This window comes from Rhamphochromis sp. 'chilingali' (assembly GCF_963969265.1).
Source record: "Rhamphochromis sp. 'chilingali' genome assembly, chromosome: 1".
NCBI lineage: Eukaryota > Metazoa > Chordata > Actinopteri > Cichliformes > Cichlidae > Rhamphochromis > Rhamphochromis sp. 'chilingali'.
This window is the reverse complement of record NC_137929.1, coordinates 57,672,737-57,799,519: the sequence shown is the minus strand read 5'-3', so window position 1 is coordinate 57,799,519 and position 126,783 is coordinate 57,672,737. Positions and strand designations below refer to the sequence as shown.

At 42.6% G+C, this 126,783-nt stretch overlaps 3 protein-coding genes and 1 long non-coding RNA gene across 4 annotated transcripts; 1 reads left to right on the top strand and 3 right to left on the bottom strand.

Moving 5' to 3' along the window:
• Positions 1-5,565: 5,565 nt before the first annotated feature.
• LOC308409251 (NACHT, LRR and PYD domains-containing protein 3-like) lies at positions 5,566-76,557 on the top strand (the record flags this gene model as incomplete). The annotated part of the gene is made up of 18 exons (XM_080901866.1): positions 5,566-5,684; positions 5,987-6,088; positions 9,936-10,014; positions 10,162-10,348; positions 10,467-12,270; positions 18,885-19,058; positions 22,729-22,902; positions 24,658-24,831; positions 27,126-27,307; positions 28,688-28,838; positions 29,253-29,526; positions 31,353-31,426; positions 35,352-35,448; positions 35,505-36,158; positions 36,764-36,821; positions 52,148-52,289; positions 53,013-53,120; positions 76,362-76,557. The coding sequence occupies 18 exons, from the start codon at positions 5,566-5,568 to the stop codon at positions 76,555-76,557; spliced, it is 4,749 nt and encodes a 1,582-aa protein (XP_080757992.1).
• Positions 76,558-91,970: 15,413 nt separating this feature from the next.
• On the bottom strand, positions 91,971-124,597 carry LOC308409243 (low affinity immunoglobulin gamma Fc region receptor II-like; the record flags this gene model as incomplete). The annotated part of the gene is made up of 7 exons (XM_080901859.1): positions 91,971-92,086; positions 95,942-96,028; positions 97,213-97,302; positions 118,034-118,102; positions 118,342-118,587; positions 118,667-118,924; positions 124,522-124,597. 7 exons carry the CDS (start codon positions 124,595-124,597, stop codon positions 92,043-92,045), a joined length of 870 nt encoding a protein of 289 aa, XP_080757985.1. The 3' UTR covers positions 91,971-92,042.
• On the bottom strand, positions 97,384-122,911 carry LOC308400309 (B-cell receptor CD22-like; the record flags this gene model as incomplete). The annotated part of the gene is made up of 5 exons (XM_080887946.1): positions 122,882-122,911; positions 98,069-98,320; positions 97,744-97,989; positions 97,496-97,506; positions 97,384-97,395 (listed from the first exon to the last, which is right to left on the bottom strand). The coding sequence occupies exons 2-5, from the start codon at positions 98,088-98,090 to the stop codon at positions 97,384-97,386; spliced, it is 291 nt and encodes a 96-aa protein (XP_080744072.1). The 5' UTR covers positions 98,091-98,320; positions 122,882-122,911.
• On the bottom strand, positions 103,224-108,811 carry LOC308392965. The gene is made up of 3 exons (XR_013970885.1): positions 108,631-108,811; positions 104,986-106,110; positions 103,224-103,358 (listed from the first exon to the last, which is right to left on the bottom strand). It is a non-coding gene; the product is annotated as an uncharacterized lncRNA (long non-coding RNA).
• Positions 124,598-126,783: the final 2,186 nt, after the last annotated feature.

Below are 126,783 nucleotides of genomic sequence, written 5' to 3'. Positions count from 1 at the left end.
CTCGTATTGTGGATGGATTATCTCAGTTGTTCTCCTGGCTGAAGTTTGGTCCTTTTACAGCATCCTGCCATGCGATTACATTTGTTCCTGACCACCGAGAACACTCACGTTAACTTTTATCGAGTGGAAAAAAAGTTAGCTTGTTTATATTATGCTAACATTAGCTGTGTCGCTAGCGGTCACGTAGCACATCATTATATACCAGCTAGCCCAACTTCAGTAACCCTACAAACGTCACTGCTGTTTAGTTTTCTGTCTTCATTTATGCTGGAAGTGATAACAAAGCTGTACATTTTAATTTGTTTCCAAAACCCCGCAGTCAGGACATGCTATATTGTATTTAGATAGAAGCTAGCGAGCTAACTCCCTGCTAACTTCTAACTCCGTTAAATGTCATAAATTCCGTTTTCATGGATGCCTGGATGCTAAACTCAATTGTTACACCTGGTAGAGCAGAACGCTGATCATTTTATTAAAGATGAAAGACTTTAGACAGTTTTTCAACTCTCAGTAATGGCATAGTGATCGTTTGATATATGGACCTGCAGCGGAGTTTAAATCAAATCAAATCACTTTTATTGTCACATCACATGTGCAGGCACACTGGCACAGCACATGCGAGTGAAATTCTTGTGTGCGAGCCCCACAAGCAACAGAGATGTGCAAAACACAACAACACAAACGAGCAAAATACAAGAATGGCCAACCTGAAACTAATAAATATATGTACAATATATAATAGTGTATGCATTTCTGGATGTGTATACTAAATGTTTTTCTACGTGTGTGTGTGTGTGTGTGGGTGTGTGTGTGTGTGTGTGTGTGTGTGTACACATTTTTACAAATTAAATAGTAAGAATAAAATAAAATATATAAAAATATACAGAGTTGAGACATGTGCAAAACAGTGGCATTACTGTACAGTGTGTAGTGCATAATGTTGAAGTTCCAGTAGTGAAGCTGAGGTGTCTATGAAGTGTTCAGCAGTCTGATGGCCTGGTGGAAGAAGCTGTCTCTCAGTCTGCTGGTACGGGACCGGATGCTGCAGAACCTCCTTCCTGATGGAAGCAGTCTGAACAGTTTATGGCTGGGGTGACTGGAGTCCTTGATGATTCTCCCCGCTTTCCTCAGGCAGCGCTTCCTGTAGATGTCTTGGAAGGAGGGAAGCTCACCTCCAATTATCCGTTCAGAGCACCGCACTACTCGCTGGAGAGCTTTGCAGTTGTAGGCGGTGCTGTTGCCATACCAGGTGGTGATGCATCCAGTGAGGATGCTCTCAATGGCACAGTGATAGAAGGTCCTGAGGATGCGGGGGCTCATGCTGAATCTTTTCAGTCTCCTGAGAAAGAAGAGGCGCTGCTGCGCCTTCTTCACTGTTTTGTTTATGTGTACTGACCACGTAAGATCCTCAGCCAGATGTACTCCAAGGAACCGGAAGCTGCTCACTCTCTCCACAGCAGCGCCGTTGATGGTGATAGGGGTGTGTACTTCTCTGCACCTCCGGAAGTCCACTATCAACTCCTTTGTCTTTGCGACGTTGAGGGTGAGATGGTTGTCTTGACACCAGTGGGTCAGGGCGCTGACCTCCTCCCTGTAAGCCATCTCATCACCGTTGGTGATAAGACCCACCACTGTAGTGTCGTCCGCAAACTTCACAATGATGTTGGAGTTGTTAGTGGCTGTGCAGTCGTAGGTGTAGAGTGAGTACAGGAGAGGGCTCAGTACACACCCCTGTGGAGCACCAGTGTTCAGTGTGATGGGGGATGAGGTGATGCTGCCCAGTCTGACCACTTGGCGTCTGTCAGACAGGAAGCTAAGGATCCAGCTGCAGAGGGAGCTGCTCAGTCCTAGATCCTGCAGTTTCCTGTCCAGCTTCGAGGGAACGATGGTATTGAATGCTGAGCTGTAATCTACAAACAGCATTCTCACATACGTGTCTCTCTTCTCCAGGTGTGACAGGGCAGTGTGTAGTGTCAGGGCTATGGCATCATCAGTGGACCTGTTGTGGCGGTATGCAAACTGTAGAGGGTCCAGTGAGTCGGGTAGTGCAGAGCAGATGAAGTCCCTGACCAGCTTCTCGAAGCATTTGCTTACGATGGGGGTCAGGGCTACAGGTCGCCAGTCATTCAATGAGGAGATGGTGGAGGATTTGGGTACAGGGACGATGGTGGCCATTTTGAAGCAGGCTGGGACTACAGACAGAGAGAGGGAAAGGTTGAAGATGTGTGTGAACACTCCAGCCAGCTGAGCCGCGCATGACTTGAGGACGCGGCCGGGAATCCCGTCCGGACCAGTAGCTTTGCGCGCGTTCACCTTCCTGAAGCACTTCCGCACATCCACCTCAGACACAGTGTGCGCACTGACGTCATCCGCGGTGCGCACACTGTCCGGTCTCATGGTGTTCGCTGTGTCGAATCTAGCGTAGAATACGTTTAGATCCTCACACAGAGAGGCCGTGGTCTGCGGTGTGCTGGGTTTCCCTCTAAAGTCTGCGACCGTGTTTAGACCCTGCCACATACTCCGAGGGTTGTCAAACTGTTGCTCCACCCTGTCCCTGTACTCACGTTTGGCTGCTTTGATCGTCTTCCGAAGTTGGTAATGTGCATATTTGTAGTCCGATGTGTTCGCGGAGGCAAAAGCGGTGCTCTGTGCCGCGCGAACATCTCCGTTAATCCAAGGTTTTTGATTTGGGAAGGATTTAACTGTTCTGGATGGGACGACATCTTCCACGCATTTCCTGATAAATCCACAGACTGAGTCTGTGTACTCATCAATGTCTTTGGCAGCCACGTGAAACATTTCCCAGTCCGCGTGATCAAAACAGTCCCGCAGCGCAGACTCCGATTGGTCCGTCCAACAGTGTACCGCCCTCCGGGTTGGAGCTTCCTGTTTCAGCTTCTGCCTGTAGGCGGGCAGGAGCAGGATGGAGCGGTGATCTGATTGGCCGAATGGGGCGCGGGGGAGGGCTTTGTACGCATCCCGGAAAGAGGTGTAGCAGTGGTCGAGGAGCCGGTCTCCACGAGTGTTGAAATGGATGTGTTGGTGGAGTTTTGGTGAGACTTTCTTCAGGTTTCCCTTATTAAAGTCTCCGGCTGTGATAAACGCTGCCTCTGGGTGTGCGGTTTCCTCACTGCTGATCGCGCTGTACAGTTCCCTGAGTGCTCGGTCAGTGTCGGCTTGTGGGGGAATGTAAACAGCCGTAATAATCACTGCTGTAAATTCCCTCGGTAGCCAGAATGGCCGGCACTTAATCATCAGGTACTCCAGGTCCGGTGAGCAGAAGGATTTGACCGGGTGCACGTTCGCATAATCACACCAGCTGTTGTTGATCATGAAACATACACCACCGCCTCTGCTTTTCCCAGTAAGCTCCTGTGACCTGTCCGCACGATGCACGGAGAACCCCGGTAGTTGTATTGCGGAGTCGGGTACCTTGTCCGATAGCCAGGTTTCTGTGAGGCAGATCACGCAGCAGTCCCGCATCTCTCGCTGGAATGAGATCCGTGCCCGAAGCTCGCACAGCTTGTTCTCCAGAGACTGCACATTAGCCAGTAATAAACTGGGTAACGGTGGTCTGTTAGTGCGCCGTCTCAGTCGAACCAGAACGCCAGATCTTCTCCCTCTGCGTCGGCGTTTGCGGCCTCCAGGGACAGAGAACAAAGGCGTCTCAGGTGAGATGAATGGGGGGTCTGCAAACGGAGCGTCCGTGTTGCAAAACTTGAACTCCGGAAAGTTATAAGAAAGACCGTATTTTATGTCCAGTAGGGTTTGTCGGTCGTACACAAGGAGACAAGTGCTACTCGTGAAAAAATAAGGGAAAAGTAAAATTAAACACAGAAGAAAGCCGTTGCTTGGGGGAGCTCGCGACGAGGCTGCCATACTCGGACAGACACGGCTAGTGACGTCAGGCTGAACGACCGGATAGTACTCTTTGGGTCATAAAATAAACCTTTAACATATTTTCAGGCGAGAATGTAGCTGTGTAAACTTTAAATATCTGCTCGGTTTATCAAGTCTGTTACCCACCAGCTTGATAGTTAGCCGGGAGGTCAAGGTCACTACAGCCGGCGAGAAGGGCAAACTCCCGGCACATCATTTTCAGATCACCTCGGTCTTTCGCTACTCAGGTTAAACGTAATATAAGTCACTTAGATAACCTAAAAATGTTATTGTTTGGTTTTTTCAGTGTTTTATTTGTTCGTGAGTAAATCGATTTGGCTGAGTTTAAAGTTACTAGATTAGATAAAATAAAACTTTTTTTAATCCCTCGGGTGGTTTTCACACAGCTGAATAAACGTCAAACAGAAAACTGATTAAACAGAAGTGTGAAATGGTAGAGAATTTACACCAGTGTCCTGTTATATTTTAGATAGCAAGGAGCAGACGGACGAGTTTATTAAACTCCACTGAGACAGCTGGTGATGCAAATCAGAAGGCTAGACCGTCCAATTTCACGGCTGTTTACTTCCGGCCTACCCGACCTTCTGAGGACCCGGCCCACATAGACCGTGCAGGCCGGGTCCTCAGGAGGATGCAGCCTATGAATTTGGACAACCCTAACCTCCTTTACTGTCACTTGTTATTAATATTTACATACGAGACACCTGCCAGAGCTCTAACGCTACGCTAGCCAGACAGCATGCTAACGCTAAGCTAACCAAGAACCCAGAGTGACATTAAAGCTGAGTAAATGCTGACCCCAGACCAGCACTGTGACAAAGTGAGCTGCTGCTAATCTTGAACAGGTAACAAACTGATAAGCAGTCAGCCTGCAGGTTTCTACCTGTTCATGTTTTTACAGTAGAATCACTTTGAAGTGTCTTTTTGCTGGTTTCATCTTTGATTTGTGTTCATACCTAAATACTCAGAAAGATCACGTGTGTCCTCATCAGGATCTGTGTTGGTGTGTGGGGCTGTAGCTTTATATTGTTAAATGGTCATAATGAGACAGTGCTTCAGCTCATTTTCCACAGTAACATGAAAGTAATGTTATGCGGGGTATAAGTATTTTCTTGTGGATATAATTAAGTAACGTACTCATTACCTTTAATAAAAGTGTTCTGTGTAATAATTACTTTTTTGAGTAATGACCCAACACTGATAACAACAAAGAGGAAACACATACAACATGCACAAACATTTGACCCACAACATGCAGTTGTTTGATATTCTGCTTAATGATGGTGGTGACTGTCAAAGCAGAGCTACTGAGAATCAGTAAAACACACTATTGATCTTGTAATAAGTCATATGATCAATAGTGGGTCAGCGACCCTCTTTCTTTTCCTCAAGGGTTTAAATATCTGGAACTGTGCAGTGTTTGGTTTTAGAACTGAAGAAGCTTCTCAGATGAAACGTCTTCAAGAAATTTAAAGGAGTCTCTTTTCTTTCCAAGCTTTTTAGATCATCATGACCTGGATGACTGAGAACCTACAGACATATTGACCTGGTTTCTAGGTTACATTACAGTCAGAGGTCAGCGACCGTAACTCAGTTACTTCTGTTAATGTGAACTCACTGAGTGTTTTTGGTTTACCTCTCAGACTGACTGAAGTCCACAAGAAGATGATGATGGAGGAAGAGGAGGAAAGAGCAGAGTCTGCAGGATCCAGCCGTCCGTCTGTGACCAGTGACCGGTCCAAAGGTCACAATCCAAATTTCAGTGATGAACCTGGACCATCGAGGTCAGAGAGCTGAACTCACTGAGTTAACAGAAATAGTTCTGCACTAACATTATACATTATTATATTATACTGTTGATTCTGGTTGATTTTATGACTGGGTTGGTTTGTGTGCTGAGAGGAAATGAAAATGAATTTCTAACAAAAGTTAGTTTTGTCCAGTTTTCCTGTAAAAAGCTGTACTCTGATCTAAGAGGACTGTTACTGACAGGAAGCAGCTGCATTATCTGCAGTCTGTGTGATCAGAGCTGCTTCAATGACTTTATTGGAGAATTTATCATTAAATAAAACGTGTTTGTCTGCAGAGGTCAGAGGACCCCGTCTGGAGGATCCAGCCGTCTGTCTGTGACCAGTGACCGGTCCAAAGGTCACAATCCAAACTTCAGTGATGAACCTGGACCAATGAGGTCAGAGAACTGTGATGAGTTCCGTTACATATTTGTGTTTTCCCGGATAAATATGACCTGAAAATCCTCTGATTTTTACAAAGATCCATTAAAAAGCGCCAAAAGTGGATTCTGTTCATCTGGACGTAGCGTTTTCAGTGGGAGAAACGTTTTGTCATTCATCCAAGTGACTTCTTCAGTCTCAGCTGACTGCAAGTTTCCCCAATCTTATAAACAGTGCATTTGCATAATGACTGAAACCAGCCCACTGAAGGAACAATAGGCTGGGAGTTCAGTTCCTTGATTATTAATATGCAAATTCTCATGACCATTGATCAACAACCAGTGATCAAAGCCCACTGATCAATGGTTGGGGAATGGCTGCAATCACAGCATTGTAAGATGGCGAAAGATGTACCCTTAGGCCCCCTCCTCGATTCAGAGATTATCTTTCCCTTTTCATGTAAATAGCCAATCCCAGCTGTCATAGGGCGAGAGGCGGGGTACACCCTGGACAGGTCGCCAGTCTGTCGCAGGGCTAACACACAAGGACAGACAACCATTCATACTCACATTCACTCGCACATTCACACCTAGTGGCAATTTGGATTATCCAATTAACCTATCCCCACAAGGGATCAAGATATTCATTAAAAAGAAAACAATGAAAAAACAAAGATAAAAATCTTAGACTTGGTCATTTGCTGTTTCAGGACAGTGATGCTCATATCTCTGGGGAAAGTCTGTACTGAGTGGGTTCATGTTTGTCTTTAAAGAACAGAGCTGCTTGGTGTTAGGATGCCTGGGTCGTTGACCCAGGGTTTTGAGTTTATTGTATTATTTATTATTTCTATTCTTTGGTTTCTTCGTTAGAGTTATGTCTTATGGTTTATGTCTCTGTGTAGTCCTTAGTTGCTATATCCCCGTGTCCAGTCAGTGTCTGTCTGCCCTGGTCCCATGTCTTTGTTCCCTTTGTTGCAGTGCCTGCATGTGAGTCTGTGTCTTTAGTTCAGTCTGTGTTATGTTTCCTCTTTAATTTTGAAGGTCCATGTCTGATGTTAATGTGTCTGGTTTTTCTTTCCTCTTGTCTCGTTAGGACTGATTTGCCCCAGCTGTGTTTCCCTCCTGTTACCCATTCCCTGATTGCTCCCTCTATGTATTTAAGCCCTGTGTTTCTCTGTGTCCGTGTCGCGATCTACCCTTATTTTGCTGTGTGTTCTGTCTGTGTAAAGTTTACCTTGGGGTCTCAGTTTTGTTACTTTTTTGGGAGTTCAGCATTAAAGCTGTATTTAGGTTCACCTTTGATTTCCGTGAGTCTGCATTTTGGGTCCTTCATATCACCACTCCTGCCTGCACACTGCCTGCACACAGCCTGCACGTAACACTTGGTCTCTGATTCTCATGTCTTTATGTCTGATCTGTTAAACAGTCTGAGAGGTCACAAAGAGACCCAGGGTAACATCTAAGCAGCTAAAGCCTGGCTCATACTGGCTGCTGTTAATGAGACCTCCATCAATTCAATTCAGTTTTATTTATATAGCGCCCAATCACAACAACAGTCGCCTCAAGGTGCTTTATATTGTACTCAGCTCCAAGCTGCCTGTCATAGGGTTGTGTCAAGATGGCGCCTGTGTGTATCTTAGCCGCTATTGAGGAGCAGTCCCCACTGGCCCCAGGATGTCAGGAGTTATCAAATATCCCGCCTGTGGAAATCTTTGATTCCAGTGGTCCTCTCACAACCAGGAGTCTAAAACCTAAAACCCAGCCTTGGTTGAATAATCTTACCAGATCATTGTTATCAATCAGAAGGCTGTAAGAGCAGCAGAAACAAAGTATTTCTCCAAGATCATGTCTAATAACTGTCAGAGACCTCATATTTTATTTAGTGTTATTAACTGGGCTCTAAGTCATCCTACTGCTGCTCCTCTTGTAGAATCACTGAGTCTCATGAGAAAGTCAGACAGTGACACAAAGCAAACAAGTCATTCTTCTAAAGGACGGTCAAAGAAAAAACAAAGTTTTATAAGCACTAAACGAACTCAAACTCTGGATCCTAATCCAGCAGAAATATTGTAGAAGTCCCAGAGCTGAAGCTGCTCTGTGTGAAGGACTGAGCTTAGATTCCCTCAGTGATGTAGGACTGATCAGCAGTTACACAAATGTTTATAGTTGTTCCAGTTTCTGTAGGAAAAGTTTCACAAAAGTTTCCTGAGCTACAGCCGGGGTGGCTGTAGCTCAGGTGGCAGAGCAGGTCAGCCACCAATCAGAAGGTCGGTGGTTCGATCCCAGGCTGCCTCCTGGCTGCATGCCAAATATCCTTGGGCAAGATACTAACCCCATGTTTGCCTACTGGTGGTGGTCAGAGGGCCCGGTGGCGCCAGTGTCCGGCAGCCTCGCCTCTGTCAGTGCGCCCAGGGCGGCTGTGGCTACAGTGTAGCTTGCTATTGCCAGTGTGTGAATGTGTGTGTGAATGGGTGAATGACTGAATGTAGTGTAAAGCGCTTTGGGGTCCTTAAGGACTAGAAAAGCGCTATACAAATGCAGGCAGGCCATTTGTATCTTATAGATGGAGAACACTTTGTGCCTTGGGGAGATCAGTTCATCTTCTGCTCACTGAACTGTTGACACAAACAGACATTTGAAGCTTTTCCATGTAAATGTTTGGAGGCTTCAAGCATTCATCTGTCCACGTAGTCTGATGTTTTACTGCTGTGTGTGTGGGAACATCTGTCTGAAGCGTCTTCTTACTTTGTACACACATAACTACACTGACTGGGAGCCAATGAATATGTAGACTATTACCATGACAACAAGTTGTTTGAGGTCAGTCCCAAGTCAAATCTGTGATTGTTCAAACTCCAGAAACGTATCATGCTGTTGTTGTAGATTCATTGCAGCTGACAAAGCTTTACAGGACAGAAGCTGCTAGAAAGAGTGAAGAGCAGGAACAACACACAGCTCAAAGTCCAATACTAATGCACATACTCAGGATAATTATTCAAATATGCAGATCAGGTGGTTAAATGTTTATTGAGCACCAATTTGCCTGTCATGAGCCACTAGGGGTGGGGGAAAAAATCGATACTGTGTAGTATCGTCATATTTTGTTTGCTAATAATGTATCGATACAGGGACAGCAGAAATCGATATTTTGTTACAAAAAAAGTTTTTGTGGACTGGAACATGCTCTGACTTCAGAGCATGTTGATCAGCTCCTTTTTCTGAGCAAGAATCCTGACATTCCTTCACTGTCCAAATGTGTTTAATGTTTTTTTTAGCAGCAATAAACATGACAGTTTACTTATTTTAATTTAAGACATGTTTTATTTAATTAAGTTTAAAACTTTTTTATTTAATGTAAAATTATATTTTGTTTTCATTTACTTTCAAATTCTTCAGTTGCTGAATGGGCTGCATAGTTTTCATAAATTGCATAGTTCAGAATAGCTATAATTGTACCAGATGGTTGCATTCAGTTAAGTTGGACTAGACTGTAATACAAACCGTTCAAGTTTGTCAACAATAAAACTGACTGAAATGAGAGAAAGACTGAGTGTGAGACTTTGATATTAGATAAAATGAATATTGATAAAGTTTACCTTTATGTACAGAATCTGAATATCGCAAAAGATTTTAAAAAATTGCAATAATATCGTATCGTGGGATGTATGGTGATTCCCACCTCTATGAGCCACCGTACCTGTGTTGTGTAAATCAGTACACACCTGTGCTTGGATGGATTAACTCTTCAATGAAATAATATCCGGAGTGTTCACTTGACTAACTTAATTCAGATGAAGTTATTTGAGCAGAAGTCTACTGGTTCTTTATCCTCGGCTTGAACTAATTCTTCGTGATTCCTCCACAGAGTGGACCAGGAGAGCTCAGAGCTTTCCAGTGGTCAGTCTGCCCAGCAGCATCAAACACACCTGGACTCCATATTTATGGTCTGTACATGTACAAAAACTACTTTTACATCTATTCTGTTCACAGTCATCTCCATGCTGATCTTTATAGACCAGTGGATTGTCAGTGTGTCCAACATGGATCTGATGTTTGGCTCCATGGATCATTCATAAAGTATTCTGTTCCAGCTGCTGGAGGACAACATCATCACTTTTGTGAAGAATGAGCTGAAGAAGATCCAGAAGGTTCTGAGTCCAGATTACCCAGAATTCTTAGAGAGTCAGAGAAACAGCAGCAGCGAGGCATTTGTGAAGATCACACTAGACTTTCTGAGGAGAATGAAGCAGGAGGAGTTGGCTGACCATCTGCAGAGCAGTAAGAGGATATCTCTGAATATTTAAGCTCTCTCAAGAGATGAATAACATTTGTTCAGAAAAAGTTGTCATATGGTATTTGTAAATAATGAAGTGATATTCTTTGTTTATTTATTGAGAACATCTTGCTGAAGTTTGCCAACGTAAACTTAAATCTGAGCTGAAGAAGAAGTTCCAGTGTGTGTTTGAGGGGATCGCTAAAGCAGGAAACCCAACCCTTCTGAATCAGATCTACACAGAGCTCTACATCACAGAGGGAGGGACTGCAGAGGTTAATGATGAACATGAGGTCAGACAGATTGAAACAGCATCCAGGAAATCAGACAGACCAGAAATAACAATCAGACAAGAAGACATCTTTGAAGCTTCACCTGGAAGAGAAGAACCAATCAGAACAGTGCTGACAAAGGGAGTGGCTGGCATTGGGAAAACAGTCTTAACACAGAAATACACCCTCGACTGGGCTGAAGACAAAGCCAACCAGGACTTCCAGTTCATATTTCCATTCACTTTCAGAGAGCTGAATGTGCTGAAAGAGGAAACGTTCAGCTTGGTGGAACTTGTTCATCACTTCTTTACTGAAACCAAAGAAGCAGAAATCTGCAGCTTTGAAGACTTCCAGGTTCTGTTCATCTTTGATGGTCTGGATGAGTGTCGACTTCCTCTGGACTTCCATAAAACTAAAATCCTAACTGACCCTAGAAAGTCCAGCTCAGTGGATGTGCTGCTGACAAACCTCATCAAGGGGAAACTGCTTCCCTCTGCTCACCTCTGGATAACCACACGACCTGCAGCAGCCAATCAGATCCCTCCTGCATGTGTTGGCATGGTGACAGAGGTCAGAGGGTTCACTGACCCACAGAAGGAGGAGTACTTCAGGAAGAGATTCAGAGACAAGAAGTATTCCAGCAGGATCATCTCCCACATCAAGACATCACGAAGTGTCCACATCATGTGCCACATCCCAGTCTTCTGCTGGATCACTGCTACAGTTCTGGAGGATGTACTGAAAACCAGAGAGGGAGGACAGCTGCCCAAGACCCTAACTGAGATGTACATCCACTTCCTGGTGGTTCAGGCCAAACTGAAGAAGGTCAAGTATGATGGAGGAGCTGAGACAGATCCACACTGGAGTCCAGAGAGCAGGAAGATGATTGAGTCTCTGGGAAAACTGGCTTTTGATCAGCTGCAGAAAGGAAACCTGATCTTCTATGAATCAAACCTGACAGACTGTGGCATCGATATCAGAGCAGCCTCAGTGTACTCAGGAGTGTTCACACAGGTCTTTAAAGAGGAGAAAGGACTGTACCAGGACAAGGTGTTCTGCTTCATCCATCTGAGTGTTCAGGAGTTTCTGGCTGCTCTTCATGTCCATCTGACCTTCATCAACTCTGGACTCAATCTGCTGGAAGAAGAACAAATTACTACTAAGAAGTTTAAATTATTTAGAAAAATTAGCAATTTAAAATCGGTCTACCAGAGTGCTGTGAACAAGACTTTACAGAGTCCAAATGGACACCTGGATTTGTTCCTCCGCTTCCTCCTGGGTCTTTCACTGCGGACCAGTCAGACTCTCCTTCGAGGTCTGGTGACACAGAGAGGATGTGACTCACAGACCAATCAGGAAACAGTCCAGTACATCAAGGAGAAGCTCAGTGAGAATCTGTCTGCAGAGCAAAGCATAAATTTGCTCCACTGTCTGAATGAACTGAATGATCATTCTCTAGTGGAGGAGATCCAACAATCCCTGAGTTCAGGAAGTCTCTCCACAGATAAACTGTCTCCTGCTCAGTGGTCAGCTCTGGTCTTCATTTTACTGTCATCAGAAAAAGATCTGGATGTGTTTGAGCTGAAGAAATACTCCGCTTCAGAGGAGGCTCTTCTGAGGCTGCTGCCAGTGGTCAAAGCCTCCAACAAAGCTCTGTAAGTAAATATGTGCTCATACCTTCATTTGTTGTTTCTATAAAAATCAGAGACAAACAATTAAAAATAATCAAGCTTAGTACCTAAGTACCCCAAAGCGCTTTACACTATACACAATCATCCACCCATTCACACACACATTCACACACTGGTGATAGCAAGCTACAGTGTAGCCACAGCCACCCTGGGACGCACTGACAGAGGCGAGGCTGCCAGACACTGGCGCCACCGGGCCCTCTGACCACCACCAGTAGGCAACGGGTGAAGTGTCTTGCCCAAGGACACAACGACCGAGACTGTCGGAGCCTGGGCTCGAACCGGCAACCGTCCGATTACAAGACGAACTCCCAACTCTTGAGCCACGATCGCCCCATGATGATTGTTTTAATATTTCATAGCAGTCAAAAGTGTCGTGTTTTTCTAGTCTTATAAACTAAATTCAGTGCATCCCTCAGTTAAAGATGCAGTAGAAGGTGTTCGTTGCAGCCTCACTGGTACAGTCGCTCTGTATGGTGTGTCCAGTCTCTGTAGCTGCTGGTGAACTGAATCCCCCGCTTACCCCTGTAGGCAGCCCATACTCTCAGTTCAGCAGTGCCTCCTGGCCCCACAGAGCCCGGGGCAGCCCACCCGACCCCACCACAGAGAAAACTGCACCCACCCCATCATCCACTCATCTCCCAGACTACACAAGACAATAGACACCCAGGCTGAGTTCTTCCTCCACCTCTCCTATATCTCTCCCCCACCTGCAGAGTGAGTTCCTGGAGAGAGGAGACCTCCTGCAAATATGTAGCAACCTCCCCCACCAGTTGAAGAGCCCCTCAGGTGGCTCAATGCACTGGCGGCACCCCGCGCCAGGCTGATCCCCCATACACCCACCCGCCCACAACCCCGGCGACCACCAACCAGGACCCAAGCCTCCAAGGCCCAGCCAGGGCCCCATTCCGGAGTCGGAGCACCCCCAGAACCCCATGCACATTACATTAAGCACAAATTGAATTATATGCAACAGTCTTTGACTTGGAGAAATTTGTTTAACACATAAACCTATTTTCTGTATATTCTGGCATATAAAATAAAATAATTTCTTGTTTTTACATGCAGTCTTTCAAATAGATGCAAGTAAAACACAGCAAAAAATTAATAAAATCAAACACTCAGCAGCTCTAAGTTCTGTCTAGGGATGGGTATCGGTATCTGGTGCCGGTTCTGACATACACGGTAGTAACCAGACCGAAAAGCAGCGCACATTTCGGTGCTTATTTTTTTTTCTTGAGATGTCATACACTTTGGATCATTTTACCTTTCCAAGGATAGTAGGCGGGCCCAGGTACGTACGTTCTAAGGGAGCAAAGGTACAGATTAGAAATGCCCATGGTGAAGCCGTAAAAAGTCTGGCTGTCTTGGCAGACGCCCTCAGACATCGGTGCGTTGGTGGTTCTTTGTTTCCGGGGATGGGCGCCCAGGTTCACACCGGCTCACTCCTTGGTGGCTGCTTATTGGGGCCTGGAGCCTGGGGCTCGCTCGGGCCACTTCGGGGGTGGGGTGCCCTCGGCCTGGGGCTCGGTCACTCTGGCGCAGCTGGCTGCCGGCAGAGCTCACGGGCACGCCACTGCAACCCCCCCTGGCTTCTGCTCCGCGGCTGCTGAGTGACCCCTCATCTGGGACTCTCCTCAGCTCTTTCTGGGACAGTGGCGCGGCTGCCCCTCTGTTAGTCTTCCTTGGTCTCTTGTGTTCTGAGGGCCTCTGGATGTCTGGAGTTTTGATCTCCTCCATACCTGCTTCATGCCCTGGAGAACGGGGCTGTGGCCCCCCCACACCCTCTAGCAGATCATTACATGAAGGAACCTTTTAAAAACAAGTGCGTCCATGCTCACAGGTGTAAACACGGGTGCTCACACCCACAAACTACACCCTTTTTGGCTCCTACCTCAAAGCACACTGTGTTCTGTTGATCTTATGTGCTGCACAATAATGTTTAATATTTAGTATTTACTGTTATATTCCCATAGATCATCGTGATGTTGTTTATTGAATTGCTCTAGTTTTCTTCTGCTTGTTTTCTTTTTTCTTTCTCAACAGGTGATCCAGGTGATCGATATATGTATTTTTTTTTTGTCTGCTTATTTAGTTGGTTTTTGTTTTTTTGCCCTTTATCCCCGTCCCTGTTCTCCGCTGTTTTGTCCCCCTCTTCCTTTCTCCCTTTTCTTTTCCTCATTCAAGTCTGTCCCGTATCTAGCAAGTGAAAATAAAAATAAATAAATAAATAAAATAAACAATAAAAGGTGAATCAAATAGACCATTACGGCAAGGCTGGGATGGTCAATTTGGTAAAGTAAATCCATTGGGCATCTTTCCTCACATTTAGACAATAATTCTGATGCCAAAAGAGCCAAACAGGACGGGCAAAAAAAAAAAAAAAAGTCTGGCTGTACTTCAAAATATGCAAACTCAGCAGCCTGCAACAAGTGCTTTAAGGTGACACTGTGCAAAGGGGTTAACACCTTGAATCTGATGAAACACCTGGCGACGCATAACGTTTTTTTAAAAGCCGAAAAATGCACCATATTTGATAGCTTGCTGCAAGACCTCACACCAAGCACATCTACTGCGGGTGTGGTGCCTGTTAACGGACCTGGAGTTAGCAACGTCCCCCAAGAACCCGAAGAGGAGAGTCCTGGCCCCTAGCCCTGCCAGTGTAGCAGAAATGATGATGGATGATGATGGCAGCAGCAGCTGCTCTTCTCTGGGCGAGTAGCTTAATGTTGTTCGTGTGTAATTTACGTTGAGTACGCTAACCATGTTATTAAATTAATGCACGTAAGGTGAACTAGCAAACACCGTTGTAGTTACATGCGGCTGTCTTCTTGTTTGATAGAGTGATACCATATACAGTGGGATGCAAACGTTTGGGCAACCTTGTTAATAGTCATTATTTTCCTGTATAAATCGTTGGTTGTTACAATAAAAAATGTCAGTTAAATATATCATATAGGAGACACACACAGTGATATTTGAGAAGAGAAATGAAGTTTATTGCATTTTCAGAAAGTGTGCAATAATTCTTTAAACAAAATCAGGCAGGTGCATAAATTTTGGCACTGTTGTCATTTTATTGATTCCAAAAACTTTAGAACTAGTTTATATGGTAAATGGCCTGTATTTGTATAGCGCTTTACTAGTCCCTAAGAACCCCAAAGCGCTTTACACATCCAGTCATCCACCCATTCACACACACATTCACACACTGGTGAAAGCAAGCTACATTGTAGCCACAGCCACCCTGGGGCGCACTGACAGACAATAAAAATTGTCAGTTAAATATATCATATAGGAGACACACACAGTGATATTTGAGAAGTGAAATGAAGTTTATTGGATTTACAGAAAGTGTGCAATAATTGTTTAAACAAAATCAGGCAGGTGCATAAATTTGGGCACCACAAAAAAAGAAATGAAAAAAATATTTAGTAGATCCACCTTTTGCAGAAATTACAGCCTCTAAACGCTTCCTGCAGGTTCCAATGAGACTCTGGATTGTGGTTGAAGGTATTTTGGACCATTCCTCTTTACAAAACATCTCTAGTTCATTCAGGTTTGATGGCTTATGAGCATGGACAGCTCTCTTTAACTCACACCACAGGTTTACAATAATATTCAGGTCTGGGGACTGAGATGACTGTTCCAGAACGTTGTACTTGTTCCTCTGCATGAATGCCTTAGTGGATTTTGAGCAGTGTTTCGGGTCTTTGTCTTGTTGAAAGATCCAGCCCCGGCACAGCTTCAGCTTTGTCACTGATTCCTGGACATTGGTCTCCAGGATCTGCTGATACTGAGTGGAATCCATGTGTCCCTCAACTTTGACAAGATTCCCAGTCCCTGCACTGGCCCCACAGCCCCACAGCATGATGGAACCACCACCATATATTTTACTGTAGGTAGCAGGTGTTTTTCTTGGGATGCTGTGTTCTTTTTCCTCCATGCATAACGCCCCTTGTTATGCCCAAATAACTCAATTTTAGTTTCATCAGTCCACAGCACCTTATTCCAGAATGAAGCTGGCTTGTCCAAATGTGCTTTAGCAAACCTGAAGCACCTCTGTTTGTGCTGTGGGCGGAGAAAAGGCTTCCTCTGCATCACTCTCGCATACAGTACCTCCTTGTGTAAAGTGTGCCAAATGGTTGAACGATGCACAGTGACTCCATCTGCTGCAAGATGATGTTGTAGGTCTTTGGTGCTGGTCTGTGGGTTGATTCTGACTGTTCTCACCGTTCATCGCTTCTGTCTATCTGAGATTTTTCTTGGTCTCCCACCTCGAGTCTTAACTTGAACTGAGCCTGTGGTCTTCCATTTTCTCAATATGTTCCTAACTGTGGAAACAGACATCTTGAATTTCTGAGACAGCTTTCTGTATCCTTCCCCTGAACCATGATGGTGAACAATCTTTGTCTTCAGGTCATTTGACAGTTGTTTTGAGACCCCCATGTTGCTACTCTTCAGACAAAATTAAAAGAGGAGGGAAACTTACAATTGACCCCTTAAATACTCTTTCTCATTATTGGATTCACCTGTGTATGTAGGGTCAGGGGTCACTGAGCTTACCAAGCCAATTTGAGTTCCAATAATTAGTTCTAAAGGTTTTGGAATCAATAAAATGACAACAGTGCCCAAATTTATGCACCTGCCTGATTTTGTTTAAAGAATTATTGCACACTTTCTGAAAATGCAATAAACTTCATTTCACTTCTCAAATATCACTGTGTGTGTCTCCTATATGATATATTTAACTGACATTTTTTATTGTAACAACCAACGATTTATACAGGAAAATAATGACTATTAACAAGGTTGCCCAAACCTTTGCATGCCACTGTATGCCCTATAGCTAACATTGTTATCTTTTTACAAAAAAAACCCAGCTAAACATGAGAGGTTTTAGGACAAAGTTTGTGTTTTCCATTGTTTGAGCAACCAAAATAGGTATGTTGTATTAACAGAAAAGGCTAACTTTGTTATCATTTTGCAGAAAAAAAGAGAATGCTAAAAATGAAAAACATAAGGGGTTTTTGGACAAAGTCTGTGTTCTCTATTCTTTAAGCACCAGTTTGAGCACCGTTTAAGCACTGGCAGTTTCAAAAGTACCGGTTTGGCATCGGTATCGGATAAAACCTAAACGATACCCATCTCTAGTCCTGTCGCTCTTAAATCTATTTTCACCTGTTTAGCAGGAGTTGAGCAATTGGAGATCTGCCCAGTGCCACAGCAGTCATGTCATTGGGTGGATCTGGGGGTTTCCTTGTTGATTTCACATTGCCGTGGCGGCTTGCCTAGAGGGTTTATCAGATTTGAAGTTTCGCAGTAGAAAGAAGTTTTCTTCCCACGAAGAGTGTACAGCGGACACTAATTTTAGTCACATTTTGCAAAATAAAACTTGGAAGTAATGTAAGTATTTCCACGCTTTTAACGCTGTATGGTCGTACTCTCACGTTGCCACGGATGTCGCACATGCTTACATAATTGTTATGAGACACTTACAAACAAACACAAACTGCATTGCTAAACTGTAAGAGTAACGTAGCGTGCTTACAGAAAAGTAACAGTAATCTACTTTTTTGCAATAGTAATCCCTTACATTATTTACAGTGTGGTATGTTGGAGCAGCAGTTTATTGGCAGCTGAGAGGAAGAGGTTGGATAAACTCATCAGGAAGGCCAGCTCTGTTCTGGGATGCACCCTGGACCCAGTACAGGTGGTGGGAGACAGAAGGACTCTGGCCAAAATAACATCTCTGATGGACAGAGTCTCCCACCCCATGCATGTAGATGTTGCTGAACTGCAGAGCTCCTTCAGTGACAGACTGCTGCATCCTCGATGCATGAAGGAGCGTTTCCGCAGGTCCTTCCTCCCTGCAGCTGTCAGACTGTACAATCTGAACTGCTCCCAACAAACATAGATGTTTACATCAATGCTGTAACTGCAATAAGTTAGTTAATTAACCAATTCGCACTACAACCTGGTGTGCCTCTTACCTGTAATTATTTTTATTTAATTTAATAACTGTACAGTACTCGCTGTTTATATTAACCATTGTCCTTAATGTAAATATGTAAGAAAAATTGTGTATGTTTCTGTTCCGTGTCCTGTGTACTGTTTGTTTGTATATTTGTCTTTTTGGCTGCTGTTACAACCACATTTCCCCTTGTGGGACAATTAAAGGATTATTCTATTCTATTCTATTCTATTTGTTACTTTAAAAAGTAATCAGATTACAGTAACGCGTTACTGCCCATCTCTGGCCATAATTGTGTCCAGTTCAAATGTAAAGTCTGGACTTCATGTCTTAAACTACACCCAGCCTTAGCTCACTATCTTGGTAGCAGCCTCTTTTCTGTGTGTGTGTGAACAGACTTCGCCTCCAAGTGAAACTGTACCAACATCATCGCTGCTGTTGTGTATTTTTAAGCTGCTTCCTGTTGGCTTCAGCTGTTTGGCGTTTCCATTTTCTAAACTTCTACATTCTGAACTTTCTTCAGCTCTGTACAGATTTTGAAACACTGAATGATTTCAAGCTCACACTTTGGCTAATAAACTTACATCTTTCATTGTTTATACAGATTGTGGGGCTGTGGTTTGTCAGAGATCAGCTGTGATTATCTGGCAGCAGCACTAAAGTCCAACCCCTCCCACCTGAGAGAGCTGGACCTGAGCCTGAACAACCTGCAGGATTCAGGAGTGAAGCAGCTGTGTGGTTTTCTGGAGAGTCCAGGATGTGGACTTGTAACTCTGAGGTCAGTCACCATGTTTTAGTTGTGCTGAGATGAATATGATGTGAAAGTTGTGCTGACACTTGGTAGGTAGTCAGATGCTTTCAGGTCAGCCGGAGGCTGAGATATTTACTGATGACATCACACTGAGTGTTGGTGAATATGATGTTTACTTGTGAATGATTTCCAGCTTTGACTGTAGCAGTGTGAAGGTGTGTTTCCAGCAATAAGAAGTATTTGGACTGACAGAAACATGTGGACAGCTTTTGTTCTGAGGGTTTAGACAGAGTCTGCCTCTGTGTGTGCTAACTGTGTTCAAAGTGTCTGTAGCTGCCCACTTGGAATTACCACTCATAACTCAGAGAGCTTCGACTGATGCAACTTTATTCTCTCCTCTTTAAACCACCGATAATATGGCACCGTGAAAACTATAAAGATGCACAAACAAATGCAATAATAGCATTTAAGTGGAAAGTGCAGAAATGTTCACATTTTACTATATAGAAAATTATTTTGATGAACGCAAATCGTGACATTGACATAAATCAATAGCTTTTAAACAATTTATGTTACAGCATTTAATAAAATGAATTAACAACAACATTTCTGTCTCTTAAATACATAAACAATCATTTGCAATCATTAAACCAACCTCTTTCTGCTTCCAAGGGTGCTAATCATGCTGACCCTGCTAGCAACCTCCTCCATGCGCATCTCCTAGCTAGTCATTCCAAACCACACACAAATGACATGCATACACAAAAAACCCGAATTCAACTATATTGTGTAAACTTTCCAAAGTTATAGCATGTGACAGGTAAATAAAATACATAGTTCTGCATCAGTATTTTCAAAAAAAAAAATCAAAGTTTTTTACTCTGAAGCAACGTGTTTGTGTTGTTTCACTGAGAACACAACAGGAAGTCTGACACAATAAAAGAGGAAGTGCTAAGGTACTCTTTCAAAATAAAAGTGTAAAAGTAAAGTGGCTTTGCCGGCATTTACAATGTCAGCTAATCACAGCTTCATGTTTTCCTGAACATATATCAGGATGGGGACAGCTACTGTTACTGAAAGCAACCACACAGACACCACAATAGTTTTACTTGCAAGGGGAGCGTTGGAGGGCAGTGCTGCCACTCGCCTGTCCAAGCAACTCAAACTCCTCTGCGTCCGCCTCACTCTTTTATTGACAACAGAGGTTACACACAATTCAGTTAACCACGTGACAGTTTTAAGCAGGCATGTGTGTGTGAGCAAAGTATATGCCTTTGTGTGTGTGTGTGTGTGTGTGTGTGTGTGTGTGTGTGTATGTCTTTGTCACTTCCTGACACCATACAAGGCATGATATCAATCACTCCAGTCGCCCTCATACAGAGTGTGACCTTTCACAAACTAACGTGTGTCATGCCGAAACAGCAGAAGTGAGCGTCTCGCTAAACTATATAAAACAGGAACTTGCCTAAGGTCATAGAAGTGTGAAATCTAAATGTGTAATGGGGAATTATAGCATGTCTGTGCAAAGCTGAAAATACAGCTCCTAATTATCCATCTCTATCTGCACAATGACAACCATATTAGGACACATAAAAGCAATGGTCACATGACTTTGTGCAAATGAAAATCTTAAAATAATTAACTCTAATATAATCAGATTACAGAGTGTCTGCAGCTGCTTTGAAAAAGATTGACTTCAGTTTTAGTCTTAAAGTAATTTCAGCCTCATCTTCACTCAGATATTTACATCATCTCCAAGATCCACCTGTGACATACATGTTTTCATCAGTGTGATTGATTCTAATCAAACAATTATGGATCACTGATCACTGTGCAACACAGTAAATGTTTACAGTGCAGGAAACTTCCAATCTGACAGCAACACTGTCCACAGAGTCTCAGAGTTAGAAAGATGTAGATCATAGATTTTATCCGGAGCTGATGGTAAATCTGTACTGCCATTGCTGTCCCCATCCTGATATATTGATCACTGATTGGCTGTAAAAGCTTCATGTTTGGCAAACTGTTTAACTGGGATTTCCGCTTTTGTAACAAAGTACAGTGGTCCTTCGTTTATCGCGGGAGTTACGTTCTAAAAATAACCCGCCATAGGTGAAATCTGCAAAGTAGCCAACTTTATTTTTTACAATTATTACAGATAGAAAAATAAGTTGAGTGTTCTAGAATTAAACCAAAGATCAAGGCCTCTTTTCAGGTCCAGAACATTAGAATAGAGCAGAATTCAACATGAATGAATCAATGGTACAGAAGTAGAGGAAGCAAGAAGAATGAGTTGAGTAAAGTTCGACTTATATGACTGTTTTGTTTCACTTAGTGCGCCTTATAATCCGGTGTGCCTTATGGTAAAATATGGTAACTTCTGTGTTCCTTTAGCATGTCCAGAAGTCGGACTTTTGGTGTGATGGTTAGCATCTTCCTCTGCCTTTTGGGTGTTACCGCAGGTGCCTTTCATGGTGCAAAACGTTTTGTCGACATTGTTGTGTTTGTTGGGGAGAAAACTTACAAACATACAGTACAGCACTTCAGAGTCACACTGTAGCGATCGAGCATTTATGTAAATTTGACAAGCTGAACACATTCAATACTGGACAGGAGACACGGCACATAAGAGATTGATTGACAATGCTCTACAGCAAATCAGGATGCAGAACACAATGTGCTGTGTTTATTTAGGGGGGGGGGGGGGGAGCATGCAAAGTTGCACAAAAAAAATTGTGCGAAACAGCAAGGCCGCAAAAAGGGAACCACAATATGGCGAGGGACTACTGTACACTTGTGCAGATGAACTCTCTCCTCTGAGCTTTGACTTTATGAATGAGGAAATAACTCAGTGTCAGTCAGTAGATCAGTGTACAAGCTTAGCCATGAAAGAAAGAACAGCTAACAGATGTGTGCTCCTCACATCTGTATGAATCATGATCATGTGTTTGAGTGAATCTGTGACTGAACTGTAATAGTGTTAAAAAGTAAATGTGATGAGGAAATGAATGAAAACCAAGTGTGATTAATGATGAAGAATGAGAAGAAGAAGCTGAAATCAGGTCATGCTGCTAATGTTTCTCAGGACCTGCTGTACATGTTGCATTTCCAGTAAAGAAACGGGAAATCATTGTGGAGTTGGGCACAAGGATTTCTGATGATCAACAATAATCTGATATGTGTTGATGTAGAAGTGAGTGAATCATGTTCTGACGCTAATCATTCGAAAATGCTGCAGTTGTACAAGTTCCAATGATCCCAGAGGAAACTGGTACATGTTGAACAATAATATGATGGGGTTTCTTTAGGGCCACTTGGTTTGATTGTTCAATCCAACAGGCTCCAAAAGCCTTCTGCTCATTTCCTTGCTGGGTTCTTGATGGTCTTGTACCATCTCCCTGTCGTCCTCCTGGCTCCCTCTTTGCACTCACATGTGGAAAACCAAAGTTTTAGTGAAGAGAAGATGATCATCAGTAACGCTGTCTTTAAAACACTCTTGTTAGAAATATACAATTTTAATGTGGAAAAATTATGAGTTTTTTCTCTTGTGTTTGTTTGAAGCTGCTTCCTCTTGGCTTCAGCTGTTTGGAGTTTCTACATTCTGAACTTTCTTCAGCTCTGAAAAGATTATGACAAACTGAATGATTTCAAGCACACACTTTGTCTAATAAACTTACATCTTTCATTCTTTATACAGATTGAAGAGCTGTGGTTTGTCAGAGATCAGCTGTGATTATCTGACAGCAGCACTGAAGTCCAACCCCTCCCATCTGAGAGAGCTGGACCTGAGCCTGAACAACCTGCAGGATTCAGGAGTGAAGCAGCTGTGTTGTTTTCTGGAGAGTCCAGGATGTGAACTTGAAACTCTTGGGTCAGTCAGCATGTTTTAGTTGTGCTGAGATGAATATGATGTGAAAGTTGTGCTGACACTGAACTGCAGACATAAAGCTGATATTATACTGATCCACACTGAGGATCTTCATGGTGGTAAAGTCTGTTTTATTCTTCTCTGGTTTAGTTCATTGACTGTAGTAGAACGATTTTCACATTTCAAACAGTGATACTCAACATGTGGCCTGCGGTCAACACGCGGCCTGGCGACCTTTCCTAATTCAGAGAGAGGGGACCCTGGTTAACTGTGTAACATTATTCAAGGTATCAGACACAACAATGAATAATCCACAGCTGACTCTCTTTAGTGGGTCAAAGGTTACGGCACACCGCAATCTGTGAAACAGAAACCGTTTGGAGCAGGAATTATTGCACATTTACAAACTGACACTGCTGCACCGCATGCTAGGTAATGGTAACTGGTCAGGTATAGGTGTGTTAACGGCCGTGAGAGCCTCCATGGCTGCAGAACACTGAAGAAGAGAAAAGAGAGATGGAGGAGGAAGAAAAGAGACGGAGATTAAGCAGAAGTTTAGCTCAAGAGAAGAGCTGTGTCTGTGTGGGTGGGGCTCAGGCAGCTCCGCCCACACAGTGACAGTGAAGCAGGTGAAGAGTAATAAATAAAGACTTTAACAGCAGACAGGATTTCATAAGCTGATGTACAAACATGTAGAATGATGTACCTGCCCGTTTTGTGTCAGGTACAAAAACAGGTCCATAAAGACTGAAGTGTGTTGCCATTCCTTTCCATATTCCTTACATTCTACTGAGAGTTTCCAGAAGAGCAAACCTCAAACATGCCTCCAAACACGTGATGAGTCAGACTGACATAATTTTTACAGATAAAAATGTGAGCTCTCAGCAGGTCACTTCAATAAGAAGGACAAACAGTGCAGCAGGAATGACTATACCCACTAACATTCTGATAACCTGTGTTCCTGTTGTTCTACAGCATCATCATTAATGCTGCTCCGTCACCATCACTGCAGCTGACCAATCAGCTTTTGTGACGTCATGTGATGCTCTGTGACTCAGCCTGGAGAAATGCTAAATGGCTAACCTGAGAAACAGTCAAAGTACTGATGAATTCTACAAAGACTGCATGCTCAGTATGAGACGAGTTTGGTGGTACTGTGTGTGCACAGATGGACTCCACAGGAGATCTCCTTTATGAAGAAACTCTGAAAGCTTATCCAACAGTGGGAAACATTTCAGAGAATATCTGAGAAGCAGAAGCTAAACATAATAATAGAAGAAAAGCAAAATAATGATCAAAATCCTGCTCTGAGCCATCATTTAAACATCACTATCAGACAGTAGTGGCTTCCAAAGGCTTCCAAAGACTGCTCACCTCTCAGACTCAGTTAAAGATGCTTGTGCTGTCTGTAGATCAGCTGACCTGGTGGGTCTCCATGAACAGCTTTGTTTCTTGGAGATAAAGGCTGAGCCCTTTAGAGCTTCATTTTTTTTTAACTGAACAGAAGATGATCATCAGTAACACTGTCTTTAAAATACTCTTGTTAGAAATGTACGACTTTAATGTGGAAAAATTATGAGTTTTTTCTCTGTTGTGTTTGTTTGAAGCTGCTTCCTGTTGGCTTCAGCTGTTTGGAGTTTCTATTTTCTAAACTTCTACATTCTGAAGTTTCTTCAGCTCTGAACAGATGATGAAACACTGAATGATTTCAAGCTCACACTTTGTCTAATAAACTTACATCTTTCATTGTTTATACAGATTGAAGAGCTGTGGTTTGTCAGAGATCAGCTGTGATTATCTGGGAGCAGCACTGAAGTCCAACCCCTCCAATCTGAGAGAACTGAACCTGAGCCTGAACAACTTGCAGGATTCAGGAGTGAAGCAGCTGTGTGGTTTTCTGGAGAGTCCAGGATGTGAACTTGAAACTCTGAGGTCAGGCACCATGTTTTAGTTGTGCTGAGATGAATATGATGTGAAAGTTTTGCTGACACTAAACTGCAGACATAAGGCTGATATTATACTGATCCACACTGAGGATCTTCATGGTTAAGTCTGTTTTCTTCTTCTCTGGTTTAGCCCATTGACTGTAGTAGAACACTGTTCACATTTCAAACAGCGATACTCAACACGTGGCCCGCAGTACATACACGACCTGCTGACTTTTCCTAATTCAGAGAGAGGGGATCCTCATTAACTGTGTAGCATTTTTCCTCATGGTTATCAGTATCAGACACAACAATAAATAATCCACAGCTGACTGTCTTTAGTGGGTCAAAGGTCACAGCACACCACAATCTGTGAAACAAACTGTTTTGAACAGGAATTATTGCACATTTACAAACTGACACAGCTGCATGGCATGCTGGGTAATGGTTACTGGTCAGGTAGTCAGATGCTTTCAAGTGAGCTGGAGGCTGAGATATTTACTGATGGCATCACACTGAGTGTTGGTGAATATGAAGTTTACTTGTGATTTGAAATCTAATGATTCAGTTGTGATATGATTACATTTCATGATGAAATGTAATCACATTACAATCAGAGCGTTACCAGAGCAGCTACCTTGAAAATGTTTGAGTTCAGTTTAAGTCTTAAAGTCATTTCAGCCTCATCTTCACTCAGATATTTACATCATCATCTCCAAGATCCAACTGTGACATACACGTTTCCATCAGTGTGATTGATTTTAATCGAACAACGATGGATCACCGATCAGTGTGCAACTGTTTGCAGTGCAGGAAACTTCCAATTTGACAGCAACACTGTCCACAGAGTCTGAGTTACAAAGATGGAGATCATAGATTTTATCCTGAGCTGACGGTAAATCTGTGATGCTATAGCCGTCCCCATCCTAATATAATGATTACTGATTGGCTTTAAAAGCTTCATGTTTAGCAAACTAATATTTAACTGTGATTTATGCTTTTGTAACAAAGTACACTTGTGTAGTTGAACTCTCTCCACTGAGCATTGATTTTATGAATGAGGAAATAACTCTGTGTCAGTCAGCTGTAGATCAGTCTACAAGCTTAACCATGTAAGAAAGAACAGCAAACAGATGTGTGCTCCTCACATCTGTATGAATCATGATCATGTGTTTGAGTGAATCTGTGGCTGAACTGTAATAGTGTTAAAAAGTAAATGTGATGAGAAAATGAATGAAAACAAAGTGTGATTAATGATGAAGAATGAGAAGAAGAAGCTGAGACTCGCCTGTCATGCTGCTAATGTTTCTCAGCACCTGCTGTACAATTTGCATTTCCAGTAAAGAAACGGGAAATCATTGTGGAGCTGGGCACAAGGATTTCTTATAATCAACAATAATCTGATGTACTTTGATCACAACCATGTCTAAATATGTGTTGATCTAGAAGTGAGTGAATCGTGTTCTGACTTTAGACTCTAATCATTCGAAAATACTGCAGTTGTACAAGTTCCAGTGATCCCAGAGGAACCCTGGAACATGTTGAACAATAATATGATGGCGTTTCCTCATAACCACTTGGTTTGATAATTGTGGAAAATATCCAAATGTGGCTTCCTTTAAACCTCAGGCTTTTCCTGCTGATCAAAGTCCAGTACTGAGTTTGTAAAACATGTTTGTCAATCACTTGGTTTGGTTTATGAGTAAAATGATTCAATAACTTCCTTCTAATAGACAACATTTTATCATATTTCCTCATAACCCTCTTTTGTTTGACCATTTGAATCACATTTGAATTTCCAATAAAGGACCCCACAGAGTTCGGTGAAAATAATGACTGTAGATGTTTCTGTGAAAGTGCTGGGAGCAAATTTGTGTGTGATGTTTTTTCATTGTTGCACTTTGTAGATGGTCCCTGAGCACTGGTCTCACAGCCAGCTGCACATAGAGACCAGTGTTGTTAGCCCATGTCAGAAGAAGACATGTTGGAATGAAAATGCAATGAGCTTTTAGTTTGTCTACTTTAATAATTTGATTGGAAAAAGGTGTTGTTGGACTTCAAATATTTCAATTTCTATCCAACTTCACCTTTCAAAGTGAAGCAATGTGGTTCCTTTAATAAAAAGCAAGACTTTTTCATGTATGTTTCGTGTTTATGATAAATGTACAACTTTAATGTGAAACATTCTGAGTTTTTTCTCTTGTTGTGTTTGTTTGAAGCTGCTTCCTGTTGGCTTTAGCTGTTTGGAGTCTCCATTTTCTAAATTGTCTAATAAACTTACATCTTTCATTGTTTATACAGATTGAAGAGCTGTGGTTTGTCAAGGATCAACTGTGATTATCTGGCAACAGCACTGACATCCAACCCCTCCCATCTGAGAGAGCTCAACCTGAGTGACAATGAAAAGCTGCAGGATTCAGGAGTGAAGCAGCTGTGTGGTTTTCTGGAGAGTCCAGGATGTGAACTTGAAACTCTGAGGTCAGGCACCATGTTTTAGTTGTGCTGAGATGAATATGATGTGAAAGTTTTGCTGACACTAAACTGCAGACATAAGGCTGATATTATACTGATCCACACTGAGGATCAGGTAAACACTGAGGATGGTAAACAGGACAGTGTCTGTGCTCTTGGTGGCAGAGCTGCTGGGATGGACGTCCTTCTTCTCTGGTTTAGTCCATTGACTGTAGCAGAACAATGTTCACATTTCAAACCTTCAAAGAAGAAGAAAAATCCTTTATCATCAGACACTGCCACCTAGTGGAAGAAGTCTTAGTTCCGTCTGAAGCTTCAGATTACAGTTAGTTCCTTTAAAAAGAGGTGGAGGTGTAGAGACCGCAGGACCATCATCACTGAGAGCCATAGGACACTTAACCTTTGTTTCCATATGCTGGAAACTTTCTGATGTTCCAAGGAGGACTGGGAAATGTGTGAAAGTTGCCCAGTCAGTTCCTCACAGCACACTTCAATTATTTTCCTCCCAAAGCATCAGGACCAGGCCTTTGATTCAACTAAGACATTTACACACAAACACCTCACCGTGTGACTCTCAGAGCCTGCCAGCCCTTTCCTAAAATGACAAATCTCTTCATTGAAATCAATGATATCAGAGCTAGAATCAAATGAGTCCAACTCTTCTGCTGATTCAGCATCACGTTCATCTTTTGTCCTTGTTCTGCATTCCCACCATGGACTTCATTCCTTTTCAAGCCAGCCTTGAGTGTCCTTTATTCAGCTCATTATCTGCTTTACTTTAAGACCTTATTGTAGCTGCTTAATCTCTTTAAACAAGTTCTTGTGCCTCATTCTTTTTCTTATCTTCCTCATAACAAGACAGCTTCTTCTGACTGAGAAATTGTTTGAGTGATTTACTAATCCAAGGACGCTTATGGGGGTATAATAGTTACTGTTTTCAAAGTAATCCCCATTTGGGAAATAGATGATCTAAGTGAGAACATGAGCCTTTAAAAAGTGCCAGTGGACAGTCAAAGCAGTCCCTCAGTTCCAGTATAGAGCCTTTGGTCCAGACTGGAACAACTGTGTGCTCAGTTTGAGCTCTCTTCAGTACTGTGATCTGACAGACCCAGAGGGGCCATCACATTACATTTAGAATCTCCCCTAATGGAGCCACAACACATGTCCAATACTTAGTCTGTCTTTTTGGACAAACTGGAAGAAATGATTCAAGGACTTTGTCACAGAACAGAGATTCAAATTTGTTGGCTTCAGCTGTTTGGAGTTTCCATTTTCTAAACTTATACATTCTGAACATATTGTGAAACACTGAATGATTTCAAGCACACACTTTGTCTAATAAACTTACATCTTTCACTCTTTATACAGATTGGAGGGCTGTGGTTTGTCAGAGATCAGCTGTGATTATCTGACAGCAGCACTGACATCCAACCCCTCCCATCTGAGAGAGCTGAACCTATGGAGAAATGACCTCCAGATTCCAGATGTGAAGCAGCTGACTGATCTTAAGGAGAGTCCAGACTGCAGACTGGAGACTCTGAGGTCAGTAGAGTGTTGGAGTGAGTGGGTGGTGCTATCAGCAGTATTGTACTAAACACAGTCAGTATGAAACAAAGATCCAGTGTTTCCTGTAAAGCTGCAGCTTCTCAATGAAGCAGTGAGAGGAGAATGGTGACAGGTTTCAGGACTGTACACAAACACTTCCTGTTTCTGCCTTTTTGTGACCTTTACGGTCACCATAGTAACGGCTCACGCTCTGATCAGTGTCAACAGCCAATCAGCTCTCTGAACAAAGCAGCACGCAGACCAATAACCGCATTCATTTCCAAGTTTAAAGCAGTGAAGAAGACAGTCTGTAGGTAAGGAAGAATTTAGAAAGATTTTTGGATGGAATTCCTCCAGTTAACAGCTGGAACCATTCCATCTGGATTGCTGGGGCGTTTGGGGTTCCTAAAGAGCTCAGAGTGGACAGTCCAAGGTTATTCTAAAGAATGAAAGTCCCAAATGGTGGACACCAGAGGTGAGGGGAGCCACCAAGCTAAAGGAGGAGTCCTATCAGGCTTGGTTAGCCTGTGGGACTCCAGGGGCAGCTGATAGGTACCGACAGGTCAAGTGGAACGGGGCGCGGGCGGTGGCTGAAGCAAAAACTCTGGTGTGGGAGGAATTCGGAGAAGCCATTGAAAAAGCCAAACCGTCAAGCGGTGTTCTACCTGCACTGTGTATAGTGCGGGTAGAGCGCTCCTTACGTCGACTGAGAAAATTGTCGGGTAGTGGAAGGAATACTTCGAGGACCTCCTTAATCCCACTGGCACGTGTTCCGTGGAGGAAGCAGAGTCTGGTTACAAAAGGGATGACTCGCCAATCTCTGGGGGCGAGGTCACTGAGGCAGTTAAACAACTCCTTGGTGGCAGAGCCGCTGGGATGGACGAGTTCCTGAAGGCTCTGGATGTTGTAGGGCTGTTTTGGTTGACACGCCTCTACAATGTTGCATACCTCTGGATTGGCAGTTGTGGTTCCTATCTTCAAGAAAGGGGACCGGAGAATGTGTTCCAGCTACAGGGGAATCACACTCCTCAGCCTCCCTGGGAAAGTATATGCCAGGGTGCTGGAGAGGAGAGTCCGTCCGTTAGTCGAACCTCGGATAGAGGAGGAACAATGCATTTTTTATCCTAGGCGTGGAACACTGGATCAGCTCTTCATCCTCGCAAGAATACTGGAGGGTGCATGGGAGTTTGCCCAACCAGTCTACATGTGGAGAAGGCATTCGACCGTGTCCCTCAGGGGGTCCTATGGGGTTGCTCTGGGAGTATGGGGTGTCTGTCTGGCTCATTGCTATGGGCCATTCAGTCCTTATACAGCCGTCTTAAGAGCTTGTTCTGCATAACCGGCAATAAGTCGGACTCGTTCCTGGTGGGTGATAAGCTCAAGCAGGGTATCCCTTTGTCACCGATTCTGTTCATAATTTTTATGGACAAAATTTCTAGGCGTAGCCAAGTGGCAGAAGGCTTTCACTTGGGTGGTCTCAGGATCTCATCTCTGCTTTTTGCAGATGATGTGGTTTTGTTGGCATAATCGGCTGATGGCCTCCAGCTCGCCTTGGAACAGTTCGCAACAGAGTGTGAAGCGTTGGGAATGAGAACCAGCACCTCCAAATCTGAGGCCATAGTTCTCAGCTGGAAAAAGATGGAGTGGCCACTCCGGGTCAGGGACGAGTTTCTGCCCCAAGTGGAGGAGTTTAAGTATCCCCGGCTCTTGTTCATGAGTGACGGGAGCGCGAGATCGACAGAAGAACTGCTGCTGCGGCTGCAGTGATGCGGACGCTTTACTGGTCTGTTGTGAAGAGAGAGCTGAGCGTAAAAGCAAAGCTCTCACTTTACTGGTCAATCTACATCCCTACCCTCACCTATGGTCACAAGCTTTGGGTAGTGACCGAAAGAACGAGATCGCCGATACAAGCTGCGGAAATGAACTTACTCCAAAGGGTGGCTGGCCTCTCCCTTAGAGATAGGGTGAGAAGTTTGGCCATTCGGGAGGGGCTCAGAGTAGAGCCGCTGCTCCTTCACATCGAAAGGAGCCAGGTGAGGTGGTTCGGGCATCTGACAAGGATGCCTCCTGGGTGAGGTGTTCTGGGCACGTCCCCATGAGAGGAGGCACCGGGGCCGACCCAGGACACCCTGGAGAGATTATCTCTCGGCTGGCCTGGGAACGCCTTGGTGTTCCCCCGGACAAGGTGGAGGAGGTGGCTGGGGAGAGGGAGGTCTGGGCTTCCCTGTTTGGGCTGCTGCCCCCTCAACCCAGCCCTGGATAAGCGGAAGAAAATGGATGCATAGGTGGATAAAGGTCCAAACTAAAACTAGGAGTGGAAAAACATTTTCATGCACTTCAATAAAAATCCAGAGTAAATAATAGAAAATTGAAACGAGTACTAGTACAGTCTCAGCACTGAAGTCCCTGGTGCTCTTTATACTGGATGTGCTGCATCACTGACTGAAAGCTGATGAAGAGTCTCTGGAAAGACTTGTTTATCTCCTCTGCTCTTCCTCCTTCTCTCTGCAGGTGGAGCTGATGATGGTAAACAGGACAGTGTCTGTGCTGAAAGAAAATGAGCTGTGTCCTGATGATCCAGAGAGGTTGAGGTTGAAGCCACAGCAGCTTGTGTGTAGAGACGCTCAGACTGGGCCATGTTACTGGGAGGTGGAGTGGAGAGCTTCATCCAGCAGTGACTGACAGAAGAATGAGAAGAAGTGCAGATGACTGTCAGTGCTGCAGAGTGAACTGCTCTGACAACAGCTCCTCTGTCAGACACAATGTAGAGTCCAGTGTCATCCCTGTGTCCCTCTGGATCTGACAGAGGATCATCAGTGTATCTGGACTGCTCTGCTGCTGCTTTGTCCTTGTACAGTCTCTGCATAGTCTCTGTCTGAAACTGGCTTCAGATCCTCCTGGATCAAACTCACCTGGAAAGGCTTTCAAACAACTTTGAATAATAAACAGAATGTTTTTATAAGATAAATATGTGTTCATGTATGTGTGCAGTTTACGCCTCAGTGGATGAATAATTGCTTAATGTTTAATGTGGATACTCATGATCAATAAATGTGCTGATTGGAATCAAATGAATGACTCAGAGTTAATCTGTTCCTGAGATGTGAAAGTATGTGAGTGAAGTGGTATCCAGCTGGGGCAGACATGATTCACTTTCTAACCCAGTGGACACAAAAGAAATAAAATAGTTGTGCTGATGAAATATGAAAGATAACATGAAGAGAGTTTGGTGTTTCTCAGCCTGAAACAACTGCAATCCCACTTTTTTTTTTAAGAAAAGAGGGTTGAAAAAACAGAGAGAGAGAGATGTGTGTCGTTTAAGCAGTGATGAGAATAATGAAAATGTCTTAGTTTGTCAGTTTCAGGTGAAAGCAGACCTGGATCAATTTTCCACATGCAGCAGTTGGAAGAAAATTATAGGTTTAACATCATTAGGAAACACTCAGGCCGAGCTTTTGGCTGAGTGGTGTTTACAGCTTAACTTCCATGTGTTCCTCACCCTGAGAAAACAAGCTCCACAGAAGCTAACCTCTGCCTGAAGACAAGGAGTGCAGTTCCAGAAGCACAGCACATCTACAGTTCACAGCAATCCAAGAGACAACAACAGAGTCCTGAGAGAGGTTCAGCAGCAGTGTGTGCAAATGGCATCAGAGAGGAAGAAAACCCATCATCATGGATGGATGGAGATGCATTTCCAGCAAGCTGCAACTTCACTGTGTGTGTAGATGACTTTTGAGGAGACTGTCTGAGTGAAATTTGCCACGTTTGGAGTAACTACATGTTACTGTAGTAACACTGCCATCAGCACATCTGGATCAGCTGTGCAATACTGCATAATCTGGACATGCACATTGACATGACACATTGACATTTTCCTTCAAAAAAAACAAAAGGCACACATTAACATTTCATTAGACTGCCTTTAGCTTTGATGAACTGAAACATCTGACGTGGCATAAATTACAATAATTATATGTAAAATATTGATAACTGAAGAACCAAAGAGCTGCAGTCTTCTCCAGAACATGCCAGAGATTCTCATTTAAGAATAAATGTGTGGACTCTGTGGTGGCCAATCTGTGAGTCTTTGTGTGTGAGAGAGAGACCCAACCATGTACTCATGCTTTTCAGCCTACTTTTATTATCACGGCTGCAGCTTTGCAGCTCGCAGCCATGCACACTGACAACAACAACAACAATGACAGGACCCGGTACAGAGCATTCAGGCCACCGAGGCATGAATGCGGATAACATACAGGTGCAGCAACTGTCTCCCTCAGAGCTGTGCCACAGACCATGCACATCCACAGTGTAAAACCATGAATCCAATCTCTGCATCCTTTTAAACTAAAGTTCGGTGCTACACTTAATTATAGATGCTGAACTATTGCTGTGTGGGTTTTTCCTCTAAACGATTTAACATTAATAAAAGTAAATAAAAGAAAACACAACATTGACAAAATTTAAAATTACTAAAATGAGTCTTTCACTCAAATGAGAAATAGACTAAAGGAGAAGAACACTGGAAATCATGGCTGGCAGTTTGTTTATAAATGCATTTACAGTCAGGGCTTTTTTAAAATGGTTTCCAGTATATAAATCTGCTGAAGGTACATTCAGTGACCAAACAAGCTGCCTACTGGCCTGAGGTCAGTCCAATCTGTGCAAACATTCAGAAACCGACTCCAAACCTTTCTGTCCACACACACTTACTTTGAAGTTTTCACTGTTTAATGTAAACTAACATAAGATTTTATGTTTTTATATTCAGTGTTGAGTTTAACTCTAATAAAATCTGCTACATCAATAAAACTGACATTTTTGTGAAAAATTGAGTTTAATGTGAAGTGCTGCAAAAAAAATAGTTTTTCATGCAAACATAAATGTTTTTATATATTATATAATTACTGTGTGCAGGTTCAGATTTGAGTATAAAAATGTAAAATTAGTCTAAAGTTTATTTTTGAGAATTCACTGAAAGCAAAGAGTCGGTATTAAAATGCTGTGTGGTCTTTTCTGTTTTTATGATTGCGGTCTAACAATTTTATTAAGATCTGTATATACATGAATTTTATAAAATGTGTTAATTTTATTATTAACCTTTATTTAACCAGGAAGATCCCATTGAGATTAAAAACCTCCTTTTCAAGGGAGACCTGGCCAAGATAGGCAGCAGCAGGTGTCTCACAGTTACAGAAATTACTCAAACACAGGCAGCAACAACACACATGCAACAATAAGTGAAAGAATACAAATAAAATAAAATAACATTCAATAAAATTCAAATAAAAATAAAAATGTCAGTTAAAATGACAATCAATCTAATTGAAACAGTTGCATGTTATGGACTTGGCCTCAAGGATTCGTAGTTTAGATTTAAAAGCACTTAATGAAATGAATTCAGTCATTTTCCATTCCTTCTGCAGTTTGTTCCAGGCCGAGGGTGCTAAATGGACAAAAGCTCTTTTACCAAGTTCAGTTCGGGCAAATGGAACAGAAAGCAACAAGTAACCATGCGGACGAAGAGAATACTGACCAGCAAGTTTCATTACAAGCAGGGAACATATACAAGAAGGCAGCAACCCAAGTATCGCCTTATATATAAAACTGTATAAATGAGACTTACCAAAGCAGGCCATCCTACCTACCTACCTACTTGTGGACGGGATTATTTTTTATAACGAAAACGGAAAATCTCCGTTTTCAAAAATACCGGTGTACGTGTGGACGTAGCCTAACTCACAGTGCTGAGTCTGAAATTTACGGTTAGTGATGAACCTCAGAGAAGCATGATACACATTATCAACCATTCGAAGACATTGAGCAGAAGTATTCATATATAGAATATCACCATAATCCAGCACAGGCAAGAATGTTGCAGCAACAAGCCGCTTCTTTGTATTAAAAGAGAAACACAACTTATTTTGAAAATAAAATCTCAGTTTTAACTTCAGGATTTTCACAAGATTCTCTACATGTGGTTTGAAGGTGAGCGAGTCATCAATTAAGATTCCCAGATATTTATAAGTGTGAACCAACTCTATTTTATTACCTTCAAGAGTGGTTACTGATGGGATTGTTCGGGTTCGTCTCCTTGATTTAGAAAACAACATGAGCTTTGTTTTGTCTTCGTTGAGAACAAGTTTAAGCTAAAGTAATGAGTGCTGGAAAGCAAAAAAGGCTTTCTGCAAGGAGTCAAAGGCTTGGACAACAGTTGAACCACAGCTGTAAATGACTGTATCATCAGCATAGAAGTGCAAGTTTGCATCTGGCACATGTAGACTAAGATTGTTTACGTAAATGATAAATAGAAGGGTGTGGTGGGGCGTGGTCTGCGGTGCCGTGCGGACGCACCTGCACGGCATCCGCAATCACGCCCGCCGTGTTAAAACACGGCGACTCAGGGGTTGGTGTGGTTGTGGTGTGACGTGAATTAAATAAAGATGGCTCTGAACGTTGCTCCGTGGTCCCGCCGTGCCTTATTCACGCCACATTGGTGTCGAAACCCAGGACGGGAGGCACGGCAGATCCAGGAGTGGGCCAGCAGAGGGAGGAGCTGGCGCGAGTGGTGGCCGAGCTGGCGGCCACGCAGCAGGAGCAGGCGGCGGTGTGACGCCGCAGGAGGGAAGAGTTGCAGGACCAGACTGAACGCCACCTGCAGAGGATGGAGTATCTGGCGGCGCTGATCTGGTCGTGCCCGACACCATCGCCACCGGCGCTCCTCTGGATCCCCTCAATGGCGCTGGGGTGGAGGGGATCCAGTCTGTGCAGGCGCCCGTGCCAGCCCCCAGGTTGCGACCAGCTAGCACGCAGCCTGCCACAGCGCCTGTTCCCACACCTCACGCGGGAGCCGCTGGGGCTCGCCAGGACCCGGTGCCCGTTCCTGCGTCCCGGAAGAAGGCGGCGGAGCCGGCGCGCGAGGAGCTGGCAGTGCTGGAGGCGGCGGCCGAGGAGCCGCTCCAGCCGGGAGAGGCAGTGCCGGGAGAGGCAGTGCCGGAGGCGGCGGCCGAGGAGCCGCTCCAGCCGGGAGAGGCAGCGCCAGAGGCGGCGCCCGAGGAGCCGCTCCAGCCGGGAGAGGCAGCGGCGGAGGCGGCGCCCGAGGAGCCGCTCCAGCCGGGAGAGGCAGCGGCGGAGGCGGTGCCCGAGGAGCCGCTCCAGCCAGTAGAGGCAGAGGCCCGGCGTGAGGTGCTGCTCCCACCGGAAGGGGCGGAGAAGCCGCGAGATAAGTCGGAGGTGCCCGTGTCACGGCGGAGCGGGGCGCGTGGGCGTGTAAAGGAAGAAAAAGCAAGGAAAGAAAGCCCCGACTTTATTACCACCGTGGGTTTTGTGCGAAGGAAGAAAATCTTCCTCCAACCGGATTGAGCAGTGGAGCCACCGAGGGAAAGCACACATTAAAACTGTCAGATTAAAATATGATTTATTATCTTTAAAAAATATAAAATAAATTAAAACAACCCTGGCCAAGGGATAACACAAACAATCAATAAACCAACATTAAAAGTCCTGTGGCCTGCGCCACGACCTAAAAGTCCCAGGGAGCTAAAAAATCCAGCGCAGTAGTATAAAAAGGGAAACCCAGCGGAGTCCTCTCCTACGTTTCCGCATTCGCGTCCCGATATGCTGGACAAAGGGAGGAGCGGGAGTCACTATTCTTCTAGACAGTTTTACTTCATAAAAAGGGATAAGTCAGAGACTTACCCCGGGTGGGCAGAGCTCTCAACTCCGCCCGCCGCTTCTTTAAAACTGCAAATCGGCACAGCCGTCTCGTGCCTTCCGCTGGTGCTGTCTCCGCTCTCCCCGCTGGTGCTGTCACTCTGCGCTGGTGCTCTGCGCGCTGGTGCTCTGCGCGCTGGTGCTCTCCCTCAAAGCCAACTCCAGCCGTCTTATATGTCACTCTGTAAATTATCTTGCCTCCCTCTCAGGTGTGTCCAATCAATAAAAACGGGGAAAAAGGCGGAGTCTCTCCAGGACAATTTGACGGTATAACCACTGCACAAAACATGACCAATACATGCAATATAAAAACTAAGTAAATACACTTCATATTAAAATATAGCACAGCAAACAGCATCCGTCCTTCCCTGGATGACACCCATGCTAGGGGAGTCCGCGCCAACGAAGCCCGAGGTTGGCGGGGTGAGCAGAGCAGCCTCACCTCCATCAGAGGCCGGTGCCTGCCGGACATCTGCCCAGCCGCCTGCGAGCCGGGGCGCACGACCGTGCGGTTGCGCCGCGTCCACCTGCCACGCGGCCGACCTCCAGACCAGCTTCGCCAATGCTTTTTTTTTTTTTTTTTTTTTGCCTGTCCCATTTGGTTCTTTAGCCATCAGAATTGTTGTCTGAAGACCAACAAGGATACCCAATGGATTTACTTTGCCAAATGGATCATCGTGGCATTGCCGTATTGGTCCATTTGGTCGATCTTTGTTTTTATTATTTATTTTATTTTATTTTCAGATGTTACAGACGGGACAGACATGAGTGAGGGATAGGAAAGGGAGAAAGGAAGAGGAAGGAAAGGAAAGAACAGAAGGGGAGAGGGACAGTGAGAAAGGGGGGGAGAAAAAAAATAAAAATCTCCTGGATCACCTGTTGAGAGAAGAATAGAAAACAAGCAAAAAAACCCCAAAAAAAACAAAGCAACATACTAAACACAACACCATCGCATTAATCTAGCTAAGTGTAAACAGCAGTAAATACTAAATATTCAATGTTGTTGTGCAGCACGCAGGACAGATGTGCTTCGAAGTAGCAGCCAAGAAAGGTGTAATTTAAGTCTACGAGCAGTGAACACCCGTGTGCATACCTGTGTGGATCAGCGCGCTTGTATTCCAAAGGTTTCTCCATGTAACGATCTGCTAGGGAGTGTGGGGGGGCCACAGCCCCGTCCTCCAGGGTATGAAGCAGTTATGGAGGAGATCAGAACTCCAGACATCCAGAGGCCCCCAGAACACAAGAGACCATGGAAAACCAACAGAGGGGCAGCCGCGCCACTGTTCCAGTAAGAGCTGAGGAGAGTCCCAGATGAGGGTTCACTCAGCAGCCGCGGAGCAGAAGCCAGGGGGAGTTGCAGTGACGCGCCCGTGAGCTCCGCCGGCAGCCAGCTGTGCCTGAGTGACCAAGCCCCAGGCCGAGAGGCCGGGGGCACCCCACCTCCGAAGTGGCCCGAGCGAGCCCCAGGTTCCAGGCCCCGATAAGCGGCCGCCAAGGAGTGAGCCGGTGTGTACCTGGACGCCCACCCCCAGACACAAAGAACCACCAACGCACCGATACCTGAGGGAGTCCGCCACTGGCAGGGGAAGTGGTGGTGGGTGGAGATGGGCCTCCAAACATTGGAGGGCCTGAGGTGTCCCCAGAGGGGTGGTGTCTGATACCCAACCTGACATATAGACACAGACATACAGGCACACACAGACACAAACATCCATTCCCACCCTCATGCTCTCATATGCACTTCACACTCAACCAACGTGGAGACAGACATAAAGAGACGCTGTACACACGATCACACTCCCCAAGCGTACTCTACAAACCGGGTCTAGGTACCCTTGCCCCTGGAAGGGGGAACTGCACCCAGACCCAGGTGGTGTTACCCTTTTCCCTGCGGTGGGGAGAGGCAGACCACCCCGACTCCGTAGCAGCAGGGAGGCCCCACACTCCAGACCGCAGTCGGACGGCCAACTCCCGCTCCAGCAGGCCGCAGAGAATGGGGGTGGGAGAAGACTCCAAACCTCCCTCCACCCGCTCATTGTAGTGTTGATGCATGTGTGTTCTAAGGTGCAATTAAAACCCAGGAGGGCTTGGAGCTACTTGCCAAGGAGCAGCAGATAAGCGCATAGTCTCTCCTGATAGCCCTCAATGTCTAAGTGTATTTAAAATTGAGAGGTGGGCAACGACGCCAGGGTTGAGGTGTACACCCTGATGGTAATTTGGACTCCGTGATTGTGCCCACCCCCAAGATCCTATATGTATGTGTAATGAGAGTGTGAATAATGTGAATGTCTAAGTTGTGGGATAAAATTGAGGCAGAGGCAGCCGGAAGGGGACAGAGGGGGGGGTAGCCTCCTCTGCACCCTGGTGACATACCCCTACTCCAAGGCCCTGCATGTGTGGGTGGTTGTGGTGGAGCGGGAAGAGGGAGGCAGCTGGAGATGGGGAGGGAAGGAAGGGAGGGGCAAGTGACCCCTCCCTGGGGCCAGCTCCCCCGCTGACCCCAGTAGGCACTCCCACACTCCGCGACCCGCCAGGGAAAGGGGGCCCAGGCCCATCCAGACCAGGGCCCAGTGCAGCAGCGCCTCCCAGTCCCACAGAGCCCGGAACAGTCCACCCAACCCCACCACAGACAAAACTGCACCCACCCCACCATCCACTCATCTTCCAGACTACATAAGACAATAAACGCCCAGGCTGAGATCTTCCTCCACCTCTCCTGTATCTCCCCCTCCTGCAGAGAGAGTTCCTGAAGAGAGGAAAGCTCCTGCAAGATGTGACCATCTCCCCCGCCAGTTGAAGAGCCCCCCAGGTGGCTCGACGCACCGGCGGCACCCTGCTCCAGGGCTGGGCCCCCATGCACCCACCCGCCCACAACCCCGGCAACACACCAACCAGGACCCAAGCCCCCGAGGCCCGGCCCAGGCCCCAGTCCAGAGACGGAGCGCCCCCAGAACCTCACGCCCATCCCGGACCCACCCAGGGGCAGCCAGGCTACCAGGTCAGTAACCCACGTCCGTCAGCACAGACCCTCCCCTAGCCCCGCTGCATGCAGCCGCGAGGAAACAGTCACCTGAGAGCCAACAGAGCCCCCAACCGGACATGACCGCTACCCCGGGTTGAGCCCCCCAAGGAAGATGCCTCCGGGGAACCCCCCGACGCCCTAAGCCCGTCCCTACCCCCACACCAATCACAACAGTGAAGGCGGGACCAAACTATGACCCCCCACCCCCACTAGGTGATGGAGCTGATAAAAGGAGCCCAGAGCAATTGATCTGATGTGGTGGCAGAGGCTGTATCAAGACTAATGTAATCTAATAGATAATTTCTATATTGGTTAGAATTAAGATTATTTTTATTTTTCCAGTTCATGAGGACTGTTTTCTTGGCTATGCATAGGGCAGTGAAAATCATATGGGCTATATTCTTTTCTGAAGTGACATTATCTAAGCTGCCCAGCAAACACACTAAGGGGGAAGTTGGAATGTTACATTTCAGACACTTTGATAAGTCTTCACATATCTCGCGCCAAAACTTTTGCACTGGTGGACAGAACCAAAGAGCGTGGATGTAATTGTCTGCTGTATTGCCTTGACAGTGTGAGCAGTTGTTGGAAGATGTAAAGCCCATCTTGAACATCCGATGACCTGTATAGTGCACTCTATGTAGTATTTTGTATTGTATTACAGTTTTTCTCAGTCGCTTTGGTGCGTTTCTCAGATCAGAATTGAAATTCTCATAACTATTAGTTCAACCTCCACAACACTCAGTCATTTGTGCACATCATAGTAGCAATTTCTCCCCTCTCTGAACAAACTGCAAATGATTTTGGACATGAATCAGTTGCTTCCATACATTTCCCTGCTGCTTTCTGACATTTCCATTTGCTTATGTCATGTCAGTCAAAAGTAATCATACCTATGGATGCTGAATAGTCGTTCCCAATAAAACTAATAGTCATACATCCATTGCTTGAGTCATCACACACAAAATTGTTGAACTAGTTATCACATGCCAAATATTGGCCATCTGTCAAGCAAATCCTATACCTTTCTGTATCATTTTAGACACTCTTTACAGGGACCTAGTCCCTGAGAATGAGAGAGGTGGAGGCCAACTCAGCAAGTATGTTGTTGTCTGGGATAATGTCCGTTTTCACCACTCCCATCAGGTCAGAGAGTGGTTTGCAGCACATGACAGAATTCTGGTTGAATATCTCCCTCCATATTCCCCATTCCTTAATCCAATAGAGGAGTTTTTCTCTGCCTGGAGGTGGAAAGTTTATGACCGGCATCCACATGAGCAAATGGCCCTGCTAGCAGCCATGGATGCAGCATGTGACGACATCACAGCAGGGTCCTGCAGAGGATGGATTCGCCACTCCAGGAGATACTTTCCTCGCTGCATTGCGAGGGATAACATCTGTTGTGATGTAGATGAAAATATGTGGCCAGACAGACAGGAACGTCTGGATGTGCCAGAATGATTTACTGTACTGTTACATGTGCTGTTTATTGTTCACATTAGTGCACAGCTCTACCAAATGGGTGATTTTATGTTTACATGTATTCTACAATGAACAAGTGACTGTAGCATATTTTTCTTTTGCACAATTCTGTAGGATTACAAACACTTCTACACAATGGAAATGTGAAACGTACGTATTCAGTGTCTCAGTTACTCCCAAGACTCCCATAACATCTACAGTGACTTCACTGCACATTTCAGATGGCTGTACAGGTAGGCCATAGTGCTGTCGTCAGCATTTTCAGGTGTCACCAATTGTTTTTGCAATGGGAAACACTGAAATTATAAACTGTCATAGTGGAAACATGACAATGCCATTTGACTATCTTGTTCATAAAGATGGTGTCAAGACTTTTCATTTTGATGGCACTGGCAGTTTCATTGACATGGATACTTGCTTTTGCGGTATGGATAATCAATTCTGTGCATGTGACGTGCTTTTGCAGGCTATCCACTAGGTTTTGCAGTTTGCACTAATTGTTTTGGGAAATGCACTAACTGCTGTGCAAATGTTAATGGTGTTCTGAGAAACGCACCAAAGCGACTGAGAAAAACTGTATCAACATAACTCTCATCACATGAGTATTGTATTTCCTTGGCCGTAATATTATTTCTACAATCAATTAATGAAAATGTGTTTGTGTGTTCTCTGTAATGAAAAAAAAATGTATCAGTGAGCCACAACAAAATCGGAACAAGATAAATTTATCGTCTCTCACTTTGGTCAAACTCACAGAACCACACAGGAAAAAGAACAAGGAACAAGCTTTCAGTCCTCCTGCAGAGAAACCGCACCTCTGCTGCGTGAACAACAACCAACACACAAAAAATAAAAGAGTAAAGTTACTGAGAACATAAGAAAATGTTAGCATATACATGTTCCCACTGTTGACTTTGCAGGAAAATAAATGTGAAAAGCTCCAATTCAAATGCAATCTGATTTTTAAAAACAATTAAACAAACAAACAAACAAAAAACAAAAACATTATACACACTTTGTAACAAGCGGGTGCAACTTTTGGTCTGAGGTACTGGCTTGATCACCAGCTGGATGCTGGTGGACTACTTCAGTGAAGAGTAGAAGACATCTGGCTCTGGTTTAAAGTCTGAACAAACACACAGTTCAAACAACACAAAACATGATTAGAAGCTTTGTAGTTTGTTCTGAGAAACGCACCAAAGCGACTGAGAAAAACTGTAAGCCGGCCTCAGTGTGCATCCCTGAACCTGTGCAAACGTTCTTTTTAATTACATTTCATTTCTAAAGTTCATATTTCCTGGGGGCTAGAGAGAGGACAGATGGTTTGAAAGAGGAGTGAAAGAAGCCATCTATGTCCACTGTGAGCGACCATCTTTGAACAGAGGCGGGGGTTTACGACACCAACTCTCTGCCATCTATAATCCAGTTTTGAGATCCCTTCCCAGACGCCTTAACACCCACTCACATCCTGGGCCATCTGACCTCAGGAATTCGCATGACAAGGTGGGGCCAGGTTTCACAATGAACACACCCGAAACTCTGGCTGATTGGGTCCCACACCCAATTTCACACCTTGGCTCAGGTGAGTAGAGGATCATCAGGGGGTCCTTTTGTCCCTCTGTGGGGGGTCACTCCCACTAGGTTTATATCTGGGACTCTCCACCATTTGACCTTAGAACTGAAGAAGCTTCTCGGATGAGAGGTGAAACGTCTTCAAGCAACTTAAAGAAGTCCAGACGCTTTTCTTTGCAAGCTCCTTTGACCACAAAAGTGATTGCCCATATTTAAATAGCTGTAAATTACTTTTTGGCCAAATAAAATATCATTATAGAACCATTGTTATACGTGTTGCAATTTCTGTTGCCCTCCCTACAGTGTCTCTCTTAAAAATAAAATTCTAATGTCAATGAGACCTTTGTAGCTGGATAAATAATAAATATAAACATGACACTTTGCCAAAAACTAATTGTGACTTGTCACAGGAATGTTTTTTGTAGCTCAAGATTACTTGATATCATTCATTTGACATATATTTCACATATTATAGGCACACGAGGATTGGATTAGTTATATTGTAGGTAAAATAATTCAGTCTATAAAATTCTATATTTGAATAGAAAACTGACAGATTTGAGGATTTTCATAATACATTTTCTTAATGAAAATGTATTATGAGCCTCATAATCTGTTGCTCATGGGCTTAAAAAAAGTGCACCTATTAAGTGCAGCTGTTTTGTCTCTAATTGTTTTGTCTCTAATTGTTTTGTCTCTCTCACAGAAAGATCAGAAGCTTGAGTGAAAATATCATTAGCATAAAAACTGAAAGAAGTTAGCTTGGCTCTGTCAAAGTTAAAGAGCAGCTGTACCTCTGGACCTCTTTGTCCTGATGACTGGTTCTCCATAACAGACGCCTTCAGTTCTCACTGCTGAGTAGATTTCAGCTCGATTATTCTCTGTAGAATGAAACGCATAAAAAAAACCCCCAGATATAACTACAGTAGTGCAATAATATAACACTAGAGCTACTGTAAATTATTTTTAGGTCTGTATAAAGCAAAATGTATTCTTAACCAGGAAGGAGAAGTGAAGGAGAGCAAAGTTATAACATAAGAAGAGATGAAGCCAGTATCTCACTTTTTAAGTTTTTATTTGCCCCTATATGTCAACACCCCTGCTGTGAAACAAAGAACTGGTGAGGAAGAAGCTACTGTGTAGCTACTTATGTTCATCTGGACGTAGCTTTTTCACTGGGAGCAGTGGCGTGTCTAGAAAATTTTTGTTGGGGGGGCCAGGTAGGGGCACAGATCTGGAGAAGGGTGGCAGATGTAATTGGCAGATAATGTTAAAAACAATTCTACCAACCGTTAACCATAATTCAATAATCCTATAAACCTAATAACCGAATGCGCTTTTAATTCTTATTAGAATGAGATTTTAACCACTACGGTGCAAAGTTTTTAGATACTGCGTTGATAAAGTACAAGAGATACAATCAGTCAGTGTTTATTCAGCATTCAAGGACATCAATATTTGCATAGTATTTTTACTGACATGTAGTGCACATATGTTTTGGGCAAAAACATTTTGAATATTAAAATACGAACATTTTTAACATACAATTGGCAAATTAGCCAATGCCAATGCAAAACCAATGCCTGTTAAAAAAAGAAGATAATCTTCTCACAAACTGGTGTTTGATTTTGAAACAGGAAAAAAGTGGGGAAACAACTGAAAAGACTAACATTTGAATAAAACCTGAAAGCAAATAAATACTTTCTATGCTGCCTTATGGTAAACTTTGGTAATATTGATAAAGAACAACACTGGCTGATGATGAAATACAGTCAGCTGGCATGGTGACACTGCCAGTATTAACCTGCAGGGCTGGACTGGGGCAGAAAATCGGGCATTTTCACTACAGATTGGCCCACCAGGTATTAAAGCCATAAAGACTTTGAATGAAAACAAACGCTGTTGTGACAGTGATGTACACTGTCTTTTTGGTATATGTATGATTTCTATAGATTTTACGTCAGATAAAAACTTTGTTCGCAAGATTCAGATAATTATTTAATAAAAGCTAGATATTTTAAATGAGAATAAAAAAGAAAAGTATTTCTTTGTGCCCCCCTCTCCCTGTTAATGCCCTACCTGGCCCCCTGGAAACACTTTGCTAGACCCACCCCTGCACAGTTACCAGCTGTCAGCTACTTAGAAAAGGATCCTGGTGTTATTTGTCTCTCAGAAACAGTTCATAACTTCCCTTCAACTCATTCATGTGAACTAAAAGTTAAACCTGTTTCTCCATCACAGCTCTGATGATTCAGTAAGGACATCTCCTGGTTTCATCCTCATGTTTCCCTCTCACCACATATCCAAACCGACATTTACCCTTAGCCAGCAGTTTTAAATTTCCTTCAATGTCGCCTGCTCTGGCCCCTGGAAGACAATTGACTATGGTTGCCGGTGTCTCTAGCTTCACATGTCTGAGAACAGAATCGCCAATTACCAGAGTTTGACCCCCGGCGGGTGTGTCGCCGAGTGGGGAAAAACGGTTAGACACATGAACGGGTTGGTGGTGTAACTGGGGCTTCTGTTTAGGACTATGCTTCCTCCTCACCGTCACCCAGCCGCCCTCTTTCCCCAGCTGCTTGGGATCTGCCGGGGAACAGCTAGCGGGGCCTACGCTATCTTCAGCTGCACCAGCTACAGGGGCCTGGCTAGCTATGGGTGAATGAAGGGTGCGAAGCCGAGTCTCCAATTCAGTAATCCTGGCCTCCAGCGCTGCAAATATGCTACATTTGTTACAGATATCATTACTGCTAAAGGAGGCCGAGGAGTAACTAAACATCTGACACAATGAGCAAGAAAGTGCAGGAGGGACAGGTGAAGTAGCCATGGTGCTAATGAGTCGGCTAGGAGCTAAGCTAAGCTAGCGAGACAGTACAGAGACAGTGAGTGAATACTTTGGCTATAAATTAGGTAGTGAGTACACAGAAAGTGTGCTTCGGATGAAGCACGTGAAGATTATACTGAAAGAATATATTATTATATGAAAGAAGAATGTATTTAAAAGTTGTTAATTAAATTGCTAAGCAAATAAGCTACTCAGAAACACCACTGTGTTTGAGCAGGAACAGGAAGTGATACTCTACCACAGAGCGAGCGAACACCAAGTTCTCATTAGCAGTCAGTTCCTTCATTTTTACATGTATTATATTGCATTACTTTTTAATTAAGTAGCAAGGTTACTTTAAGGGGGCTTTAAGGGGCTTTTATTGTAAAAGTGTTTCAGGTTGCACGATGATCAGATAGCAGGCATGTAGATGAGGCTGGTGTGGAGAAATGATTTTAGAATATTTTCATGAAGTCTAATCGGGAGTTTACCTATAGCAATTCATTGTTTTGCTCCAACACACCACAAACCTAACGATGACATCATCATCAAAACTGGAGCCACTGATTAGTCCGAGTTTTGAGTTCAAACTCTGCTGAACTAAATGAAAAGAATGAAAAGACAACATGTCATAAAATAGTTTTCAAAACTTTATTGTCAATAAACAGAGTCACAAAAAATAAATAAATTCATTCAATCAATAAATTCATTAATTAATCAATAACATTTGACCTGATTTTGAAATGTAAACTGCAGTAACAAAAATGCATTCATTGAAAGAAAAGATCAGAGAAAACATCTAAATCTGCAGTTACACTGAAAAATAACATAACACTGTACATTATAATATTCATTCAGTTGAAGATGATCAATAAATCCTAAACACTATCAGGCAGATCACTGATTGTTTATAATCCACAGTAATCCATCGTTTCTTCACCACATGCAGTGTTTATGGTGCAGGTTGGTTCAGTCAGTATCAATAATTATACTGTAACAGCTGATCTCTGCATGAGATTAATTTGTGTTGTTCAAACCTCACAGAACCAGTTTGATCTCACAAACAGCTGAACCTGAAGATGAAACACACTCAGTGACTCTGTTATTGTAACATACAGGACACTGAAGTGATAAATAAGGAGGGCAAACCAATGATGAACAAAGTCTGCTCACAATCACAGATTTGTTTAAAATGAGTTCACTCAGAAGCTGAATATTTTATTTTGAAAAACCTTGATCTTGTTTGATGTGTATTTGTTTGATAATGTGACCTCCTGTGTGCTCCACATATGAAGTGAGGCAGAAATGAAAATAACTTTAAGACTTGAAACTTACACTGGGATGAGCAGCTAACCTGATAAAATAAGTCACAGATTTCAATGCTGTAGGTTCATCATGTGAAATTTCATGTAACAGTCTAAACAAGTCTGATGAAAATCAGAGAAATGTGAAATCAAAAATAAATATGGACGCGTTTGATGTCCCTCTGATTGAGGTTCAGCATTATTAGTTTCTTTGTCTTAAAATCATCCTTCTTGATTTCAGTGAAACAGAATTTAGGACTGTGATGAGCAAGTAGATTCATAGTTCACCTTCTTAACCTTCTTTTTTTGGTAGATCAAAAAAGCAACAACAGCAACAAACAGAAGAACAGCAGCAACTGAAAGACCGATGATGAGTCTAACAGATCCTCCTGCCTCCTTCCCTCCATCCTCTGTGTGTCCTCCTGTCTGACCTGCAGGTGAGAAACAGGTGTGAGGTGTCAGCTGTCAGGTAGGTGATGAGTGAAGAACAGAACAGAATCCATTTCCTCTTCAAACTGCTGTCAGACATTATCTACTGCACTCTGATCACATCACTCAGACCAGCTGCTTTCTACAAAGTCTCATCAACAACATCTTTAGAAACAAACATCAACAACCAGGAAGCAGCTTCACCTCTGATCACACACACACTCAACTCTACTCACTCACCTGGAGGATCAACAACACTCAGTGTGATGTTGCAGAGGAGCTTCAAACCCTCTGTAGCTTTCTGGATGACACCACACTCGTATGTTCCAGTGTCATTAATCGTCACATTGTACAGAATCAAAGACACGTCTCCATCCTTCATCTTTCTGTCCTGCAGATCCACCCGGTTCTTAAAAGACGGATGCTGGTTGGTGGTATCATAGACCCCTTTGTCATAAAAAAGGACACAATAACCTTTCAAGTCTGGTTTGCTCCAGTCTAAAACTCTGATGGTGTTGTTTGGAGCTCGACATGTCAGAATGACGTTCTGTCCAGACACAGCTGTGATGTTTTTCTGGGCTGAAACAGAAAACAGAGCAGAGAGGTTAAAGGTCAAAGCATAAATGTTCACTTCTGTAGTGAGAGTGAGAAGATCTAATTGAACACATTGAAAAAAGGAAATGATCAGACAGGAGAGGGTTTTCAGGACACACTGTTAAATGTTCAGTTTTTCTTCCATATGTTAAAACAAGATCTAGAGTGGTTCTTTTACATTTTGAGAGAAACCAATTATTCTAATAACAGATTAAATGTTGTATTGAGGCTGTCATTTTTAGCATCTACATGGATGTTAAAATCACCCACAATAATTATTTTATCAGAGCTGAACACTAAATCAGATAAAAACTCTGAGAAATCAGAGAGAAACTCTGTGTGAGGTCCAGGTGGACGATAGATGATAACAAGACCGGTTTCTGAGTCCTGCCTTCAAATGAATTAAAACTGCAGCCTTACAGATCAGATTTACCAGAAACAGTTAGCACAACTTATTAAAAACATAATAATTACTGCATAATATACAATTAATGCATAATATAAAATAAACCTTTTTTATGCTGAGGGTCTGTTGAGCAAAGGAGGGGCCTCATAAACCAGCAAACTATATACAGGAAGTGCTGAGTGGACGATACCAAATGTGGAAAAATTATAGGGTAGTTTATTTTCTTTCACGTTTAAGAAAGATGTTTGTTTTTTTTACTGTAACTTTGTATTTAATAATGTTAACTACATCAGTGTTTTATGTTTTTTATTTTCATAGAGTATTTTTCATAATCGTCATTATTAATGTGAGAAGATGTTATTGTTTGTTATGAACTCACAGACATTTGGTTTCTTGTGTTTTTCACAGTTTACTTATTGAACTGAGTTCCTGCAGGTTCCTCAAACAAAAATACGTCCTGATAATAAGTGAACATAATGTGTGAGAGAAAGCAGCCTCTCATTATGAGACACTGTGAGTCTCTGCATGCTGCCTTTATGTAGCTACAGCTGTTTGTATACACTGAACTAAAAGCTTTGTAGCTGCATACTGACTCCTGAAACTACAACACATCACACTGACACACACATTACACTTCTTTGTCTCTGTCACAGGGCTGGATGTAATGAAATGTTCTTAGAGTAGCATTGAAATCAAATGGGCAAAATCAAAGTCATTTCTTTACACATATGCAGCTTTTACATTGTGTAATATGCCTTAAAATGTAACCAATGGTTATTACTTTTTTGTACAACCATTTAAAACCCAGGAGCAGATCTACAGAGGTGGCATGGAGTGGCATGTGCCACCCTTAATAAACATTGTCATTTACAAAACTACGGTGGCACTCGGTGTGGCAAGAGATTATATCAGGGTGACACATGCCACGTCTGTAGATCTGCTCGTGACGGTATACTGACTCCTGAAACTACAACACATCACACTGACACACACATTACACTTCTTTGTCTCTGTGAGATCTGATCACACCGACATGTTAGGTCCACACAGACCCCACCCAGCCTCGTGTCTCCTTCACAAACACGGAAAAACTGAATCAATATGAAAATAAATCTTCAGGAAATGTTGTTAACATGTAAACAGACTGATGCTTTTCCTCTCTGTCCCACAGAGTGAATCTCACCTGCAGAGACAAACACGAAGAGGCCGACAAACAGCAAAGTCGAGCAGAGCGACGCAGTCACAGCAGACATTTCCGTGTTCTTCAACTCCGACGCTTCGATTGTTCTAAATGTCTCAGGATGGTTTTATTGAAATAACTGAACCTGAGTTTAAATCCTGACTACATGAGATTAAATTTCAGGTTTAAATGATCCTGAAAGTCTCTGACTGAGAACAGATCTGACTTTTTAGACACTCGTTCAAACTCAATACGTCCAAGTCGTCGTCTCTGAATGAAGTCACGTCAGGGTCACGTGTGTTTACGCTGCGCTGTAGGGTGACCATAAATAAGTGCGTCATAACTAAAGCGATGAAATCTGAAGCAGGTCTGAGTGTTTAACAGGTTCAGTTCTTGAACGATCTCCACAGAACAACACAAACATCTCATCATCAACCATCAGCTACATACTAAAGACCCTCACCAGCCAAAGGACTTCAAAATGACGTCACTGTATAAACATGTATATTGTACTATGGAGGAGGCAGCATTTAGCTGCAGCCTCCATAAAACCACAGAGAACTTTGTCCACCTTTGATTGTCTTTAAGTTGTGTTGGAGCCACAGAGAGCAAATCTTTGTTCTTTATGGAGAACCAGTGAGGCTGTTTGGACTTTCCTATGAAACATCAGTGCAGGAGTCTCTCAGTACATCTGTTTACAGTGAGGACAAAGAAGCAGACACAGAGAAAACATACATGACTGTAATCAGAGTACAGGAGAGTAACTGAGTACACTTCCTGTTTGTGATTGAGGGGATTTTCTTCTTTATATTGCGTCAGATAAAGTCTGACAGCTTTTGGTTCTTCAGATGATGAAACACATTGAATTCATTTAATTCGATGTGTTTTCACAGACGAAACCAGCCAACAGTGAATCAAATGTTTTACACTAACGTGACATGACGTTCATCTAACCAGCAGAACCAGTGAGTGGTTACAGTAACGGGTTAATCCACTAACGCTCACATGCTTCAGTCAGCCTGTCAAATTACTTAAAAAACTGAAAGACGTCATTTTAAACACTTACCGGTACTGTTTTTCTGAAACACTCAAACACTCTTCTGATCATCAGAGTGGAAAAAGTAAAATGATCTCCTGACAGATAAAAAAAAACTGTGAGGTCAGTGTGTCCCATCGGTTTTTCAGTAGGTGAAAAGGAAGCTACTGAAGTTTTGTTACAAACAAGTAAAAAGTTACTCAGATGTAAATATTTGACAAATAAAAAACATCAAATCATAAAAAATGTAAAAGTTTAAAATCCCAAAGTAAAGGTGTGTCTGTATCAAACAGCTGCAGACTAAACTAACCTGTGTTTCCCTGTCAGCTGTTTTATATCAGACATCTGTGACCTGCGTCAACACTTTCATGCCCACCTTTGTTTGTCCTTTTTGAGCAGCTGCAAGTCCAGAAATGTGACAAACAAATACCTCAAATTCAAAGGAAAAGAGAAAGAAGTATAAGAATGAGAACCAATGAGAAATTCCCACTCCACACTGTCTGTGAAATTACAGAAACTTGGTAAAATTATTACAAGCTCATGAACACTTACTGTTGTTCTGAAGGATCTCTGAAACCCTCAAAAACTCTTCTGATCGTCAGGATGGAAAAATTAAAATTATCCAGTGAAAGATATTTTTTAAACTGTGTTACGTCCATGTGTCCTGTTGTTGTTATTTGTGAGGTCAAGAGGAACTTCCTTAAAATTTTATCCTCACAATCAAAAAAGTTTAAAAAATTAAAAATCTGAAAGTAAAGAGACCTCTGTATCAAACAGACACCAACGAGGAAATGCACCTGTATTTCCTTGTTAACCTGTTTTACAAGACAAATCTGTGTCAGCAGCATCACCATAACATCCAACTTCTCCTTCTTCTTATTGGCTGTTAGCTCATGTGTTTGACGAATCACAGTGAAAGCTCTTTCAGTGATCTTAGTTTGATCCAAACAAAAGAACTGGAAACGACAGCCATACACAGTCCAGCAGCTGCTGTCAGCACATATTAATGATGATGATGAATTTTACTGTCAGGGCTCACAGATGCTCAGCAGTGAAGGTTTTAGTTGATATGGCTTTTAAAAGTCAAAGCTGTGTGTTCAGCAGAAGTGTGTGGGTGGCAAAGATGCCTGTTTGTGTCTCTGTCAGTATTCTGGACAAACTGGCTCAGCAGTGAGTGTCAGCACATGTTGCTCAGTACAGTTTCGTTTCTTGTCTTACCTGTTGTTTCTGTTCATGAACTGATTAAGTGATTTGATTCTAATCTCAGTGCAGCAAAAAGTCAAAGTCAAATTTGTTTAAATGGCACATTTAAAACAAGGTGTTTTGACCAAGGTGCTGTACAATTAAGATAATCAAAAGAAATAGAAACATAAGAAGACATGATAAAAACTTCTTGGATGTTGTAGTTTCTGTGTTTTCGAGTCCATCAGGGTCTGCTTGGGTCCAAATCCAGGGACAAAGAGCAGAGTCCAGTGATCAGACTGATGCTCTCTGTCTCTACAAATAGTTTAAACAACTGGAGGAAAATAAGCAGCTCTGTGTTATTTATATGCAGCTTTTATTTCTACACACGTCACTGAACTGTGTCAAAGTGCCGTTATTGGAACCTGTACTTCCTTCAGAATTTTCATATTAGAATTTTGGACCTTTCCATCATAACTGTCATAACTGGATAACATCTGTGTGGATAACACTACACCCACCCGGACTCTGCGCTGTTTCTCCAAACCCTGGATTACCCCAGAAATTAAAGCCGTCCTCAAACAAAAGAGGAGAGCCTTCAAATCCAGAGACAAGGAGGAGCTGAAAAGAGTGCAGAGGGAGCTGAGAGGTCTGATCGGGGCAGCTACAGGCGGAAGACGGAGAAACGGCTTCAACAAAAGAAGGTTAGCAAAGTCTGGAGAGGCCTCAGAACCATCTCAGGCCACAAAGATCAGAACTCACTGCTCATGGGAGATGTGAGGGGGTAAATGAACTCAATCATTTCTTTAACAGATTTGATTCTTCCAGGAGGCAGTCTTCAACATCAGCTGCAGACTCACCCACACCCACTGCTGCCCCACCTCAGACACTTCACACCACCTCTAATCACCCTGCTTACTCCTCCGCACCCCTAACACCAGAATCCAATACACACTCAACACAAGGCTCCAGCCTGACTCTCTCAACCACTCAGGTTAGGAGGGAACTGAGGAGGATTAAAGCCAAGAAGGCAGCGGATCCAGATGGCATCAGCTCAAGGGTCGTCAGGTCCTGCACAGACCAACTGTGTGGGGTGATGGAGCGCATCTCCAACCTGAACCTGAGGCTGGGGAGAGTCCAGCAGCTCTGGAAAACCTCTTGTGTTGTACCAGTGCCAAAGACTTCACACCCCAAGGACCTCAACAGCTACAAGCCGGTGGCTTGACATCCCACCTGATGAAGACCCTGGAGCGGCTGGTCCTGGCTCAGCTTTGGCACCTGGTGAGTTCATCACTGGACCCACTTCAGTTTGCCTACCAGCCTGGCATTGGAGCAGATGATGCGGTCATTCACCTCCTACATCGTTCCCTCACTCACCTGGAGACCGCTGGAAGCACTGTGAGAATCATGTTCTTTGATTTCTCCAGTGCCTTCAACACCAATCTTCCCTCGGTCCTGAAGGGCAAGCTGGAGAACTCAGGAGTGGACCATCACCTCACTACCTGGATACTGGACTACATCACCGACCGACCACAGTATGTGAGAACTCAGTCAGGGCTGTGTGTCGGACAGGGTCGTCTGCAGTACGGGGGCCCCACAGGGAACGGTTCTGGCTCCGTTCCTCTTCACCATCTACACTGCAGACTTCTCCCACAATTCCACCCAGTGCTTCCTGCAGAAGTTCTCTGATGACTCTGCAATAGTCGGCCTCATCACTGATGGGGACGACAAGGAGTACAGAGGACTGACCCAAGACTTTGTGGACTGGTGCCAGCTGAACTGCCTCCAGATCAACACTAATAAAACCAAGGAGCTGGTGGTAGACTTCTGCAGGCACTAAACATCCAAGGTATGGACATTGAGACTGTGGAGAGCTACAGGTACCTTGGTGTTCATCTGAACAATAAACTGGACTGGACTCATAACTCAGACGCTCTCTACAGAAAAGAGACTCACGGTGTGGGACAGAGCAGGCTGTACCTGCTGCTGAGGTCTTTTGGAGTGAAGGGCCCACTCCTGAAGACCTTCTATGACTCTGTGGTGGCCTCAGCCATCTTTTATGGTGTAGTCTGCTGGGGCAACAGCATCTCCTGGGCCACCACTGTTCTAGGATGCCCTCTGGACCCAGTGGAGGTGGTGAGTGACAGGAGAATGGTGGCTAAGCTGTCATCACTGTTGGACAACATTTCCCACGCCATGCAGGAGACTGACAGCACTGAGCAGCTCCTCCAGTGGCTGCGGCACCCACGATGTGGGACGGAGAGACTTCACAGGTCTTTCGTCCCCACTGCCGTCAGACTCCTCAACAAAGACTTCACAACTGACCAAACACACACATCCACACATGTGCAATAACACTAAGTGTAATTTTTTTTTCTGTTAACATAGTATTTTATTCTATTGTATATAGTATCTTATTCTCATTATCTTATCCCAGTCCGTTGTTTCTCTTCATTTTTGCTGCTGTAACTTGTGTGGGACTAATAAAGCTTATCTTATCTTACATGTGACCTTTTAATGAAATCACAAGTTCAATGTTCAATGTGAAGATTTGTTTTATCAGTTCTCAGGAGGACATGTGAATTAAGGAAATGGAAAAAAAATACCATTCTGACCAGGTGGAGACCAGCAAGAAATTATAATAAATGAACAATAAACAATACAAGGTGTGTGGTTATCTGATGTTCCTCAGCAACAGCAACACAATTATTTTTTTTAAAAAAGTGAAATAAATAAACTTAACTTGCTTTAAAAATAAATTTAATTAAGGTGTGTGGCTGGCAAAGGAAGTAGCAGAGAGTTGTTTTACAGTACTAAAAATTGTTTTGTTTTGTTTTTTTTTAATTAGAAAAATTACTCAGTGTAATCAGTGTGCAGCATGACCTCCAGTGATGGGCATGAAGACCTTCACTGGATTCAGGCCAACCAACAGCAGGGGAGCTGAGGGAGGTGAGAATAGAGCCGACGAGTTGAATCTGTTTTTCAATAGATTCGACACCACAGTGTCTGCTCCCACCCCCACAACCTCACCTGTAGTCAGCCTGGAATCCAGAGCCACACCACTGTGCCAGCCTCTCTCTTCACATGTTGCCTCCTGTGAGATTCCTCACACCCCTCCCCCACCCATCACCTTCACTCAATACCAGGTTGAGATGCAAATGAGGAGACTTCACTCAGGCAAGTCTGCTGGACCAGACGGAGTGAGTCCCCTTGTCCTCAAGACCTGTGCCCCCCAGCTGTGTGGAGTCTTTCATAAACTGTTTATGCTGAGTCTGAGTCTGCAGAGGGTCCCAGTGATGTGGAAGACATCATGCCTCGTCCCTGTACCAAAGACGCCACGTCCCAGTGGCCCCCAGGATTACAGGCCCGTGGCACTGACCTCCCACATCATGAAGACCCTGGAAAGGCTCATCCTGGACCAGCTGCGACCCATAGTAAGACCACATCTGGATCCCCTTCAGTTCGCTTATCAGCCTCGTCTCGGAACTGAGGACGCCATCATCTACCTGCTCAATCGTGTCTACACCCATCTGGACCAGCCGGCGAGCACTGTGAGGGTCATGTTTTTTGACTTTTCCAGTGCTTTCAACACCATCAGGCCGACCCTCCTGGGTGATAAGTTAGCAGCGATGCAGGTGGATGCTTCTCTGGTGTCCTGGATTGTTGATTACCTGACAGGAAGACCACAATATGTACGTCTCCCACAGTGTGTGTCTGACAAGGTGATCAGCAACACAGGGGCACCACAGGGGACTGTCCTCTCCCCCTTCCTCTTCACCCTCTACACCACAGACTTCAGCCACTGCACAGAGACCTGCCATCTTCAGAAGTTTTCTGATGACTCTGCGGTGGTTGGATGCATCAGCAGGGATGATGAGACAGAGTACCGGGCTGTGGTCGACTCCTTTGTCACGTGGTGTGAGCAGAATCGTCTGCAGCTCAACGTGGCAAAGACCAAGGAACTGATCGTGGACTTCAGGAAGACCAGGAAACACTTGACCCCTGTTTCAATCCAGGGGGTCAGTGTTGACATTGTGGAGGACTATAAATACCTTGGAGTACACATTGACAATAAACTGGACTGGGCTAAAAACACCACAGCACTTTACAGGAAGGGCCAGAGTCGTCTCTATTTTTTGAGGCGACTGAGGTCCTTCAACATCTGCCAGAAAATGCTGAGGATTTTCTATGAGTCTGTTGTGGCCAGTGCGATCCTCTATGCTGTTGCATGCTGGGGGAGCAGGCTGAGGTTCGCAGATGCCAACAGACTTAATAAACTAATCCGTAAGGCCAGCAATGTTGTGGGGATGGAGCTGGACTCCCTCAAGGTGGTGTCGGAGAGGCGGATGCTGTCCAAGATAAAGACAATGTTGGATAACACCTCCCACCCACTCCATGACATGTTGGTCAGTCACAGGAGCTCGTTCAGTGAGAGACTGAGATTACCGAAAAGCACCACTGAACGACACAGGAAATCTTTCCTGCCTGTGGCCATCTCCCTGTACAACGCATCCACTTAACACACTGTTTGCTGCTTCAACTACACATGTTTCTTTTCCAGCTATTTATTTATGAGTGACTTATGTATGTATGTATGTATATATATGTATTTAATATTGTACTATTCTTAGTTAGTGTCTTGTCTGTCTTGTCTTAATGTTGGTTTAAAATGGAGCACTGTAACAAAAAATAATTTCCCCCAGGGATCAATAAATTATTCTGATTCTGATTCTGAATTCACAAAGATCCAGATGTTTCTGTGAAACTTCAAATGTAGAAACATCTGTGTGGATGCCATGGTCCTGGCTCTTTTGACCCAGCACTTTGTGTTTATTATTATTATTATTATTATTGTTGTTGTTGTTGTTGTTGTTATTGTTATATCCCGATCTTGTTTTCTAATGTATTCTGATCATGTAGAGCGGTTTAGACTTTTTAGTTCTTAGGGTTTGGAGTCTGTGCTCCCTCTTTGTTTAGTGTCTGCCCGTGTGTTTCCTCGGTCCCCCGTCTGTACCGTGTCTTTAAATCCAGTCTATTTATGTCCTGTTTTACTTTGAAGGTCCGTGTCTGATGTCAGTGTGCTCCGTGCACCCTCCCAGTGTCGTCATGTTAATTACGTTCAGCCGTGTCTCTCCTCCTCCTCCCTCCTGTCTGCTATTTCCTCGTTTCCTTATGTGGCTATTTGTGCTCGTCCCTGGTCCGTCTGTGTTCCTCCATGCTGTGTTACGTCCCTGCGTTTCTCCAACAGTGTCTTCTTGCAGATTCAGGTTTCAGTTCTGTTTTATTAGTTTTCCCAGTTTCGAGTCTTTCTTAGTTCTGTTTCTTGCCACTGCTTCTCGCTTTTGGTCTTATGTCACCCTCCTGCAATAAAGCTCACTCACATCTGCCTGCGTTTTGGGTCTTTATCTGTCCTTCACACGGCTTGCCCAGCAAACTGTGACAGTGGGCAGAGTCAACTTTCACTTTTATCAAGAATGCAAACGTTAACACGCTGCACTCAAACAAACGACTGAGACCGACAGTGATGACATGGCCAGAGCAGATAGACTCAAACAAACAGAGACACAGAAACAGTTCGTTTCTTATTTTAAAAAAAAAGAGAGACAAGAACAACACACAAGGAGTGTGTGATTCCTTCATCTGGACCGAGATCTTTTAGAAATGTTTCAAGCATATTTTTGAATATATGACATGAAGAACTGAGGCAATTTTGAAGGTGGTCCAACTAGATACTGCCGAGATGTACCTAAAGTGGCCAAAAGGGTCCATAACCATAAACGTGAACACATATTTGTGGTTATATATTTTGAGGCATTCTGTGTTTGTGAAAACATGTGTGACAGAGTTGGTAGTTTTTTTTAAAGAAAGAAAGAAAAAACTGAGCACCACTCATCCTGTATGATGTCAGAAAATGAGCAGATTGGACCAGGTTGGTATCTGGATGTGAGACCACCTGGAGGTGTGAACTAACCTGTAAAAAGAATTTAAAGAAGACAATTTGTGAAGTTTCCTCCATATCAGATACGAAAAGGCTTTTGCACCTTCGCAAAGCGAAGATTTTAAAGTTTCAATGGAGACTCAGTTTGAGACCCTGTTGTTGCTCTTTAATGTCAGTAGATGGCAGCACCAGAGCAGAGGTTTAATGCCAGAAAGGTTGTACAACTAAGATTCATTTTCTCGTTTAATAAGTTTCTAAAAAAAATGAAACTTAAAAAGCGTAAATAAAAATACCACCTAAACTACCATCTGCTCACAGGTGACGTCACACCTGTTACTGATCATGCTATTATATTTCTGGTAGCAGGATTCACTTCTGGTGGAAACAACCAGCGCAGACTGCTGACAGGACACCTCCAGATATAAACAATATCAATGAATACACTTATTATAGTCTCATGAATTTAAGTCCATGGAGGTTTGTAGTGTAGCCCACCCTGCATTAAAATCTGTGGGTCAGTGTAGAGAAACACTGAGCATGCGCAGTGGGCCACATATTCTAGAAACAGAAGCACTGATGAGTCTGCTATCGAGGTTTGAACAGTGTTTATAGTCCAGCTCCACCAGAGGGCGCTTTCACACAATCAGATTTGTCTGTGATGCATTTAGAGAGTTTTCTTTTGAAGACAATTTCATAATTATGCTTTGAGGAAACTCCAACACATTGTACCTAAAGGCAGTTTATTAATAAAGTTTCCTCCAGATCACCAAAACTTCATATGGATCTATTAAAATAAGGGTAGATCGAGAAGATCAAGTGAGACCAAAGTTTATTGAACCTGCAGAGAAACCAGATCACTGCTCTGGAGATGACAGCACACTTAGAAAGTGGTGGTGAAGTTACCATAAAAAAATCTTTATGGTGCCATTCTTTTTCTGCATCTTTATATAAAATAAAAACCTCTCCATTTGAATGTTCTGCCCCTCAGTGAGGGTAACTTTATGAGGAGAACAAAGATAATATAAACTAGTGTGTTTTACAGTGGATTTGTGGACCAGTTAGAGAACAGCAGCTAGATTCCAGAGGGTGGACTGGTGGACCACTTCAGTGATTAGATGACATTTTCATACATTTTAACCACAAGATAAAAATAAACTAATTAACATTAAATTAAATTGCACCATTTTAAGACAGTTTACTGGCACCAGAATATTTACTCACTGGAAAAACTCAAAATCTTACCAAGTATATTTGTCTCATTTCTAGTCAAAAATATATCTTTACACTTAAAATAAGACACATTAGGCTAAAGAGTAACAATTCAGTGAGATACAGTGGGATGCAAAAGTTTTGGCCACCTTATTAATAGTCATTGTTTTCCTGTATAAATCGTTGGTCGTTTCAATAAAAAAATGTCAGTTAAATATATCATATAGGAGACACACACAGTGATATTTGAGAAGAGAAATGAAGTTTATTGGATTTACAGAAAGTGTGCAATAATTGTTTAAACAAAATCAGGTAGATGCATAAATTTGGGCACTGTTGTCATTTTATTGATTCCAAAAAGTTTAGAACTAATTATTGGAACTCAAATTGGCTCGGTAAGCTCAGTGACCCCTGACCTACATACACAAGTCAATCCAATAATGAGAAAAAGTATTTAAGGGGTCAAATGTAAGTTTCCCTCTTTTAATTTTCTCTGAAGAGTAGCAACATGGGGGTTTCAAAACAACTCTCAAATGACCTGAAGACAAAGATGTTCACCATCATGGTTCAGGGGAAGGATACAGAAAGCTGTCTCAGAGATTTAAGCTGTCTGTTTCCACAGCAAGAGCCGTTTGCTGAAGCACATTTGGACAAGCCAGCTTCATTCTGCAATAAGGTGCTGTGGACTGATGAAGCTAAAATGCGTTATTTGGGCATAACAAGGGGCGTTATGCATGGAGGAAACAGAACACAGCATTCCAAGAAAAACTCCTGCTGCCTACAGTAAAATATATGGTGGTGGTTCCATCATGCTGTGGGGCTGTGGGGCCAGTGCAGGGACTGGGAATCTTGTCAAAGTTGAGGGACACATGGATTCCACTCAGTATCAGCAGATTCTGGAGACCAATGTCCAGGAATCAGTGACAAAGCTGAAGCTGCGCCGGGGCTGGATCTTTCAACAAGACAACGACCCGAAACCCTACAAACGTCACTGCTGTTTAGTTTTCTGTCTTCATTTATGTTGGAAGTGATAGCAGAGCGGTACGTTTGAATTTGCTTCCAAAATCCCTCATTTAGATGGAAGCTAGCGAGCTAACTTCCTGCTAATTTCTAACTCTGTTAAATGTCATAAATTCCGTTTCGTTTTCATGGATGCCTGGATGATAAACTCAACTGTTACACATGGTAGGCTTGATTACTGTAACAGCATCTTTACAGGTCTACCTAAAAATTCAGTCAGACAACTACAGCTCATTCAGAACTGCTGCTCGAGTCCTCACTAAGACCAAAAAAGTGGACCACATCAGTCCAGCTCTGAGGTCTTTACACTGGCTGCCTGTCCGTCAGAGGATAGACTTTAAAGTTCTGATGCTGGTCTATAAAGCTCTGAATGGTTTAGGACCAAAATACATCAGTGACCTCCTGACCCAGTATGAACCTTCCAGATCCCTCAGGTCACCTGGATCCGGTCTTTTATCAGTTCCCAGAGTCAGAACCAGACACGGAGAAGCTGCATTCAGCTTTTATGCTCCTCATATCTGGAACAAACTCCCAGAAAGCCTCAGATCAGCTGAAACACTCAGTTTATTTAAATCCAGGTTGAAGACTCACCTGTTCTCAGCTGCATTTGAATAAAGCACCAAATCCACACTTTTAAGCTTAAATTTCAAAACTAACATTTTAACTACTGATTTTATCTACTGTTCTGATTTTATCTGTTTTGATTTTATATACTGTTTTGTTTGTTTGTTTGTTAATTAGTTAGTTTGTTTGCTTGTTTTAATCAATTTTAAATCAGGATTTTTATTGTTTTTTGTTTCTAATGTCTCTGTAAAGCACTTTGAATCACCTTGTTGTTGAATTGTGCTATACAAATAAACTTGCCTTGCCTTAAATACACAGAGGGAGCAATCAGGGAGTGGGAAACAGGAGGGAAACACAACTGGGGCAAATCAGGGCTGATGAGACAAAGGAAGCAAAACCTGATACAATGACCCGAGGCATGGACTTCAAAGTAAAACTGAAAACATAACACAGACTTGACAAGGGGATGAAGCAAAAGGGGGAGACAGCAACTAAAGAACACAGAGAGAAACCTGGGCCCTATTTCAGGAAGCCGGTTTAGTGCAAACTCTGAGTAAGTACACCCTTCGTTAACGAAAACTCTGGGTTTTCTTTTTTTTTTTTTTTTTTTTTTTTTTTTTTTTTTTTAATAAATAGGACAGGGGGAATGAATGAGAGAGAGAGGGGGAGAGAAAGAAAGAAAACCAAAGGGGAGAAGAGACGGTGAGAAGGGGGGGGAAGAGAGACAAAAAAAAAAAAACTCCTGGGTCACCTGTATGGAGAAAAAAAAAACAAACAAACAAACAAACAAACAGAGGAGACAGCAAACAACAAAGAGCAACATAATAATAGAGAAAACAAAGCACCATCACAATAAACTAGCTAGTCATAGATATCAGTATTTACTAAGTAATAAACAATATTGTGCAGCACGCAAGATAGACAGCGCACAGTGTGCTTTGAGGCAGCAGCCAAGAAAGCTTTAGTCCGCGTCTGTGAATACCCATGTGTGCATACCTGTGTGGATCAGCATGCTTGCATTCCAAAGGTTTCTCCATGTAATGATCTGCTAGGGAGTGTGGGGGGGCCTCAGCCCCGTCCTCCAGGGTGTGAAGCGGGTATGGAGGAGATCAAAACTCCAGACATCCAGAGGCCCCCAGAACACAAAAGACCATGGAAGACCATCAGAGGGGCAGCCGTGCCACTGTTCCAGTAAGAGCTGAGGAGAGTCCCAGATGAGGGCTCACTCAGCAGCCGCGGAGCAGAAGCCAGGGGGAGTTGCAGTGACGCGCCCGTGAGCTCCGCCGGCCCCCAGCTGCGCCTGAGTGACCAAGCCCTAGGCCGAGAGGCCGGGGGCACCCCACCTCCAAAGGGGGCCCGAGCGAGCCCCAGGCCCCAGGCCCCGACAAGCGGCCGCCAAGGAGTGAGCCGGTGTGTACCCGGACGCCCACCCCCAGACACAAAGAACCACCAACACACCGACACCTGAGGGAGTCCGCCACCGGCAGGGGAAGTGGTAGTGGGTGGAGATAGGCCTCCAAACCTTGGAGGGCCTGAGGTGTCCCCAGAGAGGTGGCGTCTGATACCCAACCTGACATATAGACACAGACATACAGGCACACACAGACACAAACATCCATTCCCACCCTCATGCTCTCATATGCACTCACTCCACACTCAACCAACGTGGAGACAGACATAAAGAGACGCTGTACACACAATCACACTCCCCAAGCGTACTCTACAATCCGGGTCTAGGTACCCTTGCCCCTGGAGGGGGGAATTGCACCCAGACCCAGGTGGTGTTACCCTTTTCCCTGCGGTGGGGAGAGGCAGACCACCCCGACTCCGCAGCAGCAGGGAGGCCCCACACCCCAGACCGCAGTCGGACGGCCAACTCCTCCTACTAGCCCTCCCGCTCCAGCAGGCCGCAGAGAATGGGGGTGGGAAAAGACTCCAAACCTCCCTCCACCCGCTCATTGTAGTGTTGATGCATATGTGTTCTAAGGTGCAATTAAAACCCAGGAGGGCATGGAGCTACCTGCCAAGGAGCAGCAGGTAAGCGCATAGTCCCTCCTGCTAACCCTCAATGACTAAGTGTATTTAAAATTGAGAGGTGGGCAACGACGTCAGGGGTGAGGTGTACACCCTGATGGTAAATTGGACTCCGTGATTGTGCCCACCCCCAAGATCCTATATGTATGTGTAATGAGAGTGTGAATAATGTGAATGTCTAAGATGTGGGATAAAATTGAGGCAGAGGCAGCCAGAAGGGGACAGGGGGGGGGGGTAGCCTCCTCTGCACCCTGGTGACATACCCCCACTCCAAGGCCCTACATGTGTGGGTGGTTGTGGAGGAGCGGGAAGAGGGAGGCAGCTGGAGATGGGGAGGGAAGGAAGGGAGGGGCAGGTAACCCCTCCCTGGGGCCAGCTCCCCCGCTGACCCCAGTAGGCACTCCCACCCTCCGCGACCCGCCAGGGAAGGGGGGCCCAGGCCCATCAGACCGGGGCCCAGTGCAGTAGCGCCCCCCGGCTCCACAGAGCCCTGGACAGTCCACCCAACCCCACCACAGAGAAAACTGCACCCACCCCACCAACCACACATCTTCCAGACTACATAAGACGGTAAACGCCCAGGCTGAGATCTTCCTCCACCTCTCCTGTATCTCCCCCTCCTGCAGAGAGTTCCTGAGAGAAGAAAGCTCCTGCCAGATGTGACCATCCCCCCCACCAGTTGAAGAGCCCCCCAGGCGGCTCGATGCACCGGCGGCACCCTGCTCCAGGGCCGGGCCCCCATGCACCCACCCGCCCACAACCCCGGCAACACACCAACCAGGACCCGAGCCCCCGAGGCCCGGCCCGGGCCCCCGCCCAGAGACGGAGCACCCCCAGAACCCCACGCCCATCCCGGACCCACCCAGGGGCAGCCAGGTTGCCAGGTCAGTAACCCACGTCCGTCAGCACAGACCCTCCCCTAGCCCCGCTGCACGCAGCCGCGAGGAAACAGTCACCTGAGAGCCAACAGAGCCCTCAACCGGACGTGACCGCTACCCCGGGTTGAGCCCCCCAAGGAAGATGCCTCCGGGGAACCCCCCGACGCCCTAAGCCTGTCCCTACCCCCTCACCAATCACAACAGTGAAGGCGGGACCAAACTATGACCCCCCACCCCCACTAGGTGATGGAGCTGATAAAAGGGGCCCAGAGCAATTGATCTGATGTGGTGGCAGAGGCTGTGTCAAGACTAATGTAATCTAATAGATAATTTCTATATTGGTTAGAATTAAGATTATTTTTATTTTTCCAGTTCATGAGGACTGTTTTCTTGGCTATGCATAGGGCAGTGAAGATCATATGGGCTATATTCTTTTCTGAAGTGACATTATCTAAGCTGCCCAACAAACACACTAAGGGGGAGGTTGGAATGTTACATTTCAGACACTTTGATAAGTCTTCACATATCTCGCGCCAAAACTTTTGCACTGGTGGACAGAACCAAAGAGCGTGGATGTAATTGTCTGGTGTATTGCCTTGACAGTGTGAGCAGTTGTTGGAAGATGTAAAGCCCATCTTGAACATCCGATGACCTGTATAGTGCACTCTATGAAGTATTTTGTATTGTATTAATTGCAGACTGGGATTTTTAATTAATTTAAAAGTTTTTAAGCAAATCTGATACGGAGGTAAGTGACGGAAGTGAGAGGTAAGTGACGGAAGTGATGTTGTAGGTGACGTCAGACGCCGGAGATTTTGGCGGAGAAAAAAGCAAATGGTAGCATAGAGTTTAACAAAGGTTTTCCAAGCTTCAGTATTACCAAATATACTAATCAATTGTCATATAACTAACAACATCTGTTTTATCATCTCTAACACCCTGGAGGACAACGGGGAGAGTTTAGACGCTCTCCAAGATTACATCGACCGCTGTTTTCAAGATTTAGTAATGCATAAGGCCCAGAGTGCATCTTCCCCGGCCAAAATCGAGACGCCGTCATCGAAGAGAAGTCGCCAGGCAGACTCCCCCGGTACAACATCGCCTGCCGGCAAAGACATCGCAGAAATCCTGGAGTCCATCGACAAGCGATTGTCCAGTTTCGATGCGAGGCTGTCCCTGGTGGAGATCTTACACCGGGAATTTAAATCTCTGAGAGAATCCCTGGAATTCAGCCAGCGGCAGGTGGAAACGCTTGCCGCTGAAAATGCCACGCTACGGGAGTCGGTTAAATCTCTCACCGATAACGTGACCCAGCTAAACATTGAAAATAAAAAAATAAAAGAGTCCGTTATCGATTTACAAGCCCGTAGCATGAGAGATAATCTTGTGTTTTCTGGTATTCCAGAAACTGCCGGAGAGGACGCAGAGGCAACGGTGAAAAGCTTCATTAAAATCCACCTGAAGCTGCCGGAGGACACCGTAAAGAACATCGACTTCGATAGAGTACATCGCTTGGGGGGCGCGCGGTCGCGGACCGGGAGACCACGGCCTATTGTGGCCAAATTCAGCCAATTCAAACAAAAGGAACAGGTGAAGAGTCGCGGCAGAGAGCTGAAAGGAACGGACTTCAGCGTGAACGACCAGTTCCCCAAAGAGATCCTGGAACGACGCAAGGTCCTGTTCCCAGTTCGACGTAGCTTTATCCAGAAAGGCTCCCGTGCTGTCATCGCTGTGGACCGGCTCTACGTGGACGGACAGCTGTACCGCGACCCCGGCACCACACCGTGGTTATACTGACTGCACTCCAGATAAGAACCCGCTACACTCTTTTCTTATTCATTCACACTTTCTCCTTTAAAATGTGTTTAACCTAGTAATATCAGTAGGATGTCATAGCAGATATAACACCGTCACCCTCCGTCATTGCTTTAATTGGAATGTTTCCGTTTCGTCTCTTTTTTTTTGTTGTCGCTCACAGTTCATGTGGTTTCTTTCTTTCTCTTGTCTTTCACTGCTGTGGTCACCTACTTCCCCACTCACCTACAAACAACACCCTCTATTTCTACATATTTTCACAACACGATCACGCAAACACATCAGCTCAACGGCAGCACATTCACAACAGCCTCACAGCACGCACAGACTTGCAGGACACATAAGCAAGCCACGCTTGTTCATATTAGTGAATATTCACACACATAGTCAGACTTATGGAGTCTCTCACCACACTTCTTTTTCTCTTTCTATTTACAAACAAGGGATGTTTCCATATTCTCTCCACCTGTCTAAACAAAACACCCAGCATACATCATTAAACATACACGCACAATTAAGGGCATGCTGAGGTTTGTCACATGGAATGTAAATGGAGCTGGCACCAGAGGAAAGAGGTTAAAAATATTTAACCAGCTTAAAAAACTACAGGCAGATGTTGTTTTATTACAAGAAACTCACAAACCTGTTACAGGTTTAAATGAACTTAAAACACCTGAGTTTCCTAACGTGTTTGCAGCCGGTTATAATTCTAGACAACGGGGAGTAGCAATTTTAATACATAAAAATGTTAATTTTACAGTACTCGATACAGTTATAGATCCAGAGGGTAGATTTCTAATTATTAAACTATCAATATTGAACAAAAAACTATGTATTGTTAGTATATATGGTCCAAATGTTGATGAACCCTCATTCTTCCACGGTTTTTTTAGTGCACTCTCTGAACACCTTGATTGCACACTCATTCTTGGCGGTGACCTCAACCTTGGACTAAATGAAGAAATGGATAGGCTCAACACAACAGGAACTCAGCGTAATTGGCAGTCCACAAATATAATCAAACAGTATATGAACGACTTTGGTCTTTGCGATGCATGGCGCTCTCTTCACCCCACCAGTAAGGAATATACTTTTTTCTCGCATGTTCATCACTCTTACTCTCGTCTGGATTATTTTTTGGTCAGCAGCTCACTGCTGTGTGACATTTCAGACACTGAGATTCATCCTATAGCTGTCAGCGATCATGCTCCTGTATCTTTAACACTAATGCACAAGAATAATACTACGCCAAGTAAAAACTGGAGATTTAATATATCACTACTTAAAGATGAAGACTTTATTAAATACTTTAAAAAGGAATGGACTTCATATTTAGACTTTAATGACACTCCCGGAATATCTGCTTCTGTTCTATGGGAAGCAGGGAAAGCTGTGATGAGAGGTAAAATAATTTCTTTCTCATCACACAAAAAGAAAGAAGAAAACAAAAATATTCAGGAATTAGAAAAAAACATCAAATCACTAGAAGAAGCCTACGCGTCCCACCAAGATCAGGAAACATTGAACAAAATATGCAAAACAAAACTAGAATTAAATGAAACTATTAATAAAAAAACACAATTCCTTATACAAAGACTTCGCTTGCAGAATTTTGAACACAGTAACAAATCAGGTCGATTTCTAGCTAACCAGCTAAAAATAAATAAAGAAAAAACAACTATATGTGCTGCTAAAGATTTATCGGGGAACACAATATATGATCCTGGAAGAATAAACAACATTTTTAGGGATTTCTATGAAACTTTATACTCACCACAAATAAACCCATCTAAAAATGAAATTGATCTGTTTCTTGACAACGTAACTCTTCCAAAATTACTAGACAGTCAAGCAATGGAATTGGATTCGCCACTGACGCCAAGTGAACTCCAGGAAGCCCTGATAAGTATGCCCAATAATAAGGCTCCAGGTCCAGACGGCTTCCCTGCAGAATTCTACAAAGAATTCTGGACAATTTTGGCACCAGTATTCCACAGCATGTTGCAGGAAATCGAGGAAAAGGGCAGACTACCACCAAATATGAATTCTGCCAACATTAGTCTCCTGCTAAAACCAGGCAAAGACCCTTTATTTCCCTCAAGCTATCGTCCAATTTCTCTTTTAAATGTAGACCTTAAAATAATCTGCAAAGCTCTCTCAAAGAGATTAGAGAAAATGACCCCCCTCTTAATTCATCCTGACCAAACTGGTTTCATAAAAGGTCGGCACTCCTCAACAAACACTCGTAGATTACTTAATTTAATAGACTACTCATACGATAAAAACATCGAAGCCATAATATTATCTCTAGATGCAGAAAAAGCATTTGACAGAGTTAATTGGAAATTTTTATTCGCAACTTTACACAAATTTGGTTTTGGAAACTCTTTCATAAACTGGATAAGAATATTATACAATTCCCCAACGGCTCGTATCAGAACAAATGACCAGACATCCTCCAGCTTCTGTCTCCTGAGGGGCACCAGACAGGGATGCCCACTCTCCCCCTCACTTTTTGCAATTTTTATCGAACCTCTAGCAGCAGCATTTAGACAGGCTACAACAATTAAGGGCATAAAATGTAAGAACATAGAACATAAAATCAGTCTCTATGCGGATGATGTGTTGCTTTTTCTGCAAAACACACAAACCAACCTCTCTGAGGTAATTACTTTAATAAACTGGTTTTCAAGAGTTTCAGATTATTCAATTAACTGGCCAAAATCTACAGTTCTCCCCATTAACTGCTCCTTCCATAATTCTTCCTCTGCCCCACTGCAATCCGGAAACATTAAATATTTAGGTATTAATATCTCTCCTAAGCTTTCAGACTTAACTAAACTAAACCACATCCCACTTCTAAAGAAAGTAGAAGGCGATCTGACTAGATGGAAATCTTTACCCATATCACTCATGGGAAGGGTCGCCACTATAAAAATGATGATCTTGCCAAAAATAAATTACTTATTTTTGATGATCCCTAACAAACCATCACAAGATTGGTTCAGATCTCTGGATTCATATATTTCCAAACTCCTTTGGAAAGATAAACCCCCGCGTATTAGCTTAAAAACGCTACAAAGAACCAAGGATAGAGGAGGATTAGATCTGCCTAATTTTCACCAATACTTCTTAGCCAATAGGCTTCAGTTCATCTCAGAATGGTTAAAACATACCTTCTTAGTTGAGCCCTGGCTAGATGTTGAACAGGCACTATGCAAGGATCTAGAGATTTCAGACCTACCATTTATTAGCTCAAACATCAAAAGACATGAATGCTTTAAAAGTATCAACATCAGCTTTTCTCTAACAGCATGGTGGGAGTTTCTAAAAATAACGGAGTCTTCATTAATCCCATGCAAACGTACACCTATCTGGAATAACCCTGACATATTACAAAACAATAATATGATTAATTTCCCAGAATGGAGTTGTAAAGGAATTAAATACTTAGAACATATATTAGAGGGAACAGAATTTATTCCATTTGACAGACTAGTTGAACAATATGGGATCAACAAGACAAGGTTTTTAGAATATCAACAAATTAAATCCATAGTAAAAAAGAAATTTAACCTCAGTCAAGTTGAATTACAAACACCACTAAGTGCGGCACATTTTCTTACTCTTAAATCCCCCAAATTATTATCTAAAATATACAGAACACTTTCTAAATTAGATGAATCAATATCCCTTCCTACTGCAAAGTGGGAAGCAGATTTATCAGTCAACCTAGACCAAAACTCTGGGTTTTCAGTTTCACAAAGCGAGTTTAGATTAATTCTGAGTGAGTTACTATGACGACACACTCTGTGAAGCTAACCTGCCCCCTAGCAGGTTTACTTCAACTAACCATGACGTTCTCCGCCTCTGTGTCGGAAACCTGACTGTAGGAAGTGTCGGACATGGCGTGCCCCTTCCTTGAAGAGCCAGTAGATGTTGAAGCCCAAATTCTCCGCAGAGCTCTCCGCCGGGAGAGAGTGATTAGAGCGCATTTTATCATTTCCTGATGATTTCCTGTGTGAACGTTACCGTTTTTCAGCACAATCTATAATTTATTTGAAGAACATCCTCAGGCCTAATATTGCTCATGTGACACATCGCTGACATTCTCTCAGTTCTGTACATACATGGATTCTGGACACAGTCTGTTTGACCTGCTCCCCTCAGGCAGGAGGCTCCGGTCCATTCGCACCAGAACCTCTCGCCATAAGAACAGTTTCTTCCCCTCTGCTTTTGGACTCATGAACAATAACCGTATGACTGTTCCCACCACTAACACATGACCCTACTCACTGCATCATTCCATGTTTGGCACTGATCACCACCTGCACTCATGTATATATCATGTATATACCTATCTACTTAGCACTTTTAATTCTTATTCTTATTTTTATTTTCATGTCTATTTAAGCGTAATTTATGACAGTATGTTTGCACTGAAGCACCGCAGCAATTTCCTAATGTTGTAAACCTGCTCAACATTTGGCAATAAAACCCTTTCTGATTCTGATATTATTTGTATTGCACTTTGGTTTTTTGCAAACGGGAGCTTTCTGTATAATATTGGTGACGCTGAGCACGTTTCCAAGGCTACCGTCTGTCGGGCAGTCAGGAATGTTACAGTTGCACTGAAACGTCTCCTGTACTCGTCTGTGGTGTTCCCCGGTCATAGACCCACAAGATTCATCAAAGAGGGATTCCACAAAATTACAGGTAGCAGGATGAACAAAACTTAATTCATGATGTGGTGATACTTGAACTACTACTTAAATTTTACATTTATTTTCACGGTTCCCAGGCGTGATTGGCTGTATAGATGGCACTCACATTCCAATCATTGCTCCTTCAGTAAATGAAGGAGACTATGTGAACAGGAAGTCTTTCCACAGCATTAATGTACAGGTACATAGTTCCCTGTAGCATGTCAAACTAACAAATTATTTCATTATAGTAATGGATGCTAATTTGTGTTCTCTGCACTGTGAAGATCATATGTGATGCTGCCAACATTATCACAAATGTGGAAGCCAAGTGGCCAGGCTCTGTGAGTGGTGGTGGTGGAGGACCCCCACCTGTTTTTCGGGCCTCCGCTTTTTTTCTAGTGGCCATAACGGGTCACATTTGAGCATACAGAGTAAGCAAATATTTACTTGTAATGTGCTCAGATAATTTCAATAAGTGCTTACAGAAAGAAAAGTAATGTAGCCTCTAACTGCAATTGATTTACATCGGACAAACAGACCAAGCACTATGGCTCATAATACAATTACACCTGACCTGTTTGTTGTTCCTAGAATATTTAAAAGTAGAATGGGAGGGAGAGCCTTCAGTTTTCAGGCCCCTCTTCTGTGGAACCAGCTTCCAGTTTGGATTCGGGAGACAGACACTATCTCTACTTTTAAGATCAGGCTTAAAACTTTCCTTTTTGCTAAAGCATATAGTTAGGGCTGGACCAGGTGACCCTGGATCCTCCCTTAGTTATGCTGCAATAGATGTAGGCTGCCGGGGGATTCCCATGATGCATTGAGTTTTTCCTTTCCAGTCTCCTTTCTCACTCACTATGTATTAATAGACCTCTCTGCATTGAATCATATCTGTTATTAACCTCTGTCTCTCTTCCACAGCATGTCTTTATCCTGTCTTCCTTCTCTCACCCCAACCGGTCGCAGCAGATGGCTCCGCCCCTCCCTGAGCCTGGTTCTGCCGGAGGTTTCTTCCTGTTAAAAGGGAGTTGTTCCTTCCCACTGTCGCCAAAGTGCTTGCTCATAGGGGGTCAAATGATTGTTGGGTTTTTCTCTGTATCTATGAAGCACCTTGAGGCGACTTTTGTTGTGATTTGGCGCTATATAAATAAAATTGAATTGGATTGAATTGAATTGAACCTGTTTGGACTATATTTTTATATTTCATTTTTACTTGCTGCCAGGAACGTTTGGGGCCTGTTGGGTTGCACCTGCGCTCACATCACGAAATAAAATGTATAAAATACAAAATAAAATATAATAAAATAACGTGTTAAATGGGTGGAAATCCCTAGATCAATGTTTATATTAACACTCACGCATTGACTCTGTCGGCTATGTTTTGCCATGCATGCTCCCTTTCTTTTGCAGCTGAGGCTGTGTTACTTTTTTTCTGCAAAATTTGCATGTTATCGGCATATGCTGCCATCAGAATTTCGGCCTCAAGCGCTGTAAGATACATTGACCGCGCCTTCTTTCCCTCCGTCTCCATGGTGACTCGCTTAATCTGTGCTCCACTAATAAGGGCTTTATGTATCCTTGTGCGCGCGCTTAACTTGGGGTTAAAGCAACTCCGCGTTGATTGAACTACTTGTTATCAGCCTTTCTGAAACCGAATATTCCGAGTTGGACAGTTCGGGGTTACTCAACCCTGAGTATCGTTTTTCACTCTGAGTTTTCTAAACCGGCTTCCTGAAATAGGGCCCTGAACACTAAAAGTCTAACAAAACCCACACAGAGAACCTACACCTAAAATAATCCAAAAACCCATAAGGCACAGAGAGCTACAATATAAAGAAATAAATAAAATCAAAGAACCAAAAACACAAAACACTGGGTCGACAACCCAGGCACCATAACAGCTCCATGTGCTGAGATTGACTTTGTATTTACATTAAACTCTTTTAAAAACAACAAAATGATTTTGTGAGTTCTTTCAGTAAGTAACCAAAGCTGTGTTTGCGATCAGCTGTTTCCTGTTTGTCTTTTATCCTTTTAAAATTGTGTTTTTGTTTTATTTCTGAAACTGAGACCATCGAGGTCACAAGATATTTTATTTGTACTGAAATGTGTCTTATTTTTTTTTTTTCATGTATTTGTGTTGTAATCGTAATGGTGAAAAAAGGTGATACTAGTCACATGGCATGGTTGTTGGTGCCAGACCAGCTGTCTGAGTGTTTCAGAAGCTGCTGATCTGCTGTGATTTCTCTCCTGGGTTTACAGAGAAGAGTCTGACAAAGAGGAAATAGAGCAGCTGTTCTCTGAATGAAAAACTCCCGTTGGTGTCAGAGGAGACCAGCCAGACTGCTCCAAGCTTACAAAGCCAACACAGCAACAATTGTTACAATCAAGGTGTGCAGAAGAGCATTTCTGATTACACAACACATTGAAACTTATAGCAGATAGGTTACTGCAGCAGAAGACTGCACTGGGTGATGCTCTTTCACCCTGAGAAATGCAAACTGAATCTACAATTCGCACAAACTGACTAAAATTGGACATCAGAAGATTGGAATTTTTTTGTTTTTTCAGATGGCGGTATGATCGAATGAGTTTAAATTTCTGCTGCAACATTCAGATTGTAGAGTTAGAATATAAACACCATGAAAGCATGGATTGTTCCTAACCTCTATAAACTGCCTCTGTTTGCAACTTTGGGTTTTATGTCAATTTGAGCTAAAACCTGTGAGAAATGTTTTTAGCATACTTTTGAATCTATGCTAAAAACATGAAGAAGTGAAGCAGTTCTGAAGGAAAAATGGGATTTCAACTTGATACTAGCAAGGAGTTGTTAATAAAGTGGGCAGTGAGTCTATATTACGTTAAGTGAATGAAAAATATGACCACATATTGTGGTGGTTAAGCAGGCGAATATCTGTTATTGTGAAGTTTGCTCCATATCAGACACAAAACAGCTGCTGCACATTCACAAAGTGGGGACGTTAAACTTTCAGTGGGTCAGACTCAGAGGTGGAAACCTGTTGTTGCACTTTAATGTCAGTAGATGGCAGCACCAGAGTACGGTTTAATCATGGGGCAGTACAACAAAGACTCAGCTTATCATTAAAGGCTAAAAATAAAAATATCACCTAAACTATCATCTGCTTTTTTCTAAAATGAAAAATAAAAGTTCTGTCTGAAAGATAAGATAATAGTGGACCCTTCTGTGCCTCCTCTTTTTTAAGGACATTAAGTTTTGTTGTTTGGGTGGGTTGGTGTACAGTCATACGTGTACAGGGTGTACAGTAGGGGGCTGAGAACAAAGCCCTGCAGGGATCTGTAATGAGTGGCAGTGAGGGGGAGAAGGTAGGGCCAAGTCTGACTGAATAAGGGCCTATTTGTGAGGCAAACTTTGATCCAGGAGCAGGTGAAAGGAAGGATGTGGATGTGGTCCACTTTGGTTGTAAGGGATTATTGTGTTGAATGCTAAGCTATAGTCCACTAAGAACATTCTCACATAGCTCTTCCTGTTCTCCAGATGGTTCAGCACTCTGTGAATGGTGATGGTAATGGCATCCGCTTTGGATCGATATGCTCTCTAAGCAAATGGGTCGAGAGAGGGAGGTAGGCTGCCGCTGATGTGCTGAGACACTATCCACTCAAAATACTTTATGACTACAGATGTGAGGTCTATAGGTTAGTATTTGTTGAGGTTGTCTGTTCCAGTCTTTTTGGGAATGGGAAGGATCGCGCAGGCTTTCCGATAAATGGGAATGGTAGCATGAGTCAGAGAGAGATTGAACAGCCTGGTGAGCTGGTTTGCGCAGGCGTAAACCACAGACCCCAGTATTCTGTTGAGGCTAGCAGCTCTCCGCTGCACAATACACATTTGGACACTAAGGAGCAGTTGTTTTTGAGAGACTACATTTATACTTACTGGAAACGTTTTTTGACATTGTTATCTACAATAGCCAATATTAACCATGTTTAACTAGGCTGGAATAATAATGTTCAAACAGATATGATAAACAGATATGAGGGCAACATGTTTTGTCAGGTTAAACAATAAGAAAGAAGCAGTGGCAAAAAAGCACCCAGAAGTAGTTTATTGAAAGGTTGTGATTGCAGTGATTACAAGCTTTGTAGTTTAATTAACACTCCCAATCTCAATCCCAATCTCAACTTCTCTGGTTCACACATGCTCCCAATTAAAGTTTACCAGTGTTAAGTGAGTTTTTATTTAGTAAAGGGCTGTGATATGTGGTTTTGTTATTGTTATTATAACTATACCAGTGTTTCAGTGTTCTTAACACCTCAACTGTGAAACAGCTTTGACAATAAAGAAGTGGTAGCTGTACCTCCTTGTTCTGATGGTTGTGTGTCCATAACTGAAGTCATCTCTCTGGAGGGGAGAGGGAGGGGAAACAGGAGGACAAAAGAGGGGGGGGGGTGGGGGGGCAACTAAGCTGTAATGCCTTTTCACTGTGAAATACTTTTTGTTAATAACCAACGTGTTAGGACCCAGGGTTTTGAGTTTATTATATTATTGATCATTTCTAGTCTTTGGTTTCTTTGTTAGAGTTATGGTTATGTTATGGTTTATGTCTCTGTGTAATCCTCAGTTGCTATATCCCGGTGTCCAGTCATTGTCTGTGTCTGCCCTGGTCCCACGTCTCTGTTCCCTCTGTTGTAGTGCCTGTCTGTGAGTCTGTCTGTAAGTTCAGTCTGTGTTATGTTTCCTGTTTTACTTTGAAAGTCCTTAGCTGTGTCCCAAAACGACGGATGCATCCTTTGGAGGCCCCGCCCTTCGCGGTCTACGTGGGCCGGGTCCTCCGAAGACCAAGAAGGCCGGAAGTGCGAGGCTGTGAAATGGGATGGTCTAGCCTTCAGATTTGCGTCACCGCTCTGTCGGTAGTGTTTAATAAACTCGTCCGTCTGCTCCTTGCTATCTAAAATATAACAGGACACTGGCGTAAATTCTCGACCATCTCACACTTCTGTTTAATCAGTTTTCTGTTTGACGTTTATTCAGCTGTGTGAAAATCCCGGAGGAACCCACCCGATGGATAAATAAAGTTTTATTTACCGTATTTTCGCAACCATAAGGCGCACTTAAAAGTCTTAGATTTTCTTCAAAAAGTACGGCGCGCCCTATAGCGCGGTGCGCCCTGTGTGTTGTAATGAGGACGTAGTAGAGAACACCATGAGAACGCTAAAGGGAGAAGAGTTTCGACGGTCACCATTCGGCTAAAAGCAGTTTCACTTTCACTTTTTATGAAACGGTGCCATTTTTCCATCCGGACCAGGACTACGGTAGCGCAGCAACTTCCAGCTGATTATAAGGAAAAGCTGGCCATCTTCCGCTCCTACTGCAGCAAACACATCGGCGACAAACACATCCAGCGATGGATGACCGATGGAGACCACAGTTTCACCAAGAGTGGAAGGCAGCGCCGGGCGAGTTACGCCACAATTTGCCAATGGATTGTAGATGCTTGGGCTAACATGTCTGCTGGCACTGTTGTTTGAGCTTTCGCAAACGCCGGCATCATTTCCGAGGAGCCGCACGGCACGGAAAGTGACTCTGACAGTGAAGAAAGTGAACCTGGCATGTTTGATGGAGATTTAGTGCAGCTGTTCAATTCAGACACAGAGGATGAGGACTTCGATGGGTTTGATTGATGATAAAAATGTGAGTACCAAACTTTGTTTTGCTCCTGCTTTATTTTTAAATACGCACACTTGTATGCTTGTGTGTTGTTGATGATGACGATTACTGGGAATAAAAATGTGAGTAAGGTACCGAACTCAGGTTTGCTCCCGCTTTATTTTTAAATCCGCATACGGTACTTGTATGCGCCCTATGATCCAGTGCGCCTTATGTGTGTGTTAAATACAGTAATGGCACACATAACTGAGACTGCGCCTTTTAGCACAGTGCGTCTTATGGTCGTGAAAATACGGTAATCTTATAACTTTGATCTCAACCAAACCGATTTACTCCGGAACAAATAAAACACAGAAAAAGGGTAAAAAATTACATTTTTATGTTATCCGAGTGACTTATATATCATGTTTAACCTGAGTAGCGAAAGAGCGGGGGTCTGAAAACAATGAAGCCGGGAGTCTGCTGCTCTCGCCGGCTGGAGTGACCATTGAATCCCCCGGCTTGCTATCGAGGGGGCCGCCATTGTTGGCAGCTGAAATTTGGCTGGGTCGCGCTATGAATTCTGGGATATGGTGGGCCACGAAGGACACGCCCGACCCATCCTTCAAATTCGGGGAAATGAAGGACGCATTTCTCGGCCGCATTTGAAGGAGTCGACGAATTGGGACAGCCTTTGTCGCCTGGCTGTGACGTAATCGGCCTTCAAGTGCGGCCTCCGGAGGATGCAGCCGACGTTTTGGGACACAGCTCTTGTCTCATGTAAATGGTTGTGCTTCCTTTGTCTGGTTAGGCTTGATTTGCCCCAGCAGTGTTTCCCTCATGTAACCTATTCCCTGAATGCTCCCTCTGTGTATTTAAGCCCTGTGTTTCAGTTTGTCCGTGTCGCGATCTGCCGTTTACGATGCTGTGTGTTTAGGCTGCTTGCCTGAGTTTATTTTTTGGAGTGTCAGTTTTGTTATCTGGAGGGTCCAAGAGGCCTTTCCAGCCTTTCCAGCCTTTGTCGCCTGCAGCGCCACCATCTGCGGCTCCCATGCCGTCGCCTGCAGCACCACCATCTGCGGCTCCCACGCCGTCGCATGCAGCGCCACCATCTGCGGCTCCCACATCATTGCCTTCAGTGCCATCCTCGTCCAGTCCAGCAGATTAAGTGATGATTTATAATAAACCACATCAGCTTTTTGGTGCACCTCGACTCTGTCACACAGCTTTGAAAATAGAAAAGTGGGGGTGTTTCTGTGTGTTATGGTCCTTTGGTTTGGATCGGTTTGGATATGTGGTGAGAGGGAAACATGAAGATGAAACCAGGAGATGTCCTTACAGAATCATCAGAGCTGAACAGGTGATGGAGAAAAAGGTTTACATTTTAGGTGACATAAATGAGTTGAAGGGAAGTTATGAACTGTTTCAGAGAGACAAATAACACCAGGATCCTTTTCTAGCTGATAGCTGACAATTCAATCCAATTCAATTTTATTTATATAGCGCCAATTCACAACAAAAGTCTCCTCAAGGCGCTTCATAGATACAGAGAAAAACCCAACAATCATATGACCCTCTATGAGCAGCACTTTGGCGACAGTGGGAAGGAAAAACTCCCTTTTAACAGGAAGAAACCTCTGGTAGAACCAGGCTCAGGGAGGGGCGGAGCCATCTGCTGTGACCGGCTGGGGTGAGAGAAGGAAGACAGGATAAAAGACATGCTGTGGAAGAGAGACAGAGGTTAATAACAGATATGATTCAATGCAGAGAGGTCTATTAAATAGTGAGTGAGAAAGGTGACTGGAAAGGAAAAACTCAATGCATCATGGGAATCCCCGGCAGCCTACGTCTATTGCAGCATAACTAAGGGAGGATTCAGGGTCACCTGGTCCAGCCCTAACTATATGCTTTAGCAAAAAGGAAAGTTTGAAGCCTGATCTTGAAAGTAGAGATGGTGTCTGTCTCCCGAATCCAAACTGGAAGCTGGTTCCACAGAAGAGGGGCCTGAAAACTGAAGGCTCTCCCTCCCATTCTACTTTTAAATACTCTAGGAACAACAAGTAGGCCTGCAGAGCGAGAGCGAAGTGCTCTAATAGGGTGATATGGTACTACAAGGTCATTAAGATAAGATGGGGCCTGATTATTTAAGACCTTGTATGTGAGGAGCAGGATTTTGAATTCAATTCTGGATTTAACAGGAAGCCAATGAAGGGAAGCCAAAACAGGAGAAATATGCTCTCTCTTTCTAGTCCCTATCAGGACTCTTGCTGCAGCATTTTGGATTAACTGAAGGCTTTTCAGTGAGTTTTTTGGACATCCTGATAATAATGAATTGCAGTCGTCCAGCCTGGAAGTAATAAATGTATGAACTAGTGTAAGCGCCAGACGTCTGCTTTATATTTTATTTACGATTGAGTTCATGTTTGTTTTATAATTCATAGATTCATTACATAAGTCATCTTTTCAGGATTAATAAATGTGAAAATATATGTGTTTACATAAAGTAATTGTAAGTTACTGTTTTGGGATTGGAACCTAAAAGGGGTTACCTCTCACTTTAAGTATGTAAGTGCAATAGTAGCATGAAACCCTGTGTGAGAGGGAAGGGGAGGAGCATGGACAGAGAGGTTAGGAGTCTCACGGTTTTCTGACCGTGTGCACAGCTAGTTCTGTATAACTGCTATTTTTTGGAACTTTCATGCTTTTTTAGGAAGGAGTTCATTGTTACATCTTCAGTTTGTAATAAATAAACAGTCTTCGAATCATAATGCAACTGGAAGCATTTCTTTTGGAAACCAGGAACACGCGTCAGCCATAGACTCTTCTTTTTTGAACTTGGTTTATTGGAAATTACCCTACAACTAGTTTTTCAGCGTCACTCTGAGACAGGATATTTCTAATTTTAGAGATGTTGCGCAAATGGAAGAAAGCAGTCTTACATATTTGTTTAATATGTGCGTTGAAGGAAATGTCCTGGTCAAAAATGACTCCAAGGTTCCTCACAGCATTACTGGAGGCCAAGGTAATGCCATCCAGAGTAAGAATCTGGTTAGATACCATATTTCTAATATTTTCAGGGCCGAGTACAATAACCTCAGTTTTATCTGAATTAAGAAGCAGAAAGTTAGTGGCCATCCAGGTCTTTGTCTTTAAGACATTCCTGCAGTTTAACTAATTGGTGTGTGTTATCTGGCTTCATAGATAGATAGAGCTGGGTGTCATCTGCATAGCAGTGAAAATTTATGCTAAGTCTTCTAATGATGCTGCGTAGGGGAAGCATGTATAATGTAAACAGAATTGGTCCTAGCACTGAACCCTGTGGAACTCCATAATTGACCTGGTAACTGTGCAGGGGCAGGTCTAGCAAAGTTTTGCCAGGGAGTCAGGTAGGGCATTAACAGGGAGAGGGGGGCACAAACAAATGCTTTTCTTTCGTGTTTTCATTTAAAATATCTAGCTTTTATTAAATAATTATCTGAAGCTTACAACCAAAGTTTTTATCTGACGTAAAATGTATAGAAATCATACATATACCAACAAGACTGTACATCACTGTCACAACAGCACTTGTTTTCATTCAAAGGCTTTATGGCTTTTCCTATCATGGTGGGACGATTTTTTTTGTCCCAGTCCAGCCCTGGGCACAACACGCAGTGAATTAATCTGAGAAGGTGCATTTAAAAAATAAATGGCCGCACCAGCAGTGCACATCGCAAATAGCTTGCAAAGACACATTAGTTGTGCTGCTTCTTAATGACGCTATCTTAGCTAACAACCTCAACTATCAGATTCAACTTGTAATTGGCTAAAAATAACTTAGCCTACTGGTGAGATGGATGTTGTTCGCTTTCCACATTCCGACACTTCAAAAGCTTCAGGAGCTTTCTGCTCAGCACAGCATCAGCACCACGGAGATACACGGATACATCTGTAGACTCGAGACAATTCACAAAGCGTTTTTGGGGCTTTCAGGTGTATGGACCAATGTTTTCTTTTCTGATCAAACCAGAAATCTTTAATGAGCAGCTGGATTTGTCTCGCATTAACTGGCGTTAACTCAGCCAGTTAATCAAAGCAGCTGGAATCCACAGCTGTGTGTGTTCATGGAGCTTGCATTTTCACCTGCTGGACATCACTAACTGACAAGTTTAACCCTTTAAGACCTACCATAGAACCAAGTCCGCCAGAGCTTATATTATATTTTTATATGTTGTGGTACCATTTTTGGGAGCATTTCAAGTTGATATACATCAATACAACCATTATAGCCCAAACTTTAATAATATGTCTGCATTAGGTGCATAGTAACTACATTAATTGCAAAAAAAGTGCAACAAACTACAAAAAAATTGAAAATCGTTTTTGTTTTTTTTACATATTATTTCTACTTGGAGAAATTAAAGAGGCTTATCCCTCAAAACTTTAAATACAAAAAAGTTGCAAAAAATAGTTTACAACAACAGGAAATTTATTTTGAGTGTCTTCATAGTTTTATTTTTGAAATACACCAATTTTTATATACTGCAGGAAAAACAAAAATAAATATTATTTTGTAGTATTGGCTTCTAAGGCCTACAAGTAAAAAACTACATTTTCCACGTGTTATGTTCTCTTATAACTTAACTGGTAAGTAACGACGCCTTCTTTAGTCGTAGGAATTTACTTTAATAACCAGTCTAAGGAAAACAAGGCGCAGGCATATCAATGCGCGCATACACCACACTTTGTGTTCTACACTCAATAACAGAAAGTAGTGCCACAAACTATAAACTGATTTTACTAAATACATAACAGTTCCTCCCATCCAACCTTGATGAACACAATAGGTACCAAACAATCAAAATATTTCAGATAATGTTGTAAACCAATAATTTAACTTGAACTGAAATATGACACCTACTCAGTGATTTACAACATGTAGGTAGGTTGTTTCCTCTTAAACATTTGAACTGCTTTCCTACAGAATTAACGTGAAACCTATAAGTTCAGTCTCTGAGGTGCTCTGCGATTTCTCTCAGGGTACCGTCTGCCTATTTGGTCAGACTCCATAGTGCTCTGTGTGGTAAGTTCAGGTGTGTGAACATCGGTAGCTTCACGTAAATCCTGAACCTCAGGTGATGGAGCGAGGGCAAACTCTTCTGAATCTTGGTGTGTAGATGTGCTCTCAGGTGGCTGTGGAACCATGTGGCTTTCCGCATCTACAATCTGATCAACATGTCTACGCCAGACTAAGTTGGCTCCAACATCTACAGTATATGTCAGTGGTCCGGTCCATGACAGGATCGTGCCAGGCTGCCATTTCTGACTTGGGTCTCTGTAGTCCCTGGCGAGAACTTTTTGTCCGGCATTGAAGAATCTAGTTTTGTTTCTTGTTGCGTCCACCATGGAAGACTGTTTGTCTTGGACATTCTTGCGAATGTCTGGTTTCAGCAAATCTAGACGTGATCTCAGATTTCGTCCCATGAAGAGCATTGCAGGTGTGTGTCCAGTTGTTGCATGGGTGGCGTTCCTGTAAGCCAGTAAGAAATTGTCTATTTTCTGTTGTAGCGGCTTCCCCTCTGTGCGACTGGCTTTCATTGACCGCTTGAAGGACTGAATGAACCGTTCGGCTTGTCCATTTGTTGCAGGATGATGGGGAGCTGAAGTGATATGTCGTATGCCGTTACTCCGAAGGAAACACTGGAACTCCTCTCCAGTAAACTGACGACCATTGTCACTTACGAACTGTTGTGGCAGACCTGTGCGTGCAAACAGTGACCGAAGGCTATTGATCGTGCTGGCAGCTGTTGCTTGCTTTACGGGGAAGATTTCTGGCCATTTTGAGTGAGCATCAACCACAACTAGGAACATTTGGTCCATAAATGGGCCAGCATAGTCTATATGGATGCGTTGCCATGGAGCGGATGGCCACTCCCACGCGTGTACAGGTGCTGTTTGAGGTTGACGCAGCGTCTGCTGACAACCAGTGCAGGATTTTGCCATGTTCTCTATTTCACAGTCAAGGCCTGGCCACCAAACATAGCTTCTAGCAAGAGATTTCATCTTAACCACACCTAAATGTCCAATGTGCAGTGAGTCCAGTACCGTTGTACGTAGTTTGGGTGGCAGGATGACACGAGTTCCCCACATAACACATCCTTGGCAAACGGATAGTTGGTCTTTGCGGGTGGAGTACGCAGAGAACTGAGTGTCAGTGCAGGACGGCCAACCATTCACAGTAAAATCGTATACTTTGGACAAGATTGTGTCTCGGCTCGTTTCCCTTTTCACCTGAGCACTTGTGACAGGTAGGGGTTCCATTTGTGTAACGTGAAACACAGTAGCTGGATCAGTCAGTTCTTCAGTGGGTTGCATGTGTGGAAGACGTGAAAGTCCATCTGCATTTCCATGTAACTTTGTCCCTTTGAACTCAATGGTGTAGGTGTGTGCACCTAGGAACAAGGCCCATCGCTGCAAGCGTGCCGCAGCCATGGTTGGAATACCTTTCTGAGGGTTAAAGATGGACACCAGCGGTCGGTGGTCTGTGATCAGGGTGAAGTGTCGTCCATATAAATACTGATTAAACTTCTTCACGCCCCACACTAGACTGAGTGCTTCTCTGTCTATCTGCGCATAGTTGCGTTCGGCTGCATTTAGGGACCTTGAAGCAAAGGCAACTGGGCGTTCCGATCCATCAGGCATTTTGTGAGATAGCACAGCACCAATGCCATATGGTGAGGCATCACAGGCGAGGCGAAGTGGTAGATTGGAGTCAAAGTGTGTCAGAACCTCCTCTGATGTAATGAGCTGCTTAGCGCCATTAAATGCCTCTTCACAGTTTTTTGTCCATTTCCATTTGACATTTTGTTGCAGCAGAGAGTTCAGCGGGTGCAGAACTGTTGAAAGGTTTGGTAGAAACTTGTGGTAATAATTAATTAAGCCCAAGAAAGAGCGCAGCTGACTCACATTTTTAGGTTCTGGTGCCTTCAGGACTGCTTCAACTTTGTCCTTGGTTTTGTGGAGCCCATGTCTGTCGATCTTGTGTCCACAATACTCAATGGCATCCTTAAAGAACTCACATTTGTTTTTGTTTGCTCTCAGTCCATATTTTTCTAGCCTGGCCAGGACTGCTGTTAGGTTAGCCAGATGAGTCTCCTCATCAACACCAGTGACGATTATGTCATCCAGAAAACACTGTGTTCCTGGAATGTCTTGTAGGACCTGATCCATGGCACGTTGCCATACTGCTGGGGCACTGGCAATACCAAATACCAGTCTGTTGTACTGATATAGGCCTTTGTGAGTGTTTATTACCAGATATTTTCTGGATGTCTCTTCTACTTCCATCTGGAGATAAGCCTGGGCAAGGTCAATTTTTGAAAAGTGTTTGCCACCTGCTACTGCTGTGAATATGTCTTCTATCCGTGGAAGTGGGTATTGATCTATGCGGAGAACTGGGTTCACTGAAACCTTAAAATCACCACAGATCCGCACACTGTCACTTGCTTTCTTGCTTACTGATACTATTGGTGTAGCCCAATCTGACCATTCCACCTTGGTGAGTATTCCTTGCTCTTCCAAGCGTTGAAGCTCTGCTTCAACTTTAGGGCGTAGAGCATAAGGTACAGGGCGTGCCTTGTGGAATCTTGGTTTTGCATTGTCCTCTAGTATGATCTGTGCTTTAATATTTTTCAGGGTGCCGATTCCATCTTTGAACACCTGGGCATGGTTATTAAGGATCTGTTTCAGTCTTTCATCTACAGAATTTGCACTCAGGCCTCGTTTCAGTCTCATTGACTTTATTTCTTTCCAGTTGAGGCGGATGTGTTTCAACCAGTCACGCCCAAATAATGGCACACCTCCATTTTTCAGAACATAAAGTTCCAGGTTGCATTTCTTTTTCTCATATTCCACTTTCACTTTTAGTTTTCCCAGAGGAGTTATTCTTTCACCTGTGTACGTTTTCAGTTTCACCGAGGTGTGCTTCAGTTTCAGATTGGGGAATTTGCTTCTATAATCTTCATATGAAATCAGTGAGAGAGCAGACCCGGTGTCCAGTTCCATCTGTAACTCAATCCCTTGTATTTTAGGTGTGAGCCATATTGCATCGTTATCTTTCTCTTGCATTGTGTACAGTTCCAGGCATGCCAAATCCTCCTCAGAATCAGTTGGCTCTGACTCGTTTACTTCATGCAGCTTTCTGTCTCTTTTCCACATTTTGTTTTTCTTTTTATCATACTGCTTTGATTTACACATTTTCTGTATATGCCCCTTTTTGTTACATTGCAGGCATTCTTTCTCTTTAAACCAGCAATTAGCAGCGTCATGTGACTTCTTGCCGCATCTGAAGCACATCGGTAATTTGTTATTGCGCTGCGGATATATTTTGTTTACAGAACACGGCTCCGTGCCTTTTCCCTGAAGCTCTCCGGCATCTTTTGCTGCTGTCTCCATCGATATCGCTATCTCTAATGCACGGTGCAAGGTGAGGTTATCCTCTGTGAGAAGTCGTTTCTGTGTGCCTTCATTGTTCATGCCGCAGACGAAACGGTCTCTCAGCGCATCTGACAGCCCCTCCCCGAACTGACAGTGTTCCGACAGCCGCCGGAGTTCCGCGATGTACTCCGATGTGGACTCATTCTTTAGTTGATTTCGTTTATGAAATCGGAAACGTTCGGCTATAACCAGTGGCTTCGGTTGGAAATGTTTTTGGAGCACTTCTGTGATCTCCTTGAAACTTTTGTCAGCTGGTTTGATCGGTGTGATGAGGCTGCGCAACAAGTTGTATGTTTTCGCTCCCATCACACTCAGTAACACAGCAACTTTCCTCTCGTCCTCTACTTTATTAGCTCGACAATACTGTTCAACTCTCTCTACGTATGTTGTCCAATCCTCTGTGCCATTATCGAAAACGTCCATTTGTCCAACGCCTCCTGACATTTTTCGGTATTTTTATAAGCGTCCTTCACTTAAAATAATTGATGTTACTCACGTCCTCTCTTTAGCCAGGCAGGTGAGCTAGCATCCACACGGAGGGTTAGTTGTTTTGGCCCTAACCGTTTTTCGTGTCTTTTTGGCCACTTTCACAAGGATTTCCCCCTCTCTGTCGTCCAATGCACATCGGGGATCCGTTTTAATCCTCGTCGCCAGTCTGTTATGTTCTCTTATAACTTAACTGGTAAGTAACGACGCCTTCTTTAGTCGTAGGAATTTACTTTAATAACCAGTCTAAGGAAAACAAGGCGCAGGCATATCAATGCGCGCATACACCACACTTTGTGTTCTACACTCAATAACAGAAAGTAGTGCCACAAACTATAAACTGATTTTACTAAATACATAACACCACGAAATGACGTCACTTCCGGTTTCGGGCAGGAAATGATGTACATGCAATAGTTTGCGTTGACTTCTTGTTCAATGTGGGAAGTGTTATGAACAGCTGATTGGATCGGCAAAGCGTGTTTCTGGAATATTATGTTTTTGTTCCTGCAAGCGCTTTTTAAGCAGTTTTTGCAAAGCTATGTGTGGAAGGAAACCGTGACCGAGGACAAGCTGATGGCCTAAGATGTAAGTACAACTCCTCTGGTTTCATATGCAAAACAAATTATTGTGCTAGCTTACGCGGTTCCGGTTCTACAGGGATTTAAAGGGTTAACAATAACAATTTATTGAATAATGACTTTAAAAAATAATATAAAATAGTGTGCAAATACTGATAACAGTGCAAATGTTTGCAATATAAGAAATAAATGAAAAATGCAAACATGTTTAGTGAACTTTGCAGTGTTGCTCTGTGGTGCAGCTACGACACCATAGCAAAGTTTACACACTGTGTGTACTTGATCCACGTCTGACTCCGTGAACCCATAATGTTTCCACACCACTGAAGTTTTTTACCTCTCTTTTCAACCAACGGCAGTCACTCTCCTCTCCAAATAACTTCTGCTTAGCTTTCCGAGCTTCCCTCGGGTCCTCGATTGTTGTGACGGGTGTTCGAAATGCAGAGAGGTGTGCTCGATTTGCCACACGGAGCAGCGCGAGAGTAAAGCACGAGGGAGGGGCTAATAATCGGCTCATTCATTTTTAATGATTGTTGAAAGCCCAGATCGTAATCAAGATTAAAATTCGATTAATTGAGCAGCCCTAGATTGCATTTATATGTATTTATATATATGTGGTGTTTTCTCTCCGCCTCCTCCTCTCTTGCTCCACCCCTGTCTCTTTCTCACTCTTCTTTCTCCCCAGGACACAGCTGCTGTTCTCGTTTACCACCTGGGTGCAGTCAGCAATCTCCTCTCTGAGGTCATATAAGCTGGGGATGAACTGGATGTGAGAGGGTGGTTTTCTCTGGTGTCGCTGCTTTGTATTCTAGGAAATAATAATGGATTTCATTTATATAATGCTTTTCTAGGCACCCAAAGCGCTTTACAATTCCACTATTCATTCACTACAGGCAAGCTACAGTTGTAGCCACAGCTGCCCTGGGGCAGACTGACAGAGGCGAGGCTGCCATATTGCGCCATCAGCCCCTCTGGCCATCACCAGTAGGCGGTAGGTGAAGTGTCTTGCCCAAGGACACAACGACCGAGACTGTCCAAGCCGGGGCTCGAACCGGCAACCTTCCGATTACAAGGCGAACTCCCAACTCTTGAGCCACGATCACCCCAGTGTGTTGTTGTCCTGCCTGTGGTGTGGAGTTGTGGAAGCAGTGTGCAGTGTAGCTGCTACATGTGGGTAGTGTAGGCTTGTGGGCCTCAGCAGCAGTAAAGCTGCTGCTAGTGACAGGGTGAGCTTATAGGCCCTTGGAAGAGCCTCCTCGTGGTGTGGAGTTTTTTGTTCAGTTGTTGTGTTCTTTGTTGTTGCAACCTTTTTCTATTGTTATTGGTGAAACAGTGTTGCCGGCTCTTTATGTAAAGGTTCTCTATAATAAAAACTATTTTATTTACTAAACACCTCTGTCTGTTCTCCTTTCATTCTATTCTGGACCCATTTGTTACCAGTCCCACACACACCCCTTGACCTACATCGTGGGGTCATAACACTGTGGAAAAGAAAAATGGATGACCACAAAGCTGCCACGTGCTTTCAGGGCAGACTGACTGTCTTTACCACAGAGCACAAAGAAAATATTTTCTCACAACATAGAAACTATTATTGGCCAAACCAGTTCAGACTGTGGTGAGAGGTGTCACCAGCTTCAGACTACAGTGAAACTAGAATCATGTGGTCAACATGTTGTCATGGCACAGAAAAAAACAAATTAACTTTCTAGAAGTGATGAATGAATTATAGCTGCTGAGATAGACTGAATTTCAAATGTTGAAGTCACATAAAAATAAGAAAAAGTCAAAGGATAAATATAGAGGAAAACAGTGAATGATACTGGAACAGAAGTTCTGAATATCATTAAGATTCACTTTGAATGAGATGATGGTCTGTGAGCAGAGTTTAGACGCTTTTCCAGATGATGTCTCCATGTTCCTTCCTGTTTTTTAAAAAAAATGAACAGCTCTGTGTTGAAACAGCTGCAGCTGAAGTGTTTTCTTTCTTTCAGAAACAGGATGCTGGACGACTGCAGAGCTGTTAGTTTCAACCACAGACCACAAACACACAGTCCAGCTCACAGTGAACAACACTCCATTTTTTTAGACTGAGTTTAGTATACAGGTGGAAGTTCATTTTTATTAATTTGGGTTGCTATAAAATGTTTCTTTTACCGCATAAATGATTACGAATGAAAAAGAAAAAAAGAAAAATACTTACAGGCCACAGAAACCTGTGATATAAAGAAATTCCGACAATATAAATTTAGACATAACTGAACCGCAATATTGCCACAAGCCATTCAGACCATGTACCTGAAGGTTCACAATGTTGTATGGCTGTCCTGGTTGACACACCTCTACAATGTTGCATGGAGATCAGGAGTGGTACCACTGGATTAGCAGACCCAGGTTGTGGTTCCCATCTTCAAGAAGGGGGACTGGAAGGTGTGTTCCAACTACAGGGGATCAGACTCCTCATGCATCCCTGGAGAAGTCTATGAAAGGGTGCTGGAAAAGCATGTCTGCCTTATTGACTTGATCCAAGATGGCGCCGCGTATGGATGCCCTGGTGCTTCAGTGCGTTACTTTTGTTTTGTTTTTGTGCATTTCTTCTGTGTCTGGGCACTCCTCTGGATACTCTTACACCAGAGAAGAGCTCCTTAACTGCAGGACTACAACGCCTGTGGATTTATTTCCAATATTTGTCGCATTCGCAGCAGATTTACTGCAGACTCTGATCAGGAAAGTGAGACGCCGAAAGAGAGGGAAGCGAGCCGGCGCACTTGGGCGTTTGAGGAGACGTGGACTGCGAACTGCTCTTCCTGGGATCTTCCTTTCTAATGTACGCTCACTCGGGAATAAGATTGACGAACTGGCCCTGATGAGAAGCATGAACAGAGACTTTGCCTCCTCCTGTGTGTTATGTTTTACGGAGTCGTGGCTCAGTAAGAACATCCCAGACTGCGCGCTCGAGCTGGAGGGCTTCCATCTGCTGCGCGCGGACCGGCAGGCCTCTCTCTCCGGTAAGTCCAAAGGTGGAGGTGTCTGCTTCTACATCAATAGTGGCTGGTGCACAGATGTGACAGTGATTGCTCAGCACTGCTCTTCCTCTCTGGAATATCTTTTTATTCACTGCAAACCGTTTTATTCTCCGCGGGAGTTTGCTTCATTCATCCTGGCCGCTGTTTACATCCCGCCAGACGCGGATGCGCAGGCAGCTCAGTGCGCACTCGCGGAGCAGATACTGCACATGGAGCGGACATTCCCGGACTCTCTCATCATTGCTCTTGGGGACTTTAACAAAGCCAATCTGAGCCATGAGCTTCCGAAATATAAGCAGTATATTAAATGCCCGACCAGAGAGGAGAGGACATTGGACCACTGCTACAGCACGATCAGCGGGGCCTATCGCGCGGTGCCCCGCGCTTCACTCGGACTTTCTGATCACGTCATGATCCACCTAATCCCCGCGTACAGACAGAGGCTGAAGCTCTCCAAACCTGTCGTGAGGACTAAAAAACTGTGGAGCAACGAGGCTGTGGAGGAGCTTCGCACGTGTTTGGAGACCACAGACTGGGACACAATGAAGGCTGCTTCTAACAGCTTGGATGAGTTTACGGACACTGTCACCTCCTATATCCACTTCTGTGAGGACAGCATTGTGCCATCACGCACCAGGGTGAGTTATAACAATGACAAACCCTGGTTTACTCCTAAACTCAAAAAGCTGTGGCTGGAAAAGAGTAAGGCGTTCAGAAGCGGAGACAGGGACTGCTACAGAGAGGCCAAGTACAGGTTCACTAAAGAAGTGGACATTGCTAAACATCAGCACTCTGAGAAGATGCAGCAGCAGATCTCAGAGAATGACTCGGCCTCTGTGTGGAAAGGTTTTAGGAATATCACCAACTACAAGCCTAAAACCCCCCACTCCACTGACGACTTGCTCTTGGCCAACACCCTTAACGACTTTTACTGCCGTTTTGACGAGCCATCAGGCAGCCTTCACACCTCCAATGGCCCCAACAATAGAGACACTTTGGACACTCATTCCCCCACCTCTCCCCCCTCCATAGAGCCATCACCACCTTCAAACACTTCACCTACAACACCCCCCTCCTCACCCCACACAAAAGAGGATTTCACACCACCTCCTCCCACCACAACTCTTCATATTCATGAAGCAGGTGTGAGGAAGCAGTTTAAGAGTCTGAATGCTCGAAAAGCTCGCGGCCCAGACGGTGTGTCTCCTGCCACCCTCAGACACTGTGCAAACGAGCTGGCCCCAGTGTTTTCTGGCATTTTCAACTCCTCACTGCAGGCATGTCATGTGCCTGCCTGCTTCAAGTCCTCTACCATAATCCCTGTCCCCAAGAAACCTAGGATCACTGGACTAAATTACTACAGACCCGTGGCTCTGACATCTGTGGTCATGAAGTCATTTGAGCGCCTAGTTCTCTCCTACCTCAAGACCCTCACGGCCCCCCTCCTGGACCCCCTGCAGTTTGCATACAGAGCCAACAGGTCTGTAGATGACGCCATCAACATGGCCCTACACTTCATCCTGCAGCATCTGGACTCCCCAGGAACCTAGGCCAGGATCCTGTTTGTGGACTTCAGCTCTGCCTTCAACACCATCCTTCCAGACCATCTCCGAGGCAAGCTTTCCCAGATGAATGTGCCTGATCCCATCTGCCGGTGGATCACTGACTTCCTGACGGACAGGAAGCAGCACGTGAGGCTGGGAAAGAATGTCTCGGACTCTCGGACCATCAGCACCGGCTCCCCTCAGGGCTGTGTTCTTTCTCCTCTGCTCTTCTCCCTGTACACCAACTGCTGCACCTCCACCCACCAGTCTGTCAAGCTAATCAAGTTTGCAGATGACACCACCGTTATTGGGCTCATCTCTGACGGGGACGAGTCTGCCTACAGGAGGGAGGTTGAACGTCTGGTGTCCTGGTGCAGCCACAACAACCTGGTGCTGAATGCCCAGAAGACAGTGGAGATTATTGTGGACTTCAGGAAGCACACAGCTCCACTCCCCCCCATCATCCTGACTGACACCCCCATCACCTCTGTGGACTCATTCCGCTTCCTGGGTACCACCATCACCCAGGACCTGAAGTGGGAGCCCACCATCACCTCCGTCATCAAGAAAGCCCAGCAGAGGATGTACTTCCTGAGGCAGCTGAAGAAATTCAACCTGCCAACACGGACGATGATGCAGTTCTACACTGCAATCATCGAGTCCATCCTCACCTCCTCCATCACCGTGTGGTACGCTGGAGCCACTATCAGGGACAAACAGAGACTGCAGCGTGTTGTGCGCTCTGCTGAGAAGGTGATTGGCTGCAGACTCCCATCTCTGCAGGACCTGTACACCTCCAGGACATTGCGGCGTGCAGCTCGGATCTCAGCTGACCCTTCTCACCCTGGACACAGTCTGTTTGACCTGCTCCCCTCAGGCAGGAGGCTCCGGTCCATTCGCACCAGAACCTCTTGCCATAAGAACAGTTTCTTCCCCTCTGCTGTTGGACACATGAACAATAAACGTACGACTGTTCCCACCCCTGGCACATGACCCTACGCTGTGTTCACTGCATCATTCCATGTTTGGCACTGATCACCACCTGCACTCATGTATATATCTTTCTACGTAGCACTCTTAATTCTTATTCTCATGTATATATCTCATGTATAGCTCATGCACATATCTTTCTACGTAGCACTTTTAATTCTTATTCCTACTTTTATTTTTTTCATGTCTATTTAAGTGCTATTTATGACACTATGTTTGCACTGAAGCACCGCAGCAATTTCCTAATGTTGTAAACCTGCTCAACATTTGGCAATAAAACCCTTTCTGATTCTGATTCTGATTATAATTTAATAATAGTAATAATAAATATATATATACTACCATTGTCTGAGAGATTTCCAGCCTTCTATTTTTCTTTTGCTGCTGCTTTCAGTATTAAGATTATTCTTCTTTGCAGTTTTTCATCTGCGTAACTCTTGCTTACTCATTCTGCCTGTAGGATTCTGCTCGGTCATGTACCACAGGCCAAACATAGTGAAGCAGGGACGAGGAGACAGAGCAAAGTCTGCCCGGATGAGAAGAATGGTGTTTGCATAAACATGCCAGCTTTTTGATATAATGGGAACAACGTACTGAACTCAGAGGAGTAAAATGAACTAAAGAGTTTATCCTATAACGCTGGTATTGATTTGATACCAATACATATTTCTCCACTGGCAACATTATTAGTACCCATATAGTTTTCTATTGCACTGAACAAGCTGTGGTTACTATATTAATAAATACATAAAAACATGTTAAGTATGTGGAGTTCTTATTAAAATGGCCTGAATGCAGCAAGTAAAGATTAACTTAATGTAAACGCGTTTTAAAAATATCAAACAGACATGAGGCTGTAATAATTCTTTTTAAAACAAGATCATCTCATTTATTACAGAGTAGAGTGAACATGTAACATTTAAGAAACACAGTCAGGAGTAAGAAGTGCTTTCTGCTTACACTCTGCACTCTGCTGATCAACACCTGAAGCTAAAGCCTTTTTCAGTTTCTCCCACATTCACAAGGGCTCAGCAGATGGACCCACATATTTGACTGAGCAGATGTCTTTGTAACAATATCATATTATCAACATAACTCTCATCACATGAGTATTTTATTTCCTTGGCCGTAATATTATTTCTACAATCAATTAATGAAAATGTGTTTGTGTGTTCTCTGTAATGAAAAAAAAAAAAACATGTATCAGTGAGCCACAACCAAATCGGAACAAGATAAATTTATCGTCTCTCACTTTGGTCAAACTCACAGAACCACACAGGAAAAAGAAGCGAGAACAAGCTTTCAGTCCTCCTGCAGAGAAACCGCACCTCTGCTGCGTGAACAACAACCAACACACAAAAAATAAAAGAGTAAAGTTACTGAGAACATAAGAAAATGTTAGCGTATACACGTTCCCACTTTGCAGGAAAATAAATGTGAAAAGCTCCAATTCAAATGCAATCTGATTTTTATTTTTAAATAAATACATTATACACACTTTGTAACAAGCGGATGAAACTTTTGGTCTGAGGTACTGGCTTGATCAGCAGCTGGATGCTGGTGGACTACTTCAGTGAAGAGTAGACGACGTCTGGCTCTGGTTTAAAGTCTGAACAAACACACACAGTTCAAACAACACAAAACATGATTAGAAGCTTTGTAGTTTTACTTTGACTTGAACTCTTCCTTTGATTGGCGCGCTCACTTGGTTTTGGCTCTCTCTGCCATAGAGTATCACTTCCTGTTCCTGTGACATCGCAAATCACAAAAGTGATTGCCCATATTTAAACAGCTGTAAATTTCTTTTTGGCCAAATAAAATATCATTATAGAACCATTGTTATACGTGTTGCAATTTCTGTTGCCCTCCCTACAGTGTCTCTCTTAAAAATAAAATTTTAATGTCAATGAGACCTTTGTGGCTGGATAAATAATAAATATATACATGACACTTTGCCAAAAACTAATTGTGACTTGTCACAGGAATGTTTTTTATAGCTCAAGATTACTTTATATCATTCATTTGACATATATTTCACATATTATAGGCAAACAAGGATTGCATTAGATAGTTATATTGTAGGTAAAATAATTCAGTCTATAAAATTCTTGCAAAACATTTTTTTATTTTATATAATATATACATATATATATACATATATATATACATATATACATATACATATATACATATATATATATATATATATATATATATATATATATATATATATATATATGTTCACTAAAACCTATTTACCAATATAAGTAAAGATATTATAAATGTAAAAAAACCACACACACACACAGAAAGAGAGACAAAAACACATCGAAACACAGGAAATCACTTTTTGGCACAATACCTGTACACCACTAACCTGCTCATTTGTCTAATCGTTTTTCCCCACTTGACAACAGATCCACTTGGGATCAAATTCAGTAAAATCATAATTCATGTCAGCAGCAATGACGCCCAATTGCATCTATCGGAGGTCACTAAAATCAATTTTCAATTGGTGTGTAACTTTGCCAAAACAATGTTTTCTCTGGTCCCCTCCCCAATCAGACCAGGAGTGACATGTTTAGCCGCATGTTCTCCTTAAATTGCTGTCTATCTGAGTGGTGTCCAAAAAACGATGTGGGCTTCATAGATGAGACTATAAATTATTAAATGAATTAATAATTGATCAACAAATCCATTTACTCCGCCTTACAGAAACCTGGTTACAGCAGGATGATGCACCCTGGACCCAGCGCAGGTGTTGGGAGACAGAAGGACTCTGGCCAAAATAACATCTCTGATGGACAAAGTCTCCGCACCCCATTCGTGTAAATGTTGCTGAGCTGCAGAGCTCCTTTAGTGACAGACTCTGCATCCTAGATGCATGAAGGAGCATCTTCCACAGGTCCTTCCTCTCTGCAGCTGTCAGACTGTACAATCAAAACTGCTCCCAACCAACATAGATGTTTACATCAGCACTGTGCACTATTTTATCAACCGATTCACACTACAACCTGGCTTTGCCTCTTATCTGTATTTAATTAAATTTTATTTAATACAGTACGCTGTTTTGATAACCATTGTCCTTCATGTAAATATGTAAAAATTGTGTATGTTTCTGTTCTGTGTCCTGGTTGTTTGTATATATGTGTCTTTCTTGCTGTTGTTACATCCAAATTTCCCCTTCCTTCAAGGATCTATTCTATTCTATTCTATGATTATGTTAGTTTAAATGAATCAACACCCCCGAGTCATTCTAACTACCAGAAATCTCGAAGCACAGGCCGAGGGGGCGGTGTGGCAGCAATTTTTCACACCAGCCTATTAATTAATGAAAGACCAAGACAGACTTTCAATTCATTTGAAAGCCTGATGCTTAGCCTCGTCCACCCCAGCTGTGAAACTCAGAAACCAGTCTTACTTGTTATCATCTATCGTCCACCTGGGCCTTACACAGAGTTTCTGTCTGATTTCTCAGACTTTTTATCTGATTTAGTGCTCAGCTCAGATAAAATAATTGTTGTGGGTGATTTTAACATCCATGTAGATCGGGGGTCTCAAACTCACGGCCCGGGGACCACTTGCGGCCCACATCACCCCTACCTGTTGCCCTGTATATTGAAGAAATATAATGCACTTTGACCCTTGAAGTTACTTTTTTGTTAAAGAGGATTTTTTGGTTGTTGAGTGCAATGTTAAAATAAGTTCTTTAAAAAGCAAAGAAAATTAGTTAATATGCAGACAACAAGAGCAGGGAGTACAAGCACGTTGAGGGATTGATTGGCTTTGTTAGTTCAGTGAGAGATTTATTTGGAAAGAAAACAATTTTCACTACCAGTCAAAAAATAATGTGTGCACTTGTGTCTGCAGTTTTATTTTGTTAAATACGAAACAAATTATAGCAGAAATGCTGCCACATGTCTGGCCAGAAACAGAGTGTCATGGTCCGGGTGAGTGCGGGGTTTTTCCACTCTGCTGGGCTCCACCTTCGGGCAGAGACTTCAATCAGCTTTCACACCTGATTCCAATTAAGTCACCAGTATATAAGACCAGCACTCACAACAGACCTCTGCCAGATCTATTGCTAACGCACCTTAGTGCTAGGCCGCCAAGCCCTTGTGAGGGCCTCTTAACAATTGCTTTTCTCCTCACCGTGTTTTCTTTGTCGTAGGACCCACCTGGCCGTCACGCTTTACAAGCTGAACAACACACATCTCCGCCTAGACGCTGGTTCTCTGTCATGTGGTTGCTTCCTTATTATCAGGTCCCTTGCTCCAAGTATATTCTGGACCCTCTCTGGACACTCCTCACCCAGACACCCTTGGACACCCTCTCCTCGCGTGACACTTTCACCTGCAACGCGTAAGCCCTAACCACCACAGTCTAATCCTTCGGCTACGATTCACTAGACTGTCACTGACTGCCTGTCTCTTCTCATTATAGTGACTGTGTACCTCCACCCAAGCTGCTGTCCCTTTTTCCATTCCCAGGATCCGTCTATGAAATCTTGCACCTAGTCATAGCACTCAGTTTCATGTTCATAGTTTGGCCTCATAGTTCTCAGTTCATAGCTTCCACAGTTCATAGCATTCATAGTATCCTGCTCTGCTAACAGAGTACCAATTTGTTTATTTGGTGGTCTAATGAAAGGCTAAAAAAAGTATTCACATTTGCAGTTTTGTCTTGTCATACAGTATTTGAAATGTAAAAACAAAATTCTAGATTTTTGGAAAATGTCTTGTTTGTTTCTTTGGATTTTTTTGTACCACTTGTACGCTAAAGTGGCTCTCCAATGAGAAGACTGTCAGGTTTATATTATTGGACTGTCTTTTATGCGTAGAAATATTTGGTCTTATATGCTTAGAGTTTTATAATCAATTGCATATTGATAGAGGTTTGATCCTTAGCAGTCTGCAAAGACTCTGTGTGCCTTCCAGAGTGTTCTGGCATACACACTCACATCCTGTGGTCAAGAGAAGAGGTCGTACCTTCTTTTATTGCTTTATGGTATAGCAAACACAAGTATATCTGTGTTAGTCTAAGTGTCTCCCACCCCCCCACCCCCCACAAACACACACACACTAATGAATTGGATTACATTTATATAACGCTTGTCTAGGCACCCAAAGTGCTTTACAATTCCACTATTCATTTATTCATTACTGGTGAGTAATTTTAGTCATTTCTGGTCACCACTGAAACTGTAGATATTTTTGTCTATCTTTGAATAGAAAACTGACAGATTTGAGTAAAAGTTCCAGAATACATCTTAATGAAAATATATTATGAGCTTCATAATCTGTATTTCATAGGCTTAAAAAAGTGCACCTATTAAGTGCAGCTGTTTTGTCTCTAATTGTTTTGTCTCTCTCACAGAAAGATCAGAAGCTTGAGTGATAATATCATTAGCATAAAAACTGAAAGAAGCTAGCTTGGCTGTGTAAAAGTTAAAGAGCAGCTGTACCTCTGGACCTCTTTGTTCTGATGACTAGTTCTCCATAACAGACGCCTTCAGTTCTCACTGCTGAGTAGATTTCAGCTCGATTATTCTCTGTAGAATGAAACACATAAATTAAAACAGATACAACTACAGTAGTGCAATAATATAACACTAGAGCTGCTGTAAATTATTTTTAGGTCTGTATGAAGAAAAATGTATTCTTGAGCAGGAAGGAGACGTGAAGGAGAGCAAAGTTATAACGTACAAAGAGATGAAGCCAGTATCTCACTTTTTAGTTTTTTTTCTTTGCCCTGCTTGAAACAAAGAAGTGGTGAGGGTACTGTGGTTTTAGATCAGACTGTATACAATTTTTAGTATGGTTTTTTTTTTTTTTTTTTTTTTTAATTCTCAGAGTATCAAATGAACATAAAACTGGTGTCTGTTAGTGTTTCTAGACCTCTGCTTTACATTTGACACAGTTTGTCACGATCTTTTTTTAATTAGCAGCTTTGTTTATTTATTTTATTTATTTATCACAAACAAATTGTGGGCTAACAGCAGAGGTGTTAGCGTCTGTTAACCACAGACCACACAGTCCAGCACACAGTGAACACAGTGTGGTTCACTTTTATCATCATGATTAAGATCATAAAGTTGCTCAATTTAATACAAAGGAAACGATTTAAATAAAAACTGTTTAGTATTAAATCCCCAAAAGTTGATTTGTTCATCTGGATGTAGCTTTTTCACTGGGAGAAATGTTTCGTCACTCATTCAAATGACTTCTATAATCTCAGCTGACTGCAGGTTTCCCCAACGTTACAAACGGTACATTTGCATAGCATTGTACATTGTATAGCATTAAAAGTTCATACTTGGACATCATGGAGACTTAATGCACTTCACACTTCTGCCATACATGTGTCAAATTTTCAAACATTACAGCTTCATTAACATCACAGCCCAGAGCATCAATGTGATCACCATCTCTGACTTCTGACACATGAGCACTGAACAAACCAATCATCAACTTCTGAGGCTTAAAAGGCAGAAAAAAATGGGTCCATGTGTCAAATGTGAGGCACCTTAAGCTGCTAGCTATCAGCTAGAATTCAACTTAGCTTACTGAATTTCCTGAACCGGACCTGCTGTTGGAGCCTTTTGGAGAGGTTTTAATGTTTAATTGTCTCAGCAACACAATATGGCTGCTGAGCTGTGCCATTAATTATACTAAGAGACATAACATAGATGTTACTTAGTTGTCCAAAAATAAATAAATAATTAAAATAAAGTACCTCTCTTTCCTTTGACTGGCTGTTGTTGACAGTTTGATATTCTGATGTCACTGTACTTTATGTCATCTTCTGCAGCTTCTTCTTGAGCTCCTTAAATGTATCAAATCATCAGCAAATTAATTTTTCTAATTAGGTTTTAAGAAAACTGAAAACGTTATTTGATTTGTAGTGTTAAAGAGTTAGCTGCACAGGTAAGGAATGAAAATCTAATCATGAGGACTGAAAGTCAATTTCTAAATTATCCTGCAAAATAAAAAACAAACTCAACTAGTCTGAGTCTCACCTTCAGGTTTCCTGTGAACACATCGTCTCACCAGCAGAACCAGTAACACCAGTAGAGCCACAACACACACTGATCCAACAAATGACAAAACATAGAGAACAGGAGGAGAGGTGGATGTAGGTGGAGGTGTGGATGTAGGTGGAGGTGTGGTGGTGTGTTCCCCTAAAATAAAGCAAACACAGTCATTAAGTTGTCGTCACATTGTGAATGTTGAAAGCTGCAGAAACACAGACAGGTGAGTGTGTCACCTGTGACAGTGATCCAGCTGGATGGAGACTCTCCATGACCGCTGATGTCACACTTGTAGAGGCCTTCATCAGACCTGGAAACATGCTGGATGGTCATGTGACCTGTAGGCTGCTTCCTGATGAGGGAGCCATCTTTATAGAAAGCAGCTGGGAGGTTGGAGGGAGTGGTCTTTGTTGTACAGAGCAGAGTGACGTCATCTCCCTCCATCACAGGGAGGACAGGACTCTGCAGGATCACTGATCCACCTCAACACAGAGACAAACTACAGCATTTCATCCATTTACACACAGCTTCATCAACACTAACTCCACACACTCAGCTTACCAGTGACTGTCAGGTTAACCATGTTACTGATGGTACTCTGATTGGACTCACACCAGTAAACTCCACTGTCCAATGGGAAAACAGTGATGTTACAGGAAGAACCAGACCATCTTCCCCACCCATCTCCACACTGAGTGATCTTATTATTGGTCCTCAGAGTCCATCCAGCAGAGCTGTCGTCCTCCTCACAGCTCAGAGACACAAAGTCTCCTTTAAAGAACTGAGAGCTGCTGGGACTCACAGTCAGACGAGCTGTGAGGGTTACAATGAAAAACTGTTGAAATTTTATATTTTATAACTTCTGTCTTAGACAGTTGTTAAAAATGCACTTTGCTTTGTCAATTTCATGTCTGAGATCCATTCTGAAACTCAATCAGGTCATATCAGTGAGCATTTATCAGGTTTACAGTGTGACAGAAGAAGGTTACTGACCTTGGTTTGTTGTGAAGCTCAGCAGTGAGATCAGAACTAAAGAGAAATGACACTCAGGTTGATTTGAGCTGAAGATAAAGAACAACTCCACACAAACAGCTGACAAACTGTTTAGTGATGCCTTAGTGATGTTAAGTCATGGATGGCTCAAAACTTTTTAAATTTTAACGAACGTAAAACGGAAGCAATTCTGTTTGGCCCGAATCGTTCCTGATATCCCTGATGTTGACCTTGCTGCTCTGAAGAGCTCGATTACCAATCTTGGGGTAAAAATCGACTCTGCACTTACCTTTGATGGCCACGTGAATGGGGTGGTGAAATCGTCATTCTATCAACTCAGGCGTCTGTCGAAGGTTAAACCTTTTCTTTCAAGGCGTGACTTGGAGACTGTTATCCATGCTTTTATAACCTCACGCTTGGATTATTGTAACTCCCTTTTAATAGGGGTTGGACCGGGCACTCTGACATGCCTGCAACTAGTACAGAATGCTGCGGCACAGTTTTTAACTGGTAAAAGGAAATTTGAGCACATTACTCCGGTTCTGGCCTCCCTGCACTGGCTTCCAATTGAATTTAGGATTCATTTTAAAGTTCTTTTATTGGCTTTTAAATCTTTAATACCTGCGTATCTGTCTGATTTGCTGAAGCCCTATGTCCCCACTCGTTCGCTCCAGTCAGCTGAGCAGCTGTTGCTCTCAGTCCCCAAATCACGGTTGAAACTGAGAGGAGACCGAGCGTTCTCTATTGTGGCTCCTAAGCTTTGGAATAATCTTCCTCTTCACATTAGGCAATCGACATCAGTGATGGTTTTTAAATCCAGATTGAAAACGCATTTTTATTCACTGGCTTTTGATTCAGTGGTTGACTGACTTGTATTTTATTGTTTTCGCTATGTTTATTATTTTATCGTATTTATTATTCTTATGGTATCTATTATGTTGTTCAGCACTTTGGTCAGCCTTGTATGTTTTTAAAGTGCTATATAAATAAACGATGATGATGATGATGATGTGTCATGGCTCGCTGTGTGGCAGGCAGGATGAGGACCCAAAAATGCAAACTCACAGACTCAGGGGATGAACTCAAAAATCACAGCTTTAATGCTGGAGAGGCAGATCGCAGGAAATACAAAACTAAACTGGGAACAACAAACTAAGCACTCGCAGAGAGAGACAGGGAGATCCACACAGCATGAGGGAGAACGCGACACGGAACTGAGGGAGACGCAGACATAAATACACAGAGGGTTAACGAGGGAAGTGGGAGCACACGGGGAACACAGGTGACACTGATAATCATAACAAGACAGGGCGGGGTGAACATAACATGACGTATACAGGCGCGAGAGTCACAAAGTAAAACAGGAAGTACACGGGGGTTCAGACAGGAGGGGAGAGAGAGAGCACAGGAAGAACATAGACATAACGGGCAGGGGAAACATGGAATAAACACAAAGAGAGACGAGGGCTCATAGATACACAGAGGGGCACACAGGGGGTAAGAGTCACGAAGGGAAAACACTTAGGGAACAACACAACAGGAGAACTCAGGAAACATGGCCTAAATAAGGAACGAAATACAAAAATACAAGAAACTCAGAATACTTGGCCCACATGGCCCAGGACCATGACATGATGATGATTTTTCTGACCTAAATTTACTGCTTTTGTGCTGAAGTTTGATTACCAGGTGGGTACCAGGCAGGTGGGTTTCACAATTTCCCAAACACTTTGCACATGACTGGGTAGCATTAGCAGTTTATAGCCTGTGTGATTTATGTTTTTGTTTTGTTTTTTTTTAACAAAAATGTCAAGACAAACTCTTTCTATTTTCATTAGACTGAAGATTTAAGATCATCGTGTTTTTTAAGTTGGCTACAGCACAGACTCTGGCTGGTTTATCAGAAGTAGTTGCTGATGTTAGGTCAGATAAATCTACAGATTAAATGTAAATTAGTAGAGTAAGGAGTTTGTAGAGAAATGTATGAAGTCATCACTATTTAAAGTTAATCTGATGCAGAACTTGATATTCAATAATTTGAATCGAACTTGGCTTCAGTGCTGAAAATAAACGTGGGCCTGTTTTCCATTCAATGACAATTTTTACATTTTTTACATTTTACATTTTTACTCTTTGTAAACATCAGCCATTCAGCTGCTAGAACAGTAATCAGTGTGATTATATGGGACACCTTTCATCCTGCAGTTAATAGTTTCTATTCAGCCTGATTTGTTTTTCATGTCTTCTCCTCCATCATCAGTTATCAGGAGAGCAGAAAGTCAAAGTACAAGAATTCAAACAAACACAGAGATTCTACTTACAGAGCAGACACAGCACAGATGTTTCCTTCATCGTCCTTCTCACTCATTTGAGCTTTTTGTCATTTCTCTCACTGACACCAAGTAAAACCCGCCCTCTTCCTCTGAGCACCAGCTTTCTATTGGTTCAAACACAGAGGAGGTAACTCATGTTATGCCTTGTCTAAAGATACAAGTGAATAGAATTATTTAAATATTCACATCAGTGAAAAAGCTCAAGTGTAGATTTTTTTCTGGAAATACTTTGAAATAAAATGCTGTGGCTTAAAGCTGCCACACAAACACACACGACCAGAAGATCATGAGTGTTTTAAGATCATCTGATTATATTTCATAACTTTGATGGAACATTTATTATTTATTTATTCTCCCAAATCATTTATAATTATGGCCACTAGAGGGCGGTGTTTGACCCTAAAGTCTACAACGATACAAGCAAATTGTCAGTGATGCTTCTAGTTTGTTTTGCCTAGTTCTCATTAGCAGTCAGTTCCTTCATTTTTACATGTATTATATTGCATTACTTTTTAATTAAGTAGCAAGGCTACATTAGAGAGCTTTAAGGGGGCTTTTATTGTGAAAATGTTGCAGGTGGCACGATGATCCGATAGCAGACATGTAGATGAGGCTGATGTGGAGAAATTATTTTAGAATATTTTCATGAAGTCTAATCAGGAGCTCTCCTATAGCAATTCATTGTTTTGCTCCAACACACCACAAACCTAACGATGACATCATCATCAAAACTGGAACCACTGGTTAGTCCGAGTTTTGAGTTCAAACTCTGCTGAACTAAATGAAAAGAATGAAAAGACAACATGCCATAAAATTGTTTTCAAAACTTTATTGTCAATAAACAGAGTCACAAAAAATTAATTAATTAATTAATCAATCAATAACATTTGACCTTATTTTGAAATGTAGACTGCAGTAACAGAGATGCATTGATGGAGAGAAAAGATCAGAGAAAACATCTAAATCTGCAGTTACACTGAAGAAACACATAACATAAATTATTATTACATTATAACACTGTACATTATAACACTGTACATTATAACATTCATTCAGTTGAAGATGATCAATAAATCCTAAACACTATCAGGCAGATCACTGATTGTTTATAATCCACAGTAATCCATCGTTTCTTCACCACATGCAGTGTTTATGGTGCAGGTTGGTTCAGTCAGTATCAATAATTATACTGTAACAGCTGATCTCTGCATGAGATTAATTTGTGTTGTTCAAACCTCACAGAACCAGTTTGATGTCACAAACAGCTGAACCTGAAGATGAAACACACTCAGTGACTCTGTTATTGTAACATACAGGACACTGAAGTGATAAATAAGGAGGGCAAACCAATGATGAACAAAGTCTGCTCACAATCACAGATTTGTTTAAAATGAGTTCACTCAGAAGCTGAATATTTTATTTTGAAAAACCTTGATCTTGTTTGATGTGTATTTGTTTGATAATGTGACCTCCTGTGTTCTCCACATATGAAGTGAGGCAGAAATGAAAATAACTTTAAGACTTGAAACTTACACTGGGATGAGCAGCTAACCTGATAAAATAAGTCACAGATTTCAGTGCTGTAGGTTCATCATGTGAAATTTCATGTAACAGTCTAAACAAGTCTGATGAAAATCAGAGAAATGTGAAATCAAAAATAAATATGGACGCGTTTGATGTCCCTCTGATTGAGGTTCAGCATTATTAGTTTCTTTGTCTTAAAATCATCCTTCTTGATTTCAGTGAAACAGAATTTAGGACTGTGATGAGCAAGTAGATTCATAGTTCACCTTCTTAACCTTCTTTTTTTGGTAGATCAAAAAAGCAACAACAGCAACAAACAGAAGAACAGCAGCAACTGGAAGACCGACTTTCAGTCCAACAGATCCATCCTCCTTCCCTCCATCCTCCTTCCCTCCATCCTCCTTCCCTCCAGCCTCTGTGTCTCCTCCTGTCTGACCTGCAGGTGAGAAACAGGTGTGAGGTGTCAGCTGTCAGGTAGGTGATGAGTGAAGAACAGAACAGAATCCATTTCCTCTTCAAACTGCTGTCAGACATTATCTGCTGCACTCTGATCACATCACTCAGACCAGCTGCTTTCTACAAAGTCTCATCAACAACATCTTTAGAAACAAACATCAACAACCAGGAAGCAGCTTCACCTCTGATCACACACACACTCAACTCTACTCACTCACCTGGAGGATCAACAACACTCAGGGAGATATTGTAAATATGTTCATTGTTTGGGAAGACATGACACTTGTATGTTCCAGTATCATTAATCGTCACATTGTTCAGAATCAAAGACACGTCTCCATCCTTCATCTGTCTGTCCTGCAGATTCACCCGGTTCTTAAAAGATGGATGCTGGTTGGCTGGTTCAAAGTGTCCATCTCGGTACAAAAGGAGATGTTGTGGCTTCAGGTCAGCTCTGCTCCACTCTACAGCTATGATGTTGTTGTTTGGAGCTTGACATGGCAGAGTGACGTTCTGTCCAGACTGAGCTATAATGTTTTTCTGGTCTGAAACAGAAAACAGAGCAGAGAGGTTAAAGGTCAAAGCACAAATGTTCACTTCTGTAGTGAGAGTGAGAAGATCTAATTGAACACATTGAAAAAATTAAATGTTATCAGGAAATGATCAGACAGGAGAGGGTTTTCAGGAAACACTGTTAAATGTTCAGTTTTTCTTCCATATGTTAAAACAAGATCTAGAGTGGTTCTTTTACATTTTGAGAGAAGCCAATTATTCTAATAACAGATTAAATGTTGTATTGAGGCTGTCATTTTTAGCATCTGCATGGATGTTAAAATCACCCACAAAAATTATTTTATCAGAGCTGAACACTAAATCAGATAAAAACTCTGAGAAATCAGAGAGAAACTCTGTGTGAGGTCCAGGTGGACGATAGATGATAACAAGACCGGTTTCTGAGTCCTGCCTTCAAATGAATTAAAACTGCAGCCTTACAGATGAGATTTACCAGAAACAGTAAGTCCAGCACAACTTATTAAAAACATAAGAATTACTTCATAATATACAATTAATGCATAATATAAAATAAATCTTTTTTATGCTGAGGGTCTGTTGAGCAAAGGAGGGGCCTCATAAACCAGCAAACTATATACAGGAAGTGCTGAGTGGACGATACCAAATGTGGAAAAATTATAGGGTAGTTTATTTTCTTTCAAGTTTAAGAAAGATGTTTGTTTTTTTTACTGTAACTTTGTATTTAATAATGTTAACTACATCAGAGTGTTTTATGTTTTTTTTATTTTCATAGAGTATTTTTCATAATCGTCATTATTAATGTGAGAAGATGTTATTGTTTGTTATGAACTCACAGACATTTGGTTTCTTGTGTTTTTCACAGTTTACTTATTGAACTGAGTTCCTGCAGGTTCCTCAAACAAAAATACGTCCTGATAATAAGTGAACATAATGTGTGAGAGAAAGCAGCCTCTCATTATGAGACACTGTGAGTCTCTGCATGCTGCCTTTATGTAGCTACAGCTGTTTGTATACACTGAACTAAAAGCTTTGTAGCTGCATACTGACTCCTGAAACTACAACACATCACACTGACACACACATTACACTTCTTTGTCTCTGTCACAGGGCTGGATGTAATGAAATGTTCTTAGAGTAGCATGGAAATCAAATGGGCAAAATCAAAGTCGTTTCTTTACACATATGCAGCTTTTACATTGTGTAATATGCCTTAAAATGTAACCAATGATTGTGACTTTTTTGTACAACCATTTAAAACCCAGGAGCAGATCTACAGAGGTGGCATGGAGTGGCATGTGCCACCACTTAATAAACATTGTCATTTACAAAACTACGGTGGCACTCGGTGTGGCAAGAGATTATATCAGGGTGACACATGCCACGTCTGTAGATCTGCTCGTGACGGTATACTGACTCCTGAAACTACAACACATCACACTGACACACACATTACACTTCTTTGTCTCTGTGAGATCTGATCACACCGACATGTTAGGTCCACACAGACTCCACCCAGCCTCGTGTCTCCTTCACAAACACGGAAAAACTGAATCAATATGAAAATAAATCTTCAGGAAATGTTGTTAACATGTAAACAGACTGATGCTTTTCCTCTCTGTCCCACAGAGTGAATCTCACCTGCAGAGACAAACACGAAGAGGCCGACAAACAGCAAAGTCGAGCAGAGCGACGCAGTCACAGCAGACATTTCCGTGTTCTTCAACTCCGACGCTTCGATTGTTCTAAATGTCTCAGGATGGTTTTATTGAAATAACTGAACCTGAGTTTAAATCCTGACTACATGAGATTAAATTTAAGGTTTAAATGATCCTGAAAGTCTCTGACTGAGAACAGATCTGACTTTTTAGACACTCGTTCAAACTCAATACGTCCAAGTCATCGTCTCTGCAGGAAGTCACGTTAGAGTCACGTGTGTTTACGCTGCTGTAGGGTGACCATAAATAAGTGCGTCATAACTAAAGCGGTGAAATCTGAAGCAGGTCTGAGTGTTTAACAGGTTCAGTTCTTGAACGATCTCCACAGAACAACACAAACATCTCGTCATCAACCATCAGCTACATACTAAAGACCCTCATCAGCCAAAGGACTTCAACATGACGTCACTGTATAAACATGTATATTGTACTATGGAGGAGGCAGCATTTAGCTGCAGCCTTCATCAAACCACAGAGAACTTTGTCCACCTTTGATTGTCTTTAAGTTGTGTTGGAGCCACAGAGAGCAAATCTTTGTTCTTTATGGAGAACCAGTGAGACTGTTTGAAGTTTCCTATGAAATATTAGCGCTAAAAAAAACACAATTTACCAAACACACGTGACAAATTCTCATCAACATCTTTAGAAACAAACATCAACAACCAGGAAGCAGCTTCACCTCTGATCACACACACACTCAACTCTACTCACTCACCTGGAGGATCAACAGTCAGGTAGATGATGCTGATGAGCTTGCATGACTGTTTCATCCAATCGGACCGACTCTCATATGTTCCAATGTCATTATTTGTCACATTCTTCAGAATCAGAGACGCGTCTCCATCCTTCATCAGTCTGAGCTGCAGATCCACCCGCTACCTAAAAGATGGATGCTGATTGGCTGGTTCAAATCGGCCATCCCGATACAAAAGGACGTTTTCTGGCTTCAGGTCAGCTCTGCTCCACTCTACAGCCCTGGTGTTGGTGTTTGGAGCTCGACACGTCAGAGGGACATTTTGTCCAGACTCAGCTGTGATGTTTTTCTTGTCTGAAAGAAGAAACAACACAAATCAGGGAGGTTAAAGGGATCAAACTGCAACTGTTCACTTCAAAAGCAGCATACAACATAAAGGACAATTATGCTCAAATTCATTACAGTCAATGCAATACGATCACATCATATTCAAAAAGTCATTAAAATTCATCCTTGATAGTTGATGTGGAACTTTCAAAGTGTTCTTTCTCTCATCCATCCACTTTACATCTCTGCAAAGTTTCAATTTATCTGCATAATTTAAAGAATCCACAGCATCCAGAGTCATTTGCAGTGAGGATGTAACACTGGTAACAAGATACCATGTTGGCACATGAAGAGGATCACAGTGGAATAATTACATCCTTAAATTTAGTTACAGCACTTTAAGAAAGACACTAGATAAGAAAATACTGTGATTATATCTATTCCTCACTGTTGTGTAGGTATTATTTTAAGTTTAAATGTTATTTGGATATGATCAGACAAGAGAGGGTTTTCAGGAAATAATGTTAATAATAATAACAACATTTTTAGCATCTACATGGATGTTAAAATCAGCCACAATTATCATTTTATCTGAGCTGAGCACTAAATCAGATAAAAGTCTGAGAAATCAGACAGAAACTGTGAGGAAGGCCCAGGTGGACGAGCAGCCTCTCATTATGAGACACTGTGAGTCTCTGCATGCTGCCTTTATGTAGCTACAGCTGTTTGTTTACACTGAACACAATGCTTTGTAGCTGTATACTGACTCCTGAAACTACAACACATCACACTGAAACACACATCACACTTCTTTGTCTCTGTGAGATCTGATCACACCAACATGTTAGGTCCACACAGACTCCACCCAGCCTCGTGTCTCCTTCACAAACACGGAAAAACTGAATCAATATGAAAATAAATCTTCAGGAAATGTTGTTAACATGTAAAGCAGACTGATGCTTTTCCTCTCTGTCCCACAGAGTGAATCTCACCTGCAGAGACAAACACGAAGAGGCCGACAAACAGCAAAGTCGAGCAGAGCGACGCAGTCACAGCAGACATTTCCGTGTTCTTGAACTCCGACGCTTCGATTGTTCTAAATGTCTCAGGATGGTTTTATTGAAATAACTGAACCTGAGTTTAAATCCTGACTACATGAGATTAAATTTAAGGTTTAAATGATCCTGAAGGTCTCTGACTGAGAACAGATCTGACTTTTTAGACACTCGTTCAAACTCAATACGCCCAGTTCATCGTCTCTGAATGAAGTCAGGCTGCGCTGTAGGGTGACCATAAATAAGTGCGTCATAACTAAAGCGGTGAAATCTGAAGCAGGTCTGAGTGTTTAACAGGTTCAGTTCATGAATGATCTCCACAGAACAACACAAACATCTCATCATCAACCATCAGCTACATACTAAAGACCATCATCAGCCAAAGGACTTCAAAATGACATCACTGTATAAACATGTATATTGTACTATGGAGGAGGCAGCATTTAGCTGCAGCCTCCATAAAACCACAGAGAACTTTGTCCACCTTTGATTGTCTTTAAGTTGTGTTGGAGCCACAGAGAGCAAATCTTTGTTCTTTATGGAGAACCAGTGAGGCTGTTTGGACTTTCCTATGAAACATCAGTGCAGGAGTCTCTCAGTACATCTGTTTACAGTGAGGACAAAGAAGCAGACACAGAGAAAACATACATGACTGTAATCAGAGTACAGGAGAGTAACTGAGTACACTTCCTGTTTGTGATTGAGGTGATTTTCTTCTGACAGCTTTTGGTTCTTCAGATGATGAAACACATTGAATTCTTTCATTTCGATGTGTTTTCACAGATGAAACCAGCCAACAGTGAATCAAATGTTTTACACTAACGTGACATGACGTTCATCTAACCAGCAGAACCAGTGAGTGGTTACAGTAACGGGTTAATCCACTAACGCTCACAGCTTCAGTCAGCCTGTCAAATTACTTAAAAAACTGAAAGACGTCATTTTAAACACTTACTGTTTTTCTGAAACACTCAAACACTCAAACACTCTTCTGATCATCAGAGTGGAAAAAATAAAATGATCTCCTGACAGATAAAAAAACTGTGAGGTCAGTGTGTCCCATCAGTTTTTCAGTAGGTGAAAAGGAAGCTACTGAAGTTTTGTGACAAACAAGTGAAAAGTTACTCAGATGTTAATATTTGACAAATAAAAAAAAATCAAATCATAAAAAATGTAAAAGTTTAAAATCCCAAAGTAAAGGTGTGTCTGTATCAAACAGCTGCAGACTAAACTAACCTGTTTCCCTGTCAGCTGTTTTATATCAGACATCTGTGACCTGTGTCAACACTTTCACGCCCACCTTTGTTTGTCCTGTTTGAGCAGCTGCAAGTCCAGACATGTGACAAACAAATACCTCAAATTCAAAGGAAAAGTATAAGAATGAGAACCTTTTTCCACTAACACTGGTAGATATAAAGAGAAATTCCCACTCCACACTGTCTGTGAAATTACAGAAACTTGGTAAAATTATTACAAGCTCATGAACACTTACTGTTGTTCTGAAGGATCTCTGAAACCCCCAAAAACTCTTCTGATCGTCAGGATGGAAAAATTAAAATTATCCAGTGAAAGATATTTTTTAAACTGTGTTACGTCCATGTGCCCTGTTGTTGTTATTTGTGAGGTCAAGAGGAACTTCCTTAAAATTTTATCCTCACAATCAAAAAAAAAGTTTAAAGAATTAAAAATCTGAAAGTAAAGAGACCTCTGTATCAAACAGCCACCAACGAGGAAATGCACCTGTGTTTGCTTGTTAACCTGTTTTACAAGACAAATCTGTGTCAGCAGCATCACCATAACATCCAACTTCTCCTTCTTCTTATTGGCTGTTAGCTCGTGTGTTTGACAGTGAAAGCTCTTTCAGTGATCTTAGTTTGATCCAAACAAAAGAACTGGAAACGACAGCCATACACAGTCCAGCAGCTGCTGTCAGCACATATTAATGATGATGATGATTTTTACTGTCAGGGCTCAAAGACGCTCAGCAGTGAAGGTTTTAGTTGATATGGCTTTCAAAAGTCAAAGCTGTGTGTTCAGCAGTGAGTGTCAGCACATGTTGCTCAGTACAGTTTTGTTTCTTGTCTTATCTGTTGTTTCTGTTCATGAACTGTCTGATTAAGTCATTTCATTCCAATCTCAGTGCAGCAAAAAGTCAAAGTCAAAGTTGTTTAAATGGCACATTTAAAACAAGGTGTTTTGACCAAGGTGCTGTACAATTAAGATAATCAAAAGAAATATAAACATAAGAAGACATGATAAAAACTTCTTGAATGTTGTAGTTTCTGTCCATCAGGGTCTGCTTGGTCCAAATCCAGGGACAAAGAGCAGATTCCAGTGATCAGACTGATGCTCTCTGTCTCTACAAATAGTTCAAACAACTGGAGGAAAATAAGCAGCTCTGTGTTATTTATATGCAGCTTTTATTTCTACGCACATCACTGAACTGTGTCAAAGTGCCATTATTGAAACCTGTACTTCCTTCAGAATTTTCATATTAGAATTTTGGACCTTTCCATCATAACTGTCATAACTGGATAACATCTGTGTGGATAACACTGCACCCACCAGGACTGTGCGCTGTTTCTCCAAACCCTGAATTACCCCAGAAATTAAAGTCGTCCTCAAACAAAAGAGGAGAGCCTTCAAATCCAGAGACAAGGAGGAGCTGAAAAGAGTGCAGAGGGAGCTGAGAGGTCTGATCGGGGCAGCTACAGGCGGAAGACGGAGAAACGGCTTCAACAAAAGAATGTTAGCAAAGTCTGGAGAGGCCTCAGAACCATCTCAGGCCACAAAGATCAGAACGCACTGCTCATGGGAGATGTGAGGGGGCAAATGAACTGAATCATTTCTTTAACAGGTTTGATTCTTCCAGGAGGCAGTCTTCAACATCAGCTGCAGACTCACCCACACCCACTGCTGCCCCACCTCAGACACTTCACACCACCTCTAATCACCCTGCTCACTCCTCCCCACCCCTAACACCAGAATCCTATACACACTCAACACAAGGCTCCAGCCTGACTCTCTCAACCACTCAGGTTAGGAGGTAGCTGAGGAGGATCAGAGCTAGAAAGGCAGCGGATCCAGATGGCATCATCAGGGAACGGTTCTGGCTCCGTTCCTCTTCACCATCTACACTGCAGACTTCTCCCACAATTCCACCCAGTGCTTCCTGCAGAAGTTCTCTGATGACTCTGCAATAGTCGGCCTCATCACTGATGGGGACGACAAGGAGTATAGAGGACTGACCCAAGACTTTGTGGACTGGTGCCAGCTGAACTGCCTCCAGATCAACACTAATAAAACCAAGGAGCTGGTGGTAGACTTCTGCAGGCACTAAACATCCAAGGTATGGACATTGAGACTGTGGACAGCTACAGGTACCTTGGTGTTCATCTGAACAATAAACTGGACTGGACTCATAACTCAGACGCTCTCTAAAGAAAAGAGACTCACAGTGTGGGACAGAGCAGGCTGTACCTGCTGCTGAGGTCTTTTGGAGTGAAGGGCCAACTCCTGAAGACCTTCTATGACTCTGTGGTGGCCTCAGTCATCTTTTAAGGTGTAGTCTGCTGGGGCAACAGCATCTCCTGGGCCACCACTGTTCTAGGATGCCCTCTGGACCCAGTGGAGGTGGTGAGTGACAGGAGAATGGTGGCTAAGCTTTCATCCTTGTTGGACAACATCTCCCACCCCATGCAGGAGACTGACAGCACTGAGCAGCTCCTCCAGTGGCTGTGGCACCCACGATGTGGGACAGAGAGATTTCACAGGTCTTTCTCTCCAACTGTTGTCAGACTCCTGAACAAAGACTTCACAACTGACCAAACACACACATCCACACATCCACAATAACACCAAGTGTAATTTTTTTTCTGTTAACATAGTATTTTATTCTATTGTATATAGTATCTTATTCTTATTATCTTATCCCAGTCTGTTGTTTTTCTTCATTTTTGCTGTAACTTGTACTGTCCACTTTCTGCTGTGACACAACAAATTTCCCACATGTGGGACTAATAAAGCTTATCTTATTTTACATGTGAGCTTTTAATGAAACCACAAAAGAGTTCAATGTGAAGATTCATTTTTACCGGTTCTCAGGAGGATGTGTGGATAAAGGAAATGGAAAAAAGACCATTCTGACCAGATGGAGACTAGCACAAAATTATAATAAATAAACAATACAAGGCGAGTGGTTATCTGATGCTATTATTATCATTATTATTATATCATAATCTTGTTTTCTAATGTATTCTGATTATGTACAGGGGTTTAGACTTGTTAGTTCGTAGGGTTTGGATTCTGTGCTCCTTCTTTTTAGTGTCTGCCCGTGTGTTTCCTCTGTTCTCCGTCTGTGTTTCCTCTGTTCTCCGTCTGTACCGTGTCTTTAAATCCAGTCTATGTATGTCCTGTTTTATTTTGAAGGTCCGTATCTGATGTCAGTGTGTTCCGTGCACCCTCCCTGGTGATTCAAATTCAGGTTTCGGTTTTGTTTTATTAGTTTTCCCAGTTTAGACTCTTTCTTGGTTTTGTTTCTTGCCACTCTCGCTTTTGGTCGTATGTCACCCTCCTGCAGTAAAGCTCACTCACATCTCAGCCAGTGCCTGCGTTTTGGGTCCTTATCTCTCCTAAACACATCTTGTCCCGCAAACCGTCACAGTGGGTGGAGCCAACTTTCACTTTTATCGGGAATACGTTGAATTGAAGATTGTATAACAAAGACTAATTTCCTCACTTAATAGGCTTCTAAAAAATGAAACTTAAAAAGCGTAAATAAAAATAACCTAAATAAACCTAAACTATCATCTGCTCACAGGTGACGTCACACTTGTTACTGATCATGCTATAATATTTTTGATGCCAGTATTCACTTCTGGTGGAAACAACTGCTGCAGCGCTGACTGCTGACAGGACACCTCCTGAGCATGCGCAGTGGGCCACATATTCTAGAACCTGAAGCACTGTTGAGTCTGTTATTGAGGCTTGAACAGTGTTTATAGTCCAGCTCCACCAGAGGGCGCTTTAACACAATCAGATGTGCCTATGGTGCATTTACAGAGTTTTCTTTGAAGACAATTTCATAATTATGCTTAGAAGAAACTCCAACACATTGTACATAAAGTCAGTTTATTAATAAAGTTTCCTCCAGATCACCAAAACTTCATATGGATCTATTAAAATAAGAGTAGATCGAGAAGATCAAGTGAGACCAAAGTTTATTGAACCTGCAGAGAAACCAGATCACTGCTGTGGAGACGACAGCACACTTAGAAAGTGGTGGTGAAGTTACCATAAAAAAATCTTTATGGTGCCATTCTTTTTTTCTTTTTCTGCATCTTTATATAAAATAAAAACCTCTCCATTTGAATGTTCTGCCCCTCAGTGAGGGTAACTTTATGAGGAGAACAAAGATAATATAAACTAGTGTGTTTTACAGTGGATTTGTGGACCAGTTAGAGAACAGCAGCTAGATTCCAGAGGGTGGACTGGTGGACCACTTCAGTGATTAGATGACATTTGGCTCTGCCAAAACAACAACAAAAAAAATCCACACACAGGAGGAGAATACGAGCACAAAGCCAAGCTTCATTCTTCTCTTTATAAACAGCATAGAATGAGGACATGTCAGCGAACGCATCACAGTTAAAATAATTTAACGTTCTGCTTTTGATCATGTGACGTATTTAACTTTTTTACATATTTTCTGCTGATGTGTCAGATCACACAGCATCTGCATAGACATGCAGTGTTATTTTCATACACTTTAACCACAAGATAAATTTTTAGACAAACCATTTTAAGACAGTTTACTGGCACCAGAATATTTACTCACTGCAAAAACTCAAAATCTTACCAAGTATATTTGTCTCATTTCTAGTCAAAAATGTCTCTTTACACTTAAAATAAGACACATTAGGCTAAAGAGTAACAATTCAGTGAGATACAGTGGGATGCAAAAGTTTTGGCCACCTTATTAATAGTCATTGTTTTCCTGTATAAATCGTTGGTCGTTTCAATAAAAAATGTCAGTTAAATATATCATATAGGAGACACACACAGTGATATTTGAGAAGAGAAATGAAGTTTATTGGATTTACAGAAAGTGTGCAATAATTGTTTAAACAAAATCAGGTAGATGCATAAATTTGGGCACTGTTGTCATTTTATTGATTCCAAAAAGTTTAGAACTAATTATTGGAACTCAAATTGGCTCGGTGAGCTCAGTGACCCCTGACCTACACACACAAGTGAATCCAATAATGAGAAAAAGTATTTAAGGGGTCAATTGTAAATTTCCCTCCTCTTTTAATTTTCTCTGAAGAGTAGCAACATGGGGGTTTCAAAACAACTCTCAAATGACCTGAAGACAAAGATTGTTCACCATCATGGTTCAGGGGAAGGATACAGAAAGCTGTCTCAGAAATTCAAGCTGTCTGTTTCCACAGTTAGGAATAGGGATGGGTATCGTTTAGGTTTTATCCGATACCGGTGCCAAACCGGTACTTTTGAAACGGTGCCGGTGCTCAAACGGTGCTCAAACCGGTGCTTAAAGAATGGAGAACACAAAATTGGTCCAAAAACCTCTCATGTTCAGCTGTTTTTTTGTAAAAAGATAACAATGTTAGCCTTTTCTGCAGCTATGGGGCATATATGGTATCACTCTTGGCTGGAAGCAGTGCTTAAACAATGGAAAAAATACAAACTTTGTCCAAAAACCTCTCATGTTTAACTGTTTCCCACTTTTTCTTTGGTCATTTTAGCCTTTTTGGCCAGGGTGAAGGGAGTATCTGCCATCAAACAAGAAGACAGCCGCATGTAGCTATGATGATGTTTGCTAGTTCACCTTACATGCATTAATGTAATAACGTGGTTAGCCTACTCAACGTAAATTACACACGAACAACATTAAGCTACTCACGCAGAGAAGAACGGCTGCTGCTGCCATCAAATACGGCGCATTTCTCGGCTTTTAAAAAAAAAAAACCGCTATGCATCGCCAGGTGTTTCATCAGATTTGAGGTGTTACCTCCTTTGACAGTATCACAGTATCAGCTTAAAGCACTTGTTGCAGACTGCTGAGTTTGCATATTTTGCTGTGAAGTACAGCCAGACTTTTGACCGCTTTGCCTTGGACATTTTTAATCTGTAGCTCTGCATAAAAGAACGTACGTACCTGGACCCGCCTACTATCCTCGGAAACGTAAAATGATTGGCTAGAAGTGTATCACAGCTCAGGGGAAAAAAAGCACCGAAATAAAGCACCGAAATGTGCGCTGCTTTTCGGTCTGGTTACTACCGTTTATGTCAGAACCGGTGCCATCATGGCACCGGACACCGGTACCCATCCCTAGTTAGGAACATATTGAGAAAATGGAAGACCACAGGCTCAGTTCAAGTTAAGGCTCGAAGTGACAGACCAAGAAAAATCTCAGATAGAGAGAAGCAATGAATGGTGAGAACAGTCAGAGTCAACCCACAGACCAGCACCAAAGACCTACAACATCATCTTGCAGCAGATGGAGTCACTGTGCATCGTTCAACCATTCGCACTTTACACAAGGAGATGCTGTATGTGAGAGTGATGCAGAGGAAGCCTTTTCTCCGCCCTCAGCACAAACAGAGCCGCTTGAGGTTTGCTGAAGCACATTTGGACAAGCCAGCTTCATTCTGGAATAAGGTGCTGTGGACTGATCAAACTAAAATTGAGTTATTTGGGCATAACAAGGGGCATTATGCATGGAGGAAACAGAACACAGCATTCCAAGAAAAACACCTGCTACCTACAGTAAAATATATGGTGGTGGTTCCATCATGCTGTGGGGCTGTGGGGCCAGTGCAGGGACTGGGAATCTTGTCAAAGCTGAGGGACACATGGATTCCACTCAGTATCTGAGTCATCTCAGTCCCCAGACCTGAATATTATTGAAAATCTGTGGTGTGAGTTAAAGAGAGCTGTCCATGCTCGGAAGCCATCAAACCTGAATGAACTAGAGATGTTTTGTAAAGAGGAATGGTCCAAAATACCTTCAACCACAATCCAGACTCTCATTGGAAGCTACAGGAAGCGTTTAGAGGCTGTAATTTCTGCAAAAGGCGGATCTACTAAATATTGATTTCATTTTTTTTTGTCATGCCCAAATTTATGCACCTGCCTGATTTTGTTTAAACAATTATTGCACACTTTCTGTAAATCCAATAAACTTCATTTCACTTCTGCAATATCACTGTGTGTGTCTCCTATATGATATATTTAACTGACATTTTTTATTGTAACAACCAACGATTTATACAGGAAAATAATGACTGATATTGATAACAAGGCTGTCAAAACTTTTGAATCCCACTGTATATTAACTTGTTTTAAGACAGTGAATCTAGTGAATTTCAACCTAAAATATCTTGTATTAAGTGAAAAAATCTGCCATGGAAACAAGTGAAAATTCTCTAGTTTCTCTCTAGTTTCAAGATTCACTGTCTTGAAACAAGTTTCTGTATCTTACAGAAATGTTGCTCTGTAGCCGATTGTGTCTTATTTTAAGTGTAATTAGATCATTTTGACTTGAATATTTCCAAGCTTCAAAATCCAGAAAAGAAATGTTCTGTTTCCTCTGGATGGCTAAAGGTTACTACAGAGCATTTTGTAATAACTTCTGCTTTGAATGGCCTGTTATGGTCCATTTGTCTTAAGGCCGAGTATAATATAATTGTATGAACATCACAATGAAAATCGTCCTCCAATCTCTGACATATAACATGCTGATACTGTTTTCTTGAAAAATGCAAAGTATGTTTATCTGGAATAAACATACTTTGCATTTATCTGGATGTCAGTTTAAACAGTAAAAAGAAGCAGTGGCAAAGTGATTACATGCTTTGCAGTTCAATCAGCCCCAGTTGCAACTTTTTTGATTCACAGGCTTCCAGATAAAGGTTTATAAGTGTGAAGTGAGCTTTTATCTGGTAAAGAGCATGAGTCATAACGTGTTTTTATTTTCAGCTTAGGTTACCATGATGGCTGGAAAAAAGGGTGAGCCGCTTGTCTCTGTCCATAGTCAAAGATAAGGAGCTGAACCTGGGCCTTCTTGTTCTGATGGTTGTTTGTCCATAACCGACGTCTTCAGTTCTCACTGCTGAGTAGATCACAGCTGAATCACACTCTGAGAATAAAACATATTAGATTGCTGCATTATTTGTTTACCATGATGCTCTGTGAAGAGATTAAGTGATCATTTTTATAAACCACAGCAGCTTTTCAGTGTTCTTAACACCTCAACTGTGACACAGCTTTGACAATAGAGAAGTGGGGGTGTTTCTGTGGAAAAGAAAACTGGACGACCACAAAGCTGCCACCTGCTTTCAGTGCAGATTGACTCTCTTTACTATAGAGCACATAGCAAACACTTGTCGCAGCCTGAACACTATTTTAAAAATTAAATCTACTTTGGCTGAATTTCTGTGTGCAGGATTTAGAGAAATGCTTTTCCAGATCATGTCTCCATGTCCTTGGAGATGTGTTTTTAAAATGAGCAGCTCTGTGTTGAAACACCTGCAGCTGACGTGTTTTCTTTCTATCAGAAACAGGATGCTGGACGACTGCAGAGCTGTTAGCTTCAGTTAACCACAGACCACAAACACACAGTCCAGCTCACAGTGAACAACACTCAGTAAGCACAGAATGAAAGACTAAGTTTGCACATTTTAGGTAAGGCGATTTCATAACAAAAGTATATGTGTATTGCTATGAAAACATCTTCTCCTACCTTTCCCTTTCAAAATTTTTTAGACATTTCTTCTTTCCCTTTTTTTATTATACAGGTAGAAAATATTTTCAAAATCCAAAATATCGCGATACTGCGATATTTTCACAGACCTTCAGTCAGTGAATTGCCACCATACTGTGGTGGAGGTATTTGTGTGTCCCAGTGATCCCACAGACTGTGTTGTCAAGGACTGTTAGGGCTTCCTAAGACTGACTGGACCAGAGTGTGTGTTCAGACAAAGAGCGACCCTCTATAAGAAGCAATAAACCAAAGGACCAGTTTACCCTCTCTGGGACTGGGTTACTAGGACCCACCCTGGAGCCAAGCCTGGGGAGGATGCTTAATGGAGCACCTGGTGGCTGGGCCATAGGCCGTGAGGGCCAGCTTCAAGATATGTGGAATTTTTCTGTCAGTCGTCCACCCACAGGAGCTGCCATATGGGCCAGGTCTAATGTGTGGTGCAGTGAAGCGTGGATGTCAGCTATTAAGTCTTGCAACTGGGACATGTAACTTCACCTCTTGGAATATTGTTCAATGCTACAACCAATTCAGTCCATGTAAAACAGTTGGAATAGCTCTGTGACAAAGAGCCCAAGACCTTGGGCCCTTTGTCACAGATGCTCTTCATAACTGAGGGCTTCATCAGGTGATGTACTCATGCTCGCTCAGGAGCAGTTCACAGCCAAGAGGGGAATAAGAATTAACGCCTCTAAGTCTGAGGCCATGGTCCTCGGGTAAGGAGGATGAGTTCAGCCCCAAATGGAGGAATTTAAGTCTTGCTTACGAGTGGAGGGAGAGGAAGAACTACTTTTATGATATTTGGAAATTTCCTCCCAAAGATGTCTTAAAATATTTACAAATATCCTGACGTAAAAAAGTTTGAAACATTGCATTACCTTCACTTTTTCTGATTGGTTGTTGCAGACACTTGGATATGTTGATGACACTGCACGTGATGTCAGTGATGATGTCATCTTCTCCATTACCTTGATCCGATAAAAATTAAACAATAATATAAGTTCTGTAAACAGAGATTACATGTAAGAAAGTTGTTACTGTGGTCATAATGAATGTGAAATTTATTCTAATAAACAAACTCAGACATGAACCATCAGGAAGTCTGAGTCTCACCTTCAGGTTTCCTGTGAACACATCGTCTCACCAGCAGAACCAGTAAAACCAGTAGAGCCACAACACAGACTGATCCAACAGATGACAACACAGAGAGAACAGGAGGAGAGAGTGATGGAGGAAGAGTGATGGAGGTGGAACCAGGAGGACAGGTGGATGTAGGTGGAGGTGTGGATGTAGGTGGAGGTGTGGATGTAGGTGGAGGTGTGGTGGTGTGTTCCCCTAAAATAAAGCAAACACAGTCATTAAGTTGTCGTCACATTGTGAATGTTGAAAGCTGCAGAAACACAGACAGGTGAGTGTGTCACCTGTGACAGTGATCCAGCTGGATGGAGACTCTCCATGACCGCTGATGTCACACTTGTAGAGGCCTTCATCAGACCTGGAAACATGCTGGATGGTCATGTGACCTGTAGGCTGCTTCCTGATGAGGGAGCCATCTTTATAGAAAGCAGCTGGGAGGTTGGAGGGAGTGGTCTTTGTTTTACAGAGCAGAGTGACGTCATCTCCCTCCATCACAGGGAGGACAGGACTCTGCAGGATCACTGATCCACCTCAACACAGAGACAAACTACAGCATTTCATCCATTTACACACAGCTTCATCAACACTAACTCCACACACTCAGCTTACCAGTGACTGTCAGGTTAACCATGTTACTGATGGGACCCTCTCTGGACTCACACCAGTAAACTCCACTGTCCCATGGGAAAACACTGTTGTTACATGAAGAACCAGCTGGTTTTCCCCACTTGTCACACTCAGCTTGGGTGTCTGTGCTTGTGTTTCTCCTCAGAGTCCATCCAGCAGAGCTGTCGTCCTCCTCACAGCTCAGAGACACAAAGTCTCCTTTAAAGAACTGAGAGCTGCTGGGACTCACAGTCAGACGAGCTGTGAGGGTTACAATGAAAAACCAATGATCTGTTTATTTTATGAAATCTGACACAATTGTTAGCATGTTTTGCTTAATCAGTTGTTTCATCAGTTTTATATCTGAGATCCATTCTGGAAACATTAACTTAAGTTAAAAGCAATACGAATAAACCAAAATATTTTAAGTTTGCAATACATAAAACCATTAATAACAGAGGATTACCAGCAGGTAAAATAAGTAAAAATAAGTACAATAATTTCTTCAGTAAATTTATTTCCAAAGATGCTACTGACACCAGGTGTGGGTGACAACCGATCCACACACGCAAAGAAATCAAACCGTAGAAATCCATAAATTGTGCGTAATAATGAGAAATGACAGAGGAAAGGGAGAGAGAGAGGTAGAAAGGCATGGGCAGTCATGAAACCAGCTGAAATCTATAAATAATTAGAAAGCAATCCTGCCAGTTAGTGCAAATTAATATCAGCTGGTTCACTTCCATATGTGTCTCATTATCAAAATGTCACACAAGAAACATCTCATGATGATTAAAACCAATGAATAGTTCTTATGCAGTGTTTGTTTTTTTACTGTACAGTCGTGGCCAAAAGCTTTGAGAATGACACTGCTTCAGTTTTTATGATAGCAATTTCCATATACTCCAGAATGTTATGACGAGTGATCAGATGAATTGCAAAATCCTTCTTTGTCATGAAAATGAACTTAATCTCAAAAATTCAATTTCCACTGCATTTCATCATTCAGCATTTCATGCCATAAAAGGACCTGCTGAGATCATTTCAATAATGTTCTCATCAACTCAAGTGACAATGTTTACGAGCACAAGGCTGGAGATCATTTTGTTATGCTGACTGAGTTAGAATAGCAGACTGGATGCTTGACATCATTGTTCTTCCTATTAAACATGGTTACCTGCAAGGAAACACATGTAGCCATCATTGTGTTACATAAAAATGCCTTCACAGGCAAGGATGTTGTTGCTACTAAGACTGCACCTAAATCAACCGTTTATCAGATCATCAAGAACTTCAAGGAAAGAGGTTCAATTATTGTGAAGACGGCTTCAGGGCGCTCAAGAAAGTCCAGCAAACACCAGGACCGCCTCCTAAAGATGATTCAGCTGCGCTATCGGAGTGCCACCAGTGCAGAGCTTGCTCAGGAATGGCAGCAGGCAGGTGTGAGCGCATCTGCACACACAGTGAGGTGAAGACCTTTGGAAGATGGCCAGGTGTCAAGAAGGGCAGCAAAGAAGCCACTTCTCTCCAAAAAACCATCAGGGAAGAACTGGTATTCTGCAGAAAGTACAGCGAGTGGACTGCTGAGGACTGGGGTGAAGTCATATTCTCTGATCAAGCCCCTTTCCGATTGTTTGGGGCATCTGGAAAAAGGCCTGTCCGGAAAAGAAAAGGTGAACACTACCATCAGTCCTGTGTCAGGCCAACAGTAAAGCATCCTGAGACCATTCATGTGTGGGGCTGCTTCTCATCCAAGGGAGTGGGCTGCACTCACAATTTTGCCCAAAAACACAGCCATGAATAAAGAATGGTACCAAAACATCCTCCAACAGCAACTTCTTCCAACAATCCAAGAACAGTTTGATGAAGAACAATGCATTTTCCAGCACGCTGGAGCACCGTGCCATAAGGCCAAAGTGATACCTAAGTAGCTCAGGGAACAAATCATTTTGGGTCCATGGCCAGGGAACTCCCCAGACCTCAGTCCAATTGAGAACTTGTGGTCAATCCTCAAGAGGCAGGTGGACAAACAAAAACCCACTAATTCTGACAAACTCCAAGATTGATTATGACAGACTGGGTTGCTATCAGTCAGGATTTGGCCCAGAAGTTGAGAGCATGCCCAGTTGAATTGCAGAGGTCCTGAAAAAGAAGGGCCAACACTGCAAATATTGACTCTTTGCATAAACGTGATGTAATTCTCAATAAAAGCATTTGAAACTTTGAAGTGCTTGTAATTCTATTTCAATACATCACTGAAACAACTGACACAAAGATCTAAAAACACTGAAGCAGCACGCTTTGTGAAAACTAATATTTGTGTCATTCTCAAAACTTTTGGCCACGACTGTACTCAGAGAGCCCCCTCTGTGTGACTCAGTGTTTTGATGTTTTATTATTAGTTTTACTGGTCTGTAGTTTCTTCTTGGTTACTAGTGTTTGGTTTCTGTATTGCTTGTTCTTAGGTTTTGGTCTCTATGCTCCTCATCTTACTCTGTCTGTACTCTGTCTCTGAATTCTGTCAGTGTATTTCCTGTTTTACTTTGAAGGTCCGTATCTGATGTTAGTGCATCCAGTTTATATCCTCCCTGTCTCATCATATTCGTTAAGTTCAGCTGTGTCTCTTCTGTGTGCAGTTTCTTCGTTTCCCTCTGTGTTTATTTATAGTGTGTGTTCTCTTGTGCTGGTCACTGGTCCATCTGTGTTTCCTCCGCATGTCTTCCTGTGTTTCTCCATGCATGTCATCCCATGAGTTTAGGTTTCAGTTTAATTTGTTAGATTCTCCCCAGTTTACATTTATCTTAGTTTCGGTCCTCCAACCTCTGCTCAGCCTGTTTTCTCACCATTTTGTAAATAAAGCTCACTCTCATCATCTGCGTTTGGGCACTTTTCCCTTCAACCCTACAAGACTGTCATCGCAGCTGTGACAGGCGCACTCGTGTAATTGAAGGAAGGACGAATGGAAAAATGACATTCTTCATAAACATCTGTTGCCATCTACCAGAGTGATGAAGATGAAGCGAGGGGCAACAGAGTCAAGCAAGACAACGATTGCAAAAACACACCCAAGGAAACTCAGCTGGTTTCACAAAAACGACATAAAGCTGCTAGAATGGTCCAGGCAATCACCTGAATCCAACTGAAGAATTATGGAAAGAATCCCAAAAGGTTGATTTTGTTCATCTGGACATAATGTTTTCAGTGGGGGAAACTTTTTGTAACTCGTTCAAGTGATTTCTTCAGTCTCAGCTGACTGCAGGTTTATAAACACTATATTTGCATAATGACTGAAACTAGCACCACTGAAGGAACAATGGGCTGGGAGGTCAGTTCCTTGATCATTAATATGCAAATTCTCATGACCACTGATCAACAACCACTGATCAATGGCCATGAGTACCATTCACAGAGAGTTGGGGATTGGCTGCAATCACAGCATTGTAAGATGGCGACAGATGTCCCCTTAGGCCCCCTCCTCAATTCAGAGATGGTCATACCCTTTTCACGTAAATGGCCTCCTTTACTCTGCCCTCAAACCAGCGTTCCTCCCTGTCCAGGATGTGTACAGAGGATGGCCCGTAGGTGTAAATAGACTGCAGAGTCCTGGCCTGACGAGGTAGCTCTTCTGTGTTGTGCCATCCGCTTCACTAGAGGTTGTTTGGTTTCCCCGATGTATAAATTTTGGCACATAACAGCGAACACTATGTTCCTTTGTTTGTGTCGGGGGACCCGATCCTTGGGGTGGACCAATTTTCGTGCAGCATGTTTTGGGTTTGCAAGCCACAGAGACGCAGAGTGTTTAGAGATAGGATGTTAGTTACAAAGAGTTGAATTTAGGATGAGAGGTATTGTTTTTATATTTTTTATATGCAGTTTCTTAAGTACAGGTGTTGTAAAGGCTGATTAGAAAGGTGAAGGAAAACTGAATAATATCAGTTATTATGGTGAACACAGGGTAAGTTTTAAGAGGGTCAAACTGACGAGTGGATTACTTGAATTTTTGAATAAGGTCAGAAATTGTAGAAACAGCGAAAAGTTTCCGATTTGAAAGTATGCAAGTGAACGGGTCTGAGGGAAGTGGTGAAGGCAAAGTGTCGCAGGTGTTAGTGGTTAGATGTTGGTGAAACTTGTCAACTTTAGTGTTTAAAATTTACATTAATATATTAAATGATAAATAGAACAGGATTACAGATGAGACGACAGAAGAAGGTTACTGACCTTGGTTTGTTGTGCAGCTCAGCAGTGAGATCAGAACTAAAGAGAAATGACACTCAGGTTGATTTGAGGTGAACATAAAGAACAACTCCACACAAACAGCTGACAAACACACAAACTCACTGGAAAAAAATACTGGAAAAATGTGTAAAACTAAAAAAAAAAAAAAAAAAAACAGAACCATGTATCCATTCTGCTGCTTGTGCACTTTAGACTCTATCACAGACTCTATCACAGCTGTTATTACATTATTACATTATTATTATTATTACATTACAGACATTCACACCTGCAGCCACTTTAGAATCATCAGTTAGTCTAACTTGTCTTTGGACTGTGAGAGGAAACCTACATAGACACTAACCACTGCACATCTGTCACATCTGTACTTTTTAATATCATTTACATATCTTTAAATTCTGTTTTTATTAACATGTCTTGAGGTTTATCTTACAGTTACTGACCAGTAATGATGTAATTTTGTACTGTTCTCACAGTTTATATCTTGAAAGCTGCTTTTTATGTGCATTGACTTTAATGTGAGTAAAAATTATCAACTACTTTTAAAAGTCATGTGTCCACTGTGCAGCTGTGTTGATATAATGAGTGAATGATTTGATCTTTTCACTGCCTGCTGTGTTTCCTCGACTCCTGAGCAAAGATAAAGAGTCAGTTCAGACCTGCAGTTGGTCCTCGTGGTGTTTGAACTTGAATTCAGCCTGATTTGTTTTTCATGTCTTCTCCTCCATCATCAGTTATCAGGAGAGCAGACAGTCAAAGTACAAGAATTCAAACAAACACAGAGATTCTACTTACAGAGCAGACACAGCACAGATGTTTCCTTCATCGTCCTTCTCACTCATTTCAGCTTTTTGTCATTTCTGTCACTGACACCAAGTAAAGCCCGCCCTCTTCCTCTGAGCACCAGCTTTCTATTGGTTCAAACACACTGAGTGGGAGACTGACTTTCTTGTCTAAAGATAGAAGTGAATACAATTATTTAAATATACTGTTCACCAGTGAAAAACCTGAAGTGTGTTTTTTTTAAATAATTTGAATTAAAACACTGACTTAGATCTGACAAACAAACACACAACACCAAGAGATGATGAGTTTATCATTAAAAGCTAAAAACATCCAGAAGAAACAAGTGTTTTATAATAATGAAACTACGCTTAATAACTGCAACGTTACATTAATCCTCCCGCAAGGGTTGTTTATGGCCACTAGAGGGCGATGCTTGACTTTAAATACTTCATGAATACAATTAGATCATTAATTATTTTACAGTTTGTTATAATAACTGAATAAATCACACGCTCAGCACGCTTGCTGTTCTTAATGAAATGGCCTTATTTTCTTTAAATCTTAATAAAGATTACATTCATTTGTTCATGTGACTGTATGTTTGTTGTGTGTCTGTTCAGCACAATAGTAAAAGAAACTATGGAGATCTCTACACTGTGTAGTCTAGAGATGAGAGAACAAAATATTGTTGTTGTCTTATTTAAAGAACAAAGAAGTTAAATAGACCAAAACTCATCACAGTTATGTTAATGCTGTTTTGTCATCATAGAAATACTGATGGTAGTGATTCATACACATGCACATTATTGTAGTGCTCCAGTACTTAAAGACCTTACCCCTAATGATGACATCATCAGGTGGAGTGATAGTCGAACTCGGACCTGCATGATTCCCACCCCCTGGTGGTGACATTGCGTCATTGCGCCAAGGACCAACCTGCTGCAATTGTTAATGGACACACAGGTTCACCAGTTGCTTCTTCATAAAGACGTCCAGAATCCACAGACATTAAAGTTCATGTTTGGAAAAGTGACACAAGGAGGGAGAAACAATAAGGAACTCTGTTAAACATGACAACAACAGCACCACAGCTTAGCAAGAAGGGAATGAATGCAGGAAGGTTCACAATTCATTACTCAAGCCAAGTTAAAAGAGATTTTGCATGAAGTAAAAGTGCATTTCTGCCAGAGGTTTCTTCCTGTTAAAAGGGAGTTTTTCCTTCCCACTGTTGCCAAAGTGCTGCTCATAGGGGGTCATATGATTGTTGGGTTTTTCTCTGTATGTATTATTGTAGGCTCTACTGTACAATATAAAGCGCCTTGAGGTGACTGTTGTTGTGATTTGGTGCTATATAAATAAAATTGAGAGAGAGATATTTGTATGACCTTCATCTGAAACCAAACAAAACAACCTCAAAACAACAACAAAGCATATGTTATTATATTCTTATTGTCAGCAGTGAAGATTTAAACCAGTTTCAATTGTATTAACATTACAATGAGCGCCTGTCTCTGAGTGTGGATTTCCATGGAGATTATGCTAGTTTGCTTCATAATAATCAGTTCTCACATGTAAATTGTGCGATCATTTTCAAAATTAAACATTTTGTGTTCAGTTTTTCAGTCACTACAGATCTGATGATTTGTCACCTCTGATTACAGATTATTCCAACAATGTATTAGATTTTTATTGATTTAGTCAAACTGGATCATTCCACTCACAGCTGTCCAGGCACACACTGACTGTTTCATACATGACCACTAGAGGGAGAAAATTGTCTTTAAGTACTTCTTGAATACAAGCAGGTCATCAGTGATGCTTCCATAGTTTATTACAGGAAATGAGAGGCTGAGGTTGAGCTTCCTATTAAAAGTGATGTATTTCATTCATCTGTCAATAAATAGTACCTTCACTTTAACATGTACTATGAATGTGGGTGTTGAAGAGTGTCAAGAGTGTCCAACGATGCACAAAGGAATCCACACACTATAACATGCAAGGTAATGAGGGAAGCTACGAATTGGCATGCAAACAATACATCTGAAACTAATTAAACATGAGGCAACAGGAAGGAAGCAAAACAGAACATGGGCATAAGGCTCATTTATGTTGGAAGTGATAGCAGAGCTGTATGTTTGAATTGTTTCTGAAATCGCTCAGTCAGATAATAGTAAATCATGTTTAGGTGGAGACGAGTGAGCTAACTCCCTGCTAACTTCTAACTCTGTTTAATTTAATAAATTCTGTTTTCATAGATGCCTGGATGTTAAACTCCATTGTTACACCTGGCAAAGCAGCAAAACTGATCATTTTATTAAAGATGAAAGAATTTAGACAGTTTTTAACTCGCAAGGATGCTGCAGTGTTCGTTTGACTTTTGGGACCTGAAGCAGAGTTTGGACTCTTAAACAGCTAATGACATCAGACTTACACCAGGTCTGTGTGGTTTACTGAAGATACATAAACAGGTCATCATTTTATACAGGTGTCTGTATGATCAACTCCGTCACATCTCTAAGTTTCTGCCTCGATCCTCAGCTCTGAACACCACACGTTGGATTTTGTTGAGAAGATGAGAGAAGTCATTATGAAGGCAGATGAAACCGTGGTCTCGTGCGATGTTACATCCGTCTTCACTTGCATCCCAGTCACTGAAGCGTTGGAGGTAGTTTGTAAGAGATGTAGGTACAGCAGCTCTCAACAGACAAACATTGTGGAGTGATCATTTAACCAAATGATCTACAACATGTAATGCGTTAATATTGAGGTATTAAATCATGTTATTTGTACTTCACAGTGAAACAGAGTCCTGAGGTCAAGTTTTTTTTGTTCTTTGTGCTTTACCAACAGAACCACAAGAGCAGAAGAAGACCCAGTGAGACCAAAGTTTATTGATCCTGCACAGACACCAGATCGCTGCTGTGGTGAGAACAGGAGGTTTCACACCACCGGCTGGTTGTCCGCCTCAGTGAGCTGACTCTTGCTTCTTTTAAATCTCCAAAGTGCCGCAAAACCAAGAACAGCGAAACCAACAGCAGCAGCAGCAACAACGGCAAGAACGACTTTCAGGGTGGTTGAAGTTTCCACCTCGAATGTGT